This window comes from Drosophila rhopaloa, unplaced genomic scaffold, assembly GCF_018152115.1.
Source record: "Drosophila rhopaloa isolate 14029-0021.01 unplaced genomic scaffold, ASM1815211v1 contig_216, whole genome shotgun sequence".
In the NCBI taxonomy this organism is placed as follows: domain Eukaryota; kingdom Metazoa; phylum Arthropoda; class Insecta; order Diptera; family Drosophilidae; genus Drosophila; species Drosophila rhopaloa.
In genome coordinates, this window is record NW_025335102.1 from 939 (window position 1) to 143,934 (window position 142,996).

Below are 142,996 nucleotides of genomic sequence, written 5' to 3' on the forward strand. Positions count from 1 at the left end.
AAAGTCAGGTGCGGGCGGACTTAAGCCACACATGCACGCAGTCAAATGAGATTAATAATAATTTAATTAAAACTCGTGGGCTTAATGCATTTCGCTTGTAACGGACTTCAATGCGAACTTCGGTGCGATGCTCTTCTTTTCTAGGGTTTTTTTGTGCCTGAAATGAAATTTAATTAAATTTTGCACTTATCGTTTTTACACAACCCACACGGACAAAGGCCACAAACGAAAGTTTCAATGGCAGCCTCACTCGAATGCAGGCCACGCCCACCACTGACCAATGTTCATATATTTTTTTGTTGAAAAGCAAAACCTACATTTTCTGCCATTTAAAAAAAAATTCCTCAGTCTCCTCTTATTTTGAATCAATTAATTGACTGTACCATTGTGGTTGTTATTCAAGCTGTTCATGTACTGGAGTCAGCACACAGTCACAAAACAAACTTACACAGAAAAAAAGCTGCACTGATTTATTTGAAATTTCCAATAAATGAAAACGGTCTATGAAATGTTTCTTAAATCAAGAATCAGCGTTTAAAAAACAAAATCAGAAGGTGGGGCGAGGCAGACAAATATTTCGATTATGACTTCCTGTTTTATTTAATCGAAGCTTTAGATAACCAATCTCATTGAAGTTCCAATTGACCAAGTTTAAATCTGATACAACAAAATATTGTTATTTCTAAACAAAAACAACGTTGCTAATCAGTCATCCAAAAATTTATTAACGCAATTACATAGTTTCTGATATCTCCAAGAATGCGAGTAGATAATAAAGTTGGAAATTCAGAAATTGAGCAAACGCAGAAATTATTATAAACGTGACTTAAATTAAACGCTGCTTAAATTCATGTTTAGAATGCTTATTTACTTCGAAAACATATTAGTTTAAATATGGATTCCATTTTAAAAAGGGCTAAAAAACTGTTTCATCACAAAACCAAATGTTCATTAATTTTTTCCATTTGTCAAACAAATTGACTGTGCGGCACTTTGGTCTCGAACATTTGGCAGCCTTTTTTGATGTTATTCATATCATTGTCCTGGTGGACAATGATAGGCATTTTGTATTTCGCATAAAGTGGCATAACTTCTTCAAAGAAATGATACTCCAAATTATTGCGTCTTAGTACAAAAACCATTCCCATACCATGATACAATATCCACCACGTTTATCTATTTGCTTGAAAATTGGTGTTAAATTCACAGTTTGAAGTAAGATCGAAGGCCTTTTTCTTATAGTAAAATAATTTCGGCTTAGTCAGAACAATATTTTCCGCCTTTCCTTGCCGCCAACTCCCCCCCATTCTCGATTTCAAATTTTGACGATTTTAAATGGGCTGGAAAATGTACATATATTATTTTTTAGGCTTGCAACTTTGCATCCATTTAATTGAAGACTTAAATAATAAGAAAAAAATTTAACATAATTTTTTTTTTTTTTATGTCATTGAACAAAATCTCTTCTGTTTGACGGCGTAGTAGATTTAAGCTCACTGGAACATATGAAAGCAAAAATTCCAACGGGATTAGGAAGCCACAAATCAAGGTAAAAACTAAAGAAGATCTTCACCTGTTTGATTTATCCTAGTTCATGCTATAGCTATATATGCATAGAAAAACGTTTTAAAATTGGAACCGATTGGATTAATATCGTAAAAATACTGTTTCGAGAAAAACGCGTTTAATGTTTTGAGAAGCTCTCGCCGTCGCCAGAGGCTTCCACCATAAATCGGCTATATCTTCAAAAGTTTTTGAAATGTTTTCTTGAAATTTTAAAGGAACATTCTTGAATAGTTATAATTTCGAATTAAATTTAAAAAAATCGATTTTTTGAAACTGAGAATGGGGGGCGCCTTAATTCATATTCACATAAACGATATCCAACTTTTCTAATGCTCTTTAACATGTTACACTTTTTCCGACATTGTGGGAGAATTCACTTTTCTTTTAGTATGTAGATAATCCTTTACACAAAAAACCTAATTAATTTTCTTAGTAATGGCTGTCCACGTAGTGACAAATCCCACCAAGACTGTCTGGTAAGAGTCTTATATTACTGTGGACGGCAAAACACATAGTGACGATGCGCTCTTGGGGAGTGCGATGAGGCGACCACTATACACTCAAATAGAAAATCTGTTGTGATAGTTCGATCAGAACGAGTAATATACCGAGGTACATACATAGGTACCTTAACATAAAGGATTGCATACAAAACTGTAAAGAAAACAAACTTTGAAAATTTGAGCTGTTGCGGTCTGTATGGCAAAATATAAATAGTATAATATATTGTATCGGAAAAGTCATAACTTTGGTGTTTTTAAGGTTAAGAAGTTGGGAATTTTTATGGGTTTTATATTTGGCCAATCAATCCGACCCATAAAAAATCCCAACTTACTAAATTTAAAAACACCAATGTTATTGCAATTCCGATCGTTCAGTTATATGGCAGCTATATGATATAGTCGCCCGATCCGGCTCGTTCCGACTTATATACTACCTGCAATAGAAAGACAACTTTTGGGAAAGTTTCAAGCAGATAGCTTTAAAACTGAGGGACTAGTTTGCGTAGAAACGGACAGACGGACGGACAGACGGACATGGCTAGACCGACTCTCCTGGTGATGCTGATCAGGAATATATATACGTTATAGGGTCGGAAATGACTCCTTCACTGCGTTGCAAACTTTTGACTGAAATTATAATACCCTCTGCAAGGGTATAAACATAACTGGGGAAGGATGAAGATAAAGTTCTAATGAAATTTTAATGTATTCTACAAAAACAAATAATTAATTTGTTACCAAATAAATATATTCTAAAAATATTCTTATTGAAATTAAAAATTAAAAATTTTTTTAAACTTAAAACTCATAAATTATTGATGTTTAAAACTAAATCTTTTGATATCAAAAACATCACTTAAAGAGGAATAAATACACTTTTGAAAAGTTTCTTATAAGTCCAACAAGGTTTATGCCAAAACCTGAAATAAATGTACTTTTGTTATTCTTGTAAGTTTTGTGATTTCAAAAAATAATTAACTTTCTTTACCAGACACCTGACAGCACGATTGTATCGCATAAACAGGGCTATTTTGATTTAACGTATTCAAAAAATTCGTGAAATTTTTAGCATAAACATTCCTTTGAGAAAAATAAGCTTAAATAAAAAGAATAAAAACAATTTAGAGTTCATTAAAACAAAATTTGTTAAATCATAGGGTTTGAACAATTTGTCAAATTTAAAATTGCAATTTGATTTACTTATTCTAAGGATTTAAATAAATTTAATAATGAAAATCATATTGAAACAAAAATATATGTTTTAAACAAATAATATAAATTTCATCAAATTTGTTGACGAAAGACATTATATTTTTGTGTAAAAAACTCCAGAAAATTTTCAATCCAAAAAATGGGACCTTATTGACCTAACTGAGTAGCGTGTTAATGAACTAATTTTCTTTAATTCCCAATAAATATGTAATTTATCTCCTTTTTTTAACACATTTAACACAATAAATATATATTTTAACCACTCTGGATTTAGACCAACTTTTAACTAGTTTTGTCACCGTTGAAGGTCATTTGAACCTGGGAAATTGGGAAGTCCCAATTAGAAAAACTAAAATCCCATCACGTCAAGTCTAATTATAATTGTGTTGTTATTGTGGTTCACTTATTTATAATGAACTGAAAATATTTGTGTAATCCTTTGTCGCTGTTTTGGCGTAAAATTAATTACATAATTTAATTTAAAAGCAATTCATTACTTTTGCAATTGTTTGTTGTTGTTGGTTTCATTTGCGCGTTATATTTTAATCCCTTTCATTAATTGCAAGCAGAATAGAACGAGGATGGGAAAAGGGGTTTCAAATTTAACCCACATTTCCGACACTCTTTCCATTGAAATTATCGAATGGTAAACTGCAGTGATCGGGAAATCAAATCAGAATTTCTGTTAAGTTTAACAGCACCAAGCCACTCAAAAGCACCACACTCCACTCAGCTCTATCGATCATGCGCAGGCAAGGCTTTACTGAGTGCAAGCGGGACGACCGTATGTGTATGTGTTGCAAACTCACTGGATTCTCGCCTCTCTCGCTCGCTCTCTTGTTGAGCGCCAGTACACCCCCGTCGCCTTTTCCGTTGTTCATCGCAGTATCTGCTTCACCTTTGGTTCGGCGACTCATTTCGGCTGAAACGACAGGAGAGTCACAGAGCGCGAGAGAGAGAACTGAGTGGTTCTTTGAGTGGCACCCACACTTTGGTAAGACCGCGCCTGCGCACAAGAAAAATACCGCGAAAAGGCAAAAAGTACCAAAATATCCCTAGTATTTGGCGTTCGCAACAGAAATCGGCTCAAACGGCGAAAAATATTGGTGGTGTTCGGTTCTACGTCGCGCAAAGTCCCGCAGAGCTAAGAATATATCTCAGAAAATCGGAAATTTACAGATTCACTTAAGTTCACGGTGTGTAGCCAAGCCATTGAAAAAGTAACGACCGAAATAAATTCAACAATTCGCATTGCAACTGCAAATCTAAAGTGTGCTCAGGCCAACGAAGTGAGAAAGGAAACAGAGAGGCACTGAATTGTTAATAAACGTGTAATAACAATCCGGCAAATAAACCCGATTCCGATCTACAGCAGAAAAACGTGAGCTCCTTTTCCACTAAAATTTGATTACTTTTCTGGGCCTTTTTAACGGCCTGGCCGCGTGAGTTTTTTTCAAAGCGGTGTTTTGTGTTTGATTAACAACAAATTAAGCATAATTAAAACGTTCTCTCTGCGTATTTTCTATGTATTTTACCCCAACCGGCAAAAAAAAGCCGTCGCGTGTTGCTGTCTGTGTTTTCCGTGTTTGTGTGAGTGTGTGTGTACTGCATACAGCTTTTTAAACTTTGTGCAAAAAAAGAGGAACGAACAAAATAAGTCCAGCATCCACTCAAATTGATTTTTGTTCTCCTCCGTCGTTATTTTTCCTATTTGCCTTCTCGCGTTCTCCGCTCTTTGTTGTCATTGCCGATTCCCTTTACGCCTGCATTCGCCGAGATACCCTGTAAATCTGAGAGTCGGTGTGGAATCTGATAAGCTAGCGTTGTTTTGGTGCCTGATTCGCCACCCTTATCGGCTGGAAGGGGGCATTTCTGCATTTTTGCTGCCCAAATCCAAAACCAGTCCCATTATGCTCTCTATACCCTGGCCAACAAAAAAACGCTTCGTCGTTTTACGCGCGTCTTTGCCTCAGTCGCTCTTGTCGGCTCTCGCGCCCTGAGCGCAAGTCGCTCTTTTCGCTCAATTGTTCAATTGCCAGACAAACTGGCTCTGTTTGCACTGGTGTGCGTCCGTGTGCGTGGCGTCAGGCAGTGTTGCAAAGCGCCGCCCAGTTTGACTTAAAAATTCTAATTGGCGTGGGCAGCAGCTCAGACAAAGCGCGCGATTTCCTTTACCTCGTTTCTTGGTTCATTCCGGCTTCTTAGCCACTCATGGACTTCTTTCCTCTTTTTTTTTTTTTTTTCATATTTTGAACATATTTTGACCTCTAATGTGTTGTAATTGTTTTCTTATTATCCATACAATCAAAATTATACACACTATGTTTTTAAATTAATTTTTACAATTGGCCTTTCGATTTATAAGCGATCAAATAATTATTATTCATTTAACTAAAATATAATATAAGTAGATGTTAAAAAACGTATAGTAAGGTCACAAGTATCTTTTTGCTGAAGGTAAAGGTTTGGAACGATTTCAAACATTCTTATAAGAAAACATCCAATCGTTTCGAGTGCGTTTATGCCTAATAACTAAAACTTTCTGCGGCTGGCTAGTTAGAATCAATTTTGGCAACCAGCCCTTTTTCCTTTTTTTGTGTACCGTTTAATCACTTCCGCGCCGTCAAACGTTTGACTCTGACTCGCAAAAAAGGCGTTGCCAGGGCTCCTTTTAATACATATATAAGAAACATAAGTCTTATCAGACCCTGCCAAGGCAACAGATTCATCCCGAGAAAACTTTTCGCAGCTTTGCCGTTTTCATTGTTGCTTTTGTTGCTGCCTGCAGCTGGGGAAACTCAATTGTGATTACTTTTAAAGGCGAAACCGTCGCCATCGTCGTCGTTCTCGACGCCTCGCTGCGCTTGAAAACGGATTTGAATCTCCCTTACACTGAGAATATAGCGTTGCAAAAATCGTAAACTTCTTTAATAAATAAGACTAAGAACTGGTTTTGAATGTGGTCGGTAATTTGAAAAGATTTAAAATCGATAAGATTAGATTCAAAATATCTTCTAAATTTATTACTGGTTTCTCTCAAATTTTTTGAAGTAAATGCCTGTCCTAATATATAAACTAGACTTTGACTTTAAGATACCCTCATCAAAAGTATGCATTCATGAATTAACAAAAAATCCATATTCTTGATTCGATTTTTTAAAAATATATTGTTTATTATGTAAGAAAAAATATATTCTGAAATCTATATTGTTATTATTATAATGTCACACCAGACACCAAAATGAATTTTTTCCAACCAAAGGGCTGTGCCAGCAAATTAAAATTCTTAGGTTTTTTAGGTAAAAAGTGTTATAGTTCTTATGGACTAAGAAACATAAGAATAATATAAAAAAATTCATATATTAATTAGTTGGGATCCAAACTCTGATTAGGATGAATATTTATTCATACAATTGATTTTAAAATTGTTTTCTTTTTTCCATTTTCAGTGTAGCGCACTTCCTAAACATCACCTACCCCTCTTTTTATTGTTATAATTTACTATATATCATTTACTATATTTACACATCCGGGGAGAAACTTTCTGGAGCTCAGCTCAGTGCAATTATTCCAATCGGTTATTCATAGCCAGCAATTATTGGTAAAACTACATAGGGATTACACGAAATCAGCAAAAGTTTATTTTGACTATATATAAAAAGGTAAAATGTTATGATAAAATGAATAGAATTTTATTAAAGAAATGCTAAACTTGAAAGTAAAAGTTAATTCATTAAAATTTGATTAACAAATTGATGTATACAATTTTAATTATCACGTGTTAGATTAGATTAGGAACCATTGCTTGGGTATAACTCACTGATAACTCACTTAAATTTTCAAAGATCCCTTGAAAAAGTTGATTTTAATTCTATTATGAGATTGAGGCACACTTTGAACTACAACAAAACATTTTTTTTTATTAGAGGATGAGTCTTTAAATATTTGGCGGTTTCAGAAATTTTTTTCTATATTTTTGGAACAAATTAGGTTCAGGAAGTTAATAACAAAAAAGCAACTGTCGATGAGTTTAGTTGTTTGATTTTGGAAGTATTACAAATTAACGACATAATTGTTATTTAATCGGAAATAATTTTTATAGGGATGAGAGGTATGAGATACACATGTAAGATAAGATAAAATATGTATGTTGATTAGTTTCCATTTTAACCATGAAGATTTTGAATAATTTTATTTGAAGCGACAAGTGTAAACAAACTGCATTTTTACTGCAATCGTAGAAATATATCCCAACTTCTTTCCTGACTCAATCTCACCAGTTTTCTTGTACTTTCAGCCCCTTTCTCCTCGCTTTTGGGACCGCTTTTGTTTGACTCTTCGGCTTTTGGCTGCTTCCCTTTACGCTTTTGTTGCATTTTCTTTTTAGGCATGTGTTTCCACCTCCTCTGCAAATTTTTCGCACTCGGCCTGTTTTGTGCAATCGCTTTGTCGCCGTCGTCTTCGTCGTCAACGTCATCAGCATTTTGCCTTTTTTGTTGTGTGCATTTTCCTTGCTGTTTTCCATTTACTTTTCCCCAGTCGCTTCGCTCGTTCGTTCGTTCTGCTGCGTTGGATTTCAACCTGTCAAGGGGGCGCAAGGGGGCGCTGGGTGGTGGGGTGGGCCGACTGCCCCTGTGTGAGTGAGTATCTATGTGTGCGTTGGCTGGGCTGCAGATTGAGGTCTGTACTTTGTTGCACTTTCTTGCCCGCCTGCATTTTCTAACTGGTTGGGCTAGGACCCATCGTCGCTAAGTCGACGCTGCCGGTGCGACTGCAGTCTGTAGGCCGTTGACTGCATTGAGTGGCGTCTCCTTCCTGCCCGCCACCCCCCTTCGCCGCCCCCAAGCACCGCCTCTTATCGTTGACCCTGCGCGCCACTTATTTCGTTCCTCTTCGCCTGCATCTTCTGGTACCGGTACCAGTACCAGTGCCAGTGCAGTGCATTTCTTTTGCTTCGAAGCCCCACCAGAGCCAAGCACTCAACCCGTTTGGCGGTGGCTACAGTTGGGGTACAGTGGGCACTCCGTTCGGGACCCTTGCGATTACTGCTGCGGAGTTCGTGCGACTACCCCATTTGGCGATTTAAACGTAACTTTTGCGTAATCTTGTTGAGCACTGCTAGTTGGTTGGAATCGTCGGAAATATATAAAAAAAACATAATCGTGTTTACTAATCAACTTGACCTAATTAACTCTTTTTAAAGGATATAATTGTAAGGAGTTCGTCGTTGTGTTTTGGCTGAAAAATTAATTTAGTCCTTCTCAATTGACTGTAACTAAAGCGCTCCCTGTTGCATTCTGGTGTCCAAAAATTATTTTGAATTTTTATTTGTTCTAAAAGGGTTTTTATTTTCGTTGAAAAGTATGTAACAGGTAAAAGGAAGAATTAATTATTTTGACCAGAATTATTAGCCGATTTGATCAAGACAATCTGATGTCCGAAATCTATAATAGTCAGAAAGTTGGAATTAAGAATTTATTCTTTATATGCCTACGCAGGCTATTTCCAAAATTGGCCACGCCCACCCTAAAGCTCTTAAATAACAAAACTCCGTAGAGATTGGTGAATAACACGGCGCCGTCTGCCGGTTGGCTATTTACTTTGAAATTGTTTAGCAGACAATCTGGTATATGATATATAACGTTTCTTTGTTCTTTATCAAAACTTCCCTTTTATAGCAGTCAGTAAGAACTCACTACTTCTACCAATTTAAAAATAACTTGACTTGATTGCTAGACAATAATTTCAAAACGCAATTATGACCTTTCTCAGGAGAGGTTTTCTGCAATAAATCATTGCTTTGAATCAAAGGAGTTGGCTTAATGGTTTCAGACCATCAATTTTATGTTCTTTTCTGTGATGTTGGATGAATTTACCATTACATTCGATCCTCTTGGCAAAGTCTTGCCATATCGAGTCCCTCCTGTTGTGCAGAAGTGGGCATAGGCTCTTTCTGTAAGGGCTTTCGGCTGGTGGTGCTGCTACCTCGCCACTTAACCGCCTTTCCGTCTTTTGGCTTTTGTCTTTTCACACTCTACACTGAAGGGATATGGTAGGATGAGGGGCGGTGTTGGAGCAACCACCTGACCTGCCAAGCAATTGGCGTTTGCCACCAAATGTCATTTAACCCACCCAGCCACCCACTCGAGTCGGCCACTCTTCTCTGCTCTCTTGGCTGGTGAAATATGCAAGGCAAATGTAATCATTATTGATTTTGTGGTCTCTCTGGAACTGCGAACTGAACCAGTCCGGAAAGGAGGGGGACTGACTGGGCATTCGCACACATTAGTATGTTAGATTATCCAAGCCGTAGCTGCTGAAGCTGCTTAAATATGCAAAACGTTGACGATCCTTGCGGGCGGCAGAGGGTTGACGGATGGGTGGGGGCGAATAAGGAGACCAAGGACCCGTCACACACATTAGAAATTTAACAGGTTAATGTCCAAAGTCGTAAACGAGACCATTTATTTATGGCCACATTCCGACTTTTCTTCTTTCCTCGTCCTCACCCAGTCAGGTTTTCCTAATTTTCATAAAATATATGAGACCACCCCCACTCGAGTGTGTGCGTGTCGTGAACATAAAAATCTGTAAAACAGACGCTTGCCTTGAGAGACCTTGAAGGGCTTTGATAATGACTGCTGCCTCTCTAACCACCTCACCCCCTTTCACTTCATCCCCTGCCCCTTTGTCACCCCCTTTGTTGCCAGCATAAGCTTTATGTTGTTGAGCTCCTTTTGGGGGTTGGAGAAGCGCTCGTTTCTTTTTTCGGGCCAGCTGTCAGATTTGTCAAAGGAGTGAAGGACTCGGGCGACTTGGGGCAGCTTGTGTGGCAGGAAGTTGCTTTGACGGCAAAGGAGCGGGGGCTGCAAATGCATGAGGTTGTGGGGGGGGAAAAGGGATCTGGATTCGGAGGGAATGTATCTATTAATCTTCATAATTGCACGCGAAGGGTAGAGCTAGAGATGCAAGTGTCTTTCGGTTGTTCGCTTTATCTGCAGATGTCAAGTACATAGCACAGCCATTATTCACTAGACGGATTTGGAGAATAACTTTCTATCGGTCTTTTAAATAGAATAATAAACGAGCAAAAATTGTATTTTCGGAAAGCGTTCTGAAATATAACCTCGTGTGCTGAATTTTTATGTAGTTTAGATTTTCCACTTTTGAGGCCAAAAATCACCCAAATTCGACTCAATGTTTAAGGTGCCACTCGTCACCTGCGTGGTCTGCCATCCATTATAGGCAATTATCTTTCAAAACATCCCGGATACATTTCTCCTCATCCGAAGTTTATGTTTTTCTTGGTAGTCAAGGAAGTATTTATCAATTCAAAATGATATCTGGTCAATCTGAAAAATATTCGCAATCCGTTCAACCAGTTTGATTTGCATCTCGAAATGTGTATCTGCAGTGTGGAAAACCAGTTGGGTGGGCACATAAAGACCGAAAATAGCTGATATTTCATCAATGCTGCTGACAGTTGCAAAATGTATCGGCAAGTTGCCTAAATGGCATCTAGTTAGACCCCGTCTGGAGAAGTGCAATAGCAACCGATAGCCATGCAATCGTTTTCGCCAATCAAAAACGCATTCGTTGATGCAGACCATCCCTGTATCTATCTGTTGCTATGCCGCATCTCGAGGGGCATGTGACCAGACATTCATCCAACCAGCCACTCAATCAGTGGCATGACCATTTCTAGGAACTTTTTGAGCCCGACGCAGCAGCTGTCTCTTAATGTTGTTGTTGCTAATTACCACGCAGCCAAATAGCGAACCGCAAAAAGGCAAGCAACAGAAACTGCAATAAACATTGATTTTTCCAAAGACGTCGAAGCGGCTTTAGCCGCTTGACCATATTGGTGTCGTCGCTGGGCCTTATTTGGCCAAAGCAAAAAGATTTTTCTTTCACAAGAAACGGCAAAAAGATTGCCCAATTTGTCGCCGTCACATTGCTTAGATAGTTTTTACTTTGCCAGCTGAAATCATTAACAACTGTAAACTGCATTTTTACCCTGATGCCAAATGTCAACCTATCAATTCCGCTCGCACTTTCTTCGTGCGGAATAATATATGTATCCCAGAGATACAGCGATGTAGCAACAAATCTTACGGCATGTCGGTAATTTGAACAATTCTAAACGGGTCGACATCGACAAAGACTTCGACCTGTTTATGCAAATCAGGCGAGAGGCTGAGAATATCTTGTTCGCCAATTTCTATACAAAAAAAGTTGATCAAAAAATATACAAAAGCGCGAAAAAAATAAAATCATTTTTATTGAGTTAAACTGAATGCAGTGTGTGGGATGGCCTATAAATGCTTTCAACGAGGAGAACAGTAGAATAATACGGAAGGGGTCCGAGGAATGTCGGGGAGAGTATTTCAATTGCGGGGCGTATGAGATTATTAAGGCAATTTGATGATTAATACTCGTAGTTTGTAATAATGGAAGCGTATCACAGATTGCGGATCTTATAAAAATCCATATTCTTACAACTACAACTACAACTTTTGTAAATTTTAATGTTTACCTTATGAAGACCCAGATTTCTTAGTGTTTGAAATCCAAGCAAATTGGAAAATTAGCCTGAGATGCAAAAAGGCCTTGCGAAATGCCAAATTCGTAAACGGAACGACATGCGCTCATTTGGAGAATGTTGGCTACTGTGTGCCCTATTAGAATACTAGAATTTAATGAAAGTTAAAAGAGATCATATAAAAAAAGAGAAAAAAAAAAAAAAAGAGGGGGGGGGAGAAAAAAAAAAAAAAAAAAAAAAAAAAAAAAAAAAAAAAAAATAAAAAAAAAAAAAAAAAAAAAAAAAAAAAAAAAAAAAAAAAAAAAAAAAAAAAAAAAAAAAAAAAAAAAAAAAAAAAAAAAAAAAAAAAAAAAAAAAAAAAAAAAAAAAAAAAAAAAAATAAAAAAAAAAAAAAAAAAAAAAAAAAAAAAAAAAAAAAAAAAAAAAAAAAAAAAAAAAAAAAAAAAAAAAAAAAAATAAAAAAAAAAAATATTTTTTTTTTTAAAAAAATTTTTTTTTTTTTTTTAATAAAAATAATTAATATTATGCAATGCATAAACCGAAATTTTTTTTAATGTAATGAAGATGCATAAAAACTATTTTGTTTGCAGCAATACATTTTTTGTGATACCAACATTAAATTAAATTGATCCATATTATACAAATTTAATATCTACACAAACCAAATAAAAATTTAAAACAGCTTGGTAACAATTGTTTCAATTAATGACAGAAGTGTTATTTTACATGGCCCCAAGAAAATGTTAAATAATTTCATTAAATTTCAATATTTTTAAACGTTTTTCCATGCTTTATGCTACGCTTTTTGTTGTTAATTTTACCGTACCTTTTTTATTTTGGCATTTGATGTTTTCGCTGATTTCATGTAAACATTTTGTCCGGCAATTAATTATTTTAAAAGTGACGCATAGCGAGAGAAGCTTTAAATTACGCTCGCGCTCTGTGTGAAAATGCTCTCCAGCTTTGAGTTTGATAAACAATTATTATGGCTCTCTAAAAACGCCTTCTGTTTCTGTTTATTTGGTTTTAAATGTTTTTTTTTGTTGCTTTTTCGCTTTTGATTAAGTAAACTAAATATGTGTGTGTGTGCCACAGTTGTTGGTTTTGCTTTTGTTTATGTGTCGGCATTTTCATTCATAGTCAGTCGGACAGTTTTAGATGATAAATCTTTTTATGCGAGGGGCAGCACGCGCTATTTTTTCATATACTCATCGCGGCTGTATCTGTAGATGAAAATGTGTGCTCTGTGTGTTATGGCATTATCATTAGCTCTTGGGTCTTTTCGTTCTCTTCCACAGGCAAGTTCATTAACTTTTAGATTGTGCGCGGGGGCAACAATTTGTCAAAAATTCTGTCAGACATGCGATTTTTTAATTATTATTTTATATACCCGTACTATGTGCACATCATTTCTGTATATATTTTGTTTATTTCGTTCTCGCAATCTCCATCCATGCTGACCCATATGCGTTGTGAATATTTCTTCTCCATAATTCTCTATTTATGCTTGACAAGCGAGCTACCAAATAAAAGTTTGCCCAAGCAATTAAGAAGGCCCAGACAAAGTTGTGTCCGGTTTTAATTTTTGGAGTTGTCTTTGATTAGTTGTTGCTGCCCCACTTGACCAAATGATGGACACACTGACTGACTGACTGACTGACTAGCTACCTGCTGAGCTGGTTTACTTTAGCTTTTAACATCTGTGTGTTTAGGGGTTAGCAGTAACAGTTCCGTTTCGTAGCTCAAGTGACGTCACAATGACTTAAAACCAGAAGATGTTTAGGCATAGTTGGGCACCTGACTATGAGACAACAACGGATTATGCCATTTGATCATAATTCGCATATTATTCATGCAAATAGTTGTTTGGGAATAGCATATACCCTGTCTTTGAACCCAAGTCAAGGATACATTTAGTACCGGTACAATAAAATCTATCTATCAGCTTCCTTGTGTTAAGAAGCCAATGCGTGAGACAAAAGATTAAATCTTTTTATTTGCATACAAAACTGGATTATATTATAAGTAAATCTAATCGGATTTTATAAATCTAAAGCAATCCTATAGAACGCACTGTGTGTAGTGACCAGGGAGTAATTTTCCGTTTCCTGGATAATCTAAACATTCTAAATGTGTTTTCCAACAGCTGGTTGCCAAAGTAACATAGCCGCAAGAGAAAAATCCAATAAATTCATCTTTTAGCGAGCAAGATTGTTTATCTTTCAGATACTTTCTTAGCTCATTTAGTTTTCCGTCTTAAAATTATTTACTTTGCTTGAGTTGCTAGTAAATTAGAAGTTTGTGCCTCAGTAAATTCCATATGCAAATGTTTCCGGTGGAGATTCTGATTTATTTTCTTGAATTATTTAAAACTATTTTGTTTTCCACTTGCTCAAAAGCGTATATTCATTATTTTCTCTGTTTCCTCTCGTTTCAGGTACGTGTCCATGCATTGAATTTTGTGCCAACGAATTTTGAAAGCATCTCCCATTTCGTGTAAGATTTTTTCCCCGCCCATTAAATGTCTGGCTGTGAATAGATTTCTGGGAATGAACTTTTTCCAGTAGCAGATGTTTTAGTAATTACGGCATTCAGTCTTTTTGGCTAGCAAGTGATTTAGCCATCAACAAATTAGGATTAATCAGTGGAACAGAAGTGAGAGATTATGGGGGAGAAAATGTTTTTGGGCTTATTTTATTAGGTCAAGAATCTATGATATCAATAGGTCATTTATTATTGCAAATAACTAAGTATTTCTAGACCAATATACTGTTTTTCGGTTCGATAGTCTTCGCAGTATTTGTTTAAATTAATAACTCTTTCTGGCAAATTAAATGTAGGACATTGATTTTAGACACAATCAATATTCGGTTTCGGCTAATAAGGAAGTCGCTTATACTTCACTTCGGATTTTTTATCCTTATTTTCAATCACATTCATTTTCGGTCAGTTCAAGAGCGGCATCTAAGAGCTGATGGCTGACAAATATGTATTAGAGAAACTGTAGAAAAAAATGTTTCCCTGGTTAGGCGAAAAACTAGTTATTTCTGCCTGTTTTTTCGGGCTAAAGAAAAGTTTTCCCAGCTCCGGCAGCTGGTGGTTATCCAGTAGCAAAAACTCGTATCATGACCGAGAGATGTTCGTCTCTTTCCGATGCCTGTGCCTAAGCCAGAAAGTTTTCCATCATAATCTACTTAACTTTTGCTGCAATCAATTGCAGACTTTTGTAGCAGCGTTGTACCGCATCATTGCATTTTACACAGCCTCTCCAGTGGTTCTGCTCCCGTATCTGTGCAAAATTTCTTTGTGTAGATACAAAACGAACTGAGAGACCGTTAATAGAAAAGTTGTCAATGTTTTTTAGAGGGCAGAGGGGCGAGTGTCAGTCGCTCTTATCTTATCAGTGCAAAACGGGGGGAGGTAAAGTTGCAACATTCTGCTGCCTGTCGTTTGCATAGTCTGGACTGAGGATGCATCTGCGTTTCGTCCGGCTTCAGATATAGATACAACAGCAGATACAACTGCATCTACAGCACAGTGTAAGAGTTTCTCCTACAAGCAAAAGCTATCTAAATACGTACACAAAGAGAGAGAATACACACACAAAAGCTCAGCAGTATACCTCGATACAGCCCACAGGCGGCACATGCATTCTGTAGATACAATATCTTAAAGATGCATTGAAGCGTAATTGTTGGTACCTATTTCAAGCTTCTCTCTCTCTTGTCGTTCCCGTGCGTGGCAGGTCTTTGTGAGCTTGTTAATAATATTGAGCAAAAACAAAAATGCTATTGGTTTCCCCCAGCACCGAAGGTTACAGAGTATACGAGTATATCAAACAAAGGGCAATGTTCTTTACATCGCAAACTAAGGAAATGATTTTTCTTTTAACGCAACAAAGGAAATTTCCAAATTCAGTTTTATATATGACCATTACATAAAAATCTTAGAACATGGGAATACCTATTTATTTTATTAAAGTACTTTCACTACATTTTGTCTATCCTAAGATTTGCCTGTCCTAAGATTAAAAAAAAATTGTTTAGAAATTTAAATTTCTATAATAAAGAAAATATAAATTTTTTACTTTTAAAAATATTTTTTTTTTGTTTTTGAGTCAGAAAGGTATCTTTTATTAGGCCCTGACTGGGGATATGGGGCTATAGATCACTTGAAATTATTTCCCGCTCAGAAGTATCAAACTTATCAACTTTTCACGCAGCGGCCTTTTTGACTGACCTGCTTAGTCATCTTAGAGCTGAATTCCCAGCTCTCAATTGGGGGCTTCAGAGGCTTGGGTCAAGCCAAATTGAACCCTCAAGCCCCCTAAATCCCTCGACTTCCCTTTGTATCTAAGTATCTCGTTTTTCAAAATTGACACATGAGTCTGGGTACTATCAGTCTCCATCTCCTTCTTACTCGCATCGCTCGCTCTTTTCGATTTAGTTTGAGTTTAAGGCTTTGTGATGTGCTGACTGCTGGCTAATTGTTTGCTGCTGTTTTGTTATTGCGTTGGCAGTATCTATCTGAGCGAGTAAGTGGTTGTATCTGTGAGTATCGAGTATCTATTTGCCATCGCATTGTTGTCTCGTTTGCGCACATAATTGTAATTGATAGTTTGACTTTTACAAAGCGAGGGATAGAGTGAGAGAGTGAGAGAGTCGGGTGCACTATGCGAGTGCAATGTGCATTAGTTCAGGGCTCTGTTTACGGGTCGGGTCCTCTGTAGTTGTTTCTGTGATGGTAATCAGATAGCTTCGAAAATAGTCCAACCCAAAGACCTTCAGCTTGACTTGGGATGCCGTCGAATCGCTTGAACTGTGATATTTTCCGCATTAAACCTTTGCAAACCAGTTTTCCCACCACAATGAGAAACATTACTCATACGCCAAGTGGAACATTAGCACTTCTCTCGGGAGACTCTAGCTCAATTCTTCGTTAAATTATGTGCATTTCAAATGTGTGAGCAAGGAAAAAAGTTCATTCTCCTCTTCCTTATCCGTTTTTGTTGTTATTCTATCGGAAACTCAATCAAATGTTTAAGTTCTCTTCTTATCCCGCTTGCTCACTGCACTGAAAATTATGTGCATATAATTTAAAATAAATTCGTCGTTAAATTGCTGTTATATTAACAAACAAGTTTAATAATAATTAGTTTTAGTTAAAAAAATATAATTATAATCATAATAATAATTATATAATTATAATCTTTCAGTATACATATTGAAAATTTGAGGTGACTAAACGTAACCATAAAATATTTCCGCCATAATAATTGTAATTTGGTTCAACACGGGGTTCACTCACCATACATATGTATGTTTAGGTCAACAGTATATATTTTTTTCCAGTGCATGTGCAGCAAAATCGTTTTTGCGTGTGTGTGTTTCTCGTTCCGTTGGTTACTTGCTCTCTTCCTCTTCTTGCTTTTTCCTCGGCTGTTGGCTGTTTGTGCTTTTTTTGCGTATATCAAGCGTTCATTGCCCGCGATTTGCTGGGTCTGCTTTTTTTCTTGTGTTTTGTATTGCTTTTAGCTTTGCTGCATTTTGATTTTATTTCATTTTATTTTTAACGTACACACAGTTTGTTAATCTCCCTCTTTGAGTTGTTCTGTTTTTTTTTTAATTCACATAATTTTGTATTTTGTTACGATTTAGTCAAATAAAAAGGATAAGAGGGGGTGTTAAGAGGAGCTGTGGGTTAGTAATTGCTGCCCTCAAGGTCAGAGAGTTGACCTTCTTTTGCATAACTCTTCTGTCATGGTTGAAATAATGGGGGGACAGATTTCAAGAAAGCTGAACCGATAATGATACTTGATAGCTGCAGGAATTAATAATGTAGTATTTTGAATAGCATAATGCGATTATGACAGATTTGTCATTTTATTAATTACGTGCAACGTTCGCTAGTTTCTGTTATCGTTATTTTATGATCGATTATAAAATTCTATATCAGAGGTGATATTACACTATAAAAAAAAAGAATTCAGTTGATCACAAAATTAAACTTAAAAGTAGGAACGTTTTTAAATTCTTTAAAATTCGTCATCTTTTATTTTATAAATAATACTACAATAACTGCTCAAAAATAAAACCATTTATTTTATGTAAAAAATGGATCTACAAAATATTCCATATTTTCGAACCGTTACTTGTTATAAAGGAAAAAGTGCTCTTTATAAAGTCCATCTTTAATTGGTTGGCCAGTGTAATAATCTCATCGATTTAGGGAACCTATTACTACACATTTATCGCGGTTGTATTCCACCCCACCCCACTTTCTGATGGATGATTAATCTTTGTAGCCGATTGCTTATCAATTTATGGTCGTAGTCGCCGTTGTTGCTGCCATTGAGCTTGCCGGTTCTTTCAGTCATTTAATCAGTCGGTAAAGTTTGTATGAATGTGCAATTTTATATTTATAGAGCCTCGCATGTAAGGGCTTCATTTACTCGTGCTTTGTCTTGCTGTTGCTTTAAATTGGCCGCTTTAATTTAACTTGAACATAATCGAAAAACGGCAAGAAAAAGAAGCAAGCGAAATAAGCTGTTTCGCATTTTATTTTAAATTCTATTTTTATTCACTTGCCAATGCGTTTTGCTTTCCTCGCTTTGCTTTGTTTTTGCTGCTGCCTTTTTGCATTCCTTCTTTGGCCTGCCAACTATTTTTGTTTACTATTTACTTTGTGTTGTTGTCGCTCACTGTCCCCGCCGGCATTTGCAAAGGGGGCGGAGCAAGGGGCTTAGTGCGTTGATTTCCCGACCTAGCCGGCGACAATATTTGTTGTGCACTCGACGCTAAAGCCGCCAGGAGAGGCAGGAGTGTGCCGCGGAATGGGGAGCACCAGGACCCACAAAAGCGGGCAGCGCAGGCTCGGGGAGCAGACAAAGGCCAATGGGAAGGCAGTCCGACCGGCATTCCTAGCAGTAGACTGAAAAAGCCTAGGCATTTTTGCGGTTACAGTGGGCCAGGCAACAGGCAAATATGAATAAAATAAATATAGACGTCGATAAGTTCATACATTTTGTAGGAACGATGGAGAAAATTTTACATAAAAAAGATTTTAAGCACACTTATTGAACTTTTCAGCAGTTTTGGGAAATTTGCCAATCTGAACGACTGTCATAACAATTTTTTTTCTTTTTTCGTAATGGATAAAAATACATAGTTATGTATACTATTCATTCCTCCATTAATATAATCATAAATCTCTTGTTGATGTCTACGTCTTTTTAGTTTTTGTTTTCTCCACATTTTGAAATGACATTGGAATAACAAATGCAAATCAACTTTGGTTCTATACTTTCTTTCCCGAGATATGACGTGACACAATTTTGTTGGAAGAGATAATTTAGCTTCAATTCGGAATTACACCGCAATCCGCGTTTCGACCACAAAAGCTTCCCACACCTGATTGTTTATGGTTATGGCCCCCACTGTGCCAGCTCTGGGTCTCCTCTTTGTGCTCCCCTTCAGCACTCTGCCAATGCCTGGCCGCCAAATGAGTTTTGTAGTTGCTGTTGCTGTTGGTGTTGCTGCTGGGTTGCATGCCACTCGCAACGGCGCAAAAGTTCCTAGACCACTCCAAAAAAACACAAAATTTATATGCGCCGTCGCGCATGCAGTCGCTGCCTCAGTCGACGTCGAATGTTGACACGTACAACGAAGTCGCGCCTTGTATGGCTTTCAATGGCAAGCAGATTATTAATATTGCAAATGTGTACGGAGAGCAGTGTGGCGATAGCGAGCAGCGGCTGAGCATCCGAGCCTGTAAGTGTGACTTGGCATTAGGACTAGGGGTTTATCTTCTTTTAAGATGGCCTATCAGGGTGGATTAAGCAAGTATTTCGCAGTTACGGTGGGATAAATGATACGAAACCGGTTATGAAGATAATTACCTCGAAGTCGAGCCCCTTTTTCGAGATTTAAATTAAACCAAATGTGCAAAACCTAGCACTAAACGTAAATAAAGTCTTGCGGACTAGACGTAATTAATCGGGTTTAATTATTTAACCCATTCGCTTGTTAAGATTAGGTCGAACAATTTTGTTAATGTAGAGCCACGCACCTATCATCAATGCGTAGAAACTAGCCAGGTTCAAAGTATTTATAGTTGTATATCAGTGCTAATACAGAAATAAAACTTTAAAACTTAAGGAATTTTTCATTCAACAAAATATTTGGATAAATATTTTAAAACTTAAACGATCTATCCTGGTAAGAGTAAACCTAATAGGAGTAATGCCTATTATTTTGTTCCCTAGAAATCTAAAATTTAGAATTAAAATAAAATTTTTATTTACACTTTACCTACAGTTACAATTTCACCTTATAACTGAATTTTTTCGAGCTCGAACCAAAAATTCAAATCATGAAAAACATAAGGAAAAAAAAATGCAGTTTTAAGATTTTTTTGCAAGCGAGATTGCAGATGATCCGTTGATTACTAGAAATAATTGCAAATCTTACGGGAAGACAGAGCTCTATCCTTCTCTCGCTTCCTCCTATTCTCAGAGCCGTAGGGCAACGTCATTATCAATATAAAAACTTCATCATCAACTTCGCAGCGAACGCATATCGCACATTGCACATTGCTCGTGGGCAAGTCGACATGCGCCTCTTTTGTCTGTTGACTTCCACTGGGTGCATCTGTGTGCATATATACCAGGCATACTCCACTCCACTCCGGGTACGATATGTACATATCGGTGTATATATTGCGACTGTCTGCGCTTCAGAGTTGTATAGCAATTGAATATTTGCAAGAGATTTCCGTTCATTAAACCCGACAGCCAGCAGCCACAGAAGCGGTGTAGAAAGAGATGGGTGTGTAGAGCGAGACGGCGAGATGAGAACCACCGTAGGCGGACTTTTGGGCCTCGAGGGGATCCGTTCGGGGGAGGGGACGGTAGCGGCCTGGTACTCGCTGCTGCTGAATTTAATTTTTATTTCACCCTCCCTCGAAGCGAAGAAGTAGATAAGCGAGCGAGACAGCGAGTGAGAAAGAGTCGGAGGCAGGGAGCTTTGGCTATAATTAAATTCCTCTTTAAAGTTTCGCGCGTCGATTTTCGGGGAATTTAGCTGCACTCAAAGAACTTACATTGCAGAAATCTATTAATTCGCAGTGGTTTTCCAAGCTCCAAATAAGGAACAAATAGAAAAACTTGGCTGATACTTATGTATTTTGAAGCTAATTTCTCTAATTGATCCGACCGTTTCGAGGTATACACAAATTGTCTGCAGCAAAATACATACATTTAACAGTTTTTGAATGCTAAGACTCTGCCCTTATTATTTCCAGATGAAAAGACCAAAAAGATGTTAGAATAAGAAAAAAACGACGCAAAACTTCAGCCGAGCAAATTCACCCCGATGGTTTTGCTTTGCTTGCATATTGATTGAAAGTTCATTATATCGTATTCGCCAAAATGTATCCACCCATCAAAGTTGCATCCACCCAACACTGCTCCAAAGTTTGACACAAGATGGGAAGCAACCACAACTTAAAGTTGAACTCAAAGTTTTTGGGATTTCTGCGGAGACCTCTTGAGCTTCCTTCCCCTGCCTCCAGCTCTTTTAGCTGTTACTAATTGCTGCACGTTGCATGTTCCCGGGTTCATCTGGGGCATGTAAGCTACTTCCACCAAAACGAACCGAACCCATCATAATACCCTTGAAGGATTTTCTGTGGCCAAAAACCAAAGAGACTTGTTCCAAGTTTGGTGGGAATGAATGAATGACCGACTGATGTGTGCGGCGGCTCCAAATCCGGATATCTTTGCTGTTTTGGCCGGGCAAAGATTGCTATTCAACTTGAACCAGGAAAACATGTTTGCAACTTCCAGCTCCGTGGCAATGAAAACTGTTGGAAAAGGAGGAGGAAAAGAAAAACCTGCAGGTTCCACAACTTTGACTCCAGTTTGGATGGCAAAGAGGCACGCCAAGTTTTTCCTGGCCGAACCTGCCTCCGTTCCTCGTTTATTTGAAGAACATGTTTGGCCATTTTCTGCTGGCTGTTTCCCCGTTTTCCGCGCCCCCTGTTTCTATTATCCCATGCATTTTATGTAGCTTTGGCTTCTTTTCTTTCTCGTTGGTTTTTGCCCACTGCTGCATGCATTGATGCATTTTTCTTGCTAACAACAGCATGTTGTGGCCAAGAGAATGGCGGGGCGCTGGCTTTTTTCTGCAGGTATGTTAGCCCGGTCTGGTCTGGTTTGGTTTGCTTTCTTTCTCTCTTTTTCGGCCTGGCTTTTCACATTGTCGTTGCTTGTACTAAATATGCACTAAATGCTATTTATTTCCCGTGTGCCTGTGAGTTTGCGAGTGCACCAGAGTGTGAGTGTGAGTTTGTGTGGCAGTGAAGCAGCATAAGTTTTTTGGATCTCTTTTTAAAAAGCGGATAAACGAATTAAAAATTCTCTCGAGTGGACCCGAAAATTTGTACAATTTCGTTCGGTATTGTACAATTTGGGACCTCACCTTGCTATTAAAGTAAAGAATTCTAAACGATTTCGAAAACATATAATGATTGGTTTTAATAATTCAAAACTGGACCGATTTTTTACTTGTTTTAAAATATTATTAAATGGTTATTTTATTTAATTCCTCTTACTTGCAACAGTTATGTTTCGAACTGACTGTTTGTGAGACAATAAAATTAAATTGTTTATAAGAAGATTTTTTTTGATTCCATTTGAAAAATATTGATGGGAATGATCAAGTGATTAGTGTAAGATAAATCAATACTTTCTTGAAAAATATTAATTAGAATGATCGAATGAAAGCTGTAAGATAAATATTGCCCTATAATATTTAAAATAATTTATTAAAACGGATTAGGAAGGGAATATGCTGTAGTAAATAGGGTAGTTGCTAACGAAAATTTTTCTCTTGTTAGCTCCAAACCATAAACTTGCACATATGTACACACGTGCATATCTCCATTTCTAGTGCTCTTCGTTCCCGACCGTTTGGCATATTTTCACAGCTTCCAGCCACCAACACATTACCCCAGCGCTTTGGCTCTGCCAATTATTTCAAAAAGTGATTTTCGTTATACAAAAATATTGCATAACTGCTCTGCTGTAAGCTGCGAGTGTGGGTTGGGCTTTGGTTTGGTTTCGGTTGGGTTTCCGTTTTTTGGGTATCCCCCTGTTGGTTGCCCTAAAAGCAAACTTTGAGCGGTATTTGTTATGATTTGTTTCCCCCCTTTTTGGCTCGGAAAAATGTATGAATTTCATGGAAAAGCTCCAACCAAGAGCTGAAATTCTAAAGGAGTTGCTTTTGAGAAGAGTTTAAATTAAGCCTTAGCCAACCTTTAAGATCTGGCATTTCCGTCATTCTGTTGCCTCAAATTGAGTTGGGGTTCGTAGATTGTCTTTGAAAGAGGCCGCCGAACGGCACTTGAAATGAATGCTTTCTCGCCTGCCAACTTCATCAGCGACTTGTCAAACTTTGTTTGTTTACCAATTTGCAACGAAACTGAACTCAATAGAGCTTGAGTCTCAACCATCAATCACAGTAGTATCATTTGGCTAGCTCACAACCAGAACGTATCTTTCGGTTGGCCTTTGGCGCTTTATAGAGCTCTTAAAACAGGGAGAAAATACAAAATAAAAGTAAACTTTGAACAAAAGCATTTTTCAAGCATTTCCTTAAGCGTTACGCTCAAGTTTCATTAGGCAAAGCAAACTTTTAGCACAGGAAAATATATAGAGTAGAATGAGAAAAATGGGGCAGAGCAACAAAAGGTTGCCGAAAGGTTGTGGGCAGCCTTTCCATTATGCGAAGAGCTCGGGCCGAGCTCCTAAAAGTGCTCTTTATTAAAACCCAATTTGTTATTTATGCTTTTCGTTTTAATTAAATTTTTAAACATTTATTTGCCACAGCACAAATCCCAATTTATATATCGCTTCGCCAGTTCTGATTAATTTTGCGTGATAACCGTATACTCGTTTATTTTGTTGCTACTTTAATTGAAATTCCTTTTTCCATTGCGTTATTTTCCCCACAGACTTTTTATTTCGCTAAGCCATAATTATATTTCTGGCCAGCTCAAATCCAATAAGCATTATGACTTGCCGCTTTCCTCGTGCCCTCAAGTCATCGTTTGTCCTGGCCTCCGCCCTCACATACTCCGCCCCAGAATTCAGCCCCCGAAAAATTTAATGTACTGCCCATATTTTGTCTCTAAAAATAACTGGGAGGAAAACTTTTTGGGCTGCCTTAAATTTTATGGCCTCAACGACTGTCGCGCTAAATATCCTTGCTCTTGGCGGAACGCTCTTGCCCTTCTGGGAGCTCCTTCGGCAATGGAACACATTTTTGTCGCTTTATTGAATTAAAAATTCAAAATTTGCTTTGGCAAGGCAATTTCTTTCCCACTCGACATTATCGACAGCCTCGCCTTGCCCCTGTCCCAACATTAAATTAATAAATTAAAATGGAAAGCACTTTGTTTCAGACTCCATTTTAGAGCTACGCAGAAAGACGTCTGTATTTCCCTCTTCGGGCACAAAAGCGATGAAATTATTAATTTATGTCATCTACTTACTTGGAGCTGCAACAATTTTAAATTAGCAAAGGCGTTCGATCAAAATGAACGGAAGAGATTTTCAAACGCTTTATGATTGGAATTGAGTGTCCCCCTGCGAAGCTCATTAAGGTTTAAAATTAGTTAAAGTCTGATTTTACCATGCACCAAACCAAGTGACCCACTAATCGGAATTATATTTGGTTGAAAATTTATAATTTATTTTAATTAACATGAATCTTATTTCTCTTATTACAAAAAAATTTAATTAAACATTAATTTATTTCTTTAAAAAAAAGACACATTTAGATTTTTTTGTTCGGGTAGTTGTAACTTATTTATATTTAACCTTTTTTAACAACAGTGGTATTTTATTGAATTGAGATAATTAACTTGAATACTAACTTAAATGATTTTCGTTTTGCCCCACTGTTTTTGACATCAGAAAACTTCCTTCGGGGCGAATGTCTACGTCTTCCTGCTCCTTAATAGATTTTGTATTTTGATTGATTGCCTCGCTTATTCAATTGTGTTTGTTGTACCCCACCTCTTCTCCCCCAACCCCCTTAAACCAGTCAGGCTGGCTAAACCACCAACCAGCGCCCAACGCCCACCACCCCCAAAACCCGAGGCATAAAGTCGCGTCTGCCTTGGCTTATGAAGCGTGTGATTGCTTTACTTACAGCTCTGCGTCTAAGTTGGTCTGGTCTGACAGGATTTAACTGCATTATTAGTTAAATCTGTAGCATAAATTTCAATATCGATGCGGCAACCTCATCCTTTCTGCCTCTTTACCCGTTCCCCAGGCCTTTTTGTGTGGGTGGTGGGGCGAGGGCAACCTAAATGAATTTTAATGCCTTTTAAAGCGACTTTCATATGCTGACTGGGTTCATGTTCTAGTTCTTGCTGTTGTTGTGATGTTGTTGTTGTGAAACCATACTAGGGACCCAGTGTGTGTGGCTTAGACTTGCACAGTCAGATACTTTTCGAAGTGCACTGTTGCATAAAAGCCGAGAACGAAAAGCTCTCGTTCCCTCTGTACCCCTCAATCTGCTGCCCACCTCCCAACTTTTACGTCAGTTAGCATGTAAGCTAATACCAGTCGAAAAAGTTGAAATCAGCCCCGACAAATGTTTGAAACCAAAGGTGTAGATGGGTCACAGAGAATGAGAGGGAATAAAGGATTAAGTTGCCATGAGATGGACTTTTCGAGTTCCCCAAATATTTTTATACCCTTGCAGAGGGTATTATAATTTCAGTCAAAAGTTTGCAACGCAGTGAAGGAGACATTTCCGACCCTATAAAGTATATATATTCTTGATCAGCATCACCAGGAGAGTCGATCTAGCCATGTCCGTCTGTCCGTCCGTCTGTCCGTCTGTCCGTCCGTTTCTACGCAAACTAGTCCCTCAGTTTTAAAGTTATCTGCTTGAAACTTTCCCAAAAGTTGTCTTTCTATTGGAGGTAGTATATAAGTCGGAACGAGCCGGATCGGGCCACTATATCATATAGCTGCCATATAACTGAACGATCGGAAATGCCATAACTTTGGTGTTTTTAAAGTTAGGAAGTTGGGATTTTCTATGGGTTTTATTTTTGGCTAATCAATCCGACCAACCAAATTTCATAAGGATCGGACGACTATATCCTATAGCCGCCATATAACTGATTGATCGGAAATGCCATAGCCTTGGTGTTTGTAAAGTTAGGAAGTTGGGATTTTCTATGGGTTTTATTTTTGGCCAATCAATCCGACCTACCAAATTTCATAAGGATCGGCCGACTATATCTTATAGCTGCCATATAACTGAACGATTGGAAATGCATAACTTTGGTGTTTTTAAAGTTAGGAAGTTGGGACTTTTATGAGTATTAAGAATGCATCATATGAATAATTTTGGAGAATATAATTTATAGAATATTCTAGGGTTATCAACTTCGGTCCGCCCGAAGTTGTTTCTTGTTCAATTTCCCGTCGGTGGTGCAGCAATTCTGCTTCTGGCCAAGCACAGAGATTTCAGCTGCAACATCCTGTGCCAAAGTTTTGTTTCTAATTAGCGCGGGATAACGGGATCGCCGAGTTCTATTCAATTAGCTAATTAATGACCAAGCCTGAAGGGGTTTCCTCTTAACATAAATTGGCTATGGTCAATTTTGGAGAGTCAATTTCGGTTGCATTTCACATTGAGACTAAACATGTCTGCAATTCGATTAAACTTGAATTTAAGGTTGAACAAAAGTATGTTTACAAGTTTGTTTTGGTTATCATAACTTCTTATAAAATTTCTCAAATTGTATGCTTTATCAACAATTTATATGTCCTTATCAAGGAGATTTTAAATTGTTTTATTTTTGCTTGACATCTTAAATTCCACTTTACTTTAACTATATACGGATAGATCAAAAATGTTGTTAAATTCAATGGGAAACAAATCTTGTTTAAGAAATTAACGCCGCCTTTGATGGCTGATGTCTGGCGATGATGAAGAAGATGAAAGATAATGATGATGATGGCACGCCAAATCACATTTCATGCTTCGGCATAATCATCTTTGGGTGCTAAAAAGGCGAATGCCCCCTGAAGAGAGGTGCAAACGGGGTTGGAGGCAGAAGGGGTGCCACGTAATTTATGCGACTTGCAACGGTGCCTTCCGCTACTGCAACAACAAACCAAACAAAGATAGAAACAAACATGGCCTGGGCCATATTTTCAGTCGGTTGTTATTTTTACTCCCTATTTTTCTAGTTTTTCTTCTCTTGTTTTTAATAAGATTTCTTTTAGCAGACGATGACGACGTCTCAAGACAGGTGTACATGCCACACAGGTGCAGGTCCATATGTTTGTCTGTGCGCGTGTGTTTTTTGCGTGGCAACATTTGTAATGTTTCGCCCCGCTGACGTCGTCGGCGTTAATAAAGATGCGCCTCCATCTTGGACCTAAGCCCGCTGAGCTGCAGCAGAAGCTAGGTGGCGTCTGTATTCACTTGTCTATGGGTGGCCTACTTAATTTATGAGACGCGAGAATTCGTTGCACTGTGGAAAATGAAGACACTGGGCAGAGGGAGCGGAAGCTACACGCTGTAATTTGTAATTAGTGCAGGGTGCAGAGCGTAAATCTGCAGCCAAAGAAAATGTATCTGGCAGATACTTAGTGCCTCGCAGGCGACAACCAACGACAACAGAACGGAACAGAGCAGATAATTTGCAGAAAGCCATGGCAAACATCGTGTGATTGACCGCGTTAGGCCGAATAAATGAGGAGCATGAGGATAGTTTTGCAAGGGGCTTAAGGTGAGGAAACGTAGAAGGTAAATGAGAATCGGTAGGAAAACTTAATGAAAAATCTAATGGAATACAGGGTGGAAAGCTAATGTCATTTATAGCTTGCACTACACGTGAAATGTCCTTTCAAACTTTTCATCGTTTGAACTTTTAGGCTTACAACATAATTATTAACATAATAAATTATAGGTAATATAATAAATTTTATATTTCTATTGTGTAGAAAACATTCCAGCCACAATAACCGTTTCTGTTTTATTAATTTGTATTTTTGTTTTTTGAAAATATCGTTGAAGATTTATAATTCAGATTCATTTGTAGGTTTAAAAACTAATTATTGACACAAATAACTTTTAAGGTATAACATTAAACTTATAAAATCGAATTTTGAATAAGTATATGAATTAGAATAAATATCATTTAAAAAATCAATATTTGACTTATATTGCATATTGACAATCAGTTTTCAGTCACTCAGTAATAAGTTTGATTAAACTATTTTTAAATTCAATTTTAAAATAGTTACGCCAATTTACTCCTTCAGTTTTGCACATATGCTTTTTAATAGGAAATAGTTGTCAGTTACTAGCCCAAAAATGTTGAACCGCACCAAATCCGACCGAAAAGTCAAATTATAAACATGAATTGCAAACGCTTCGGCTGCAATGAGTGGCCTCATTAAAGTTATTATCAGGCTGTCGAGCAGACTGTTGGTGAACTTTTCGCTGACACGTATAGTCGGGGCAGCTACGAAAAAGAGCTACCCGGGAATTTTAATGTCGAAAAGAGGGACTAGAGCTCGAAATGATTTGGACCGACTGCGGAATGGAAATGTAAATGCACAATAAAGTAGAAGGATTAAGGATTATGTCACAACCACACACATGAAGGGAAAAAGGGGGAGGATGACAACAGAAAGACAATGCAACAAACAATGACAGGAGTGACAAAAATGTTGGCACAGGTTTTACATGTTTTACTTTTTTATTCTGGCCAGCATCCTTTATCATCCATCCTCTTGTGGATGATGATGACGACGATGTGGACATGTGCTTTGTCAAAAGAGAAAGGCAAAACGATAATATATATGACATAGCCAGAAGCAAAGCCACTCGCATATGTGGAATATTTTGATACTTAAATGTCAGGCAATGTGAAGTGACATTTAATTAGACTGTCCCAAACTGATGACCGGGTCAAAAACAAAAACAGAAGACTAAGAAGCAGTTCCTAAAAAGCAGCCACAAATATGTGTCTAGCTACACGCAAATAGGCATACATTTGTATTTATAACGACAGATCCTGTTGTTGTAGTCCAGCTTATAAAATCAAAATTCAAGCGCCCTGAAAACCTTTTGAGGAGTTTCCTACTTTGGGTGCATTTTGGTCACTTTTAATATACAAATGTATAATTTACTCGCACAGCTTTATTTATAAATCCAGCATTTAGTTTTAGTCATTAAAATTGAATGACGTGGGGAGCTGTTACTCCAAAATATGCAAATCCTTTACCCAACAAAGGGAAAAGCTTAGGCTCCAGATTGCAAAAGGGCCGGTCATAAGCCAAAGTAATTGGAAATTAAATTGGGGGATTTCCGTGAGTGGAAGTGACAGCCACGTGACAATCAAAGCCAAAACCCACTCACGACTCACGTCCTCATTGCTAGCTTTGGATCCAATGTATGCTCCCCGTTGATGGCCAATAATTGCTTTATCATAGCGGACTGACTAGCAGAGAATATCATTTTACCATTAATAGAGAAACGGAGGAGAAACCTGCTCATGGTAAAATAGAAAACTATGTAATACATACAGAAATGCCGTAATATGTATAGAAAAATATTGCTTTTCCTTGAGTGTGGGGTCTGTGGTTATGGCATAGAGTAATTTTAATAGGTCATCATATTAAGGGATTCCCGGACAATTCGTTTGCTTTCTGGTTATGGTTATAGTTGTTATTGCTGAGCGGGGGCCTTTGTTTGTGTATCGATTGAGTGGCAACGGATGCTGTGTGCCGCCGCCCACTTTCCACCAGTGTTCTGCCCATTTCTCTGCACGGTTATTGGCCATTTGGCCGTGCGATGACATGTGCGTTTAATTACGTTTTACTTATTTGACACAAATTATTATGATAGACGCCATTTGCTCCACCCTTTCTGAATGCCCGTGCCGAATCCACATAAGTATGCTATAATTTTCCGCTAAACTCTGTTTTCGGGTAATTAAATATTTCTGCAACACTTGCGGCAGCACGAAATAGGTAGGCCATAAGGGCGAGGAAAAGCAGGGAACTTTCCGGAGGAAACCCTTGAAGTGAGAAATCTTTTTAAAGTTCACTGGTGCTGTTTATGAGTTGCATACTCCGCATCGTAAATCAAATTATGACGACCTGACGAGGAGCGGGAATCATGACCGAAATGTTATTAAGTGCACACAAGGGACTAAAGCGAGAGTCCCAGAACTCAAGCCCAAGAACGTAGAGCGATCCAAAACCCTTGACCAGTTTCAACTGGAAAGTTTGTTTGAGTATTTTACATTATTAATATTAATATTATTACAAGAGACGACACAAGTTTTCGTATGTGATCCAGGCCGTGTGTGTACACATAATTATGCAATTTAATGAGTTTTCTCTTTGCTGTCGCAGCCCCTGGGCTACTCTACCTTCAGAGAGATACGCTCGGCCCCATCCAAAACTCCAGCCCTTTGCTAGGACAGCTGCACATGTGCATAATTAATTTTAAAATTTAATTTTATATAAAGGAGTTGGCGGATTTACGGGCTTTTTAAAGGCTTTGAGACACGTCTAAAGGAATAAAAGCTTTAACATTCTAACCTCAAACTTTTTTTTAGATTTCTGCTAGACTATTTTTGTTGTTGTAAAAATAGTACTTAACAAGTGAGCTCAAAACTAGGGAATATTCTAGTTTTCTAGTATTCACTTCCAAATGAATAGAATGTTCCGCCATACTTTTTCGAAAAGATGCGAAAAACAACGACCAGCAGCCAAGGTGAGCAGTGTAACGAAAATGTTGCTGAAGACAGATGACGCCGGTGATGATGATGATGCGGTTGACTTTGCCACAACAACGCCGACGTCGGCAACGACAACTTGACATGGGAGCCGAGGCTGGTGACTAGAAAAGACAGGCGGGGTGAAAGCCTCCGATCCAGCCTCCACCGCCTGGTGGTGATGTTTGTTCAGAGCCCCTGCCACAGCACCTTCTCTCATTTTCCCTTGGCTCCCATAAACGGAACAAAACTCCTCACGACGGCGATGAAATTGACGTATAAAGTCAACGCCGTCAACAAAGTCTCTCTGCCATTGGCGTCTCCCTTTCTCCAGTTCTCCAACTCATCGGTGAGCACATGACAGCACTTTTGAGGCATGTGTGTGGCACGTTCAGCATTTAGCATTTATTGTGCCTATGTATTTGTTTTCTTTTTTTTTTGTTGGGGCACCCCAAAATTGAATTGAAAAACTTGCGGAATGGTGCCTAGAACAGATCTTCCAGTTATGTTCCCGCTTTTTATTAAACCCGCTCTGCCAAAGTTTCCGTTTGAAATGGTTTAGTATGTAAATGAGTTTTAAAACGTAGGTTATGTCTGGGTTACTCCTATTTGCCAACTTTGATGAAGTTGGCAAAGAAGAACAGCAAAGGATGGGTGGGTAAGCACATTCTTTTCTGATTTGTGCCTTTGTTTTTGTCGTGCAGGAAATTAGAAATCTTTTCACACAGCCACATACCATCTCTGCCGTCCTCGTTGTGTGCGTGTGGAAAACCAAAGAAAATTAGAAAGCAAACTGGTTTGGCTGCCATTACAGACATTGGCATTTATATGTCGAGTTAATTAAAAGAAAACTAGTTATGCTAGTACTGCTCCTGCACCAAGAAAAAGTCATTAAAAAGTAGGAAAGAAGTCGGATTCGAAGCCAGAGTTGTCTGTCAGGCAGTGCGTATGATTGATAATGAGTTGAGAGTCAAGAAAACGAGGAGGAGAAGCTGAAAGAAAGGAGCTCTGTTGAGACATCTTCATTTTTCTCGGCTCATCCTGTCTGGGCAATGCAAAGAATGCACATTTCCTGCAACGGAACTTATTATTTTATTGCACTTGGCTCGGACACTTTTACAGACCATCCCTTGAAAGTACCCTATTGTGTGCGCCCAGAACTGTCATTGTTGTCCTGCCAGCTCCTGCTGGGTAACTCCTCCGCCGCCCCGACCGTCAACTGCGGTGTTCCCTGGTGGGCAACCTTAAGACATCGCTGCGGGCGTTCCCCAGTGCCGAGCAATAGATATTAACATGGGTTTGTTCGGCGGTTGAAATGGAAGGGGAAACGACTCCGATACTGGCAGTGACGAGCTTCTAATGGTGGCTCCATTGTCATACCTGCACGTCCAATTTACATATTGCCAGCCCAGTAAGGCAGTGGGATATTCACGTGAGTAAAACTGGATGGAGCTAAAATGGTAAATTCAAATTTACTTTCATCTTTGATGCGGGCAGATGGCTGGTTAAGTGGTTTTCAGATTTTAAGTCCTATAATTAAAAGTTCAAGTCAGTTTGATTTAAAGGACATGCTTCCTAACGAAAGCTCTTGGCAATTTTCCATTTTTGATTTTAACCTCAAATATATAGGGAACAAGTTATATACACCAAAGTTAATTTACGCATAGTTTAAATATAAAATTCTTTTTATGATAAGGAAAATACATATTTAAATGTTATGAAACTAATTTTCTTTGGAAAAACGACTTGTCGACTATTCATTTTCGTCATCGTAGTTGACCTGACATTAATCACCACATACACTGGTTATTCTTCTGAGCTGCTAAATGGGAGGACAAAAACCTCCGACTGCCCCACCAGTTATCCTTTCAAATGTTAAGTGCAGCATTCTCGCACAAATTATGCGCATTTTTGGCGGAGAGTCTAAGCTTCAGAATTGTACTTCTCTCAGTATCTGGGTTTTTCTGTTTAGGTGAGCTGGGCCACCGTTACATGGGGAATTAGTCCGCATAATTTCATAAACAACTCTGACATCAAGGGGCGAGGAAGAGGGTGTGGAGCCGAGGGAAATGACAGGAAGCTTTTGGTAGTCATCGCGTTGGTCGCTGCGCAAATATTTCTTCTACCCCCAGGGAATGATTTCTGCCTGATGCTGCCGGCAGCATTAGTACATATCCGAACATATGCATATGTACAGGGGGTACATCGAGCTATGCCGGGAATTTGTGGGAAGGAGCCAGGGACGGAGCCAGCGAAAAATGTGGACGAGTATCTGTACTAAATTGCATATGAAGTGATTTCAAGCGTAAGAAATGCCCCAACAACAACAGCAGAAGTACATCAATATTATATATACAGATATATGTACGGGTACATACACATATGAGTAACAGCGTTTGGAATATGCGGAAAACTTGGCGCAGGTTCAACAAAAAATTCACAAAAAATAAGAGAGAAGAATTTTATATCAAAATTACAAACAGGCCCAGGACAGGGGCCAACTCTGCCAACAAATGTGGATGATGAACGAGTCCGGTTGGGGACCCTCTCGTCCTCATTGTTGTTGTTCAGCCAAAAGTGCCGGAAGTCGTGAACTCTGCATGGGAATGTGATTAAATGCACTGCTGGCACTTTGTGCATAAAACTAATTTGGCTAATTTCATGATTTATTGGTCCGAGTGAAAAATTATAAATGTTGAAATGTCAAATTTAAATTTTATAAATGAATTTTAAAATGATTTATGTGTGACAAACTAACCATTTTATTTTCATCTTTCTCTTTACAGCTTAGGCACCCAATAAACATACATCTCCTAATGCATCAGCTAAGCAACAGTATTTTTGCTCAACAATAAATTTACGAAAACTCACAAGGCAAAAAATACAAGAATATTTTAATAGCCGTGATTATTTGTAGCATTTCAATAAAAGCACTGAAGATACGAGCAGCAAAGAGAACGCAGCGAGCTTAAGCCAACAACGTAGTACGACTAGCAAAAGACACCACCAATTTAATTTTTATCTAGAAAACCATACAATACCGCAAGCAAAGTAGCCAAAATCTCTTATGTATAGTATATGTATCGATCATTTATGATTGACACATATCAAAGTTATATTTACAAAACCCATAACTTAGTCGGAAAGTGAGCCCATAAAAAGACAAAACAACTGCTGCGATACAGACCGCTGAATACGGTCAGATCCAGATACATTTTCATCTAAACCGAGTGAAGACAAAGGCAGCAAAATAGATACCATGGAAGACAATAACACGAGCAGCAGTGCGGGCGGTGCGTCCATCAAACACGAGGATCCATCGGTGACACTCACAATAAGGCTGATTATGCAAGGAAAGGTAAGTTGGAAAAAATGGTAAATTTAATTTAACTTAAGGTAAATTAAATGTAATAAAACTTTCAATTGGGTTTAAGCTGGTCGTATCCTGCTGTTGGGTCTCAATAATTTAAAACGCCACCAAAATATTAATGGTGTCAAAATTAAGAATTGAAATGTATAAGTAATTTATGACATTGAGTATTTAAAATTAGTATATAACTCAAATGTATCTTGTTCTGGACTGCTAACAATAGGTATCCGTCTGTAGGAAAGTTTTATATGTGTCAGAGACATGGAGTTGACAACTTCTTAAAAAATATTATAGACCATTTTAATAGAAAACAATCCCTTTGGAGCCACTTTAATGCAGAAGTGGGCCCCCGATTGGGCTCTCCAACTCCACCCGCTTTAAACTGGGTACAAATGTCTATTAAAATATGAACGCTTTTATGCACACCATTGAGTTCTGACATCTTAAATATTTATAGACCTTTTTTCAATAGCACAAAAATCAATAAAGAGGATGGAAAAAGTTGCGCAGAATGTGAGGCAAATAAAAAGCTGCCTGGCCAGAGCAAACATTAATGAAAAAATTACAAATTAACGCGTGCATTTTGTATGCAAATTAAAATTAAATACGCGCCACGTCACGCATTATGCCATCGCGTTTAAGGTAAATGATATGGTGCAGTGAGGGGAAATGACGGGGTAGACAGATATATAGGTATGTATATGAATACGGAGAGATATAAATACGGGGCCATAAAAATGAGACGAAGTAAGGCAACAGCTATTAAACAATCATTACGGCTCCCAGATATGAGTAATAAAAAAGCAAAACAAATAAAATACATCAATTTATAAATTGTTTTCGTTGCGTACAATAACATAAGTCGTACATACCTACAAAGTACATATATGTAAATGGTGCATGGAGCAACTGACAGGTAGGACTAACGGACTACATCGCATAGCATCTGCCTGTGGGACAACGGGTTAAACCAGTCGCAAAAAGATTGCATATAAACAATTTAGTATTAAAATATTTGCATGGACAAAATTAACGACGAAGCGGGTTCGGGAGCTCATTGTTTGTGCTTAAATCCAGGTAAATGTTTTGATTGCAATTTCCCAGCAGAAACACCCTAAGGCGAGCAATTTTCAAAATAAAGTAAAATAAAACTATACTAGTTGTTGCATTCTTTATTTTTTATATCGTCGTTTATCAACATGCAGCAACTTGTTTTTTTTTGTATAGCCATATTGCCCACATGTAAAATTATAATTATGTTTAGATTTGGAGTAGCTATGATTTTCATATCATTAAATCGTTAAAATCATTATATTGATTTTAATAGCCTCCCTTAAAAGGTGCAGCAAATACTTCAGCTTCCATAGCCATGGTATTCCAACAAAGATATTGTTTACCTTTAAAATGCAGCCGCTTTATTTCAGGCAGTGATTCACAGCAGCCGAAGTAGTCAAGATAAAAGCGGCATTAAACAAAGAGATAGAAAACCCGACACTAAATAGCTGCTTATTTATTTAATAACAGTCAACAACCATTAAAAACTATTATTCAACCACATTACCCGCCAACAACAATCCAGAAAAGGCTGTCACGCAAATCCGCAGCGTCGTTGTTGTTTCTTGGTTTTGAGTTAAGATGCGATGCGATGAGGCTTGCCACTTCAGAAATGTTAGGCAGAAGACGGAGGGCTGGTAAAACTCCGACTCTCGAGAACGTGTTGAGCTGGCAAAGCTGTCATTTATCTTTTTAGCCTTATTCTCCCATTAGGCGACAGAAAACGCAGACTTGCCGCTTCAGATTTGCCCAGGCATCGATATAATTATAAATTCGGTCGTTGTTGAATATTATTTTTATACCCAAAGCAATTGAAAGGCCGAGACAGGTGCAGATAAGACGACAAGCCAGTGCAACGAGGTGTGCGGAAGGGGATTCTTACATGATGTGTAGTTGAAAATTGGCAAAAAGGCCAGAAATATGTTCAGACGCGACAATTTATGGCAGATATAGCAGGCAAATAGACAAAGAAAGCAAAATTAAGCCAAAATGGAGTGGGGTAATGCTGTGGAAGTGTCTTCCTAGCAGAGATATTCCTACCTGGTGCGGGATCCCTCCGCCGATCACGAGTCTCTTGAATAATTGCGCACTTTTTGGCTTTTACACAATATAGTGGCGAGAAAGTCGTCTGTATAGGAACAAATATTGTGTAAATGCAAATTCTGCACATTTTCTGAGATTTTCTTTTTTTTTTGTAAACGCAAGGATTCGGGCAATAAATTCCCAAGACACTTTTGTACGGCGCCGACAGGCTAAGGCTGTCGTTTGTTGTTGGTCTTTTGATCGATAGTTATAGATTAGCATGATTTATGCGATTTTTTCAACAGCCGCGCAGATGTGAATAAATTTGAAGCGCAATGCAAATCAAAGTGGCAAGCGGGAAAAAAACGACAGCGGCAAATAAACAGGCAACTACTGTCAACTGAGTTGGCAGAAAATTGAATAAAGCACAAATCTCGGCATCCGTATCGATATCGATATTGTTTAATTGTCTTTAAAGAGTGACGACCATTGTTACCTAAAGGAAAAACAAAACTAGCTATTAAAACAAAAATACCAAATTTGTTATGATATTCATAATTCACTTAATATTTAAAATATTATTTTATCCCGACTTTGCAAACGAAAATTGGCAACGAATGGCTAACATTTTAATAATTACTGTAGCAATACATTTTCCACGTTAATTGAAAAAAACGTGAAAAGCAAAATGAATTTAATAAAAGGTAAAAGTAACTTAATTATGATTAATTTGAATCATCATTCCATAAATCTACAACCAGACCATAATTGCAATAAGTTATTAATGGAAAAATATTATTTTAGGTAGATAAAGATATATAGTATCCAATCCATCCAGTCAACGACACAACTGGTGGGGAGTGGTACAAGGTCATCGCCAGAACCAAAGTTGCCATTGTTAAGCAAGTATTTTTTGGTATTTTCCTGCGTCTCTAATTAACTTTGGCTTATTAGTTTCATGCAGAAAGTCGCTTTCCGACCCGGGGTCTGAGTCAGAGGCACAGTTGCAGTCGCGTCCAAAGTCGTGATGCAGTTAATTAATTTATGAAAAATGAAAACAGAAACGCGAGGAAAAAATAAACAACTTTGCCATGCAATCGAGCGACAGAGTGCGCAAAAAACACCTTTTTCTTTTGTTTTGCGCCCGGCGGTTGGGTTTTAGGTTTTTCTCTTCACCTTTTTATTTCTTGGCAGCCAACCGCAAATTGCATAGAAAAGAAAACGTAATGTGGGTTGCTCTCTCGCCTAGAATTGTCAGGGCAGTAGACAGAAATATTTGTTGCAGTTGTTCTTATTTTTGAATCATGCATTTTTAATTAGTGAAATTGCACGACGCCGACGACGGCACCTTTATGCGAATTTTCATCACAGTCTGCCAAATTTCAGAAGCACTTGTCTTATTTTAATTAACTATTTTTCGGAGCGTCAGACTTTAGGGCAGCTTGTGTAATGAATTCAAGGTAGGAATGGATATTTCGATGACGGTTCTATGGCTTATTAGTTGGTTGTTTTATGTTTTTCAATTCAATTACTTAAATTACGGTTTAGATTTCCATGCCAGGTTTGCCCTGCAGAGCGCATTTCAGTTTCACTTCGCCTGCAGGGGACATTTCTCATTCGTCCGTGCGTTGTTTTCGTTATTTAATCAAATTAAAAATATGCCACTTGCTGCGTGGCATGGCCCTGTCCTGCATCTGGTCCTGGCAAATTGTAAATAATTTAATTGTAAAATTTTTTTCGTTTCGCTTGCACAACAACAACACAACGGCCAAAAATCCGATATAAAAAGTTTCGCAGGGCGACAAATGCACTGCATGATTTATTGGATGAGGTAGCGGAGGGGCGGCACATGTGTGCCACAGCAGGCCATATGTGCGCACCCCCGCCCCCTTGTCACATTGCATTTTCCAACGTTTGTGGCCAGTTTTTCTTGCATTTTTCTTTGGCGATCAGCGGCAGCAGCAGCTCCCATAAATGGTTCTCACGGTTTTGCAATTGCTGTCGGAGATTTTTGCTGCTGATGGTGTTGTTAGTGTGGCTGCTGTTTTCTTGTTGCTGCAATTCACTTATTTTTATACAATTTCCAACGCCACCACACATTAAAAACAAAATCCGCAAAGATCAAAAAAAGGGGAAAAACATGAAACATGTCATGCTACTCGAACTTTTTTTTTGAGTTGTTGTCTGAGCTAAAGCCAAAGTCGCGATTGTTTTCTTTACTCTTTTCTCCGCATTTACTGTCTGCTCCACTAACATCAAAAAACCTTATTTTCCCCTACTACCTACCTTTTAGCTGCTTTTATTGTGGCCCACAATTAGCGCTGTCTATTCTTTGGACTTCAACTTTAATGTGTTTTCAGTTATTGTTTGTTTTTTTCTCCGATGGCCATTGTTATTGCCATAATCTTCATGGCAGGCCGTGTTTCGTCTTATAGTGATAAATGGAACTAGCCGTATTTTGCGCTTGGCTTGATATGGTGTGGGAAAATATAAACATTTATGCACAGTCAATTAAGGAAGAGTTTGCTAATCTATATTTTATAGTTATACAACAAGGGGTCAACCAGGCAAATAACTAGCCTGGAACAACTCAACTTTAGATGGAATAATTTAAGAACGTTCTTAAGTAACTTTTAACTTTTATACGAGCATGTACAATTTTTGATCTAAATAATAATAGCTTCATAGATTTGTGTAGGTTCCTTTTCTTTCTATCTAAAGGATTTTTACATTGTTATTTCAAGGCTCATTTTTACTAAAGGTCAGTAGATTCGTAGTAAGCTCTTGTGAAAAACAAAACAAAATCAATAACAACCGAACAATCAAAACTTATTTCCTGACCGCAGAATGGAATGTTGGCATTCTGAAACGGCTCCCTGCATGTCAACTTTTCCTATGCATATTTTATGCAAGCAATCCAATGCGAAACGGGCTGAGTCCAACACACTGAGGACCGAACCCAAAACATTCAACAAAAGGCAGTCGAAAATTTTCCAGCTGGACCGCAAAGTGTTTTTTGCATACGAAAATCGCACGCATGTGGAAATCGGAAAATGCGAAAATGGCAAATGCGATTGTTCATTGTTGCAGGAGTTGTGTGGAGGAATGCTGTGAATTTAATTGCCGGCGAGCAGAACAGCAGGGGATTGGTGGGGTTAAGTTGGCAAAGGCCAAATCAATGCAATCAAGTGAAAGTCCCGAATTCCGCTCTATTCACTGTAATAAAACGGTGGGTGACGAAGGAGGCAGGAGGCCGGAGGCTGGAGGGATCAAGCTATGTCGGGCAGATCCGATTTATGCAAATTGCGCAAACTTCTGAACGGAACTGGCTCGCAATAGCAACGAGATAATTGAATGGAAGCAGCGGGCGGGTCGAGGGAACCGGACGGATATCAGAGCGGCTTTTGGCCACATTATTAATGATGATGAGGCCGAGGCGCTGATGAGCAGCCATCAACCTGAATGGTTATGGGGGACACCGAAAGTGCCCAGTCTCTAGGCCGCGCCACACTTAGATACCATTTACGCAGCTACAATTTATATCTGCACAAGTCTGTGACAGCAAACTTGTCCTATAAATTATACTGGCCGCCGAGAAATTCGTCTATAAGTGCAGACAGGCGTAAAAACGCATCTGAGATGGGTTCGCTGCCGTTCAACGATAATTACGCCAATAATTATGCCAATTCGCTCTGACATTTGTGTACAATAAATATCCACACAACCGAGTAAACGGGTGTGCATCCATTTCGCCCTCGTGGGCACAAATATTCTGTCGAAGAGTGGCCAGAATGCAAGCAGCGCATAAAAATTCGGGTAATGTCAGGGGCCGATGGGAGGACGGGCGATTCCCTCGCACATTGTTTTGCCCAGTTTGCATTTTGTCTGGCAAGCTGCCCGCACCAAGATATATTAGTTGGGTTTGGGTGCGCTCTTTTAGTCTGGCACAATGGATTGCTGCACTTTGGATTTGTGAAGGTTGTTCTATGGTTTATGGCCAGAAAATTGAATGGCTGCGAGTGGCAACATTTTAACATGACCACAGAAATTGTTAGAAATCTAAATGGGTTGGTAGCAAACATTTTAAGTAGAAATTAGTTTGTAAATTGGTTGGTTATCTTTAAAGAATGTTTGATAAACAAATATGCCCTAAAGTCAGAGTTGAGTCTTAAAGTTCTGCAAAAGATATACTTTAGTCCGCCTTTAAGGTGGTTGAATAAATTAACAGTGTTCCGTTATTAAAATTGATTGATATATTATATTAAATACCCATAGGGTGGGCATAAGGAAAAACAATTGCTGGGCAAATGGAGGAGACATCTTTGCCATTCCCTCTTCGTACTTTATAGTTCCTCCGTTTGCGCTCTGTTTTAATTTTTCGCAATGGTTTTTTGTTAAAAACCCAGTTACTGGCTGTGGCAGCGCCGATATTTACAATCAATTAAAACGCGTAAAACGCTCTGGCCGCAAATTTCATTACGTGCGACAGTTCCCTGCGACGACAGGCGAGTGACTGTGAAAGGGAAATGTGTTCGCTTCGGGCTTGGTTTGGGTTTCTGGTTGCCACTGTGGGCATTGGGGGTGTGGCGCGTGTGAATTGCTTTCTGTGGCAATTAAATATGCAAAAGTAGTTACACACACGATGCCTCTCTTTGGTGTATGCTCCGGCATAATATCACTTAATATTTAATCAAATTTGAGCATCGTCGTTGACAGTGGCAGACAAAAAAACGAAACTCGCTTAAAGTGTTTTCGATGTCTGCAGACGGCGGAGGGTGGAAGTTGATGGCCTTGGGCAAGATACATCTTAAGAGCATTTAAAAGTTACTTTCCAACATGTTTTCCAACTATGCTCAACACATTTTCTGAATTTTGTCTCTTTGCAGGAAGTTGGTAGTATTATTGGTAAAAAGGGTGAAATTGTCAACAGATTTCGTGAAGAGGTAAGCCTACTAAGCCCTATACTCCATAAAGGGATTTTGTTAATTTTATGATTTATCCTCAGTCTGGTGCCAAAATCAACATTTCGGATGGCTCATGCCCGGAACGGATTGTGACTGTGTCTGGTACAACTAATGCAATCTTTTCGGCATTTACGCTTATTACAAAGAAGTTCGAAGAGGTATGTGTGCGGTACAACTAGCAAGTCCCTCTAATTAACGTCCCCAAATCCCAATTATTTCCGTTTCACATTACTAACTTCTGACCCGTTTTAGTGGTGCTCGCAGTTCAATGATGTAGGCAAAGTTGGCAAAACTCAAATACCTATTCGATTGATTGTACCCGCCAGTCAATGTGGATCGTTAATTGGTAAGTGGGTTGTAGTTGACCACAGTCATAAATACTAATGCTATTTATTCACACTCGGTGCAGGCAAGAGTGGTTCCAAGATCAAAGAAATTCGCCAGACCACGGGCTGCTCTATCCAAGTGGCCAGTGAAATGCTGCCCAATTCGACGGAGCGGGCGGTTACCTTGAGCGGCAGTGCCGAGCAGATTACCCAGTGCATCTATCAGATATGTCTTGTCATGTTGGAGGTGAGTCTGCTGTATATTAACAGGATAATCAGCTTCAACCTAAAAACACTAAACTATTTTATAAACAAACGAAATTCCTTAAAAAAGGTACAAGAACAAATTCAATGTTAAGCTTTAATAATTATTAGAAATATGACTTTAATTTTCGAAAGGTTTTTTATTGGTAAATTTATGTTACTTGCCTTGCATGTGTTGAACATCTATGTTAGCCAGTTAGAGTTTATGTACTAACTAACTATTATTTTGGTTAACAGTCCCCGCCACGCGGTGCTACCATCCCGTACCGACCAAAACCGCAGGTTACTGGCCCCGTAATCCTGGCCAATGGACAGGCCTTCACCATTCAAGGAAACTACGCAGTGCCCACACAAGAGGTATGTAGGTGATCGCAATGGACGATTTTTTAAGAAAACCAGGCTAAACGTGTTGTTAAGATCAGTGAACAGTGTTGTGTACTCTATTGCCAGCCACTGCAGCTATATCTCGCTCTGTCTCTATCTTAACCGACCTCACATAAGTCCAGCTAAACAATTTTGTATCTATTTGATTTTGCCCAGACCTACTCCAAATATCTTTTTGGTTATTGCGCGTCTTTACTTTTTGTTTTCCTCTTAATATCTCTTTAGTTCATGTCACTCTATTTCTCTGTCTATATTTCTCTATCTTGTGTTTCCGCCGATAACCCAGATCCACCTGCTCGTCTCTATAGAACCCGATTATAATTTGCGTCACCGTCCACGAGTCCTTCCCCTCTTTCTCCATAAACTTCTTACTTGGAGACCCCTGAAAGATGCCCAGACAAGAACCTTCAAAGATTTGTGACCCGTTTTTGACCCTTTTGAACCCCTCAATCTACTGTACTGATTACCACAACCGATTCCGATACCGATACCGATAACCGCTCCCTATCGTCGTACCCATATTGATATTCATCTATTTTCAAGTCCAAGTGGTGACCCTGATCAGTGAACTAATGTGTTAACAAACTTTACAGCCATCGAATCGACGATATTAATTAACGAAACACTTTTAAATTAAACTTTAAATATGTATTTTTGTTTTGTTTTTAGTTTCTTTTGCACTCTCTTCTCTCAGGTTAAGAGCGTGTGGCTGCGAGGAGAGTGCGTGCGCGATCGGTCTCTCTCTCAGTCTCCCCGGCATCTGTCTCTGTCTCACTGCGAGAGTCTCCGGGAATCTCCGAGAATCGAATCCGCAGCATCCTGAGGGGAGAATCGTTGGGTTCCACCTCAGAGAAAAATGTTCAAGGCGTGGCGAGGCGAGGCGAGTGAGTTAGTGTGAAAGAAAGAAAGGCTCGCGGGGAGCGGGGGCTAGAACTTTCTCTCTTCACTCTCTGCTCAGTCTCTCTATGTCTCTAAGTTCTGTTCTGAAGAGGGCTCTCTGGCACCGTGTGTGAAGAAGTATGTTCAAACTACACTAGTCCACCTCTCTCTCCAAACCCATCTACAAACATATCTCCGCCATATCTATCCAGCCCAAAAGTAAAAATCTTTTTATCGAAATCCTCAACACACAACAAGAACCACAAAATATAAAACTCCTCTTTGAGCGCCAGTTAACTAATCGTTTCGTATCAAAAATTGAAGTATTCGAAACCCATCTATATATTCTTATATATATTTATATATATATGTATATATATTATATACACATATTTGCCAAAGTCCCGCGTTCTTTTGTTATCTCTCTTGATTTTTGTGTAGTACAGCCAATCATTGAAATTAAGTTTTCTATACCAACAGATAAATCCAAATAACCAACATTAACAAAACTGCGAAGCTCGCTGCAAACATATTTTCGAGAGTTACATAAGTTTCCACAACAATGCAATTAGCAACTGCAACAACCACATACTATTCCAATATCATCCCTCCTGAGCCCTTAATACTTTTTCGCCACTCTTTCCGCATCAATCAATATTGTTTATAACTCTGTTAAAAAATCCCATACCAAAATTGAATTTTGTGCTCTACAGAACAACAGTAAACTGAAAACAAAAGAAAAACAAACAACAAACAAATTTTATTCGATCCAGTTGAACGCAGCCCACAGTACAGTCAGTCCAGAACAAGTACAGTACATCACAGGACAGTAAAGTTCAGTTCAGTTCTCCGACCTTCAGAGCCCCCCTCGCCAGCCATTGCCCCAACGAAAAATAAAAGTTTCTCAAAACTAAAACAGACAAAGTTTTGTTGTCGCATCAAATTCAATTAATGTCCAGAAAAGAATTTAATAAATCAAAACTAGTTGTACCATCCATTTGCGATCTCTCTCTCTCTGTCTCTCTCCCACAAATCGCTCTCTCTCTCACTCTCTCCTCCTGGTCCTGGTTATTGTCGGTGTTAGTTTACAATTCGTTAGCCTATTGCAACATGTAGTGTGTAAAACCCCCACAGTTGTCAATTTGGTTCACAATGGGTACAGTTTGAGCTTCGGTTAAATATATAATATATAGAGTGATTCCGCCATAAGAGTACCCAATGTGACTTTGATTTGCCATATCAGTCCAGGAAGTATGTCGACAACTGTGTCTCCTCCTGCGCTTATCTGTCGGCACTAGTCCCACATTCTTAGAGTCCTTCATGATGTCGTATGACCCTGACACCCGTGGTTCCCTTGCGCTCTGAAACCGCCCCAAACAAAGTAAAAGCCCATTCTCTGTCCCTCCTCTTAGATGCCATCATTTGTTTTTAGTATACCATCCTCCCAATATCATTTATACTTTGTTCTACGATGCAAAGAGTCCCGTTGATAATCCCCGCCTTGACACCAGAAACTTGCACACACGACTCGAAAGCTTTATCCAAGAGTTTCTCTAGCGATACGTCTATATTTAAACATGTATCTGATAAGCTTACATCTCTCCATAGCAACTACAAAGTTAAGATCTTAATTAACTTGCTTTGAAAGACATTTATTTGTGGTATACAATTTTCGTTCTTCTACTTTTCTTTCTTCCTTGGTCACATATTTTGAATCAAAAAAAAAAATACACGAAAACAAAATTGTAACTGCACACACGCACACCAAACACATACACAACCATAATGATCAATCAATCAATTAATCGAACATAGACCTGTCCAGTATTTCCACTTGCTCTGGCTACCGGCGGTCTACATGCTGGTATCTCAGGCTTGGCGGATCCTTTGTTAAAGGGGGCACATTTACAAGGAGCGATACCAGCACACCACCATCACCTACAGCAAATGCCCGATGTGAGTTTTTAGCTATCGATGCGATTCGGTTCAAAAACACGAATAATCTCTACCAGACTCTTGAAAGAAATTGTATTCGTTTAACCATTATAATCAAACGCAACATGACCCGAGAATCCAACTCCACCAGGCAGAGCATGATAATGTACCGCCCCCTGAAACCTGCCTGCAGTCCCAAGCACCAGACGATAACACACTCAGAATAAACTTTAAAATTCGGATCAAACAAAAACTTCTTAATTCTTAATTTTCATGGTGTGGGTAATTTACCATAGCTTATAATCAATAACTCTGAGAAACAGCAACATTGTTTATACTCGCTCTAATCACAGATAATTTAATTTAATTTATGTTCAAAAAGTAAATTTGTGATAAAAAAAAACAAAATGAAAAGCGATTGCAAGCGTTATTAAATTTAAAAACATTACATTTATGAAGTTTTCAAAAAAGGTTCAACTCAAAAAGGTTTTTTCCGAACAAAAAAAAATTAATTACTAAAAAATTCGACTCCCTTAAACGAATTATAAAAATAAACTATTTTAGATTTTGTTAAATAACTTTATAAAACGTGCACTGTTTTTTGTGTTGCTTGCCTTAAATAAACTTAAAGTTGTTAGTTAATACTTAAAGATTCCACAGCTATTCTCTTGAAAGTAAAATTTGAACATAATAAAATAAAATACAAAAATTTGTAGCAAAAGAGTAAACAAAATATAAGTAATAATAATGTAAGATATATAAAAAAATGATAAAATCGTTCTGAGCATAAGCTTGGTATTTTGCTCACCCAGAGCTTGGTCCAGTGAAATTAACCGTTTGATCGCCAAAAAATAAACAAATTTTTTCTGAGTGTAGATAGCTGTGCTCGTGTGTTGCTTTTGTATTTCTACCCTCCATAGTAACTTCCTCAGTAGCCCCAAGTTCCGGTTTTTGTAGCTTGTGTACCCAGTTTACTACCTCTGGCATTTCTTTTACGATCCCCTGTCGGCGCAACCGTTGGCCGCATTTCAATGACATTAGCATTGGGCCAACTGCAACTCGTGGTGCAAGTCCAGGTCCCTGAAGTCGTTGCCGCCACAAAGTCGTCGGTCGAAGTCACACTAAAAATCAGACCAAAGGGACTTGGAATACGAGGACCAAAGCGAACCCTTTATCCCAGCCAAAAGTCATCAAATAATGCACTTTATGGTCCCCTTGCTCTTTCCTTTCTAAAATTAAAGTTTTTCGTAGTTTTGGAAAATTGTTTCAACTTGTTTTCTTTCTATATGTATCTGTGTGTTTGCCGTTGTGTTGTGTGCTTGGCAAGAAGTGTTTGTTAATATGCCAACACACAAGTTTTTGTGACAGTTTTTCCTAGATAATCCATTATAGTTTCTCCCGCCCCGCCCGCTCTCTCCCTCTCTGTCACAGAACTTTTTATTGAGTTGCAATTCATTTTTGGGTCATAAAATATTTCCATAGCGCATGTTTTATTTGTTTCATTTGAAATTCGTATTGCATTTTGATAAATATTTCAGTTCTTGTTTCCTAAGCTCACACACAGACACTCATATGCATTCCCCATCCACACACACATACAGAAGCATCTCTCCCACTCACACAGGCACACAGAAATAAAAGCTCACAAAGCATTTTAATATTGTATGATTTATTTGAGATTTTCTCTATTTCTTTTTTGTGCGCTCCTTTCTAGTGAATAATCTATCCGCTGCCTCCATTTCCCCTTCTCCCTAAGCTGCATTCAGATGCAATTATTCGAAACGTATTTGCAAGTGTTGCATTTGATTTGATTAATTTATGAAGCGCGTGCATAGCCCCCATTTTCCTCCCCAAAGTCACCCCCATTCCGAGTCCTAGTTTATATGCACATGTGTGCGTGCCTGTCAGTGTGTGTATGTTATTTGCTGTAGGTGTTATTGGTGAAAAAAGAAAATAAAAAAACTTCAGAACGCATTGAATTTTGCCCCAAGTAAGGGCAAACCAAACCAGACTTAGGAAACATATAAATGAAATCATTTACAAAAGCATTAGCATACTTTTTGGAGTAAACTCAAGTATAAAAATGAAAGATATTTTAAGGCAGTTCTAATTCCGTTTGGACTAAGTCGGTTATTTGAGAAGCACTCAAGCGTAGACTTCCCTTAGGTGTATCCTTTGTAAATCTATTCAATGTGTCAACTTTCTCTCTTTCTCTCCCTCTGTCCATCCATCTATTTGTCTCTGTACTTGTATATTTTGTAAAGCCAACTTGTAAATTGTGTAGAAACATAATCCAAAACAAAACACGACAAAAATGTAAGACAGCGGAGAATTCAGATCCATACACATCAGCGTACACTGTACAAAAATACTTACACACACAACCATTGCCGAGCCCCTGGCTTCATGTACAAAGAATTATACAATCCGCATTACTATCCACTCGGTGGTGTATGTAAAAAGAGCTGAAGATGGAGTAAATCTTGTATCCCGTTTGCTTTTGCCTTTTGCATTCTGTTCTTGTAACTATTTGTTTGATGCTTTTGCGTTTCTGTTCCTGTTTCCTTTTCCGTTCCAACCTCTTTCCTTCTGTTATGTTCCATCTGCGTTACCTATTACTGAAAGTTGACGCGCGTTGTGTTGTGATCTTGTGATCTCTCCCTGCCCTCTGCCCCCAAAAACAGACCCCGCCCCTAAGATAAATATATGATAATTAACCCAACTGTATACATACACACACACCTTAACCCACGAAGCCCCTGAACCTCAAAGAAAATGGTAAAATCCTAACCTAATGCGTTTTGTCCTCTTTCCCGCTCTGCGAACAGGTGGCGAAGAACCCTCTGGCCAGTCTGGCTGCCTTGGGTCTGGCTGGGATGAATCCGGCCAGCACTGGGGGCATCAACCACACAGGTGAGTTGAGCGCTTCTGCGGCCAGATGCCAGACAGATTTCCAATCTAATCTAGGCTCTGCCCCAGCAGCCTTGGCTGCACTGGCTGGGTCGCAACTGCGTACAGCGAATCCCGCGAACCGAGCCCAGCAGCAGCAGCATGAGATGACCGTCTCAAACGACCTGATTGGCTGCATCATTGGCAAGGGCGGCACCAAGATTGCCGAAATCCGCCAAATCTCCGGCGCCATGATTCGGATCTCCAATTGTGAGGAGCGCGAGGGCGGCAACACCGACCGCACCATCACCATCAGCGGCAATCCGGACTCGGTGGCCCTGGCCCAATACTTAATCAATATGAGGTGAGTGCATCGATCTTGTCCTCCCTTTTATCAGCTATCTCTCTGTATGCGTGAGCGTTTGTTGCGTGTGTTGTTGTCTAATATCAATTTTGTCGAATTGACTTGCTAATTGACAAAGAGAAGGTATAAGGAGGTCGTCGGTCGTAGGTTATAGGTGAACTCTCATTCGCGGAGTGGCGGTGCGTTCAAATGTCCAGACCTGAACGTGGCCCGGGGAGGTGGGTAGGTTGAAGGGTGAAAGACAAAGGGCGAAGGTGAAGCGGGAGGGTCAGGGGTTTAACACGAATCCGTAGCCTAAGCCATACACATGTCCTAGCCTGTAAGTCGTAAGCCCGGCAAAGCCAAAACTAGCACCACAAATCGTATAATTTTCCACCCTCACACCCCTAGATCTTAGTCCACAACGAACGCTAGCCTAACCACTGTTCTAGCTAATAGAAAACTATAAATATCTAATTGTATAAACCTAGCATCTAGTCTTACCAACCATGTATAATATAAAAGTTTAGCAGGCCCCGGCCGAATCCTAGGATGAGCAGGAGGCGGATGATTATGAGGATGAAGGGGCCAGCATCGAGTTAATCTACGCATCGCACACTTTTCACACAACTGAAAATGACTATCAAAAAGAAAAGAAAAACTGGACCTGATCCAATTGGTACTTCAAACTGCAGTTCAACTCCAAAACGATCCAAACCCTCTCCCCGCCCAAAATACAAACCGACCCAGCCGAATCCCACCACCTGTTCATCCTCCAAATCAAACAAACTCTTTCGGTCCATGCCTCCCCATTAAAAGAGAACAGCTCACCTAAAGTTTTCTACTCCTACCATCCAAAATTTGAACGCCGCTCTCCCACCAAAACCCCCCCAAATCGCTGAAAAAGCTCTTCTTCTTAATATCTCTCTCCGTCAACTCCGAACCGTTCCTCCACACAAAACCTCCTTAACCTTTTGCATAACAAAACACGAAAAGAATCGATAAAAGATCAAATAAAAACCAACTCAATTCCACAAAATCGAAAAAGATCCAAATGTTTTGAAAATACCTACCACCTGCCAGAAAGCAAAAAAGAAACCGAAACAAATACCAACAATATCCCAATTTGTTCCTTTCTTTCTCTCTCTCTTTCTATCTACCTTAACCGAACCTCATCCACAGTGTTGAGCTGCAGAAGGCCAATCTCCTGGAACAGGCCCAGGCCCAGCAGAACGGAGCCGCTGCCGCCGCTCCCGGAGCTGCTGCTGCTGCTGCAGTGGCTGCAGTCGCCGGAGCAGCAGCTCCGCCTTCTGGAACGAACGGAGCCACCCCGACGGTGGCCCCCACCAGTGTCGCCAATGGCACTACCCCAACGGCCAATGGCAGTGGCAGCAATGGCAGCATCTCCGCCACCGGCTATGCTAGTGCCAATGGCAGCCAGGCCTCGAATGGAACGGTCGGCGTGAATCCGGCAGCGGCCGCTGCTCTGTCCAGTCCCCTGGCCTCGGCCTTGCAGCTGCTGACCAAGCCGGGAGCGCTGAGCGCCTTGTCCAGTCTGAGCGCCCTGGATCTGCTCAATCTAACCACGCTGGGCAGCAACAATGGAGGAAGCGGCACTCCGGGCGGACCGCCGGTGCAGACAACGGGCGTGAACCGGGCCAAGGGCCACTATGCCACCTCTAGGTTCCGGCAGCACCAGACGGAGACCGGCGGCGAGGCGGAGAAGCCGCGCAACAAGTTCAATCCCTACTAGGATTAGGGCTGCAGCTGCATCAGCCGGAGAGCAGTGGAGTTATAGTCGCTTAGTTTTATAGGATTTCCATGATAGCGTTGCGAAAGCTTTAGACTTTAGATTCTTGAACAAGAAACAAAATTGTATAAAATTCGCTTTAAACTTATGTGGTATGCGTACAAGCTACGATCGTATTCATATTGTATTCAGATTCGTATTCGAAGTTTCAAGACAATTTTTACATTTAGTTGAATCACAGTATCCAAGTAATTGATAGACAAACTCTATGCAATATTTATCAATGTTTTTGAAAAACAAACTAACCAACAACAATAAGCAGTCACACTTAGATTGGCCGTATAGGGCAGCTAGATATTTAATTAATCGATCAGAATCATACATCAAGCACCTAAACATTATTGTGTATCGAATATATAAGGACAGGGTCATCTGAGCATGACCCGATCGAGATAATTTGACCAAGTGACCAAGGACCCTAGTGGGCGCTATAGATTTTGGACCCCAAACTTTTGATAAATGCCTACTAACATATATACATGGGTACATACATAAAAATGTATCGTACATTACAGAATTTGCCAAATTTTAGCGCATCCTCTAGTAGCGTTCTTTGAAGCTTTAGATTAGATTAGATCGCGTTTATCGTAGTCGAATACCGAATATCGATATAGAGCAGGTACCGAGCATAAATATATCCTAAAAAGCCAACAATCTTTCCCAATCCATTCATTGTAACATAGAACACGCTCCAATATATTGTAATCCATTGTACTCTTTTAGATTGTAAGCACTAAATGTATTTTTTCCCTATATATACGATTATATATATATATTAAGCATAAAGACCCAAAAGCCATTTGTCGAGAACAGAAGAAGCAGCATCAGAGAAAAGTGAAACAGACAGAATATGAAATAAAAGAACCTTCTATAAGAAGTTTACAAAGAAGAAATTCCAATGCGTTGAGCCCCCGAGCCAAAAGGGGAGCGATGAGATTCATGCTCTGAGCAAAGGGGATCAACGACCTCTACGGACCAATTCGCTCTAATTGACGCAATCCACGCAATGAGCGTACAAAAACCAACTATTTGAATAGAAAAACGAACACACAGAGAAAAATCATGGAAACGCCAGGAAAAGGCAATTAGAGAAACATATTCTAGGCATATGTTTAATAGGAGGAGAAAAATTTGAATGAATATGAAGTAGTAAACGTTATCATGTATTAGACTTTAAGTCTTTGATTGTTTAAATAATTTTATTTTTACCAGTTTTCCCAATCCCTTTTGTATTTATTATGCGATTGTAAATTTTTGTTATTATTTTTAACCAAAAACTTTTGATTGGTCGAAAATAATGTTTAAAAAGTATTTGGAAATTTAATTTTCTCTACCCTAAAGTACTTGAAATTATTGTAGCTACTTTAAAGTAACTTTATGATTTTCTAATTATTATATTTACCAGTAGTTTTAAGATAAATGACACACTATGTAACACATTAAGCTAAGCGGGCTTACGATTTTATAACCAAATTATATCCCCAACTTATACATATACATACATACCCACATACCCATAAATACATATATGCGAACATACTTATTATGGCTCATTAACACAAAGTAGATGAAAAAGTAAAATTCTTACAATGGATAATAATACTTCTCGACATTAACAAAAATAGACGAACATCTAGAAAAGGATTTACTTGTAGAGCAAAAACAACAGAAGGAACAGCAATAACGGCAAGAAACAAAGCAAAACTATTTATATGCAATAATAACATGATCGAAAATACATGAGTTTGTAATAAAGGAAAAACTGAATACTAAAAAGACCGCAAAAGAGGTTCTGCATAATCATTCCTAGTCGGGAAAAGCGAGTTACCGTTAAGTGGGAGAAGTTTTAAAAACTGTAATGGCAAACTTTTAATGCACCTTTCCATTTCGCCTTTCAGAATATCAATGGAGACTGCTGGTCTGCCCATACCCGGTTACCACTACATTGCGCCCAGTGCAATTGTTAAAACTCCCATTCACTAAATGCAACAATTAACCACAAGCTATACAACAGCCACAGCAACCAACTGGAAGCGGAGGAGGACACCGGCAGAGAAGCAGCAGAAACATGAAACGTCAAATGTTAAATCATAAGCAATATAACAAAACGGAAATTTAAGGAGAACAGAACCCATATGACACTATCAGCAATCACACATTGAATACATTACACTCATACCCCCAGACACACTCATAGACAGACTCGAAGAGAACCATACATACACGTTATATTTATTCATTGATTCTTATTAATTATGATATTTTTCATTAAGTTTTAAATGCAAGGGCAAACAAATACAAGAACTTTTATGTTAAACCGTTTTCGAGGGGCCCAACGGATCACGTGTGGCCACCTAAAGTAAGAACAGAACAGCAATTAATTGTAAGATTAGTCAAAATGAAGACAAAATAAAAAATATAAAAATCAATTAACCACGTAAACATACAAAAATACGAGAACGGCAGAAATTTCAAAATGCAGTTAATTCTAAGCCAACTATTTGTGCATGAGCATGACCAAAAAAGAAACAGCAAACACAAGTAAAACAAAACAAAAAGAAAAAAAGAGAAAGGATATGAATGAGACATTGAACAGACAAGCAAACAAACCAAGCAAGCAAAGACAGACAGATGATTACAGACACAACATAAATTGCAAATATTTACAGTAAATTGCATCTAGCATCGATGTTTGCGTTTGTTAGTTGTTTGTTTATATGTATAAATATATATTATATATAGACACGGCGATATATTGATATGATAATTTTTATTTTATTATTTCTATTATGGTAATTGTTATCGAAATTGTATTTGTGATTTTTGAATATGTTTAGACTGATGTGCAAAATTGATTCTGTTTATTAATTACAAGTAAACTACACATAAACAATTATGGACTAATTACTAGATATCTCTTTCTTTCGTTCTATCTTCTAATGAAATTACTCATTTATTCAAAATTAGATTTAATTTGTTGACAGCAACAAACCTTGATAAACGATAATTTAACTAGCAAAGGGATTTCCAATTGAATATCTTTTCAAAAATGTTGAAGTTTCTTTTGTTTGGTTTCTAGTTAAAATGCCTACTGCTGAATGGTAAACCACATTTAATCTACTTACAAATTAGCGAAAACAATTCGAGTTACAATAATAATTTATAAGCACTTTTGCGGCGATTTAAAAGACTTTCTGAAGCGTTGAAAAAAACGAGAAATGGATTTAAATATTATATTACAATTATGCTTAAATTAAAGTATAATTTAAATTTATTAGCTGTTAAATTTATACGCAAAAAAAACTAAAAAACAAAACAAAAAACAACCACAAAAAAAGAGAACATCAAAAATAAACTGATTTTCAATGTTAAAATTAAATTAATTTTATTCTAATTTAGTTGATAGGCTGGGCAGTTAAAACCAAAAAAATCAACAAAAACACAAGTGTGGTAATTACTTTAAGTCACACTAAAACGTTTAGTTACTTACACACACTAATTTACAATAAAGCCTCTGGATATGAGCTAAACGATGTCGAAAACCGAAGGTGAAAGCGAGAGCATCAGTTTGCAAAATGGCAAAATGTGTCAAATTTTATTATACATATTAATTATTTAGTAAGAGAATTATCAAAGCATAAAAGAAAACAAAAAACATATCCACAGCAACCGAAAACCAATCTAACCACAACTTATTATATTAACCAACACAAGATTCAGAATGAATAAATTATAAATCCAAACAATGCATACATATAACGGCAAACATATCCCAGAGAACGCAATGCATAAATCTATATAAATATCTATGATTTATAACTATCCCACATCTTATCGCGGTAAACGTTTTGACTTGAAAAATTGATTAATGGTGGATTCAAAAGTGAATTCGCTAAACACATTCACTTTTCAACACTCGAAATTGATTTTAAGTTTCATCAGCCATTAATAATTTAACATCTTCCGCTCACACAAAAAAGACAAACTTATGAAACAACAAAACTTGATTACAGGAAATTGTTAATAGCATAAAGATTAATACTATAAATAAATGAACTTGTAAACCACAATAAGACAAGCCTAGCCAAAAACGTTAGCTCCTCTTGTTAAAATACCGATGAACTTCTCGAGGATAGAGCATCAGGCAGGCGGTGGATAAATGATATCATATGGCGAAACTATTTCGTGATTTTAGTGACAAATATATTTCGCTGACGACAAACAATTTGAAGCAATCATTTTGAAATCAAGAACTTCGGTTCCCAACTTAGGGCGGATCGGAAGGAAAAAGAAAATATTGAGAAACAGAAATGGAAAATCAGTCAAGAAACCGTATATCTATATATAAATAAATTATATATCTATATATAAATATACATAAATTAAATATATACTTATTATTATGTACACTTGTATTTAAATGTATTTGAAATATTTAGTAAATTTTTTGCGCAAGTTACACAAAAAAATAACAAACAAAAACACTAAAAAAAGATGAAGGCGGCTATGGAGATAGACGGGTCAACAGTGGCTAACTGGGATTATTTGTAAAATAAAAAAATAATGAAAGGGATAATTAATTTATGTGTATGTGTGTATAAGAGAAATAGCTCAAAAAGATTTCACAAACAATTTTTACTAAATATGCGTGTAATTAATGTAATTATTAACGACATTTTGTTGATAACTTGTAAATTTGCAAAGGAAAAATACGTGTAAGAAAAGCAATTTTAATGGTGCCTTAAAAACCAAACCAAGCAAATTTCTTCTAGCCTGCCTTGCCTGCCCCCCCTCAGCAAACTCAGTACTCAACTGGATGGCATGTGAGTTTTCCACTCCTTTCTCCTACTCTTCTTGACACTTCCCACGAGCTCCTGTGCTTGATCGATCGGATCAGATCGGATCGGACCAAGTGGCAGAGCCCGCTGATATCGTGCGATATGCTTAACTAAAGCAGAGCTATCGTTTCGGCATAAGAATTTATCCCTTTTAGCGACACGAGGTGGCCCACAATTGCTCAAAGCTATCCGAGTCTGTGCGCAGTTGCCCGTTACACTTCGATTCGAATTCGAATCCGAGATTGATTTGGATTCGGTTGACAACCGAACTTAGCTGCAAGTACACGTAGTTGATTACGACACTGAGACCCAAGAGAATATCAACAATTAGCCCGAACAAGTGGATACCCAGAACACAAGCAAAACAACAAACACATTATTAAAATTATATACATATACAGCAAACCAAACACACATATTAATGTTTCTCTCAGTGTAATTACAAATCACTTGAATGTATTTGCTCACATTTTTACAATACATGTCGAAGAACTCTACACAATAAGCAACAAACGTAAAAGCATTTAAGGCACTTGATCGGTCGAATGAATGATGGATCGTTGGATGGATGCAAGGTCATTGTTAAAGAAAACGCAACTGTAGGAAAAGAGTATAAAAAACAGTATAAAGGAAAACCAATCCAAAAAAAAACATATTTATATACAAATATAAAGAAAAATGAAACTTAACATTAAGGTATTTTAGATATTCTTATTTAATATCCAGAAAAAGACAAGAAATTATACGAGCAGAGTTTGAAATTGGTCGCGGAGGTAGGGAGATTGAAATGGGAGATCGGGTCTAAGTAATGAACAAATATATGTGTATTTAACTAACTAAATATTGGTGTTAGAATTGTTAAGGAAACTCTAGAAATTTGGAAAAGACATGATAGAATCAGAGAGAGGACGCCTTGCGATTTACGGGAGAGTGCTCCACCGATTCATCCTGCTGGAGAATGCTAACAATCCTGTTATTCGATTCTGTAACTTACTTATTGGTTGCCACATTATCGCAATATAGCGTATGAGCCGCATACACAGAGAGAACGGAAAATATAACTACGTGTATTCCAATTCATCAAAGCAATTGAAGAATTAATAGAACACCTAGACAGGGACGAAGCTACGTTCACTTGTCACTAGAAATATACGAAACATCTAAGGTTTCTCAGCATAACAAAGCGAATCAAAGCAAAACCAATTATCGAGCATAATATCTTATAAACCTACGTAGAGCAACAACTTAACCACTAACATACACACATGCATGTATACATATAGACAGCAGCAACAGGGTCTAATAGCTTCTTCAGACAATATAGGTAGGTAACCCTGGGTATTGGAATCGGGTCGGACGAACCGAATAGATACACTTAAATTCAAAGGTGTTTTCAATGAAATTAGCATATGTATATGTTTATGTATATGTGTGTGTTTGTATATGTGTAACAATCTCAATCCAAAACTGGGAAACGAAAACCAAGAAGATCACTGCATTTCCTTGTTAATCAGCATGTGGATAATGAAAGGAGGCAAACTATTTGCCTAGCATTTCGGACTCTCTCTTACTCTCATCTTTGGAGAAGACGAAAGGAATGAATATGCAGCATAAAATTGATAAAACTGAACAATTGGGATCAACTTATATTTTAAATATAAGATTAAATTGTAAAGACAAAACCAAAGCAAACCTTTTAATTAAGCCCCGGAGTTTGTAGAAGTTACGTAAATCTAGCAACGTCTAAAAATGTAGAGGAGGAGAACACAATTTGTGCCAAAACAATGAGGTAGCAGGCGAAGCAGACGAACAATAGATACCAACTTTAACTGGCCAAAAGCACAACAGCAGCCACAAACGAGAACACAAAGTTAATTCTTTGCTTTTTTTCGGGGAACAACACATAGGAATTATACGAATTTCAATGGATTCACAGTCGTCAGACAGCTACTCACAAAAGTATTTAAATGTTCACATTTGCTCAAGGCAAAGCACTTAAAGGAGCTTATTTAACGAAAACCAAAACCAAATCAAATCAATACTGAACCATATAGATGTGTGTAATAATTTCCACATAAATAATATTCAATTTGGCTGTATTCGCAGTTTTATTGCTAGAAGGTGCCAAAGATCCCAGATGAACCAAAGCTAAATTGGACGGCAGTTCATTCCCCATTGGTTTCGTTGCATACTTTTAGGCGAAACATTGAGGCGTTCAAGACTTGCGTTGCACTTCGTTAGCCCCTGAGATTATGTTGCCAGTCTGCGTACACAAGCGAAAGGAAGGCAACCCAGTCGCACCTAAATAAATTACCGATTAATTGGGAAAATTAAAAGTAAACAAAAGCAAAAACTAACTAAACATATTTACAAGTTGAAGAAAACTGCAAGGCAATCATATAACTAGAGCTTCAATAATAAAAAAGGACAAATGTCATAAAAGAAGGGAATTATGGCTATGAACCCAGTTGAAATGCCTAGAAAGTGTTTTGGATAAATATATATTTAAGCAATACTCACAAATGGATTAAAACTATTTGCGTTATTATTGTGGTTAAAGTAAAACAAAGGAGGGGTAAAAAGAACAAAACCAAAAGTTAGTGCCAATTTTTAGTGCAAATTTTTGCGTAATTGTTTTCATTTAACGTTATTAAAGATACATCAAGTTAAAAATTAAAGCAAACGAACAGTTGGTTTCAGAACCACCAATTTTTGGGAAATTTCAAACCAGAGACAAGGAGGACCTAAAAAGGCAAGGACCGACGGACGAACTTAAGGCAAACCAGCTCGTAGCACTCAGCACCACATAGTTTTCGATCTGAACCAAAGTGTGTAGTTTAGTGTAGAGGCTAACTAACCCACGTACATGTAGCTTAGCTCAAGATACATTGTCACCATTCTTTTGCACTCCAGAGCCGGACTAGGGGGCTTTAGCATCGCCTTAGGTCCCAGGATACACTTTGAGAACAGCAGAACACGAAATTTTAAGTTACAGTAAACTAGAAGCAAAACTATGAAAACACAAACACAACCGCAAAGAGAAACGATGCAATGTTAAATCGGCTATCGCAAGCATAAAATTAAAGTTAAACCATAAGTGAAATTAATATTGTTTATCTGTGTACAACAATAATATTAAAATAATTCCTAAATGTGTATTATGACTCCATAAAGAACAAAAGAAACCGAACAACACTCAACCGAACTCATTGACACACGGCTATATCGGAGTGACATGGGGCAGATTGGATCAGACCGCTCGGAAGGGACCGAAACCCCACGATCTGTGGGGCGTAGGGGCTTCGATCTCAGACCCGGACAGCCCTATAGACGATGCTCTTCATATGTTAGACTTTAGACACAGACATACCCGATTACACAAAACTTAATCACAATAAGCAACCAAAACGGTATTAAAGATTTCTTAAATAATGGCAAAATGTACAAGAAAACGGTAAATGCGAGTTGAAATAAACAAAACAAAGTAATGAAACAAAACTCAAAAAGCAAACATTATTTACAACATATTTACAATTCTATAAATTATATTTAAAAGTATTTACATATATATGAAGAACAAACTCAATGTGTAAGTATGTGCGACCCCACATAGAGTGCAAACGATCCCTGAAAACAGGACACGGTCTCACACACACACACTCACATCTACTCCACTCACTCATACATACGTAGGCATCGCCATCAGGGTGTTACGGTACAGGACGAGGAAATCAGGAGAGCGAAACTCTGGGACTGCCTTCTCCGACCACACCGACATTTACACTAGACAAACCTTCACAGATACATTTGTGCAATACGGTAGACTCCAACACACAGTCACACGCAAAGTTAAGTGCATTATAATTGAATTTATAGAGTTAAACGAAGCTATTAAGTGAAATTATTTAAACTGATTAACTGATTACGATTATTATTAACGGTGCATACGCATTTACTCACAACTCATATACACACCTATATATAAATATATATATATACATGGCATATATCGCTGAAGAATATTTTCGTTGATCAAACAATCCATATAAGCAAATAAATTATAAGTTATCATATACAACATCATATCAAACACAAAAAAATAACTGCAAGTTTACCCAACCAACAAGAAATTGTAAGAAATCAAGATCGATTTTTGAAGGCTACATAAATGTGTTGCGTTCTTTGAATAAATGTTTTTGAGTCACATTTTTATTCAAAAACAAATAAAAAATCTTTAAAAATAATAAAATTAATGAAAGCAAGACACACACAGACCTAAACATAAGAACTTTGAGCTAGATACATTCTTACAGAGTATTTGTGTGAAAATTGTGGGAATATTGCAGAAAATTTATCATGAAAATGTACCACTTGTGTAAGGAAAAGTGCAAGATAAGAAGAACAAAAACCAAAACAAGAATTTAACACAATTTTTGAATTCATTAAATAAAGGTATGTGTTTAGATATATTCAAAAACAAACAAAACTCGTTTTTTCGCTTAATAAGGTGGTGGGTGACAAAGCTGATTGATTTTTTTTATTTAAGGTTGTTGATTTAACCTTATTAATGATAATAAATCGTTAATAATTTGCATTGTAAGGTTATTTTAGAACCATATAATAACTATAATAATGAAGCAGACGCCGCTTAAAATAATAATAAGTATACGACGTGGTGTTCAATTGTTTTGATTTGATTGCCCGGCACGAGGCCAACTACGGATAACAACGTATGTCGAAAAGGCCGCCAAACTTCATTCATAAAATCATACAAAAATAAACAAAACACATATACAGCTGCTGGCCTCTGCAAAATAAAATTGGAGAGGTGAGCAACAGGAAACTTAGGAGAGTGACAGAGAGAAATTTTAAAAGAAATACAGTTTTAGATCCCACGTCATGCAGTAATTTGCTCCCATTTAATTGCGCTCGATAACCGGTAAATAAACGGTACTAAAACGAAGTTAAATTGTATTTTGACAGCTTAACGTTAGGGTTCCCCAGAACAAAAAATACCCATAGGTATATCCAGTAAACCCATTCTTAGTATTTGCTTAACATATATACAGTTTAACCCCTTTTTGAAAGTTGTTAGTGACTTTATTTACATTTTTAAATAAAATGTTATTAGAAGAATTGTTTGAATTATAATGCATAAATTACTATTATTTGTCAACGCTACGTGATAATCACCTACCTTAGTCAAATGGGTTACCAATTCAACTTTAACTTACTGAATTTTTTTTCCGATAATAAATTGATAGATATTCAATTCGAAACGTTTTTCATCAAATTGGTTGCACCGAATATTCCACAATTAGGGAATTACCCTTTTGTTTTTTGTTATTAAATGTAACCGTTAAACTTTTTTCTGCAAAGAAATTCCCCCGCCCAAAAGAACAGTCCTCCCATTTGTGTTTTGACTGTATATCGTTTTCAAATCGAAATCTTACCGGTTTCTACACTTTACAAATGTAGGAGCTGTTATTATTTTAGTCGGATGTTTGTAAGGCAGGGAATCCCCGACTGTAATTACTTGATATAGACAGGTCCGTCCGCCTTTCAGCATTAAACTTTGTAAATTCCGCGGATCGGGTTACTATACCGTAGAGAGCACAGAACCTAAGTGAATAATTTGGTTGTTTTGAATGTGGTTGCATTTCAGTTGGATTGTGTATTGCGGGCCAAATTAGTATTTTAATTATAGAAGTCATATTAACAACGAGGATATTAAATCATCGGCTTTAAAAAGTTAAGGGTAGAAAAACACATGCACATTCATTGCATTAATATAAAACTGTTTAGCCCTGGTCATGAACATGATTAACATGCCTGAAGAATGTATATGGCTGCAGATGTTTATATTATATAGAATGTATGTGAATACATTCAGCCACTGGGTAAGTGCGTACGCCTAATGGTTTGGCCGATGGCCAAATCGGAAATAGAAAAGACATATTCATTATGGAAATATCACGTTTGCGGCACGTGACCCTTAAATTAGATACAATTCATCGGAAAATGAAAATGTGGATGCTATTATTCAATATTTCTTAGAGTCTCGATTTTCAAACTAGCAAACTGCTTATTAAGAAAATATGTATTTAATTTATAGATTGGCAATACATTTGGTTATCCATTTTCTAGTTTTATATAAAATATATTTATATTTGCCCCACAAAATTTTCTTTAAAAATCGATCATTGCTACACCAATTATTAGTTTCTTACTGGTGATAAAAACAATAGAATTTGTGGAAATTGGTCTTCCTCCAACCTCTCTGTAAGTAGTTACCGAAAGGGTGTTTACTTGGTACTAGATCTTAAGAATTTAACAACAACAGAAAATAAAAACTAATTATGTTATAGTAAGTTACCAATCGGCATTTTGGTCGAATCCACGTATTCTGCCCTGTTTCATTAATATCAGAATGATATGCTATTAAATACCATGTTGATGTACTTTTGAGTTCAATGCCACTAGTGAGGCAACCTGTCTGTTGGACTTTGACTACGTATCAGCCTACTCCCGCGATCCACTTTCACCGCAGCCAATCCCACACCAACACACTATACCGGGGCATAATCTCAAAGCCAAAACTCGGAACCCCATGAAACCGGCAGTCTTATCAAGGCGCCTTTGCCACTCAACAGTTGGTCGGTGGGGCGATCTTCCTCACTCGTCACTCGGACTGCGATCGCTGATTGCTCGCGCCGCAAACCGGAGATCGCAGCAGGCCATTCGCAGTACGAGACGCGATTCGGTGCCCTACACATCGCCTAAGTGCTCGGCGTCGTGGGTAAAAATAAATATATAGATTCCGTAAATGAAAATAACGCAGCGCGAGTGCATAAATAAACCGAAAACGTGTCTGTTAATTGTGGCCGAATCACCGAAGGCAGAGATTGGGAAATGGCAGCCAGCGAAGCGCCACCCTCAGGGGCGACGGTGGAGATGCCACCGGCGAGGGATTCGGAGGACGTGACCCTGGACGCCATCCTGAAGCATCTGGGCCAGTTCGGGCGCTTCCAGCTGATCATATTCATGCTGATCTGCCTGCCGATGATGTTCCACGCCATGTTCTCAGTCACATACGTGTTTACCGCCGCCACAGTGACGCACAGGTGAAGTTAATGGCCTGTCAACGGACCTTAAGTGTCTTTGTTGTGCGAATCCGAATACCGAAAATATCAACCCCGACAGGTGTAACGTCACAGAGTGTGATTTCCCAGGGACCCCCTACTACGATCCTCACACGGAGTGGAGCATCCCCAAGAACGGCAGGGATCTGGACGCCTGCAATCGGTACACCAACTCCGAGCTGCCCCAGTGGAACCAGTCGGAGAATATTTGCCTGCCCAGACATTTTACGAATATTTCGGAAGCCTGCCCTGACAATAAATTCGTATACCGCGATAATGAAGTTACCATTTCGAATGACGTGAGTATCAAAGTGCTACCGCCATTGGGGGTGCTGTTATCAGTACTACGACACCACGCGAACCGCCTGCCAGACCCTCAAATCCAAATCTCACGCCAGCAAACGCTGGACTTTGGCAACATGTCGATTGAGGCACCGTCTGCCTGGACCAATGCACACTGAAAGTAATCGCCAAAAATTGGTCTTATACCCAGAATTTCACCATAACAAAAATATCCTTATCTTTGTGCTATCAGAATGAAAGCAAAAGTATCACAGTTTGATTAGCTTGTACAATAGGTATTTATTAACTTGCTCTAATAAATTGTGTGCAGGAATAATCGAGATTTATACAGGTTTATATGAGGTAATCGCATCCATTACTTTGACGCTCACAAGTCCTAGCTATTCTCACGGGTTCAATGACTAAATTGTTTTTCAGTGATAGCAGACATGGAGTAGTTTACAATCTTAATCAAATAGTGGGTTGCCAGACGGGGCCCGAAACGGGTTTAAAAAAATTATGATAGGATTGCAGTAAATTCTCGTAAAACTCTTTGCCTATTGATTATACGTTATTCAGCTTGCAATAAAACGTATACGCCAAGTACGCCAACTGAATCAACAGAAAGACCATTGTGAAGGTCCAAAGGTAAACAGAAGTCATAATATTTAGTTAGCAATTTAGGAATAATGGAGGAATTTTACCACTCATAAGGTAAACAAATTTACTTTTGGAGGCACATCTGATGTGCCAACCTTTGAGCAGATGATTATGAGCCGTATGATAATGCCGGAAGCTGCTGCCTAAGTGGCCTGATGAGCTTTCATGCTAAAATATTCTTTATCAGACAATTGGACACGTAGATGGGGGAGCAGTGGCTGGCAGATAAGTACCTCAGACAGGCATAGCAATTGCAACATGAAAATATAAATTGAGTTTGAGATAGGTAAAATTAGGCTACAACTTACATTAATGTTTAAGGAGAATTTCAGTTACAACTGGGGACAAGAATGTTCACTTATTTTTCGCAAAGCTGAATGTTTAAAATGATTAGGAAGGGCACAATAAATATTCAAATAATAATATATATAATTATTAAATTAGTCTCCCAATCTTATTTCTATTGCGGGTAGTCGGGATCGGTGGGTTGGTTGACTATTTTTTCAATCGGAAAAAAACGAAACGGAAAAAAGTATATTTTCGATGTTTTTAAACATATCCGCAAACTCTCTAAAATATATTATTTTTAGAAATTCGTTTTTTTAAATCGGCACAACTGTCTTTATTTTAACATACACGTAAATAACAAAGTATTTACGCTGACGAGCAAAACTGTAACACGAGTTCAATACTCTAACTTCAGAGGTCTGTATCTTTTGTTCTAATTTATGCACGCTCAAAATCTTAGTCTTGCTTTGTTGGTATGTTCATCCACAACATTTGTGACTGAAATCGATTTATTTTGAAAACCCAACAATTTTGGAATAGTTAGCATTTTTTGATGGATCCCACAAACCAGTCAACAAGTAATGTGCAGAAAACGGTGACGGTTCAATGATGGTCTGGGGGTGCATCCGTAAAAATTGATTTGGTCCCTTGGTATTAATCGATGGAATTGCGAAAGGATCAATATTGTAGCATTATAAAAGAAAATCTTCCAGAAGTCATCCGGAATACTAGTCTTTCTGGTGAAAAACTGATGAAAATCACAAAGCATAAGTCCCTTTTGGTCAAAAATTGGGTTTTAAAACAAAAATTCAACCCATTTAGTGCTACCACAATCTCCTATATTACTAAAAACAAGAAAGGAGAGCTAACTTCGGGCGGAGCCGAAGTTGATATACCCTTGCAGAATACTCTGTAAATTATATTCTCCAAAATTATTCATATGATGCATTCTTAATACTCATAAAAAATCCAAACTTCCTAACTTTAAAAACACCAAAGTTATGGCATTTCCAATCGTTCAGTTATATGGCAGCTATAAGATATAGTCGGCCGATCCTTATGAAATTTGGTAGGTCGGATTGATTGTCCAAATATAAAACCCATATAAAATCCCAACTTCCTAACTTTACAAACACGAAAGTTATGGCATTTCCGATCAATCAGTTATATGGCAGCTATAGGATATAGTCGGCCGATCCCGGCCGTTCCGACTTATATACTGCGTGCAAAGGAAAGAAGGGTGTGTGCAAAGTTTCAATTCGATAGCTTTAAAACTGAGAGACTAGTTTACGTAGAATCTGACAGACGGACATGGCTATATCAACTCAGGAGGTGATCCTGATCAAGAATATATATACTTTATAGGGTCGGAGATGTCTCCTTCACTGCGTTGCACACTTTTGACCAAAATTAAAATACCCTCTGCAAGGGCATAACAATGAAGCTGTGTCGAATTTACACTGCATTTTGCCATCATTTCTATGGCAGCTAAATGATATTGTTGTCCGATTTTAACAAAACTAAAAGCGTTATTCTGTTATAGTAAATAATTAGTTTATCGCAAAGGAATCTTTTGTTTATAGAAAAAAAGCAATGGACCTATATGTCCGATTTTAATTAAATTAAAATTCCATAATACTGCAAGGTAATATAAACTTCGGCTTGCCAAAGCTTGCTTTATTTCTTGTTATACCCTTGCAGAGGGTATTCAGTCAAAAGTTTGCAACGCAGTGAAGGAGACATATCCGACACTATAAAGTATATATATTCTTGATCAGCTTCACCAGGAGAGTCGATCTAGCCATGTCCGTCTGTCCGTCCGTCCGTTTCTACGCAAACTAGTCCCTCAGTTTCAAAGCTATCTGCTTGAAACTTTCCCAAAAGTTGTCTTTGTATTGCAGGTAGTACATTCAATTTTTTTGAACTTGGTTGTTTTCATTTTTTTTTGTTGTTCTTTTGGATTTGGTAATATTTAAATATTATGGAATTACGGTTCAAGGTAAATTAAAATCGGGCAACAATATCATATAGCTGCCTTAGAAAGGATGGCCAAGTGCAGCGCAAAAAAGATTCATTGTTTTTAGTAATATAGAAATATAACTCGAAATGAAGTCGTTTTTTAATAACTGCAAGGGTATATAAAGTTCGGCCTGCTGAAGTTGACTTCCTTTCTTCTTTTTCTTTGTACTTTATCCGGAGTGCGTGCATCAGTCAAATATTTGGGTGAATAGGTTTTGAAGGTTAGTTGTGCGGTCTTTTATGTTCTATTATAGAATGCAACTCGTCAGTGTATGCTGTAAGTTATTTCTTTGTGTAAGGAGATTATATGCGGCAGGTGGTTGTAAGCTTTCAGAATGAGTCTGACTGAAATGGTAGATCCTTGGGGGTGCTATTGTTATAGCTAAAATTGTTTGCAAGATGCATGCCGGATCTTACAATTATGTTTATATTAGATGAATTATTTATGACTTACTTCAATATAGGTTGGCCTATTACGGTGTTTATGCCAATTTAAAGACAAATTGTTGAAATCTAGAGATATAAGTGTATGTTTATCGAGGAACATTAAATTGTTGTAATAGCTAAGCTTCGGATAGGTCGGTAGTCTATGATAGCTATTAGAAGAAGTTTGTTAATGTGAAAAGTTAATTCGAATTTTTCTCGAATAGGCAGCCCTCATAATCCATTATTGTCTATTCTTATAACTGTAGAACTGTTAAAAAAATGAAAACGATAAATTCTAAAATGTTCTTAAAGATAAAATTACTCGCATCCCTAAACGAAAAACTGCACACAACATGAATGGTCATCATTAATGAAAGTCTTCAATTTACGTACCTTATTAAGCGAAGAATTGGGATAACAAAAGATTTGCATCATAATAATAGTTCCATTGTAGTTTGGCATTTTCTGCGATGATGAGTGGAAGCTATCAATGGTCGGAACCATAAATAACCTGGGACAATTTTTTGGCATTCCCATCGGCGGCTTTGTAGCAGATCGGTATGTATGCACCACATCTTGTAGAATATTCGCCTGCCTAATCACAATCCTATCGATCAGATATGGACGCAGCTTCTCGATCGCCCTGGGCGGGATTTTGGGCGCTGTGCTGGGTGTTATTCGCTCTTTCTCGCCGAGCTATGCGTGGTTCCTGGTGTTCGAATTTCTGGACAATATGACCAGCAGCACGCTGTACTCCACCTGCTTCGTGATCGGCATCGAGTTGGTGGGACCCAAGCGACGGGTGCTGGCCTGCAGCGTGATTACGGTCTTCTACGCGGTGGGGGAAGTGGGGCTTGCCATGGCCGCCAAGGCCTTCCCCAATTGGCGCATCCTACTGCGCATCACCTACATGCCCTCGCTGATCCTGCTGGCCTACTTCTGGATTCTGCCGGAGAGCGTCCGCTGGCTGCTCAGCCAAGGCAAGGAGGAACGGGCCAAGAACATACTACGTCGCGCCGCCAGTGTCAACAAGCGCGAGCTGCCCGAAAGTATGCTGGATAAGCTCGTCCTGGCGAATAGGGACAAGTTACAACAGTCGTCGGAGAGCCGCTTTCCCATTCGCGAGGCCTTCAAGAACTTCAAGTGGCGCATCGCCAACTGTTCCTTCTGTTGGATTATCCACGTTCTGGTCTACTACGGACTGAGCCTCAATGTGGTGCTGCTCGACGGAAACAAGTACAACAACTTCGCCTACGTCGCCCTGGTGGAGATCCCTGGCTTCTTCATGCCCCTGGTTATCATGGACCGCTTCGGTAGGCGGTACTCCCTCTGCGGCTTGATGCTGACCAGTGGTCTTTGCTGCATCGGAACGATCTTCGCCGGCGCTGATCAGCCGGTGCTTCAGCTGGTGCTGTTTCTTGTTGGCAAACTTACAATCACTGCCAGCTTTCAGGTGCTCTATTTCTTCGCCTCGGAGATCTACCCCACGAACCTGAGAAACAGCCTGCTCAGCTTCTGCTCGATGATGGGCAGGTTCGGCTCCATGCTGGCCCCGCAAACGCCTCTTCTGGTGGGTACTTGATGCAGCTGCTCCTCGTTCAAGTCTAAGTGATTTGTTCTCTCTCCTTTCCAGGCCAAGTATTATGCCAGTGCTCCGGCCATGCTATTCGCGGGCGCCGCCATAGTAAGCGGATTGCTTACGCTTTTCTTCCCAGAGACCACCAACGTCGTTCTGCCCACTACAGTGCAAGAAGCGGATGCCATCGGAGTCAAGAAGAAACCGTCGCAGGGCAAGGAACTCGATCTAGTCGGTGCGGCAAGTGAAACGCAGTAATCAGTAAAATAATCATAGTGTAAGGCAACCTGCAAATACAAAGACATTTCTGTTTAAATGTGTTATAACTTTAAGGATAAAGAATAAACCATAAACATCATTTTTGTAGCATTAACAGAGCTCTGGGTTTTATTTCTTAATGTATAGTAGTGGTAATGATCAACATTGGTACTTAAGCCTAACGTTAAAGAAAATTAAGAAGGTACAAATAGTATTTTTTGAGTTTCATTACCCGTCTTACTCGTTACAGCTTATAAACGTTAATAAATTTACAAAAACAAAAAACTCACTTATCATTTAACTGCGTAAAACACAATATTTATATTTAACAAAAAAAGCTTCACAAATCAACTTGCTGATTTGCGAATTTGTAATACATATTTGCACAAATAAACAATTTTTCTTCGGCTTAATGAAATTAAAAAAAAAGTATAAATTTTATAAATCTTGCAAGCTCAATACATCTTTGAAACCAAAAGTCGTGTTCTCAATTTAGCTTTCACTAAATCTTAAAGAAATCAAAAGTTCGTATGTTAGCCTCTAGCTGGTCCATCCTTAGGTACTAGTCTAGATTGGAATACTTATACTGGACAGAGGACCAGCAATCAATTCCTTTGGCTGAAAAACTGGGCAATTGTCTTGGTTCCACTTGAGGAAGCGGCAATTGTGGTGTTCAGATGCTTATGTTTTTGCTTCTTCGACTGAGCAGGGGAAGTCTTTTCCTTGCTTAGAGCCGCGGTCCGTGTGCGCAGATCCTGCTGGTTCAGTTCTCGCTGCAAGTTTCTGGCCACGTGGTAGTCCAGGTGCTCCGGCATGTCCACGCTCTTAACGAAAGCCTTGCACTCGGTGCACTGCTGCATTTCAGCATCGCTGGATGGTGGCTCCTGGGTTCGCTTGGCGTTGAAGAACTTGGCTATGCTGCTAGTGGGTCGAGCTGTGGTATTGCTTGTGCTACTAGAACCAGCCGTCTTCTTAATCTTCTTCGGTGGCGTCGGTTTGGGAGATACCTTCTGGCGGCTTTGCATCCTTTCTTCCCGCTCTTTGCTTCTCAGCTGATGACTCAGTTCCTGGGCGAAGTGGTGGTCTCTATGCGTTTGCAGGGATTTGACGTCGTCGGGTATATTAGCTCCGCACTGATCGCATTTGATCATCGGTAGAAGGTCGGTTCGAAGCTCAGGTAGAGCGAACTCTGCGTAGCTTTGCTTGTAGTTTCTGTCAAGCTCGTCGAATTTCCTTTTTGAAGTCGAAGGCTGCAGTTCTTCTTCAGTGAGTGGAAGGGCCTTAGGATCGGGAGGCTCCATATTCGCCTTATTAGATGTGGATAGTTCATTCTCTATTGTAGCTTTGGAAGATATTGGCTGCGCCCCTTGAAAAGCTTTGGAAGTTTGATCCGCCGCAGCCGCATTTTTAGACGTGGAAGGAGATTTCTTTGGCACTGATTTAGAGATACTTTCAATTAAATCGGTCTCCTCTTCAGTGTCTTCATCAAAATCGTTTGTGTTGCTAGCCTCAATGGCGTCCAACTCTTCGGCCAAGTCTTGCATATCTGATGAGTCGTCACCCGCTGCCTTAGACTCCTGCTGACGACACTCTTTTTGTTGTTTCAGGTACTGGGAAAAGAAACTTTCTTTAAACTCCGGCGGCGTTGAGGTGAGAACCGTTTTTTTTGCATCTGATTTGGTCTTCGTGGCCGCATGGAGTTTCTGCTTGTACTCCTCGACGAAACTCTTCTTTGGAGCAGCTTCAACAGACGCATCAGATAGCTGTTCCCCAGAGTTATCAAATGGCTTGGTGTCCTCTTTCTTAGCCCCTTGGAGGTAGTTGGCAAAGAAGTTCTTCATTTTGGACTCCTCAGTCTGCTTCGGCTTTATTGGCATTTGGACCTTTGGTGGTTGCACTGCCTCCTCCCCACTGACCCTTCGTTTTTTGGCAGCCTGGTTGGCAAACATCTCCTGCAGCTTGTTCTTGGCATTGGAGACGGTTTCAAACTTGCCCACACTAATGCCAAGGAATTTAATAGCGTTGTTCAAAACGGATTCGCTGCCGGCACGCAGAAAGGTCTTAGTATTGGCTTTAATGAGGTCCAGGGCATACTTTACGATGGACTCCTGGTCGTAATCCTTAAGAGCCGTTGAGCGGGAGCTGGCCACCTCCTCGCCGTCAATGTCCTGCACGTATTGCACCACCATATGCTTGGCCCTGCGATTGTTCTCGATGAAGTCCTTCTCCAGCCGATCGTTGATCTCGGAAGAGAGCTCGCCCAGCCAGTGCTGGAGGGTTTTCAATCCCATAATGTTGTTCCGCCCCGGAAACTTTTTGCAGCAGCCAATACTCTTGGAATAGAAACGCGGAGTCACCGCCTCCAAATCGATGCCGCGAGAGATGTTGAAGAGCCAGGTGCTGGAATAAGAAAAAAAGTTATTCCGAACGGGGTTCAGTCCAGTTACACGACCCACCCATTCTTTTCATCAAACTTTCGCTGCAGATCGGCCTCTGTGAACTTTACCACTTGGCCCAGGAACTTTATGCCCAGGGTCTCGCATACCACCTCGCCGAACTTGCCCCCCAACCCCTTAATCTTGCCCACGGGCAAGGAGTCGAAGAGAGCAGCGGTCTCCGCAAGCGGTAGAATGGTCTGCTTGTTGGGCTTGTTCATGCCGGCTGCCAGCTTTGCCAAAATCTTGTTGTGTGCTATTCCCGCGGAGCACTCATAGCCCGTCTCCTTCTTGACCGCCAACCGCACCTCACCAGCCACAGAGGCGCCGATCAGCAGTCGAATGTCGCTCTGCCGGACTGCGGGAAGGTCGTTTTGATCGTAGGACATCTGGAAACGTTCGTCGTCTACGTAGGGATTGGCGAAGCGGTTCGTGATCTTGTTCACATAGTCGCCGATGTTAGGGTAGCCTACGGCAAAGGTGTTAACCAGTTCCTCGGGCTTCAGAGCGAAGGCACCCTACAAAGAGCAAAAGGGATATATTAAACGCTTTCGGTTTGGGGTTAAGCGCTTACGCTCTGCATCTGCTGCATTCGTAGATTCACGGTCTCCGTGATGTCCAGATAAGCCTCGTCCACGGATGCGCGCTCAAGAAGCTGCGTAAAGCGCTGCAGCACATTGGCAACTTCCTTGCCGGCGTCGCGGTACTTGCTGGTGTCCGCCTTCTCCCGGATATTTGGCACCTGGCAGAGGACGATGTCCGGGCACAGGTCCTTCGCCTCGTCGCCGCGCATATGGCGCGTCACTCCCTTGGCGCGAGCGGCGTAATTCACCGCAATAATGCCGCCTCCGCGCCATGGATTGTACTGAACCACGGCCAGCGGCCGATTGCGGTACTCCGGCTGCTGCTTCTCCTCCACCTGGCAGAAGAAGCAGTCCATGTCCACCAGCAGGACCACACGGTCGTATTTGCTCTGCATGCTGACATGGCTGCGTGAGCTGGTCATGGCTTTCGTATTTCGTATTATTGCGCGAAATTGCACTGCGCGCGAGCAGTGTGACCGTAGCTGCGACTTCTTAAACCATCGTTGAGCCGCAAAAATGTACTAAAATAAAATGCAAACTCTAGCCTTGGTCCATATAAAGTGGTTTGTTATACCCAGATCCCACAAAGCACTTCCAAGCGAAACAGCTGGCCGTTGGCCAAAGGTGAATATCATGCTCTTACTGAACCACCATCCGTCATCTAGCATTTTAAATGGTTTTTAACCCTATCAAACTGTTTAAAAATACATTTTAATTTTATTTAATTCCCTGAATCAATGGTTGGGTACTATTTCTAATTTCAAAGAGCCAGTTCCCACGAAGAACAACCCACCATTCGTTTTCGGGATGTCCATAAGGAATTGCCGTGACATTGGTAGATTAACATTCCAGCATTAAGTGAAAAGTATTTAAAAGTATTGATAACCTTCCAAAAAGCCCTGAATTTTAATCCTTTTAAAATTTCAGAATTGATGTATTAATGCCCTGATTACAAATAAAAGGGTTAAAGTTTGCGACAAGCTGGATTTCCTTATTTGTTTGTAGATGACCTTTAGGGAACTGAAAAGAAGCCGGAAATAAAACGTTTGTTGCAGAGCCTAAATTATATTAGTTTAATAACATCAAATCAAAATGTAAAGGATTTTTAACTATAAGTTCCACATAATCTTGGAATTTACCTGATCGGAAATAATTCAAGATTTCTTAAAGCTATGGTTTATGAAGCAACTCTTATAGAGAGACTCCGCAAGATCGAAATAATGACTCTTCGATCCTAAAATGCAAAGATTGTAGTAATATATAAAATATTTTAATATTATAAACTCCCTTCGATCCTGTTCTATAAATAAGAAGTTCTGACAAATTTGTATCCATTATTTGGGGCATTAATCAACAAAATCAAAAAATAGTATTTTGAAAACTGTTTAAGAGAGATAAAATCCTACTTTAAAAAATGTTATTATGGCGCTGCCAGATTGTATAGTGAATGGGGCTCAGTATAATTTGTCGATTCAGATCTGTCAAACATTCCAATCGTTCCTATAGGATGCGTTCTGTGGGATTTGGGTATTATTAAATTTTTATGTTTATCTAAAACATCGTAGGTGATTCTTAGTAATGTTTGCAGCTATTATCACTAACAAGGTTTTGGTCACACTATGAGTAACATTTTTTATTGTTGTTTCACTCGGTAAAAATATAAACAAACCAGTGCATATAAAAATGTGCGGTCCGGTGCTAAGTTTTTAATATGCGGCCTAAATATCGCTATTTTGAAATCAATAATAATTGCCGGGACATAGACGCCTAAGCAGTAACAAAATGAGTGTTCACAAATGTGGAAACTGTAACTGTTGTAATTTTATGAATAAAATGGTTAAACGTTAATGTAAAATCGACAAAAGGTATATATAATCACCTAATTGCGGTAGTGGCAAGCGGCTTTCTTGGAAAGTGCTTAGGTATTGATTTTTCTCTGGATGCCGTTGCCAAAATGCAATTTACTTACACACACATCCCTTGCTTACGCCCTACCCATCCCTTCGGATAACGAAGTCCTGGCTTTTCCGTTTCCCAAGTTCATTTGGGTTAATGCACGGACTATGATCGCCGGATTTATTGATTTGAACAAACGACCAGAAATAAATGTCTCCGGTCGTATCGCGTTCTATTTTCGGTACCCCGCTTCCGGTTTCAGATTGTTTTGATTGATGTGCCGAGTGTATGGCCAGTGTATATCCAATGGCTTAATTAGGCAAACGCACGTATAGCCCACCGATGGCCGAGCGCCCAACCCATTTCAAGTGGCTCCTAAATCTCATGCATGGGGTGCGGGGGAGGGGTTGACAGAGAACAGGAAGGGCGTGTTTTTGTATACTGTTGTGACCTAATTTCATGTCTGTTTACTTTATGACTGAAGCGCAGGACTCCGCAGGAATTCCAGCAGAAGTAAAAGGTGCAGCACTGACCTTTGCAGTACGCTATGCGACTCTGCTTTAACTTACATATGTATGTATGTAGAGTCTCGGGGGTGAAACAAATCTTTGTGTATTTATCTTATACCAGAATGTTATGTTGTACAAGTAGTTTCGATGTTTCCCCTATTACTTTATTGTTGAAAATAATATATATTATAGTTCCAGTTCTAGTGAATTTTAATTTTGGTATTGGTTTTTTAAATCATTTCTAACGAGAAAGGAAACAAACTTCGGCAAGCCGAAGTTTATATACCCTTGCAGTTATTACAAATCGACTACATTTCGATTTCTATGCCTATATTACTAAAAACAATAAAGCTATGTCGATTTTGCGCTGCATTTTGCCATCGTTTCTATGGCAGCTATACGATATTGTTATCCGATTTTATTTAAATTAAAACCGTAATTCCATAATATTAAAATATAAACAAATCACAAAGAACAAAAAATAAATTAAAAACAAAATTATAATTTTTTTGAATTTTTTTTTCCGATTGTCCCTATGGGAGCTATATGAAATAGTCGCCCATACCGAATTATAATTGCCTGCAATAAAAAGACAACTTTTGGGAAAGTTTCAAGCAGATAGCTTTAAAACTGAGGAACAAGTTTGCGTAGAAACGGACAGAGGGACAGACGGACGGACAGACGGTCAGACGGACATGGCTAGATCGACTCTCCTGGTGATGCTGATCAAGAATATATATACTTTATAGGGTCAGAAATGTTTCCTTCGCTGCGTTGCAAAGTTTTGACCGAAATTATAATACCCTCTGCAAGGGTATAAAAATAATTACCATGGAGACTATTCTGACCGCAGTTATGTCAATTTTAAAAGATCTCACTAATTAATTGCGATCAGTGTCTTGAATACCAATCATATTAGCTTCAGTTTTGTAATTTAAATCATAATTAACTGCTTCACTCTCACGTTAGCTTAAGCCCTTATCCACTCCCCCCAGCATAAGCGCTCAATTATGCTAATGGTTCACATGCCCAAACAAGAACCACTTGACAGAGCCCCCGCTAAGCGGTCAGCCCACTCTCGCTCGGACTTCCCCTTTCTCTTCCTCATACCCCGCTAAAAATTGTCTGCTCAAGCGGCGTATTCACCGTGAGGCCATCAGTCTGTGTACGTCCGGCGATGAAGTCACTCTCCTCAACCGAGGGCGTAGTTTACAATTTGTGTCTGTCTTTCGAAGTAAAAGAATCCCTTATTTATTTCTCAGGGAGCCAACATGGTAAAGATCCTGCAGGCTTACAACTTCGCTAGGCAGCAGACCTACGCCCTGAACGGCGACATCCTAGCAGCCAGTTTGATCGGCAACAATAGGATAGCCATCAGCAGTGCGGAGCAGTTTATTGAGATCTACGACATTGCGGGCAAGCAGACCGAGTCGGAGGACACAAGGAGAGCGCCACTGGATGAGGGACAGTCTAACGAAGCTTCCGGTGACGTCCCCACCACCGGAGGCGATGAGCGAACGCCGAGCAGGAGCACTCTGGCCACAGTGGGCGAGGTGGTGCAACTGATATACTGTGAGGCTGGTGAGTAATAGACACTTAAAGCTTCTGAATTAGCAAGTAAAGCTGAATCTCCCACAGGAAAATACCTGCTCACCCTGGAAAAAGAGCAGGCGGGTAGTCCAGTGCATTCCTCCTCCACCATTAGCTGTACGTCGAGCAGCAACAGCAATACTGTCTGCTCCGAGGACGACACGAAGATGTTCGTTCGTATCTACGCCAACTTTTGGAAATTTCCGGACAGCCGCCTCAACGAGCTGCCCATCACCATTCGGATAGCTTCAATGACCACGCCCAAGACGCCATTGGTGGAAAGCATCGATGTGATCGAGCTGCCTCTGCGGAGTCCGCCGGAGCTAGTGCAGTGCTGTCAGACCTCCGGCAACATCATCGTGAGCAGCCGCGACAGGATCTACCTATATGAATACACGCAGTGCGTCCACGAGAACACCCAGCCCAGATTCGCCTTCATCGACTTCCTGCCCTTCAAGTTCTTTGTGCAGCTGAACTTCGTCCCAGTGCGTCTCTGTCTGGCGGAGAACGTGATCGCCTGCCTCAGTCATCGATACTGCGTGGCCTTCAAGGTGGTGGATGCGCTAGCGAGTAGAGCAAGTGGAGGGCAGGATGTGAGCTGTCTGGACAACGACTACGGTGGCGGAGATGAGCCGCTCTCGGAATCCCTGAGTCTTGGCAGCAAGGCTAGTGCCAGTGGGGGAGGTGGAGGTGTGGTCAGTTCCAGCCACAGCCAGCAGAGCTGCGAGAGCGACTCCCTGCAGTCGACGAGCAGTGGAAAACCACCGGTGGCCATAAATGGAGCACTGCCTGGAAGGTCTCCACTGGATTTCAGCTTGGCCAAACTGGTTAACAATGCGTACGGCAGGGAATTCGAGCCAGACCTGCGCTCCCAATGGGATGACAGTGAGTTCGGAGGAGGAAAGGGTCAAGAGGACAACCAGGATATCACTATTAGTCCCCAGCGAGCTGCGGACATAAAAATCAAGCTCGTCAACGAGGCCAAGGCCATGAATGTGAGGGGCATCGCCGGGGGAAGCCATATGGAAGATGCCTCAGTGCAATATGATGTGCGGAAGCTGCTTCAAATCTGCATGAAGACCTCAGAGAACCAACCTCGTGTTTTGGATATACTGCGCTGCATGGATCTCAAGGCCATTTACCAAAGAAGCAGCCAAGGAGTGGATCAAGAGGACGACGAGTACGACATGGGCAACCAACAGGTGCCCAGTGCGGTGACCACCTTCAAGCACGTCAACCGCCGGACGCTCAAGTCGTCGCAGCATCAGAGGTGCATGGGTCACGCCCTCCTGGTGGCCAGCAGTGTGGATGGCTTCCTGTACCAGTTTTCCGCCCAAGGGAAGTGGTACAGTGAGAACGAAAAGCCGGTGGCCAGCTACAGCTTTACAGCACCAGTCATCCAAGTTCACATTAACGACTACGTGGTGTATGCAGTGACTTCAGAGTCCGTGGAAACGCATACCTCGCGCATCGGGCACAAGCTCTTTCACAACCGCTTTGAATACCCCTCGATAGGTGGTCTTTTCCCCGAGGAATCCGCCCCAGATGTGAGTTCGCCCATCGCCGTCGTGGGTCTGGCCGCGTTCATGCACGTTCAGTTTGTATGCGTGAACCGGGAGCAGTTGGTGCTCATCACGAATGCAGCTTTGGAGCAGCACAAGCGGCGCAGCATGGGTGAGGTGACCGGCGGTCAAGTGGTGGCGGTTAAGAGGAACATAGCCGCTCGTCTCCTGGCCGAGGCAAAGGCCAAACACAACAGCCTGCTGAGGAGCAGCAGTGCAGCACAATCCTCGGCGGCGGCCAACGAATGGACGCTGTACAACCTTGAAGTTCCTCGGGTGGAGTGCATAATAGAGGATCTTGAAGGCATTGCGGAGTCATACCGCAGTGCGAGCAGCTGCAACTTCTACGATCTCATGGAGGAGGCGCATGTCATGCTGCGACTGAGTCTCACGCTGCAGGGCGAACGCTTGGGGACGGAACGGGAGCTGCATCTTCGGAAAATGTTCGTGACGAACTGTAGAAAGCTGGCTGATTTCTCAATACGGTACGTAAGAAAAAAAATTAGGGAAATAATTAACATTACGAATCAACAGGCTGGATCTAAAAGATGTTCTTTGATGCCCTATATTTAGACAAATATCTTAACATTTATTTGTCTAAATATAGAGACAATTTATCCTATGAATGCCAAAAGGTATAGCTTGTGTAATTTAATTTATATCTGTCCATCTGTTTTTTGGGCGCCTTCTTCAGTACTTTGCTATTAAAAGAACACATTTCCGAAAGCTTTGTTTAACTATATAAAGGTTTAAATTGTAGGTAATTCAAATTGAACGACTTTTTCTAATGGCCGCCATATAAAATAATTTGTATTTATACCCGTTATTCGTAGAGTAAAAGGGTATATTGTATTCGTGCAAAAGTATGTAACAGGTAGAAGGAAGCGTTTCCGACCCTATAAAGTATATATATTCTTGTTCAGGATCACTAGCCGAGTCGATATAGCCATGTCCGTCTGTCCGTCTGTCTGTCCGTCTGTCTGTCTGTCCGTCTGTCTGTCCGTCTGTCTGTCCGTCTGTCTGTCCGCCTGTCTGTCTGTCTGTCCGTATGAACGCTGAGATCTCGGAAACTATAAAAGCTAGAAGATTGGCATTTTGCATGCAGATTCTAGGAGTTCCTACGCAGCGCAAGTTTGTTTCAAAAGGTGCCACGCCCCTTTAACGCCCACAATCGCTTATATACGATTTTAAAAATTTAAATATTTCGGAAAAGTAAAAATGCAGTTTTGTTGTGTTTATCAATACCTATCGAAATGTAGAAGAAATTTTTCAAATCGGACAATTCGTTAAAAAGTTATGCGTGATCAAAGTTTCTATCTCCATCTCCCTCGCACTCCCTTTACCTGAGTAACGGGTATCTGATAGTCGGGGCACCCGACTATAGCGTTCTCTCTTGTTTTTTTTTTTACATTTGCAGAAGGTCTTTAAAGTTCAATGTTAGCATTTATATTTATTTATTTTATTTATATAAAGCTAGCTTACGTTTTAAAAGTATGAACTAACTATAATAAGAGCATTAGCAGCTGAGGCCTTCCGCTCGTCGGGGATAACTTATGTAATTAGCATACCTAGTGAATCTAAATAGTTATGTATCTATTATTCTTTCAGTTCTAACAAACAGGAGGTTTATCTCCAGGCTACTGGTTTCTACAGAATGTGCCAGCTTCATCTGGTAGACATTTTTAATAACTACATAGAGAACTTTATGGACATCGATGAGACCGTGGAGACCACTGAGCTTGCGGGACTGATATACACGGTTAAACTGTTCCTACTCAGTTTGGGGACAGACCGCTTGAAGTCGGCCTTTCTCAACCAGACGGTACGTCCGTACTTTACGCCCGCCCGGGTGATCCAGCAGGGCTACAAGCAGGTTCCACTTTCGTTGGAGTTTCTTAACATGTTCATTAAACATGCACCAGTGGAGATTCCAAAGATAATGCTGATTTCACCCGTGGTGGCGGACTCCATGAGTGGAGAGCTGATCAACTATCTCAAGTACTTGAACAAACTGTAAGTGAATATCCCAAATCTGTTAAGATACCTTAGCCAATTTTGTTAGTTTACCATCTAGTTCCCCCGAAGAAAACTTGCTGCTAGCTGTGATGGCCTGCCGTATGTCCAACTATCTACTGGCTCAGGAGATAATTGCAAAGTCCACAAGACGCAACCTAGCCACCGCCTTGATTCGGCACAAGAATGTTCTGTTTGATGACAGCACTGTTATCTATCAGCGACGCCATCAGCAGCAAGCAGACTCCCAATCCAATTCGCGAGGTAAAAAAATCAGAAGGATAGGGGGAAAGAGCAAGCTTGTTGCGGTCAGTACACCAACTCCGAGTACGATCGTTTCCTTTTCGGATTTCTGCGAGACGATTCTGCTGGCCAATGAGCAGCCTGCGCTAATCGAAGCAGTCAGTGATGTCTTCATCCATGCACTGTGCATTGAACATAGCTTGACGCTAGACGTGATTCTGCAGTTGTTCCTTAACTACATCGCCTCCCACATTGGCCAAAAAGGATACCAAACCTCGCAGAAGGTGTTCGTTAACATTCTACAGGTGTATTTTTACGATATCTACGACGTAAGCTCGTCCTTGCAGCCCCACGAGATTAGATCGCACACACCACCGCAGTTGGACGATGACTACGATGAGGAGTGCAGCAGTTCGCGGGCTCCCTCGCTGCACAGCGAAGCAGATGCCCAGTCGCTGTCCAGCTCTTGCGCCAGTTCGGCGCATGAAGAGCGATCGGCAAGTCTTTCGATCAGTGGCAGGCAACAGCGAATCGTCTACGATCAGCTGCAGGAGCAACAGTCATCGCCCTTTCAGAAGCGCAATTCAAATGCCTCGCTCTCACAACCCCAGGCGGATGATGATCTGGCTGCCACTAATCTCAAGGGCCTCAAGATCCTGTTTCGTATGTATATGGGGCGCCTAAAAGTCCTCAGTGATCTTATTACTGACCTGCAGTCAGCGGACGTGGAACAACAGGCTGGTCGCGAGGAGTTCATGAACCTGCGCATGGAATGCATCTCCTACATGGTGGGAATGGCTCCCAACTATAGCCCCAAGCCGATTGTAAAAAATATCAACGATCCCCTGGCCGGCAAGTTGATATACGTGCCCTTCATTCCTGACTATAAGCTGCCAGAAGGGGAGGAGTATGATCGCCACATTAAGCACTATATTCGCCCAATTCCCTGTCTGCTGGAACGACCGCAGTATTTAAACCGCCTTCCGCCCTTCGAACGAAGCGACTTTAGCTACCCGAACAAGGACGATGGCGAGTTTGAGGTGCGCTTCCTCAGCTGGAACAACGAGCTGCTGACCCTCACCCTGAAGATTCAAAGTTTGCTTGCCTCCAGTAAAGTGGATCGCGAGATCATCTCAGAGTTTTTGGCCTTTATACAAAAGACGCCACATTTAATGGGCATCGACAGTTTCTTGGTCATCGTGTTGCCCAAGAATTTGGCCATAAACTACTTGCTTAGTTTTAGTCCCGCATTTTTGTGGCAATATGGAAAGGTAATTGATCATTTTAAACTAACCTTTTTAAATCATCTAGTTTCCAATGAACGGCATAGTAAATCAAAATTGACAGTTCTAAGCTATAGAAAATTCAAGGATATTAAGCGGCAACTGGACTTCATTCAGGCACCCTTAAAGACGCTTAATTATCCTTTCCGTTCTTAAAAAAATATTCATGGTATTTAAACGCGTTCTTGACTATTTGAAACTTACAAAGTTTTTAAAGCCAGTGCTTGCAAAACTTATTCCATGATCAGCAATGATCCGCTTTGGTTCGCTACTCCTTATATTGGCGATCAATATTGGCTAAATAACACAAAACACTGCTGAGCTGAAACTTAGAAGACAGCCGGTAGTCTTCACAGTACTATCATATCTCTGTGCCTCTTGAACTGCTCCCTAATCGTGTCAGGATAACAGATTTGGGAGACCTGTGATATGAGGGGCAGTACCTTCAAGGGACTCATTCTATGCTAACATTAAGCTGCTACCTTGCAAGGACTTTTCCAATAAAACAATATTCACTGAGCGCACCACTTTCTTTCCGGTCCATGCTCGGCAAAAAGGTGTAATTAGTCTCAATCATGCTTTCAGCTACAGCTATTAATTATTATAAAAATTTGTAAGTCTACAACCCTTATATTAAATATTTTTGAAATTAATTATCATGCAGTCCTGCGGTTTCACGCCTAAGCACTGGGAGAGCCTGTTGCGGAAAATTCTCAGCAAGCAGGAGGCGCTGCCCAACTGGAAGGGTCACATTTCGGGTTTGTAAAAGAGCTCATCGAAAAGAACAAATAATATAATTTTAAACTTGCAGAGATACTCAACAATTTGGTGGCTGAGCTGAGCTTCGAAGAACTTCTGCAGTGCTTTCCTAGCGAGGTTATTCAAAATCGGAACACGGCACAGTACTTTGCCAAGGAATTTGCAGAGACATGTGTCCTTTATGATCACGAGGAGCTCGTGTTCAAGACTCCTGATCGGAAAGAGGGTGACCGGGAACACATGCCGATGGACAATATAGACGAGGACAATGTGTTTGAGCTAACGCTGCGAAAGGCGGTGGCCAAGCAGCGGAGCATTGCCCTGAGGTCCATGATCGAGTCTACAGGAACTCAGCTCTTTGACGCTACCAGTAATCCCATGTACAACCTGTAGTCGGCGTAAAATAGTTTAAAACGAAATTATCATATTGAAAATCGATAAGATTGATTGATATTAATGTAGCAAAGTAGAGAGCACGGAAGCTTTGCTTGTCTCCATAAATAGATGGATATGTAATTTGTAGTTTTAGGGCACACCCATAACGAGGCATAATTTATTGACATTTATATTTGACACAAAACGCAACATTCGGATACGAATGCTAAAGATGATTTATGGAGCTGACGGGGAAGAACTCCTGGGCTGTTAGGTTGTAATAATAACTAGCTCGTCGCGAGTTTGTTCGGTATTTGCCATATTAAACCAGATGTGTGATCGGGAGTAATAAGGAAACCCTCTCTCTACCTGTATTTGTATTCGTACGCAATGTTAATCCAAGTTTCCTTTGAACTAAGCTTTAGAACCCTTAAAGTATTCGTACTCTATTTATACATTAGTTTCGTAGTCATTTTATTCACCCATACACCAAATCACACTCTCTTACAACAAAAACAACAATCTCAAGTGATATTTTTAATTCTTGCATTGAATCTGAACAATAAAAGCATAATTACATTACAATGGCCACACTGAGTTCGTAATAAGCTGACAGTTTGTTCACCTGCCAGCTAAAAGAAGGCTGCTCTTGAGGCGTTCATCTCCGATAGTTAATCTGGCAATTAAATCCGGCTTCTGTGGGCGAGCTAAGGTAATTGAACGTGTGAAAAAACATCAGGGAAACTGCTCGGGGACAAATCTCTCCGCCGTGAATAACTTAGCCAATTAAGCGTCGTCAACAAGCGTCGGGCTTGCGGTTTTCCAAGCCGGAGTCAGTCACTTGGCGACGCTTGGCGATATCGGCAGCAGCATGCCCAAACTACAGCCCACACTGGAGGTCGTTCCAGAGAAGCCTGAAACTGGGCTGGATTCCGCAGAAACTAAAAAGTCGGCGGGGGAGGAGAGCCAGCTGGACGCGATCATCATTGAGATCGGCCAGTTCGGACGCTTCCAAATCTTCAACTACCTGTTGCTCTGCCTCCCTATCATCTGCAACGCCTTCTACTCCATTTCCTTCGTCTTTACTGCCGGTGATGTGCTTCACAGGTGGGCAGGTTTGATAGTGCTATTGCCATGTTAAAGTTGGGAATCTTTCTCAGATGCAACATCCCTCAGTGCGATGGCTTGGGTACCAGCTATGATGAACCCTTCCTTAACTTCACCATTCCGCACCGCCACGGAAACTGGGATCAGTGCCAGCACTACGCCGTGAGATCAGATCTGGTGGGTGCCACTACGTGCAATGCCAGCAATTTCGATCCGGGTCAACGAGTTAGCTGCGAGGCGGGCTTCAAGTTAAAAAGCGACGATAATACGATTGCCAGTGAGGTAGGTTCGATGGTATTTCCGAAAGCTATTGATTTGATTTTTACAGCTCCTCTCTGTCCCAACAGTTCGGCATATTCTGCGCTGACCAATGGAAGCTATCGCTGGTGGGCACAGTCAACAATATAGGACAGTTTGTGGGCATACCCCTAGGAGGTTATCTAGCCGATCGGTATGTTAAATGAGCAGGCAAATACTTTCATATTGCTTAGCCAGATATATTTTCATTGGTGGGAAAGGTGCAATGACATTTTGAATCAATAACATTTTGGTTTAACTTTCGCATTTTTAAGTATTGTCGAAAAAAATTGTTGTTATTCACAGCGCGTTTAAAATCCAACCAAACTGGTGTTGAATACGAAGGGCGAAATGAAAACGATTATTACAGATACGCGCAAAATGTTGTCATTATTTTATTGTAGATTTTGATACTCTTTGCTTGTTGAGAAAAATGTTTTGGGTAGCCATGCCTTCCTATCCGTTTGTTCGTATGAACGTCCTGATTCGTGAAGAATAATTTGGATTAAACAACGGGGAACTTAATTTTTTTCAAAAATTTTCGCACGCCCTGAAATTTGTAAAAAAAAACCCATAATCGGAAAAATGGAAAGGGAAATGCCTCTATATATTATTACCCTATTTTAGAACGTCTTGCCACTTTTTGGCTTAGGCTTTGCTTGTGCATCATTAACAAGTTCTTTTTTGGCTATAGATATGGGCGGAAATTTATACTGGTCGCCGCCGGAATCCTAAGCTCCTTTGCGGGACTGGCTCGCTCCCACGCGCCGGAGTACTACAGTTTCCTGAGCCTTGAGTTCCTAGACATGGCCGTGGGCAGTACCCTCTTCCCCACCGCCTTTCTGTTGGCCGTTGAGCTGGTGGGCCCCCAGCACCGCGTGGTGGCCGCCACCATGATAAGCCTGACATACGGTCTGGCGGAGGCCTTCATGGGTTACCTAGCCAACTACCTGCGCGACTGGCGCGTCCTGCTGCGTGTGCTCTACACTCCCGCTCTGCTGCACCTGATTTTCATCTGCCTGCTGCCGGAGAGCGTGCGCTGGTTGCTCAGTCAGTCGAAGGAGCTTGACGCCAAGGCTACTCTGCGGAGGGTTGCGAGGGTGAACCGGAAGGAACTGCCGGAGCATAAGCTAAACGAGTTGATCCGGTCGAACCGCCGGCTGGTGGCCCAGTCCTCCGCCCCCGGTGGCCACTACAGCGTCCGACAGATCTTCCAGGCCCTAGGCTGTCGCACCGCCCTGTGCTGCTTCGTGTGGTTCACCCACACCCTTATCGCCCTGGGCCTGAGCCTGAACTCCACCCAGCTAAGTGGCAGCAAGTTCGAGAACTTTAGCATGACGGGGTTCATGCAGCTGCCTGGTATCCTGATGGCCACCACTCTTATGAACTGGATAGGACGACGTTGGGCGCTCAGCTCCTGCCAATTCACTTGTGCGGCCCTGCTCTTGGCAGTGGCTGCCACGGATGAAGGTGAGCTTGTGTTTGGACTGGTGCTCGAAAGAATTTATCAACATTTACATTTCGGTAAAATCAACCAAAAACTTTCGGTATGAGTCATTTAATTGGTTATTTTTATCAAGGGATTTATATCTGTATTCGAATGGAATTCAACGCCAAATTCAAACTCTAATCCTTTCGACTCTTCCAACAGCGTTCCCACTGACCTCCTCAATACTTTACTTTCTGGCAAAAATGACGTCCACCGGAAGCTTTATGATCCTGTACTTCTTCACCTCGGAGATATTTCCCACGAACTGCAGGAACAGCATGCTTTCCTTCTGCTCCAGTGTGGGTCGCTTTGGCTCCATGCTGGCCCCCCAAACCACTCTACTAGTGAGTAACATTTAAATAAGTGCCCGGTTTGTGCCAATAAATACCACGTTGCTTATAGATCGTACACTACCAGTATGCTCCCCATTTGCTATTTGCCCTATTTGGATTTACCTGCTCGGGTTTGGCTTTGTTCTTCCCGGAAACAACTAACAAGGTGCTGCCCACCACACTGGCTGAAGCTCGTGCCCTGGACAAAAGTATACCCAAGACAAAAGTAGCGAAAAGTTCTGCCTAATCGAAATTGAGGCAGTATCGCGTCGCCGGTATCAGTGATCAATGTAATCGGAGCGTGCGGTTTTTGATGACCAACAAATTTGTAAGTCTTTATTGAGCAATAAACAATTTAGAAATCTAAGAAGCCTGCAGACACATTAGCTGTGGTTTTAGTTATTTTGGAATATGAATTTACACTGGGTAAATTTCGTATATTAGGAATTAGGAATTTTACTGATTTGGAAAAGATAATTTGTTTAACAAACTTATTTCTCAAAAAAAAATATTTCTACAAACAAAGATGTAGGTGCCGGATAGTTTTGCAATTTGCCAAGATGGGCATCACAAAATTTTGTAAGCCATTTATAATTTTAAAACAAATTAAAGATTTTCATTTTTTAAAAAGTCCAACCAAGTTTTATATCGATCAACTCGCTTTTACTTTTTTTTCTTAGATCATTTTAAATACCAGAAAAAAGTTTAAAGGCCCCACTTTTTAAATTTAAATTAAACTGACATTTTAAACTAATTAAGCAATTAATTTATTTAATTTATACTCGTTATATTTTAGTGTTAAAAATAAAATAAATAAAAATTCGTTGTCCCTGATATATATACTTATATATTTAAACGGTTAAGGCAGAACAGGGCAGGTAGTATATAAATTTCCTTCGTTGTTAATGGTATTCGGCGATCGAGAGAACAGTTGAATCAGAAATCGGAGAAGGAATTAGCACGGAGATCTATTCGCAGAAGGAAGAGGTGGAAGTTGCCTAAAGTTGTCTTCAGTTGCTTGAGTTATTATAGGAAGTTAAAAACGATGCTGTAAGCATTGATCATTTATGTAATATCCCAGCGTACTTTTTACTTTAAATAAACCACTTCTAATACCAACTTTACATATATGTACCTATACATATATATACTTAAAAAATATTTTGAAAAATATACTATTTTTTTAAAATTTTTTTAACGCAATTGTATTTTTCTCTATTTAGAAAAATATTTAAAACCGCTCCGATTTCTTGATATATTCGAATTACTCAATTATAAAAATAACGTCATATAGAGAAAAACGAATTGTACAAAATGTTTTTGATATTTATATAAAGTAAATTATAATAATTTGTAACGTAAAAATTGGCAATTGCAATCATTCGGAGAAATTCGAGATTAATGAAGTTCGAATTATGCAGTTGTATGTAGAAGGGCTTGATCGAGCTCCTCTGTGGCGAGAACCAGAAAACGTAAAAATTAGCTGATTAGACAGAGCTATATCTCCGTTTTGGGGTTTCAGCTCAATCCTTTTAATTTTCACCGACATTGTTATCAGCTGTCTGGAACAAATTTAACTCCAACCAACAGGCGTACATAGTTGCTTTTTTTGGCTATTCTTAAAATCAAGACCAAGACTGTAAGTGTATTTTAATTTTAATAGACGCATTCTGCATACGAAAAAAAGTGTTCAACGGTGGATGGGTCTTTTTCTGGTTCTCTGGAAAAGTTCCAGATGCCGCCAAGTCAGAATGCAGGGTTATAAATTTTCCTAATAATGTCGAACAAATTGAGTAGTTATTATTTTTCTTTTACGAATTTTTATAAATCGATGAGCTTGGCACCTGGGTAGCAGAGAAATGCTTCCAGTAACAGCACTTCCAAGCAGCATTTAAAAGCAACCAAAGAGGGTTAAAAAGGCCAAGAGCAAGTGTGGTGCAGAAAAGGTGAAAAATGCACGCGTCTTAGCTCAAAAATATTTGTGGAAATCAGCTGAACGAAATGTAGGAAGATATTCACGCATTAACTCTTATGCAGTCGACATGACGTCATAGCCCACAACACCTAACCTGCCGACCAAAATATTTAAAATACAACTTGTGTTCGGATTGTTCTCCTCGGCGTTTAAATTATAGAAGAAAAGAACAATTTACATCGTTTCATCCATGGGTTTCCCATTAGTTACGTAAAAATTATAATTCGATTTTTGTTTGGTTATAAAGACATTAAAAAGTCAAATATTAATAGAGAAATGTTGAATTATTTTTTGTCAACCGACCCTAAGCCGACCAGAAATATGAAACGCCGAGGATTTTACGTGCTCCGAAAACACGTTTATTTTCCACCACCTCTTATTGTTATATGATACAGGTAATTTAAAAGATTCGTCCAAAGACTAATGACTGAGATTTGAATTAAAAATTTTACAAATCATGAACTCTTAAAATTTGTTGTTTAATCGTATTCGATTCAATTGAGGAGCACCGTAAAAATTGTTTTATTAAACTCCGAAATGGAATAAGCGTGTAATATGTTATTTTTTATTAATGAAGCAAAATCTTTCATAAATAAAAAATCGATCTTAGATAGTTCAAACAACAGCCGGAGAGTGCAGACGTGTTTTGCGCGAGTTCCGGAAAAAAACCGCTCAAAAGTGAAAAACAATAACTAAAAATACTGAAGTGGTGTATTAAAGGCAATCTTATTGCTAAAAACAGTTAATAATAATTAGTGCTATGTATAAAACTATTGAAAAGTTATTATAAAAACTAAGAAGTGCCACGAGTGATAGATAGCTCAATGAGCGGCGATTCAAAAAATGAGCGTAGACGCTCCGTAGACCAGAGAAACAGTTATATCTCTTATTTCTCAACCCGTGATACAGAAGTAGAAAGAACTTCTTCAAAGAGCAACTTAGCCCTACTGACCATTGACAGTGCGAGAGCACGGTCTTGTTCTCCCGCCCTACTCACACCAACTCCCACTTCATGGAGCTTGCAGTGTAGTCGGGAATGACAACTTTTATGTTACTCCGTTTGTTAAAGGAAATATTCATGAAACAAAGCTTCAAGCTAAAACTGAAGATCAATTCAGAGCTGTAACTAATTACCTAGACGAGGCTTGGAAACCCTACTACACATACCAGCTCAAGGGTAGCAAGGGCTTGCAAGTAGTGCTAAAGGGCATAGAGCCCGACGTATCCACCAATGAGATAAAAGAGGCACTGAAAGAAAAAGGATTCTTCTCCAAAAATATTATTAATATTATCAACAAAAATAAAAAGCCGCAACCACTCTTTAAGGTCGAACTGGAGCCAGAAAGCCGAGCCTTGAAGAAAAATTAAGTGCACCCGTTTTACAAACTGCAATTCCTGTTGCATAGAAGGATTACTGTTGAATGGCCCAGCCAGACCTTCATTTCATACGCCAGTGCCCTAAAATCAGGGCTTGCTAATCAGACGGGGTTCCCACAAGCTCAATGCTCTGAGCAAAATATAATAACACCTCAGCAAGCAATAGGACAAATATCAAAGAGCATGGAAACCATGATGCTGACTTTACAGCAGGGTATGATGGAATTTATGTCCTTCATGAAAACAACTATGACAAACCTTATGCAAAATCAGAACATTTTAATAAATTTGCTCACATCCCAACAATCTAAATAATCGATGTCTTGTCTTCGAATATCCATGTGGAATGCCAATGGCATTTCACGGCACAAACTTGTAATAACTCAATTCCTCAATGAAAACCAAATAGATGTAATGCTGCTGGCAGAAACGCATCTCACAAGTAAATACAATAAGAGGTTATACTTCATACCGCTCAGATCATCCGGACGGTAAGGCTCACGGAGGAACTGGAATCCTAATCAGGGAACGCATTAAGCACCACTTTCACCAGAGGTTTGCAACAAATTATTTGCAGGCTACATCTATAAAACTACAAGCAGGCAACGGAAGTATCACTATAGCCGCTGTCTATTGCCCACCGCGTTTTACAATAACTGAAAAGCAATTCTTGGACTTCTACAATTCACTCGGAGATCGCTTTATAGCAGGAGGAGACTACAACGCCAAGCACACGCACTGGGGATCAAGACTTGTGACTCCCAAAGGAAGACAACTGTATAAAGCAATCATAAATTTGAGCAACAAACTCGACTATGTCTCCCCTGGCAGCCTCACATATTGTCCAGCTGACCCCAGAAAACTCCCGGGCTTAATTGACTTCGCTGTTACCAAGAACATCCCAAGAAATTTAGTAAGGGCCAAATCGCTATCGGACTTATCATCGGACCACTCGCCTGTTCTAATAACTCTCCTTCAAAGCCCGAAAGTAATCGAGCACCCCTTCAGGCTGACCTCGACTAGAACTAACTGGCTAAAGTACAAAATGTACGTAAGTTCCCACATTGAATTAACACCACAGTTAAACATAGAGAACGACATCGACTTCTGTGCTGATGCCCTGGAGTCAGTACTCGTGGCGGCAGCCAAAATCTCAACACCAGAAGAGACAATCGTGCGTAGCAACCAATACAAAACTAATCTGCAAATCGAACAACTGGTTCGGGAAAAGCGACGTCAACGAAGCGCTTGGCAATCCTGCTGATCGCCCCATTCGAAGCAACTCTATAATGATGCCACCCGCAGACTCACCAAAACCCTCAAGCAAGAAGAGGAGCTTGCGCAGCGCTGGTACATTGAGAAACTGTCACCGACCAGTACAAAGCATCCTTTGTGGAGAGCTCACCCAAATCTAAGCTCTCCGATAGAATCAGTCACTCCGATTAGAAACTCCTCGGGTACTTGGGCCCGCTGTGACGAAGACAGAGCCGAAACATTTGCTTTACACCTACGAGATGTATTTCAGCCGAACGCCGCCACAAACTCTCTTCAACTACCGCCGCTTAGCTCTGAAATTGCAATTAACCCGATTTTGTTCCAAGCACCTGAAATTGCTAACGTCATTAGGAAGCAAATAAAACCGAAAAAGGCTCCAGGGGGGCGACCTAATAACCCCAAAAAATTATAATTGAACTTCCAAACTGCGCAGTGGATGTAGTATCCAAGCTATTTAACGGGATCACAAAACTTGGCTATTACCCTAAAAAATGGAAAAAGTCCGTGGTTATAATGATACCGAAGCCTGGGAAAGACCACACAATTCCCTCATCGTAAGCTTACTATCGTGCCTGTCCAAATTACTGGAAAAATGCCTGCTCACGCGCATTACACCATATTTAAGAGAAAATAACTTAATCCCGGCACATCAAATCGGGTTTCGTGAAAGCCACGGAACCATCGAGCAAGTCAACCGGATAACTTCAGAAATTCGTACAGCCTTCGAACATCGGGAATATTGTAGTGCGATATTCCTCGACGTCTCTCAGGCAATCGACCGAGTGTGGCTTGAAGGCCTTATGCATAAAATCATAACATTACTGCCAGAAAACACTCATAAGTTACTTAAGTCGTACCTCTACCACAGAGTCTTTGAGGTTAGATGCAATACAACGACATCCAACGAGTATAACATTGAAGACGGAGACCCACAAGGTAGCGTCCTGGGGCCTACCCTGTTTGTCCTTTACACAGCAGACATCCCTACGAACGAGAGGCTGACTACGTCCACATTTGCTGACGACACCGCAATCCTGAGCCGCTCGAGAGAAAAAAAAAAAGATAGTTCGGTATGGTGAATTGATTTAGGTTCAAGTGGCTTAACAAAATAAATAATTGTTCAGCTCAAAAATGTATCTAATACCGATTGCAGTCGGTGCTTATCAGCTGTATGGCCAGCAATTCCGCCAGGTATTACCGATTTATAGCTCTCTTTCAGTGGGGCCAGTGCCACACATATATCTATCAACCGATTTCAATTACAGCGCGCCAATAATTCACCGAGCTCCAATTTATTGTGGCTTCATCGTAACTTATCATTGATTTATCAATCTGTTCGGCAACCCAGTCGATCGAATAGTCAACCAGGCACTGAACTTGTGTACACAGTTTCCTCACTTAATCATCTTATGGTCGGGTAAAGTAAATCAAGTGTAAAGGCAAACAGAGGAACCAGACACATGGCCAAAGTCAATGACATCGGGCAAATAGCGTAAGATAAGGAGCAGAGTGCCAGGTCGGACAACTTGTTGACCTAGTAGCAATCAGCTAACAGGCTGGAACAGCTGTTAGCCACCCACCAGACACCATGTCTCGCCGTCTGACAGATAATCAGTGAGAGCGAAACCAGTTCCTATATCGATTGGTATTAACGGCATGCTGCTAAACCATTCAGAACTTAACGCGCTCGGATTAATGCTAATATTGAGCGTTGGGAAGTGCAAATAGTTTTGGATTGGCGCCTGATAAAGGCCCGATAAGAAGCGTAGAACTCGCGGCATGGAGAAGAGCAGACAGATTAAAAATAGAAACGCACGAGAGACGCGTAATCGGAAAGAGCCATGCGAGCCATGCGAGCGTCGAGTCAAAACACAGCGAACTCAACCATTTGGTGTGGTTAAATCAGTCAATGAGTGGCACTGCTCCCAGCGAGACGCTCCAGAGCGTCTATAAATAAGGCCGAAAGCTAACGGGGCGAAAAGATCGCGGGCCGCGAGTTATAAAACACCGATTAAAAGTGCATTCTACCACGTGTCTAACGGGCACTTCAACTGAATACCATCATGACCAGCCAAAATGGAAACGGCAGCTCCCCGAGCAGTGGCAAAGCCAATGGACATGCCGACACGGACGCGACGATGGCAGGTGGGGATGACGACAACTCTCTGGATGCCATTCTGGTGAGGATCGGCCAGTTCGGGCGCTATCAGATCATTAACTATGTTCTGCTGTGCATTCCCATGCTCTTCAACGCCTTCTTCTCCATCTCCTATGTTTTCTCGGCGAGCACAGTGGTTCACAGGTAGGCCAAATGTCCGTGAAATCTAATTTCGAGTTATATTCCTGATGTGAAACGTCACTAGGTGTAACGTCCCGCAGTGCGATAGCTCCGGCAGTGTGTACGAGGAGAGCTGGCTAAATTTCACTATCCCTTACAAGAACTCCTGGGATGCCTGCCATCGCTACGCTGTCAACGAGACTGAGCTATTCACTGATCCATCCGGGCCCTACTGCGACGAGCAGTACTTTACTAATAAATCGGAGACCTGCGGACACGACTTCAAGTTCAGGGATGAGGAGAAGACTATATCAACGGAGGTGGGTAGGCGAAGATAAGGAAGTAAATTCAAAGCTAAACTCTCTTGATTAAAACCTCGCGGGAAATTCTTGATTTAATACATTTTTTATGAGGTTTTATTTATTCTCAGAAGCTAGCGACGCACTAACAATAAAAAAAAGTGCTGAGTTGTGGTTGTGCTTTACTGTGCTAGGCACTTAACTTAACTGGAAAACTTTTTAGTTCAAAAAAATGTTAATGTTTATCAAAATAATAATAATAATGAACTATTTATTTACTTATAATCATTAATTTCTGAAAAAGACTATAGAATACGATAGCTGATTCAATTCTTAGATACTTAATACCTAACGATATTCCGTTTTTGCCCCCAAAGTTCGGAATATATTGTGAAGACGAATGGAAGCTCTCTTTGGTGGGCACCATAAACAATGTGGGCCAGTTTGTGGGCATACCGCTCGGAGGATTCTTTGCGGATCGGTAAGTTATCCTAAAATCTGCGAGGATTTTCCAGTATTATATCTTTGTATCTCAGGTTTGGACGACGCACTATGCTAGCCGTAGCCGGATCCCTGAGCGCCTTGATGGGCGTGATCCGCTCTTTATCGAGCAACTACCCCATGTTCCTGGTGTTCGAGTTCCTAGACATGGCTGTGGGCAGCACCCTTTTCCCCACCGCCTTCCTGCTGGCCATCGAGCTGGTGGGCCCGAAGCGTCGAGTGGCAGCGGCCACGATTATCACGATCTTCTATGCACTGGGAGAGGCCTTCCTCGGATTCCTGGCCTCCCAGGTGCAACACTGGCGCTGGCTGCTCCGGGTGCTCTACGCCCCGGCAGTGCTACAGATCCTTTTCCTTTGGATCCTGCCGGAGAGTGTTCGCTGGCTCCTGAGCCAGGGAGCCGAAGAGCGGGCCGCCGCCGTTCTGCGACGCGCTGCTCGGATCAACAAGCGATCCCTGCCCGAGGACCAGGTGGAGGAGCTGCTGGCCACCAACCGACAGAAGCTCAGCCAGGCCAATGAGAGCCAGTACCCGATCATGCGAGCCGTGCGATTCTTTTCGTTGCGGATTGCCAACTGTTGCCTTTGCTGGTTCACGCACACGTTGATCGCACTGGGACTGAGTCTGAACTCGGTTAACCTGGGCGGCAACAAGTACACCAACTTCATGCTGAACGGCTTCATCCAGATCCCGGGCCTTCTGCTGCCCCTGGTCATAATGGATCGCGTTGGCAGGCGCTACTCGCTCTGCGCCTCGATGCTGCTCTGTGCCATTTGCATGGGCGCCTCCGCGGGAGTGCCAGCAGGTAATAGTCTTTAACTGATTTAAGAGTATTTATCCTGTCTTCCTACACATAAATAAATTGAATCTATTTGCTTTCAGATAACTACGCGGGTTCCCTAACCCTGTTCCTAATTGGAAAGCTAGCCATTACCTGCAGCTTCCAGATCCTGTATTTCTTCACGTCGGAGATCTTTCCCACCAACGTGCGGAACAGCCTGTTGTCCCTCTGCTCCATGGTGGGACGCATCGGATCCATGTTGGCACCCCAAACTCCTCTACTGGTTAGAATGTGCTAAGCTCCTCTATGACTAGCCAAATAATCCAAGTCACTTTTCCCTTTCAGGCTAAGTACTATATCTACGCCCCGCAGATACTATTCGCTACCTTTGCTCTGATCAGCGGCATCCTCACCTTGGCTTTTCCCGAGACGGCGGACAAGGTGCTTCCAACAACCATGGAAGAGGCACGAGACTTGAATCTAGCCAAGCGCCGAGGTCAGGGGGTCGCGGGGGAAGAGCTGCGCGAGGGACCTAAGGAGGACCCAATAATGATCTAGGAATGGGAACGGTAAAGAAGCTAAAAGAGGCCAAATATGTGTTAGATTAAGTTATAGGCACTGCATTTGTTGATTTTTATAAAGTTTTTTATTTAGTTAAGATACATAGCCGATTTTGTTGTGAGACGAAAAGTTCTCCACGTCAAATTTTATCCGTGATATAATGTATGCACGTTGCCTTTTTAGCTTCTTTTAAAATTGTATAAGTTAGAAAAATCTGTAAATGTCATTATCTTGTTTAAGTATAAAGGTGATAAAATCGGTCCACTAATGGCAGGGAAAGAAATAATACTTTGTCATAAAAAATGTATTTTGTTTTCTTTTATGGCGGATTGGATTTACGCCTTTACGACTCTGACATCTCGGTCATAAATTAATATTTAGTTATTTTTTACCAATTTGGATAAAAACATCGTCTTTTTTTTTATTTTTGGGCGGAGTCTCACGGCCTACTTACCCGACCAACTGACCAAGGGACTCAATGATTCAATATTAGGGGAATATAATTTTTAGTTAATCTACTTGGCACAGAAAAGTTTAGCCGACTTACCAAGTCGGGGCTGTCAATCTCACCATTTATAAAGTTATAAATGAAGACAGTTCCAAGCATCGTTCTACGGTTGGCTAGGGAGGTTAATTTAATCCACAGTAGTCTACTAGAATAAGACGGTAAGTTTTTAATAAATAAAGTTTTAGTGACATAAGGATCATCGAATTCTTTTGATCACCTTTTAATAAAACCAAGCACTCCTCTGGCTTTATTAACCATGGACGAAATGTGATTACAAAATTTTTGTTTAGTTCAGTAAAAAAAAGATTTAGGGTGCCAGTCGATTTGGATTTTAAATTTAATTGTATAATGTAGTATTGGTGATACAACTTTTTTTGATCACGCATTTTTATACCTTTTTAACGAATGGTACAATTTGAAAAATTTCTTCTACATTTCGCATAAGTATTGATAAACAGCAAGAACAATGCGTTTTTACCTTTAACGAAATATTTAAATTTTTAAAATCGTATACTAAGCGATTGTCGTCGGTCCGTTAATGGCCGTCTGTCTGTCGTCTGTTTGTCAATCTGTCCGTCTGAACGCTGGGAACTCCTAGAAACTCTAAATGCTAGAAGATTGCCATTTCTTCTAGCTTTTAGTAGTTCCTACGGACAGACAGTTTGTTTCAAAATGGTGCCACGCCCTTTAACGCCCACAATCGGCTTATATACGATTTCAAAAATTTAAATACTTTCGGATAGGGTCAAAAATGCAGTTTTATTGCTGTTTATCAATACCTATCGAAATGCACGAAGACAATTTTTCAAATCGGACCTTCTTAAAAAGTAACGGGTATAAAAAGTTTCTATCTCCAGTCGATTTGCATTCTACCTTTAATTGTATAATGTAGTATCTGATAGTCGGGTCCCTGTTTTTAGGTCTCTCTTTTTTTTAATTGTATACACAAAAAACTTTTAAAATCAGGTGTAGACAACATGTAAATATACTCCGTTTTCTACATTATATTTTTCGCCCGCACAGTGGCGCTACCAAACGATAGGCAGCGTTAACTTTTTTAATTTTTAACATACTTTGAGGAGCGACAAATAATTTTTGTTTCCGGTTATGTTTTAAAACCTTTCCGATATATATATTTACATTACAAACTTGTTGAGACCAACAATTTCAAAAGAATTTCTTGATTTTTTTTTGGTGAAAATACTTGGATAAATTTGCGTGGGCATTCTATCGCACACTTAATCCACATTTTTAGTTATTTTAGGCAAAATACAAAATGTATCCAGCAATAAAGACCCTTAGAAAAAGCGTTTCCACCATCATTTTTAAATTTACAATATAAAAAATAAAAAATTTACTTAAGAAGCGAATTTTGTTAATTTTCGTTGCAGTTGGACGCACTGCTTACGAAAATCTAGCTTTAAATATTATTTATGATTCCAATTATACAAAAACTATTACAACAACAAAGGAAGGAATATACCCTTTCAGTTATAACAAATCGACATTTCGATTTCTAAGCCTATATTACTAAAAACAATGAAGTTATGACGATTTTGCGCTGCATTTTGCCATCGTTTTTATGTCAGCTATATGATACTGTTTTCCGATTTAATTATACCCTTGCATAGGGTATTATAATTTTGGTGTGCAACGCAGTGAAGAAGACATCACCGACACTATAAAGTATATATATTCTTGATCAGGATCACCTCCTGAGTTGATATAGCCATGTCCGTCTGTCCGTCTGTCCGTCTGTCTGTTTCTACGCAAACTAGTCTCTCAGTTTTGAAGATATCAAATTGAAACTTTGCACACACCCTTTGTTCCTTTGCACGCAGAATATAAGTCGGAACGGGATCGGCCGTCTATATCCTATAGCTGCCATATAACTGAACGATCGGAAATGCTATAACTTTGGAGTTTGTAAAGTTAGGAAGTTGGGATTTTTTATGAATGCATCATATGAATAATTTTGGAGAATATAATTTACAGAATATTCTACAAGGGTATATCAACTTCGGCTCCGCCCAAAGTTAGCTTTCCTTTCTTGTTTTAAAATAATTTTCAAATGGTTTTTCGGAACATGTTTAGTAGGCGAAACCAATACACATTATTTTTGAATTTTTTTGTTATATTAAGTAGATAAGTTTTTGGTTATAAAAGCAATGATTATCTTAACTTTAATATAATCATTACCTCTTAGTCGTAGTAGTATAATTTATAATGTTTTCGGCTCCTGAAATATATACTTTAAAGGGTCGGGAACGCTTTCTATTACATTTTACATGCTCTTTCATGGCTACTTTCGTGTTACCTCACCTCACCCAATAAATAAAAATAATGCATATTTAAAATGTTCAATTTATTTCATTGAGCAGTAAAGTAGACCAATCAAAAGATCAAAACAACTTTTGCATTGACTCGCATTACCTGGAGTGGCTTCCCCTTGGGGGTGTAACCCTCTGCTATCGGCGATACTCGAAACTTGTGTAAAGAAGTCGAGCTACAACTTTGGAGTGCATGCAGGTCCCATGTCGGACAACAAGCTGAACAACTATACCCGTACGTATGGGGGCAAAAATAATAAAAAGGGAAACTATTGGAAGCCTATAGGGCTTCTACTGCCTTACGACGCGCAATAAGTAATTTTATGAATGGAAATCGCTGCTGTGACTAGATTTGATTTGATGGCATTTGTAATTGCCATTATAGTCAAGGGGTCTTTCGTTTCGGATAGTTTCTTATCGGGGCTGGACGAGTTGTTGACTCTCTGTCAACTTATGAGCATTGCATCGATGATATCGCCTCGAAGAACCTTATCTCTCGATCTCCCGATGTGTCGATCGGTTGGCCATGTCCGGGGTGCCAATTGCCAATTGCCGAGTGCCAGTCAGTTTTCGATTGCCGACGGGCCCTGATAGACATGAGCGGAGGAGACTACGAGAGCGGGGACTACTATATGCGCAGTCGGTGGGTCCGGTGCAAACCAAGGTGTGATGTCACCGGTAATCAGTACTTCCGACTGCTTCCAGGAAGCTTCGCGACAAGCCGCCGCTGTGGGACTCCTTCCAGGACCCGCCGTCGAAGAAGACGAGCGGCTCCGACGTCGACTGGAAGAAGCTTCAGTTCTTCCTCAAACTCTTTAAGCTCTTCGTCTACCTCCTCGTCTTTGCGGTTGTTCTTGCCTCGAGCGTGTTTGCCAAGCTGCTTTATCTCTACATGGCCGGAAACACAGGTGGCAGCGGTCCACGGGTGCAAGTGTGCAGCAAGTATCGTAAGTGAGTGTCAACACCTTGTTGGATTAGCCATATTCATGTTGGTCTTCCCCCATCCGAAGTGCTCCGACACGGTCAGGTGGAGGCGGTGCCCAATGAGCTAGATCAAATCGCCTGGGTCTGGGCCCTGATCTTCGCCTTCGCCGCCCCCGAACTGCTCACATTTCTGCGCGCCCTCCGCATTAGTATGTTCAAGCGCGAGCAGCGACCCAGCGGACTGGAAGTTGGCCTGGTGGGTATTACCCTATGCACGATTTGTGGGTGCCACGATTAGCTCAATAATATCAGACTTATTCAATTAATATATTTATTTACTCTTAATTAATTAATTATAAATATTTACTCTTTAAACATACTTAAGTGATTTTGGTGATTTATTTTCCATAGGTTTAGACAGTATAAACTATTAATTTGTGACTTAACGGGAAAAAACCAATATCTTTTATAATTCAACTTTTTATATTTTAATTAAATTTAATGTTTAAATCTGAGTAATATTAAAAGGCAAAGCGGGCTTGTTTTCATGTAATTCTGATTTAAATTTTAATAACTTATATTAATTAGCAAATGTTTTTTCAAAGTAAACTTTCTTTGGATCGACTTTAGAATTTAAAGAATGTTTTTTCGGAAGCTTTAGCCTAAGACTTAAATCAGAAGCTACGGTAACCCCATATATTGAGTTCGTGTCCCACAAATCGAGCCACCCTAGCCAAGGCGGAGATTGATTGATAAGTCCTCGCTAATCAGGTCACGCTCTTTGAACTGCTGCACGTCGTTGGGCTGGCCCTACTCACCTTCACCGTGCTCCCGGCCCTGGATGCGACTCGCGGTGCCATTCTGGGCTGCTGCGTCTGCTTTGTGCCCGCCCTGCTGAGTGAGTAACCCGACAACTCGACTCCCGCTTTAAGACCCCCGCCTGTTATCGGTGACTAGGCACCGACTGACAACAATTAAATTGATTGCCTGCCCCTGCTCAACGTTTCAGATTTGCTGACGGGCACGCGGGTGCACTGGAGGTCGGCGGACGGCCTGGTCCTAGGGCTCTCAATCCTGGCCCTGATTGCGCAGGGCAGCGTCTTCGTGATCTGGCCCTCGCTGAGCGACAGCCTGGAGGTCCAGCTTCTGGCCATCCCGCTGCTTCTCGTCTCGTTTCGCTGGTGGGAGAACTTTGCCAACACCCACGAGGCCATCGGTGAGTGGGTTCCTTATAGACTACTGACCGAACTTGGCTAGGTCGGCGAAAGTTAGGGTGTCAACAGGTTTCGTAAGGGATACTTTAATAAAAAGTTTTAAATTTTTAAATAATCAAAATGAATTGTTTATGAGAACATATTTGTTGTTTGATGTGTGGCATAGGGTTTTCTAAGCTTTTTGAAAATTATAAATTAAAATACTCTTTTTGTTAACTTTTCCAATTATTTGATATATTTCTAGCCATCTAGTTATCCATACAAGCCCAGAAAGAGAACCCATCAAATGTATTATATGTTTTTAATTTCATATGTGGTTTTATATGTGTTAACAAATCCCTCTTACTCACTTTTTTGCATCTGTGTAATTATCAAAGTTGGCCAAAAGCTCGGGAAACCATTAAGTCGACTCCATTTCGTAAGGTTGGTACGCCCTACTATCACTACTTTTCAGTCATACGTACTTTTGCCTTTGATTAAATAATTTATTTTTACTAAAATTAGATGACGTAAAAGTAAGTTATAAAGAAACTATTATTTTAGGCTTTAGAATTACATTGATTGTGAATACATTTAAATCCCTTAAAGACTGAGTTCCGTTTCGTCTCTTCCACCGGCAGCATACATAATTCGCACCATCCGCTGCACTCGATCCCGCTACCACACCTACCTTTACCTGGCGCCCGTTAAAGTGGTGGTATTTGCGGGGGTGGGCTTCCTCCTGCATGGGCAGGATTTTGTGCAGTACTTCAGCAGGTTCCTAGACGCCTGGCGGCCGCACCTCATCACGCTGGTGGTGAGTGGAGTCCACGCATTAAAGTTGGTGTATACGACTCATCTTGATGCACACAAAAAATAGAAATTAGACTGAAAATTTTTTAGAATTTTGAAAAACTTTTTCGATTTTTAATGCAAATATTTGGAAGTTATCCTTCTGTGAATCAGTGTTGCTACTAAATATATGTCCCGAGAAAACACCCTCCCTAATCAGGTAAAAATCGTGATCTTCAAAATTCGCAATATCTATACATTCGACTAAACTCATACAATATTTTCCAAAAGATTAATTTTTTTTGCCCGGTTAGGCTGCAGAAAAATAATAAAACTTGTAATCCAAGACAAATAATCACGTTGAAATAGTTTAAAATTACAGTTTGATTAATTTTATTTTTCTTTACTTGGAATTTTTGTATACTTTGTGTTTTCTTACTTGTAAACATTACATTTTGTATGATTTGATATTTAATACCAATTAGTTTGGGCGTTAGGAAGTTTCTTACAAAGTAGCCTAACCTTTCTCTGTGCACTTGCAGCAAAGTAACGGGGACCCCGATGCGCTTCTTTCGGCACAATCGAACTCATCAATCAAGGCCCCTCCGCCCAGGACCCAGTTCACCATGCAGTCCAGTCCGAATGCGGTCGTCTACGCACTGGCGGCCCAGGTGGGTGCTGCGTACCTGTGCCACATATTCGGTAAGTTCGCCTGCAAAATCAAGATCCAGGTGTTCAGCTTCGCGCTGCCCCTCAGCCTGGCAGGACCCACAACCGTCTGCCTGGCCACCTTCCTGGCCCAGCTGCGGGCCTCGGATCCGTGCTCGCTGCACGGCCTCCTCCCGGACTACCTATCGCTCGCGGCTCTGGCCGGGAATTGGGAGGAGCTGGGCCAGCGCTGCCTGGACCTGGCCCTGTGGCTGTGGCCGTTGTGGTGGCTGGCCCAGCTGTGGACCTGCCTGCACATCTGGCAGCCGCACAACGACAAGAACGCCCCCACCGAGAAGCTATTCGTGTGCCCCTGGTTCTGCGGCCTGCTGGTGGACCAGTGCTCGATGATGAATCGGCGGATCGTGGACTGGAGCGAGGAGTACCTGGCCATCAAGGTGAGAGGGGTCGCTGGCTCCGGAACCCGGAATTGAGTGTGGCAAATCAGATTTGAGTCGAGTTGATGTTAATGAATTATTGTTATCAGGCGCCTGCCTGGCATCAATCATCGCGCCAAGTTCGCAGCTCCCAGCAGGCCGTGCCAACCCACCCTCCCACATCCATCTATTGCGAGGACTTTCTGACTATTCCGGCGGAGAGTGCAGGGCCTGCTGGCACTACTGATGTGCGCTTCAAATGTCAGGCAATGTAATTAAGTTAAATGACGGGGAAACTGCAAAGTTCAGGAAATGTTTGCGTTTCCCTTCGTGGGGAAGGGCCATGGCTGGGATGCGAGGCTTTTCGGTGGGTGTAAACTTAATTAAAAGAGCTTCAGCTCCACTCGCATGTTTTCGGGGCCTACCCGGCATAAAGACATTAAAGTAATTAAAATCAGGGCATAAGAGCTGATTTGAAGGGCATAAATTAGAGGCCCAGCGAATTATGTGCATTCGTTAGGTAGGCCAAACCTGTTAATGGCTCATTGCTTAACCAACAGCCTTAAAGTTGGTCAGAATCAGTTTTACGACAAGGGTCTTACAATTAAACAAGCTTTCAAGCTTCAGAATTGAATAGAATTGAAGTAAACTTGTCTCTTGAATACTATTACGTACCCTTTCCAAATTAATGCTGCCATCTCTGCTGAGAATTCCCCACTTCTTGTTCCGCAGAGTCCGCATTGGATTTCTTTAAGAACACTTGATATGCACTGCAATCATTCGGTGCTTAAACTAAATCCCCCTGTATCTACTTCTGCCGGCAGAGCGACCTAACCACGCCGAGGGATCCTGTGGTGGCCCTGGCATCCGACATCAATGCCAGCCGCGACATCCTGGAAGAGGACAAGGTGCCGCAGCTGATTGTGTGCGCCACCATGTGGCACGAGACCGAGGACGAGATGATGGAGTTTCTCAAGTCAATTGTCCGCTTGGATGAGGATCAATGCGCCCGCCGCATGGCGAAGACACACCTGAACGGCGGCAAGTTGGACGACGAGTACTATGAATTGGAAAGTATGTAAATGGGCCAAAATATGCGGATGCTGATGCTGATGCAGCTGCTGTCGTCTGCAGTCCTCCGCGGCTGCATTTGCATTGTGCATTTAAAAAGTGTCAAAGTGGAAATTTATGCAAGTCCGGGATGCTGTTTGCAGCTCTATTTATAGCGTTTGGCGACTTCATTTCCGCGCTTGCCAAAATGGCACTAAGCCAAGCATCGGCAACTGTCTGCGACAATTTTACGATCTCCCTAATTCCACCCCACACGGAAAATAAATATTATGTCGAAAGCTTAACATCAATTCGGCTTAGTCAGAGTTTTAAATGTTCTTTAGAAGGACCTCATATATGAACATGGTGTCGCGTTTGTTAATTCAAAAGCCTTTTTGGCCTTCAGCGAAATTCCTTTAAATTTAAATAACATTTTATTTTAAAATAAGGACTGCCGACCATGGCATTTGACCAAAACTGTTTTTATTAAAAAACCATTGCACCAGTTGCGTTCTGACTGTGAGACACCTTATTATTTAGATATTAAATACTTAAAAATGAAATAGACATGACGATATTGAAGTTTGAGTTTGAGATGACGATGTAGGACTGATACCTTCACTTATATTGTCACTTATACATTTCCATAGCCAACATCTTTTTCGACGATGCCTTCGTGCTGGACCCGCGCCAGTGCCAAAACAAGCGTAATCCTCCGGTCAACGAGTATGTGAAGACCCTTACTCGAACCATAGACAAAGCCGCCTTCGAAGTCTACGGCGTGAACATTCGGATCAAGCCCCCTCTGAAAATCGAGACTCCCTACGGAGGCCGTTTGGTGTGGACTCTGCCCGGACGCACCAAGATGGTGGCTCACCTCAAGAACAAGGACAAGATCCGGCACAAGAAACGCTGGTCGCAGGTCATGTACATGTACTATCTGCTGGGGTATCGGATTATGGAGACGGAGCAGCTGTCGCCGCGTCGGAAGGCGGTCATCGCCGAGAACACCTTTATTTTGGCCCTGGATGGGGACATCGACTTCCAGCCGAGGGCCGTGCAGCTCCTGATCGATCGCATGAAGGCCGTGGACGAGCTGGGAGCCGCCTGCGGGCGGATCCACCCGGTGGGCAGGGGCCCGATGGTGTGGTACCAGCGCTTCGAGTACGCCATCGGCCACTGGCTGCAGAAGGCCACAGAGCACGTGATCGGCTGCGTGCTGTGCAGCCCAGGCTGCTTTAGCCTCTTCCGGGCCAGCGCCCTGATGGACAACAGCGTGATGAAACGGTACACGATGGTCAGCTCGGAAGCCATGAAGATGGTGCAGTACGATCAAGGTGAGGACCGCTGGCTCTGCACCCTGTTGCTGAAGGCCGGCTCCCGGGTGGAGTACTGCGCCGCCTCGGATGCGTACACCCACGCGCCCGAGAGCTTCAACGAGTTCTACAACCAGCGACGTCGGTGGGTGCCCTCCACTATTGCCAATATCTTCGACATCCTGGCTGACGCGGAAACGGTGGTGAAAAAGAACAACTCGATATCCACGATGTACGTGTGGTATCAGGGCATGTTGATGATTGGAACCGTGCTGGGACCGGGCACCATATTTCTCATGATGGTGGGTGCTTTGGTGGCTGTTTTTTCGATCGACATCTGGACCGCCTTCCTTTGGAACTTCTTTCCCATTATCTTCTTTATACTGGCCTGTGTTTACCTGAAGCAGAAGTTTCAACTGCTGATAGCCTTCGTGATTAGTGCGATTTACTGCCTGGTCATGATGGCTGTCCTCATCGGCATTATTGTGCAGATGCTGGAGGACGGACCCTTGGCTCCCGCGTCGCTTTTCTTTCTGCTCGTCGCTGTGCAGATCACAATTGCAGGTAAGGGTCGGTTGGGAAGGGAGGGCTATAATTTGGGAAATCTAATTATAACTTTTTCTCCTGCTCTTCAGGCTTCATGCATCCGCAGGAGTTCTGGGCCTTGCTGTGCGGCGTAATTTACTACATTACCATTCCCTCGATGTACATGTTGCTCATGATCTTTTCGGTGTTCAACATGAACGATGTCTCGTGGGGCACTCGAGAGGCACCTGTGCTCAAGGACGACGACAAGGACGCTCCCAACGATGCGGACAACTATTTGCCGGGCTGGCTGAACGATCCACTGCTAATCAACTCGGAGCTGGGTGAGGTGGCGCTGGCGGAGCAACGGTTCTGGAAGGATGTGATCAAGCAGTACCTAAAACCACTGGAACTAAGTCGCGAGCAGAAGCAGGCGATGGCCGACGGGCTCAAGGAGCTCAGGAACATGATCGCCTTCGCCTTCGTGATGGTGAATGCGATCTTTGTGCTGATCGTGTTTCTGCTGCAGTTGAAGAAGGAGTTCCTCCACCTCAAGTGGCCCATCGATCCCACGGACTTCGTGTCCTTCGACAGGGACAACTTGATGGTCGGCATCTACAGACAGTATAAGGAACTGGATCCCATCGGCCTGTGCTTCGTGCTCTTCTTTGGGTTGATCCTCATCATCCAGTTCCTGGCGATGTTCTTCCACCGCTTCGCCACCCTGTGTCAACTGCTGGCCACCACCAGAGTGGACTGGTTCCGATCCGGAGGTCAGTTTACGGACGAGGATGCGGCCACCGAGCTGAAGGGCTGTGCGGTGAGTATAGCCCGGAAGTTGCAACGCCCCAAAAGGCTCTTTGAGGATGACGAGGAGGGGGATCACCACTACGATGAGCTGATGATGGACGGCGCGGAGGGGGAGCACAGGGAGAGCATGGTGCGTCGGCAGACAATCTTCCGACTGCACGAGACCCGGAACAAGCAGCCCAGTGACTACAGCAACTTGGTGCTCAACTTCAAGCGTCGCTTCTTCGGCGATGACGAGCTGAACCTGAAGAATCTGGCCCTCAACCGCAAGTCCGTTAAGCTGCTCCAGGAGCGGCGCTCAGAGGCCAAGGTCAACGCAGCCACCACGCCCGGAGGCACGCCCACTCCGAAGGCTGGCAAGCGTCCGCCCCTGGTCCCCAAGAAGGTTAGCTTCTCGGCTTCAAATGGGAACAGCATGGCCACCTACGACAACGGCAGCTACGAGCACACCGAGTTCTAGAATGGATCGATCGGATCCCTCAAGTATTATCCAGAGAATCTTCTTATTGTACTGTACTCAATGTCTAACGGGGTGTTTTAGATATCTCTTAAAGCGTGTTATAAGTGTGGAGTTTAACAGTCTCTTATGGTTTTTCTTTAAATCTCTTTCAAAATATCTTTTAAGAATTTAAATGTTTGTGTCCATTTCCTCTTCTATCTTTCTTGAGATGTTGAAATAATACCTAAATCGTGCTTGTCATAATTCACACCTGAATTAACATATTTTAACCTCTAGAGTTTTTAAGATACCCCTGTATATCTCTATATATTTATGCAATTATATAATCGAATCCCCAAGGGCCTTGGTGGCAGAAAAAATATAATTAATTGCATTTAACTCAAGTGGCAGAGGCAGCCAAGTCTACTTCCCTTCTAACTGAAGACATCTCATTAGCATAATTACCAGATGCAGGCGAGGGCAGTGGGCGGTACGGAGGGGCGGGTGGGCTCCTTCATTCATCAATGTCGGGGCAACGCTTAGAGTTAAGTGCTGCTCGTGGTGGCGATGCGCTTTTTGCTCGGAAAGTTCTCGCTCCTCTTCGTTACAAAATGCAAATCAAAGTGTGATTAGCTTGGATTTGATGAAGTTTCTGCAGCAATGCACAAGTTTCCTTCGCCGCGCCCACTCGCTGCTGGTGTGTGTGCGCGGGGGCGTGGCAAGGTGTCGGCGTAAGTGTTTTGTAAGTGAATTTTTCACTGCCTGGACAAAAAGAGAGCGAAGTGACAGGCGGGCAAGGAAGGGGGAGGAATCCTCGCGCCAAGGACTGGCAGGACCTACTTTGGCAGTGCGCATACATTAGGGGCAGGAGGCGAGGCAGGCGAGCAGGAAGGGCAGCAGCAGCCAGGACGAACTTATGGCCGCAGGATGTGGGTTGTCTTTGGTTTGCAAAGTGCTGAAGCGCAAGATTAAAAGGAACGAATGCACGGCATGTAAGAACACGACTAAGTAATGAATTCGGTTGGTCGAATGGAAGGGAAATATCGATTCGATGGTACCCGATAGTCCAGAAGTTGTGCAAAACTTTGTTGGCACTTCGCAGCTACCGATTGCTGTGGTGCTGACCCAAACTGGGCACAAAGAATCGGAATTCAGAACCGGTATCAATTAATTGGGAACTCTTTGATGCCCAGACTGAAGTGCATTCAACCAGTTGGAAAAATAACAAAACCAGATATTTACATATTCATTTCAAACAATTTCAGAGTTGAACAGGCTTTTGCGTTTGTGCATTTGCCAGTGGCAAGGAAAAGCTCCAGAAAATCGACTATAGTAGTAGAGAGTTATGATGCTTTCCTACAGCTTCATCAGAAGAAACCCCACTATATAATATTCCGCTCGACTTGACATTTGTTTTCTGCCAGTGGCCTACTTGGCGTATGCGTAATGTTCTTGGCTTCTTACTCGCTTCGAGGCATATAAATTTTACCAGCTCTTGCGACCTGGGGTCAGAAGTGGAATAAAACCAAGCAAAATCCAGTCATAAACAATGGCTGTATTCGATTGAAAAACTTGTGCCAGTTTTTTGTGGGGCCAAAGGAAAGCAGGGACATAATTTTGCACTTATCTGACCCCAGGCAGCCCCACCCAGACCAAACCGAAGCAGCCAGGCCACTAACCCCGCCTCTTCAGAGGCCTGTTGCCATTTGGTATTGTATTTTATGGCATTTCTATGCATTGCAAAGGCAATCGAGGACAATACACAGTGCACGACAGGGTGGGGGACATTGGGCAGGGGGCAGGAGGATCGTTGGTTGAGGCAACTGTGCTGAAGCTGCAACAAAGCTGAAACAAAACTTTTTAATGTCATTTAATTATGAAAATAATTCTGTGTCCGGGTGTCAGTCCTGCTCTTTGTTATGGCTTTTTCTGCTGTTTCCCGGAATTTATTCCGGATATGCTGAACTCATGGGAGCGTTTTTAAGGTAAGTTAGCTTACATTTCATAGGTCATCTGAAAGTCGTTTCCCTGATTGCAGCTGCTGCTGCTCTTTGAAAATAATTAAATGAAAGGCTGCAGGATAGTTGAGCACAATATGCAGTGATTATGCGCTCGTCGGAATTCTCTGTTAATTTGCGGGAACGAGCGGGCCGGGGCTTCCCATTGAAATAAACAAGTCGACATTTTCAGCAGTTAATTAATATTTGAAAAAGCCTGTTATTTATGGGTATTTTTCCAGTGCTTCAACTTTGGCTGAGTGGCAATAATATTTGATGGGTAATTCACTGTAGAAAAAAAAAGTTGTGTTTCCATTAAAGTGGAGTGATTGCATCGAGGGGTTTTCGCGCTACCTGGCACACCATCACTACCCAAACGCAATGCTTCAATGGCCCAGCAAACACCAAGCGCTAGATAGCGCTTTCCCGTCGCTTGCTCCACTTGATAAGCCGCTCGGATTCTCTCCGGTCCAATGTTTGTCACAATCAGACCGGCCCAGAGTGAAAGAGCTGTTTTGATTGATAACATTTTCAGAGAGAGGCCGCGTCAGGGAGACCGCCATACACGAAATTTTAATCGCAATCGCAGTGAACACTTACAATTACACATGTTTGCCCCACATTATCTCGACCAGCGACCAAAGCGGTCAGTCCGTTGGTTCGCCTCAGTAGAACTTGTCGGGCCTTGCGGTGCAGTTCCGTGTGCCTTCTGTGATTCGCAGCAGATCCGTTGAACCCCTTACAGTATATACCCGTATTCCCCGCGAACTCGATCCTGAGGCCAACTGCCAAAAATGCTGCGCAACAGCTTTCACCTGGCCCAGAGCCTGCGCAACAGCTTCTCCAGGAACGCCTGGCGAGCGGTCAGCTCCCATGGACCCCGACAGCCAGTGAGTGGGGTTATATAACCTGAGTGCGGTGACAGTGATTTTACGACTCGTCTAATGCCGATGGAAAAGTTCTTGAATGCAAAGTCCGTCTCGGTGTTGTGCCAGTGCAAATGGACCTTTGGTTGCTGATCAAACGTTATCAGTTCTTTGTGTTCAGGTCAGGAGAATCAATTAAGCAGTGACAAAACCGGTTGGAAACTGGTTCTGGGTAGGAAACCTTTGTAGATATTTCTGTGTGGGCTTCTTGTTTCCCTTACTGTGTTTTCGATGGCCCTAATCACAACAAAGGACATTTTTGGGCCACTGAATCATAAATGCACTATCTTATCTATATTGGTCATGCCTTTTTTTTTATAATTTTAAAGTCCACCCTATTCAACATACGTACGTATTTATAAAGAAATATACTTAACAAGCTATTAAGAAATTGACAGCCTATTGACCGATAAGCTTTTTTTTATGTTGATTTCATGGGAAGGAAAAATTATAATCATGACAATTGAGCGTGAAGCCATTGCTTTGGGTTTCTGGGTCCCCTGTGCTGTGAATGTAATGGAAACTATGGGAACCATTTGTTCTTACAAGAATCCTTAATTGAACAGCCTTAAGTATCAATTTCAACCGGTTTTGGAGTCGATTCTGTTTTTGCTTGTGTGCTTTCATAAAGTGGCAGGGAACAAGCTTAAAGGAATGTCTCGTACAGCTTTATCAAAAGAAAAACAATTATATTTGCCCAACACATTCCGCTCGACTTAGCCAATGGCCTATATGGCGTATGCGTAATGTTCTTGGCTTTTTATTTGGTTGGAGGCATCTAGAACCCATTAGTTCTTGCGAACTGGGGTCAGTACTGGAATAAAACAAAGAAATTCAAACCATAAACAGTGGCCCAATACGATTAAAAAACTTGTGCCAGTTTTTGTGGGGCTGAAGAAAAGTGGGACCTGCAAGTTGGCAACGAATGGGAAATGACGGTACCCCAGGCCATGACGACTGAGCGTGAAACCATTGTCTTTGGGTTTCTGGGTCCCCTGATAGACTGATAAGGCTGAGGGCACGATGAGCAACAATTTGCTGGGTCTCACCAAGTACCTTTAACAGTATAGTGCTGATTGGGGGAGTACCTCAACTAAATAGCTGCTTAAAGTTTTCCACGCCACTCATGTCTTATCGGAGTCCAATTGCAGCAATAACACTCGAAAGACTCCACTCTATGTTCTTTATGGCTGACCAACAACAGCTTGAAAGGGTTTCGACGTATCCCTAAACCAGGCCATAAACTGGGACAAAAAGGCCATCAAAAACGGGGACCGGCTAATTGAATGAGCATCGATCGAAGGACTCTCGGCTCTCGGAGCTGTAAATCATTTACAGTTTCGGTTTGATTTCCACGAACATGGAAACCAGTCGAGTAGTGGGGAGCTGGAAAAGTGCCCGACAAGCTGATAAAATGTTGTCACAGCATGACAGCTGCTGGACCGTGCCAGAGTACTGGGTCGGGCGAATGCAAAAACGTGTTCAAATAAATTCTAAAAGTGTAAATATTGTATTTCATCGGGACGAGCGGGGTGTGAAGCGACGGAAGAGGTCGGCTTTACAATAAACTTAAAACCCCTTTAAATATGCAACATTTGCGTTGCTTGCCCTTCGGCAAGGACTGTGTCCTGCCCTCAGGCTCCCTCCACGCCGCATTTGCATATGTCCGACATCGGGCCCAGCCTTTGACACCCGGAACGATTTGCCTAGGTCAGGGTCGTTTTCCCTTTTCCCCTTTCCCACTCGGCGCCACCTCCCCATGACTCACATCATTTTGACACGTGCTGGCAGTTATGGCGCCTTCGGTCTCGGTCTGGACTCCCTTTTCGAGCTGTGCGTGTGCCAGGCACATCATAAAAAAATGGAGCAAGCCATGTGGGAACCCTTCGTTCACCCGACTGTGGGATACCCAGCATTCGATTCGTGAGAAATCAAAAGAGCGCTTTTGTTGAGTGCAAAGGGGTCTCCACTATTAAATATTTACCAAAGTAATATTATTTGGAGGATTGAATAAAAATTGAATTTTATTTTGGATAAATTCTTTAAAAATAATATGTGCCCTATGTAATTCCGAGCTCAGAGGAATGTATATACCCTTGTACCAAACAATTTATAAGTGAAAAAATCACTTAGAACCACTTTCTTAATATCCAGTTAAGCCTAACGTTTACAAGAAGCTTAATAAATTAAATTAAGGCATTTGTCCATATATTGTAATTTAAATAGGACCTTTACCACGTTATTTTTTATTGCTTTAAATACAGGCATTTTCTTGAGATTGTATTACCGCCTATCGAATATGAACAAGAGAGAACGCTATAGTCGGGTGCCCCGACTATCAGATACCCGTTACTCAGGTAAAGGGAGTGCGAGGGAGATGGAGATAGAAACTTTGGTCACGCATAACTTTTTAACGAATGGTCCGATTTGAAAAATTTCGATAGGTATTGATAAACACAATAAAACTACATTTTTACTTTTCCGAAATATTTAAATTTTTTAAATCGTATATAAGCGATTGTGGGCGTTTGAGGGGGCTTGGCACCTTTTTGAAACAAACTTGCGCTGCGTAGGAGCTCCTAGAATCTGCATGCAAAATGCCAATCTTCTAGCTTTTATAGTTTCCGAGATCTCAGCGTTCATACGGACAGACAGACGGACAGACAGACGGACAGACGGAGAGACGGAGAGACGGACAGACGGACATGGCTAGATCGACTCGGCTAGTGATCCTGAACAAGAATATATATACTTTATAGGGTCGGAAACGCTTCCTTCTACCTGTTACATACTTTTGCACGAATACAATATACCCTTTTACTCTACGAGTAACGGGTATAAAAATACATATTTTCAAATATCTATAGATTTGATAAGCCCACAACAAATATTTTCCTAATACTTCAATTTAATGTATGTCCGACTCCAACTCTAATACACCCTTGTACTTTTTGAGTACCAGGTATAATTCCAAAAAAAATTGCCAAAATATATAGAAACCGAAACATGAAGCATAGGGAAACAAGCGTAAACAAATCACGAAAGGCAGCCAGCGACAAGGGGCGGCATTGTATCAGGGGGCCCACGAACATCATCGCCGACATCTGTCGAGGGCTGCGGGAGATCTACAAGCTTGGGCCGGACTGTAGATAAGAGTGAAACCTGGAAAGAGCCACAACTCATGTATGTTGGAAGAGACAGCATTAATTGCTCAGCAATTACGCGGAGTGTCATCGCATTTGACAGGCCTCAGACACTGTTCCGACGGGAGGTGGGGCAGCCGATTCTTGCCACTATCAGTGATTCGATTGGAAAACAATTGAACTGCGAGCTGAGGCCTGAGGCCCGAGGCCCGAGGCTACTCCGGACCTTCGACTAATTGCTGGCAAAACCAAAAATAGGTTTTACAGCGGCGTGTGGGCCAGACACAGTCATAAACATATTTTTTTGTTTTGCTTTTGGATTTCTTTGCGATAGTGATAACAAGCGGTGACCGGGAGAACAATTAAATGAAGTAAATAAACAAAGCATTTGTGATTGCCAACGTACGTTTTTATTTAGCTGCACTTGACACTTGCCATCACAATTGTCAGACGAATGTAACGAAATCAAAATATTTACGCCTCGAATTGAGTTGATTTTTCTGAAATAATTGACACGACAAATGCGATGAGTTATATGAACAAAAAAACCTCTGATTTGATGTTATTGCGCCTGAAAGGCAATCAAAGCTACCACCCAAACAAGGTTGAGAAGCATGGGGAGAAAAAAGAAAAGGAAAAGCTAATAAAAATACTTTTGATTGATGGATGAGAGAGGTGGGCTGATGAGCTGCAGCTGTTGGGGTAGGAAAATAAAATTTGTTGTTTGCTCGGCTGTTATCTCAACAGTTATCTCGACGCCGGCCAAGTTTTATACTATTTTTGTACCCTTGCAAATGTGGGTATAATATCTATTGGTCAAAAGTTACAAAGTTTAAAAGTTATCCTCCCTCATAGTTGATACTTCCGTCTTAAGCTTTTTATTAAATCACGTTTGAAAACCCTACTAAAAAAGTCGAGTATTTGAAAAAGCCAATAAATTGTATAAAAATGATTGATTTTAATAACAGAGTAGATCAGGCCATTTCCAAGAAAGTTGTTATAAAATATAGTTTTTGATAAGTTAGAAAGTAATGAGTACTTCAAAGTCGTGGCTCTCAACTACAGCGTCTTTTCTTGTTTTGTAATGTTCTTAATGCCCTTAGAAACGGTTTATTTGATGTCCACGGAAAAGAATCCACCATCAAATATTTTTAGACTTTCCCGCATATCCAAGAGTTTGCAGAAACCTTTTTTATCAAATCAATCAGAAGTATGCTTTTTACCTTTGGTTCCCGGAAGAGTAAATTCGAGGAAAGCAAATTCAAAACACTTCAATTTACAGATTAAAGCCATTTTAATTAGAGCAAGTCGTGCACAAGAAGATATGAATATTTTTTAATGGTCCGATGTTGGAATTGTAAAATTCAATTAGCCGTAATTTAAAATTGATTATGCACTGCGTGTCGGACTAACTGACTTTTTGACCACGCGCCGCTGGCTAAAAAACCAATTAACACACATAATGATTATTAGAAATTTGAATAAGGCCACCAGGGAAGGGACTCTGGTGTTGCAGTTTTGCTGATTACAAACAGATTAGGTGCATTCGACGGGAACTGTTTAATTAATTGGATTGCCATTTATGCTCGATTCGTTGTTTTTATGGCTTACGTTGGTGCTGTCGCAATTTATGACCTCCCCCTAGTTTTGTTTTCGATTGGCGTTTGTATGGGCGATAAGACAGTGTAAGTGGCCTAGAAGCAGGTGCCTAATAGCCTACGATCTTTTCCAGCTGGTGTCCCCGGAGCGACGACTGGAGAAGGCGCACCCCACCTTCACGGAGCGCAGTCAATTGAAGTACGCCCGGAGGCTGGTGGTCAAGCTGGGCAGCGCGGTCATCACCCGCGAGGACAACCATGGACTAGCCCTGGGGCGACTGGCCTCCATCGTGGAGCAGGTAAGATTTGAGGCGAATCTATTCTACTGAGTTCCACTCCCCAGGGATATGCATTAATTGTGTTATGATGATAAACATCTGTTATAATATTATTATTGATGAAACTGTTGCGTTGGGTTCACAAAATCAATACATATATTATATATTCGTGGTAATATTAATATATTATTGAAATTTCTATACATCAGGTTGCCGAGTGCCATTTGGAGGGTCGTGAGGTGATGATGGTCACCAGTGGAGCGGTGGCCTTCGGAAAACAGAAGCTCGCCCAAGAGCTGCTCATGTCGCTGTCGATGCGCGAGACCCTCAATCCGAAGGACAGCAAAGAGGTAGCCGCTGCTAGAATAAGCCAAGTTTGTAGCTCTCAACCGACTATTTTGCTCTCCGAAATTAGTTCGATGGCGCCACGCTGGAACCGCGGGCGGCGGCTGCGGTGGGTCAGTCTGGCCTGATGTCCCTCTACGACGCGATGTTCGCCCAGTACGGCGTGAAGATAGCTCAGGTGAGTCCGGGCCACGGCCACCCACTAATTAGAGCACACAGATTTGAGTGAGCCGTGATGGCTGTTTGGGCTTAGGTGCTGGTGACCAAGCCGGACTTCTACAACGAGGAGACACGCAACAATCTCTTCTGCACGCTCTCCGAATTAATTAGCCTTAATATTGTGCCAATCATAAATACCAACGACGCCGTCTCCCCGCCGATGTTCATACGTGACGACGAGCCAGCCGGCGGCGCCAGGAGGGTGAGTTGGATTCCCAGCCTCTGGCACGTGACCAGGTTGACTGCCCCCATTCCCTCCATTTGTCCAGGGCATTCCCATTAAGGACAACGACAGCTTGTCTGCCATGCTGGCCGCCGAGGTGCAGGCGGATCTGCTAATCCTCATGTCGGATGTCGATGGCATCTACAACAAGCCGCCGTGGGAGGATGGGGCCAAGCTGATGCACACCTACACCAGCGACGACACCAACACCATCGAGTTCGGCAAAAAGTCAAAGGTAATCCACTGGCCGCCCAGCCCCGATTCCCCCTGGTGATCCTAACCCACTTACACTTATCCGACCCTTTCAGGTGGGCACCGGCGGCATGGACTCCAAGGTGAAGGCGGCCACCTGGGCCCTGGACCGAGGTGTCAGCGTGGTCATCTGCAACGGCATGCAGGAGAAGGCCATCAAGACCATAATTGGCGGCCGGAAGGTGGGCACCTTCTTCACGGAGGCCACCGAGAGCGCCAACACGGTGCCCGTCGAGGTGATGGCCGAGAACGGTGAGTGGACCGCAGAGAAAATGGCTTACAGCCAAAGCGAAAGGATAATGACGGAGAATGATGTGGCTAGACAATGAAAAGAGGCTTGGGCGAGCACTCAGCTCTCAAGTGGGGCGCATAATTAGCGGTTTTGAACGGAACAGCCTTCCCCCACTTCGATGGCCAATCATCCGGTGCGACGCTTTAAGCCAGCTCTGGCTCACTCAGATATTAATGTGTCGAGGCGGGAAGATGGCTGAGGGTAACAGCGAATGACAAGGCTAATGGCCATCACGGCTTACACCAGCTAAACAATTTCAAGAGGGGCGTGCAGAAAGGGGAGGGAAAGGAGAGTGGGTCAGCAAGTCTGTGTGCTGGGTCTGGAGCACTCTATGTGGGGAGCGGGAGTGCTGTAGCTATTTTAAGTCGGGCGAATTTAATTTAATTGTTAGGGCTAACTGCAGCAGCTGGCCGAAAGTGCCTGTTAATTAGGCAGATGCAACTTGTTTCTCAAACTGCCCTTCTCTCTTCCAGCGCGTACCGGGAGTCGCCAGATGCAGGCCCTAACCCCCGCCCAGAGGGCCAGTGCCGTCAACACCCTGGCCGATTTGCTGGTGAGCCGCGAGAAGTTCGTCCTGGAGGCCAACGCCAAGGACCTGGCGGAGGCCCAGAAGAACGGACTGGCCAAGCCGCTGCTGTCGCGTCTCTCGCTCAACTCGGCCAAGCTGAAGAACTTGTCCGTTGGCCTCAAGCAAATCGCCGAGGACAGTCACCAGGTAAGCGAACTTAATTACTGGCCACTTTCCGGAGCGGTGGCCCAGGGATCTGGCTGCTGACCCCTGAAAGGTTCGGGCAAATTGCATTTGTTGCAGTGTCGAAAAGTCAGCCCCAAATTGAGTTAGTCCGGGCCCGGCGCTGGGATTTGTCTGCCTGGCAAAATGGCCATTTCATGAGCTCCAACAAAAGCGGACTTGGAGAGCCATATGCAGTTTCCAGAGCTTTAACAGCATTATGAAATCTCCAAGCAATTTTACACTTCAACAAAAATTGACACCCCAGTCGGAGGAGCCCAAGCTGCAAGGCACTCGATGCTCGACCGGCTGGTGACCTAACCGGTCTGCCCAGGGAGTAGCCATCGAAGCGGTCTAATACGCCCGGAAGTTCGCCGGACGGGATGGCAGCTAAGCAAGTGGAAGATAAAAGACAGTTTCTTGTATGCGCTTTCGTTTGGTGTCTTGCCAGTGACATTAGCCCGCATCCTGGCCCTGGTCCTGGCCCGGCCCTGCCCTTATCCCCTTTTAGCGCCAGACAGAGTTGATCGAATATCGCCGGGGAGGATGGGGCTGGGGCTGGGGCCACCCTCCCAAGCCAACCATTTTATTGGATGTGATTGTGCGGAAACGCAGAAAGTTTTCCCCATGTTTTTTTCTGAAAAAAAGTTTTTCCATTGAGGACGGGGCGGGATCTGAAGCTGGGACATGAGTTTATTGTAAAAATGGCAAGCGAAATTGTGACACAAAATGGCGGCAGCGTGAAAAATCATAAAAAGGAGAGCCCGCACACACATAAAGAAGCTGTCTGGGAATACAGAAAAACCATAACGCACTCAATAAATGTCGCTCCGATGGCGAAAGTGTTTCTCTTTTTTGTCCCACTTTTTTTTTGCTTTATTTTCCTGCGACAAACAAATGCCACGCACATTGTTTGGCCCCGGGGCCACAGAAGCGTTCAAAAGTTTAATAGGTGAGCGGGATGAATGGCTGCTGCGCTGGCAGTGCTTCAGATTTCTATTACCCGGGCTACTTACAGTTCGTATAAAAGTTATATTGCGAAATAAGTACTGAATAATTGAATAGCCTGACAGTATTAGGGGCATTATTTTGGAAAGATGAAGTACAGTGGCAGGGATGTATTTCTTCATACGGATTTTTCAATTTCCGGCGAGAACTCCTCATAAAACTTCGTACTCTTTATATATTTCATGACTCCTAATAACCTTGTCCAACTTTCGCTTGCATCCTTCCACTGGGGCAAGGCGCCACTACATCAGCTCCGACTTATCCAATTGTCCCTCGCAAATATAATTTAAAGTTTGACGTCCTACAATGCCAGAGTCAATAATAATGACCATATAACCAAATTTACCCAGCGCCCAAGTCGAGTTTAATGGCTAAGCGGAGTGGGAAAGGAGCAAAAGTGGAAAGGAGTCCTCCTTCTGGGTCGAAGCTCCATTCTATGCAAACAAGGCCAGCCAACTGCTGTCAGCAGCCGTCCAGCCCAGACCAACCCGCAATCTCTTTATGTTATCTGCAGCCAATTTTCTAGAGATTTCTCACAACAGCATAAGGACGAAGGATCCGCTGGAAGGGCGGGGCAGTCCAAGTGCGGGGGCGTTGGACAGCAGGCCATTAAAAATAAATAAAGATTACGACGCGCTGAGCGAGTTGATTTATGTAACGCCTCAAAATGGACTCCTGGGAATCGAATGGCGGTGTGGGGGAGGCATGTGGTCATCCTTGCGACTAAAACTGTCGCATAAATATCGAGTTATTTTTATGGCCCGGTCCCACATGGCGTATGCGTTATGCGATTTACGCTGACTTGTGAATTGACTTTACCTCCCCCGCTTCACACTCCCCACCCCTGATTCCGCATCTCATCTCGACTCGCTTTCCTTGCAGAATGTGGGACGTGTCCTGCGACGAACCCGCCTGGCCGATCAGCTGGAGCTGAAGCAGGTCACCGTACCCATCGGCGTCCTTCTGGTCATCTTCGAATCCCGTCCAGACTCGCTGCCGCAGGTGGCCGCTCTGGCAATGGCCTCGGCCAATGGACTGCTTCTGAAGGGCGGCAAGGAGGCGGCCCACAGCAACAAGGCGCTGATGGAGCTGGTCAAGGAGGCGCTGGCAACCGTGGGAGCGGAGCACGCCGTGTCCCTGGTGAGTGTGATTTGGGTTAAGCCAAAAAAAACAGTGGTCGGCGAAATGGTAACAAATGAATATAAATTATTTAAAAGTCATATCTAAAGGCAAACATATTGAATGTTTCAGAAGCTATAATCACGACCTTTTTAAAGCTGTCTCTTGAGGGACAGAGTGGAAAATAAATCTTTAATTTTTGTTGGCAAAAAATCTAGTATGAGTCTAAATTCCAGTTTATTGCAGTGTTAAATATCTTGTATGCCTTTAAAACTCATTTTCGCTTTGTTTTCGAAAAATGTGTAGCCTAAGGAAAAATCAAATGTATGACTTTGTAAATTGCTTAAGCTTAAAGAAAACCAAATTGTCTTTTGAACTTATTAAGATTATTCAATCAACAAAAAGCAAAGCCATACAAAATTGTACAGTTTGCTTTTGTAAGATTATCTGGTCAAAGCAAAAACATCATTTTGGCATTTCAATTATATTAAACTAATATTTTTGTAGTTAAACTAAAGATACTCTGGAATCCTTTACCATAAACTTGATATTGTGTTAGGCATTTTTGACCTCACAAAATAGACGTCAGTTAATTTTACTGTTGGCAATTAGGATTGATTGCGATGATAGACTTTCTTAATTAAAAAAATTGAAAAACTGCATTGATTAAAAGCAATGTTAGGATTCCCGCTAATCTTTTATTGAAAAAGATTATATTTCATTTTAACAAATTGTGAGCTATCTGTGTTATTTAAAATGATAACAATATTCAAACTAAGCCTGTACTCCTGTTAAAAAAATCCAGACCTCAGGGACTACACAATTTAAAGTAAGAATTTATAATTTTTTTAAAATTAGAGATTTAATTAGCTTAAATGAAGGTCCTTAGTTAAGAATATATTTATCAGCAGAATTAATGAATTATTTGCAAGTCGAAGCATAAATAGAAAAGTTACCACACAAGCTTAAAAACTATGTTTAATTATATTCCAAGTGTAGTTTTTTTAATTTAAATTATATAGAAAATGTTTAACTTTGAGTTCTCTATTAAAGGTTTCTACGCGCGAGGAGATAAGCGACCTGCTCTCCATGGAGAACCACATTGACCTGATCATTCCGCGCGGCTCCTCCGAGCTGGTGCGCAGCATCCAGCAGCAGTCGCTGCACATCCCCGTTCTGGGCCACGCCGAGGGAGTCTGCCATGTCTATATCGACCGGGATGCGGATCTGCAGAAGGCCCTGCGCATTGCACGCGACGCCAAGTGCGACTATCCGGCGGGTAGGCCACAGCCCCACACAATTAACCCATAAGCCGAGCTCCATGATTGTCCTTCGATTTCAGCCTGCAATGCCATGGAGACCCTGCTCATTCACGAGGACCTGATGAGTGGCGAAATCTTCGGTGATGTCTGCAACATGCTGAAGCGCGAGGGCGTCAAAATCTATGCCGGGCCCCGGCTGAACCAGCAACTGACCTTTGGCCCCCCGGCGGCCAAGAGCCTGAAGCACGAGTACGGCGCCCTCGAGTGCTGCATCGAGATTGTGCCCAGCCTGGACGAGGCCATTAATCACATCCATACGTACGGCAGCAGCCACACCGATGTCATTGTTACGGAAAATGGTAACGAAATGTTGGAAAATTGAAAATTAATTTCGATTGCCGGCAATCGAAGTTGAAAAATGGTCTCCCCCACTTTGTCCCCTGTGCATAGTTCCATTCCAATTTGATTTGGTTTTTGTGAGGTAATGAGCATTGCAAACTGCTGGCGCAGGAGTCCTCATAATGGTTATTGTTGCAGATGGTTTGGTTTTGGGGGCTGCGGAGAGGTAGATACAAGCTCGGCATTTAAATGTGAGGCAGATTTCATAAAGGCTGTGTCTTTAACAACTACCATTTAATGGAAAAACAGAGATTAGTAATTCCCCCTGAAAATAATACATAACAAGTTGGCTTGGTCGTGTTCTAGAGTCTACAATTAGAGCACCTCACCCAGGAAATTAAACAGGGAATAGCGTGATAGTTTCCCGTTCAACAGTTAACTGACTTCCTTTGTAAGAGATAAAGGTACTTACAAATAATGTATAATGTATAACCATTTTCCGTTTAAAGGAACGGTGGAATTATACATAAGTACTAAGAAAAAGTAAAAAACGTATCCAATTGTTTTTGCTATTGCTCAGGAATTAACTATTAAAGAGTTCATTTTGTTAGTATTAATTGAAGCGAAGCTTACGGTATGCCATGCTCTTTTTCGCAATTATTCTATAATTTAGTTTTGAAGAATTCCACAGCTATTATTTTAAATGCATGTGCGTTTAAGTACTCAAGTGTACATTTCGTGCTGCAGATGGCATGACCGACCGACCCATACCTCTACAAGTAATTCAATTTGGCCCTCAATGCCATTTCACCATGCACTCCTTCAGCAATTCAGCCATTCTAACTTGAAACCGAAACCAAACCCGAATCCTAATTCAAGTTGGGCAAGTTTAGCGTGCAAGCTTTTGCATGCATGCGCCACCACTGCCCGATCCCCCGCAGCTTGCCACAACAAATTTAAATCATTTGGGAAATTAATTTTATTCAACACTTTCTCCGGTCCGTGTCGGCACTGCACATACCCACATACCCACAGTGCCGCACTGCCGCAGTGCCGCAATTTGTGCAGTTTGTGAAATTTCCACAATTTCCATTTGCAGATGCGGCGGCCAAGCAGTTCCTGGGCAGCGTGGACAGCGCCTGTGTGTTCCACAACGCCAGCTCGCGGTTCGCGGACGGCTTCCGGTTCGGCCTTGGCGCCGAGGTGGGCATCTCCACCGCCCGCATCCACGCCCGCGGCCCCGTGGGCGTGGAGGGGCTGCTGACCACCAAGTGGATCCTCAACGGACAGGACCACGCCGCCGCCGACTTCGCCGAGGGAGGCGGACGCACGTGGCTGCACGAGAGCCTGCCGCTGGACTAAATAATCCAAATCTAAATTGTACTTAGCTGTAGGTCCCCGAATTGCGTTCTGAAGTAGATTGTTGTTCCATCATCTTGGCGAAGTGCATTCTGAGCGAAGGGTAATTACATGGGGGCGGTGCCGGGGAAGGCGCCCCGATGACAGCTGCCGTCGTGGCCACATGGGAGAAATTAATTTGAGTGAAAAATATTTGCCGAGACAACTTGTGTAATTAATAAAGTAAGGGGGAGTGCGGCGTAGTTAAAACTGTCAGCCCTTGTCTTGGGCTGCAAAGTTTCCAGCCAAAGTTCCGGCCCTGCAGATGGAGGAGCGCGGAAAATAAAATTAACTGGAATGCGCTGGAAGAATTTCGCTTAAAGTTTCAATCTTTGCGAGTATTATGTATATACGCATATTCCTATTACAAATCATAAATTAGCCATGGAACGTGAAGCGGAGCTGAGAATAGCCCAGCTCCGCGGCTCCCCTGCGGCATCTCCGATTTGGTATGCAACCGCGTGGCAAGTATTTTAATTTTTATGTGCACTGGCAACTTTCTTAGACCAGCTCGGCTCCCTTTCGCTCTCTTTCACTTTGGCGAAAGTTTCCGCATTGCGTGTTGGCTGCAGAAGCCGTGAAAGCAGCCGCAGATGGAGCTGGGGGCGGAGGGGGCGTGGCACTTGGTTCTGGCACCAAAGGTGGATCGTCCTGTCAACGCGCTAACTTTTTTCGGAGAATTTTTCTTTACAAACTTCTAGCTAAATAGAAGTTGGGGTCAGCCATTGCCAGGGAAGATTCGGAAGTTTCAAAAACCAATACTGGGATGAATCGGCTGTAGCCCACTAGAACACCAAACCGCTAAAGGTAAGATATTTATTTTATTTCACTTTGAATTTATTTCTTTAAAACAAATTCAAAAAGAAAACCCATAGATTTACTTATCAAGAACTAAATTTTAAGTTTACTTTTATCAGTTCGAATTCAGCAAGTTATTCAAACTCTGAAACACCAAAAATTGTTAGACAGATTCAGTATCAGAGTTTAGTTAACATGAGAATTAACCATTTTGAATTTAAGCTGTCTGATTTGATGTTATAATCCTAAGTTATACAGATTTAAATTGCATTGTTTTGAATTTTTTGATTGATTTTAATATTACCCTTGCAAAAAGCATAAAACTCACTTAAACATGGAAAATTAATGGTCCTCGTTATTATTTGACCATATTTAAAGTACTCCCATTTCGCACTTTTCAAGCTACCCTTCATTGTAGTTATCTGCTCTGCCAATGGAACTACAACTTTTTCGGTGGCGAGCATAATTTTTACCTCTTTCAACTGCCGACGCTCGTGCGGACAATGATACGTGGATGTTGTCCGTACCTGATCCGCACGGCAGTCACGTAGTGCTCCGTAGTTGCCGAGCACTTGCCAAAGTTAACGGGGCAGAAGTTCGAGTTCAGAAGTTTGCCCATTTACGGAATGCCCGCGGAATGCACTCTCTGCAGTCAGCCCTCGGATGGGGCACACTTAATTAGAATAGCGGGCATTAATCTTGTGGCTAATGCCACGTTGAGATCGAGCGATATCGGTGGACAGGCGCAAAATTGCCGAATGCACTCGTTCCTCCCGCCGTCCCTTCGCTTCCCTCTGGGCTGCCAGAAACATTCAAAATGATTTAATTCTATTTTTTCAATTTGATTTCAATGAAATCCACACGACGTCGTCAACATTTATAACATGTGTAAATGCTTTGGCTGCATTTTTGTGTGTGACAACATTCGGGCCACACCATCTATGGACTGAGTGGGGGACCGAAAGAGCATTGGCACAAATTTATCTTACCCGAACAGGGGAAAAGATGCCTGCAGAAACAAGAAAAATAAACAGGCTGTCCACTATATTGTATTGTTCGCGGGTTTTTCATGTTGTTGCTGCTGCCGCAGTTTTGCGGGGGTTTATTTATATAAAAACTTAAAAATATATCAACAGATGCCTATACAAGTCCTGGCGCATATTTTTCTACGTTCTCTTCTGTGTTCTTGTCGAAGTCATAGCAAAGTTGGCAGCCAGACATAATTTAGCGAAAACGAAATGAAACTAAATGATAAATGAATTGTAAGAATGAATCAAATTGAATACCCTGAAGAGTAAAAACAACGCCTAATGTCTAAATGGCGAATAAGTCTAAAAGGCTAATGAAAATAAATTATTCTGTCACGAAACCAACAGCTTAGATAAACACATTAATCGAAGCTCGTTAGATAAATCAATTAATACTGATCTTTGAATTTCTAAAACAGTTTATCTTATATTATTGTGAGCACTTTCTGCCATTTAAGTTTATCTTGAAAATAACTAGATTAAAAGATTGCATTTAGGGAAAATAATGTAAAAATATTGAAATAAAATCCGAATGCCTTTAAGGTGCTAGAAAATCAAACTTTTTTCCATACAAGTTTTATATGTAGTTTAATCAGCTATCTATATTTCGGCAATTAATGTAGCTTTTTATAAAGTTGTCTCCAATAATAGGATTAATATAGTTTCGAGTTTTGAAAGGGTGTGGCAAAAACTAATAGTCTATCTCGGTTAAAAAACGAATCTACAGAAAAATGTTCTAAAATCCCCCTAAAAACAAATTTTGTATTCTCCACAAAACTCCCTAGCAGTTCGAAACCATTTTGAACCGTTGTTAATCAGTAGAAAAGGTCTAGATGATTTTTAAGAAAAGTTCCGTGAAGCATAAGATAATTTTTTAACAACTAAACTAGCTCAAAAACACAATAAGAAAACACGGTTAAGAAGAATAGATAACGATGTAAGGGGCGCCTTCTTCTTTCGGTATTAGTGACAAATTTGTTGGCAGGGAAAATGTATATCTCTATCCACTGATCTGTTTCCCCCCACCTTCCCCACATAAAAGTGATTTCTTTCAATTTTTATTGAGTATTCTTTTCTCATTGATTCTATTTTAGTCGTTTTAAAGAATTTTAGACCAGATCTGGGACTGAAATCTGCTACTATATACACCAAATGAGTTACTATGTAAAACTCAAACTTAATGACGTCGATCAAACCTCAGTGACGTTGAACATCTCAATCTATCCCCCAAATCTTTACCCCGGAGATCGCAATCTAATGAGTTGTCCTAGCCGAAATACCCGAAATCAGAACACTTTAGTACAATCGAAATGATGTGCATCCGACCCTCCGGTTTGTCACCCTCCCCCCGCACGCCTGGTCCCCAGTTGGCGTAGCATATCGCGAAATTCATCAACATGTTACTAGATGAACAATTGTTCAGCACGACAGGGACATGGGCGTGGGGCTGGCGGACAGGGACAGAGCTTATTTAAATGCAGCTGTCGGAGCGCAGAACGAATCACTCTGATTGCTGTCGCTGTTGGATTTACACGTCGTGAGTGTCGCCCTGTCCGCACATCCGTAACTTGCAGAAAGGATAACCGATCTGTCTGTAAATAGTATCCTTGTAGTGCCGCCCGAACCAAACTAGCCAAAAATGTGTGACGAAGAAGCATCAGCCCTGGTGGTGGACAACGGCTCCGGCATGTGCAAGGCCGGGTTCGCCGGAGACGACGCGCCCCGCGCCGTGTTCCCCTCGATCGTGGGCCGTCCCCGGCACCAAGGTGTGATGGTGGGCATGGGACAGAAGGACTGCTACGTGGGCGACGAGGCGCAGAGCAAGCGCGGTATCCTCTCTCTGAAGTACCCCATCGAGCACGGCATCATCACGAACTGGGACGACATGGAGAAGGTCTGGCATCACACCTTCTACAACGAGCTGCGTGTGGCCCCCGAGGAGCACCCCGTCCTGCTGACCGAGGCGCCCCTCAACCCCAAGGCCAACCGCGAGAAGATGACCCAGATCATGTTCGAGACCTTCAACTCCCCGGCCATGTACGTGGCCATCCAGGCCGTGCTCTCCCTGTACGCCTCCGGCCGTACCACCGGCATCGTCCTGGACTCGGGAGACGGTGTCTCGCACACCGTGCCCATCTATGAGGGCTACGCCCTGCCCCACGCCATCCTCCGTCTGGATCTGGCTGGTCGCGATCTGACCGACTACCTGATGAAGATCCTCACCGAGCGCGGCTACAGCTTCACCACCACCGCCGAGCGTGAGATCGTGCGCGACATCAAGGAGAAGCTGTGCTATGTGGCCCTGGACTTCGAGCAGGAGATGGCCACCGCCGCCGCCTCCACTTCCCTGGAGAAGTCGTACGAGCTGCCCGATGGCCAGGTGATCACCATCGGCAACGAGCGCTTCCGCACCCCGGAGGCCCTCTTCCAGCCCTCGTTCCTGGGCATGGAGTCGTGCGGCATCCACGAGACCGTCTACCAGTCGATCATGAAGTGCGACGTGGACATCCGCAAGGATCTGTATGCCAACAACGTGCTGTCCGGCGGCACCACCATGTATCCAGGTGCGTACTTCCACTTTATGAGAACGCGAACCTGAAAATATGGAAATGGGGTCACGTTTCTATTAAAAAAGAAAGATAATTTCTATTTTTAAATACTGCGATGATTTTCTGAAATAGTTTTATGGGTTTATAAAACTTATTCAATTTATCGAGACCCCAATACATTTTTTTAATTTTCTTTTAGATATTTTTTTAAAAAATAATTTTTTTTTTGATGAATAGGTAGTAATTGAGTTTTAGGGAATAGCTCTTTTTTATTTTACCTTTTACACATGTATTCAAAAGACAAGAAAAAAAATTTTACATTCTTAATTATTTCTTATACAGAATCAGCATAGTATTATTTAAAAAAGGTTATTATTTGCAGATGTTTTTATAAATTAATTATTTGTTTTTTATAAAATAATTAATTTAATTAATTGATTGTTTTTTTTTTAAATTAATAAATTTAAATAATTTAGTATTATAGCCTAGAGCTGCAAGTATAAACGTATCATACCATGGTATTACCAGTGCGGTGGTCACAATGAAGTAGACCCAAAAAAAATATTTTAGTTTTTTCTATTTTTAGTTTTTGTGTTGGTTTTTAAAATTAATTAGTATAAGGTCTCATTGTAAATATGAAGTTGATGTCGAATTTTTTTGACTTAGTAGCATCCCGTAATGCATTCTATTTTTGCCTCTTCAGGTATCGCTGATCGTATGCAGAAGGAGATCACCGCCCTGGCTCCGTCCACCATCAAGATCAAGATCATCGCCCCGCCCGAGCGCAAGTACTCCGTCTGGATCGGTGGCTCCATCTTGGCCTCGCTGTCCACCTTCCAGCAGATGTGGATCTCCAAGCAGGAGTACGACGAATCCGGCCCCGGAATTGTCCACCGCAAGTGCTTCTAAGCACCCAAGCATCTAGCCCAAATCAACATCTCCTCGAGCGCTGCTCTGGTGTTTGTCTCTAGCATAAGACAGTCGACCAGGCACCAGGGACAAGGATGAGGACGCAGTTCAGTGAAAAGTATCTTTAAAATTACATTTAGTTGATGAAGAAGTTTTTAACATAGATAGAGAGGACAAGAGAAAAGAGAAGTGAATAATACCGGAAACGAGCGGCAAAGCCTTCTTTTTATTATTATTGCTATTTTTATTTGATTTGACTCGGAATTTGTATTGCTTTATTCGCTTGCCAGCGAAGAAAATCGCCAAAACAATCGGTTGTAACGTACAATAAAAACCAATAACCCATGTGAATCGAATCGAAGTCGAACGTCACAGGAAAGAGGCGGCAAGGAATGCGTGCTGGGAAACTTTTCTAATTAGGCCTTGGCGAATGTCAATCAGGCACTCGGCCAGCAAAAACTTTTGTTCTCGGACAGCTGGCAATCCAATCTCAGTTCGAGTATCTGTATCTTTGCTCGTCTGTCACATTTTGTTTGTCGTGCCCGGACAAATCCCCACACGCAGCGAGGTTCTGAGGAATGACTTCTGGAGGACAGACATCGTGTTTCCGAATACAAGGAGAGGTGACAGTCTTAACTGGCTCCCAACCGCTCACAGAACTTTCCGCCAACATAAATGTTTGTGCTCAACTTTTGGCTGCAAACTTTTCAGGTTTCGGCAAACTATGCATAAACCAGGTGCCAAAAACTGTTGCTTAATTAGTTAGGGCCAAACTTGCTGCAGTCGCAAAGAAGAGTCTAACTGAGTTTATTGGTTTAATGCCTGCTAAGTCGCCATCAACACGGAAACTCTTCTAATGACTTGGCAGCGACACCAGCAGTTCTTATGTTCCTGGGCACCCGAAACAAGTCCCAAATAATTGTCAACAGTTTCCAATTATGATGTCAGAGCATTGCTGCGGGGGTTTGGGTTAATGGAGCTTAGTTTTAGACCTTCATTGGTCGCCTCACTCGCAACTCCTGCACTCACGTCATCGGTCCATTGGTCATCGGATCCAAGTGCGGTTCATTATCCGCAGTCCAGTGAGGGAGCAGGCAAACAGGGAAATTAGTGCCGGCCGTTGCCATACAACTAAATGTATGGCGGGACTGGCTATTCTGAAATGATTGGGAAAGCCTGGCTGGAAATCGCCACTCAATCAATCAGTGGACACAGCGGGCCAACCAAATTTGCCATGAAGGGCTACAACTGAAGGTTTGAAAGGGGTTACAAAGCCTATAGGGTTATTTAGGCAACATTCAGTGGTAATTGCAATGCCAGAAAGCTTAGAAAAACCGACATTTCTAGTTAAATGGGTTGGTTTATATATTACATTTCATAATATGTTAGTAAAGAGTCTAACGGACAAGAAGTAACTTAGTATCGAAAAAAAACACGTTAATCGTAGAATTTTTGTTTTTTGAAAACTAAGTTAATTAAGATAATCAAAACCTGAATTGCCTTTAAGTATTTATCATTTAGGTACCTCCAAATAAACTCTTTAGCAATTAATCATATAATCTAAGTTACCTTTCCATACAGGATATCATATGGTCTGGCATCGCACTAGCATTTTCCCCTTGTTTTGTTTGGTTATGTTTGCCGTTCTTGTCTGCACATCAAATTGAATTTAATTACGGTCCGGCCAGGGTTTTCATACCACCCCACCTCAAAACAATACTACGTCGACTGTTTGTCTGTTTGTCGCTTCCAGCTTGCGGAAATTTTGCATTTGCTGCAACTGCAACTGCAAATGCAACTGCTCCACAAAGCTGCAAGTGTTGTGTGCGGCTTGTTTATTTTATGCTAATTTAATGCACTTCCCCCATCCACCGCCCTTATTGATACCATTATAATTTGGTGTTAATTCCGAAGGCAAATACTTCAATGTATTTGCTATTTTCATTATGCAGATTTGCCCGGGCGCAAAACAAACATGCTGGAATTAAAGCTAAAGTTAACGAGTTATCTTTCCACCCCTGTAAGCTGTGAGCGAATAAATGTAAGGGCGACGGGTGGGAAGCTCCACAAAAACTTGGACTTGATGGTCGATGGTTTTGACAAGCTAACAAATTGTTTTCCCTGGCTGGAGGTGCACCACATGCGGACAGGAAATTAATAAAGAAAAGGGCTCCACTATGATACCAGACCCCTCAATCTTCATCAGCCTAGGCGTCTTTCCCCATGTCCTATTGGCCTCCTAATGTCCACGCCCTCTCCTTCCTGTGAACTTAACTGACCACAGCAGTCCTCGTAATTGGGGCGACTCCATCAACTTCTTGGCCCATCACCATCCATTTCCGCTGGCTGTTGAAAATTTAAATTTATATGCCAAATGCCTGAAACTGACATTCCCCAAAAAGGGGAAAACTTTAGCTCACGCACAACAGGCTCTCACACCTGCGCACTTTTTGTTCTTAGTAATTTAAACTTAAATTCAATTAATGCACAGCAGGTGCAGGTGTTTTTTCTTTTCCTGGAAGATGGGAAGCCAGAGGAATTAATGGGAAATGGTCGGCGAAATGTCAAAGTTGAGCGATTGCAGCAACCAAACAATCGACATTGATGCATTACTGACTTTCAAAGGATGTGATTAAAGCTTACGCACATAAATCAGAAAGAGCAGTATATTTTTAATGTGATGCTGACAAACAAAGTTTGTTCTAATAAATAACATACATAGCATTACATGAAAGAACGCAGTGAAACAATTTGGGATATGCAAAAAAAGACTTATTGCTTTTTTTACTGAAAGAAAAACTTTTTTAAAGTTTAATAATAGCATGGTATATTCTATTTAGTATGGAGTCATTCCGTGTCAAACGTGCTAACATTTTTTTTAAATAACAAGAAAGGAAAGCTAACCTCGGGCGGAGCCGAAGTTGATATACCCTTGCAGAATATTCTGTAAATTATATTCTCCAAAATCGGATCGGTTATTCATATGATGCATTCTTAATACTCATAAAAAATCCGAACTTCCTAACTTTAAAAATACCAAAGTCGTTCAGTTATTTGGCAGCTATAAGATATAGTCGGCCGATCCTTATGAAATTTGGTAGGTCAGACTGATTGGCCAAAAATACAACCTGTAGAAAATCCCAACTTCCTAACTTTATCCATAATAAGGGTACTTTTTTGGAATTTTTAAATTAAAACAAGAAAGGAAAGCTAACTTCGGGCGGAGCCGAAGTTGAAAAACCCTTCAGAATATTCTGCAAATTATATTCTCCAAAATCATTCATAATGCATTCTTAATACTAATAAAAAATCGCAACTTCCTAACATTAAAAATACCAAAGTTATGCCATTTCCAATCGTTCAGTTATATGGCAGCCTGTAGATTTTAGTCGGCCGATCCTTATGAAATTGGATATGTCGATTTCATATAGGCAAAAATAAAACCCATAGAAAATCCCAACTTGTAGATTTCCAAACCCAAAATGACTTTTTGGTTAGTTATCTTCCGGCTGGATAAAATTTGAAGCTTAGCCTCCATAAATTTACTAGCACCGATATATGTTTGCCTAATACAAAACCCTAGAAAATCCCAACTGCAAAACTTTACAAACAATCAGATCAACATTCTATGAGAAATTATATGACACGCCTTGCTCACTGAAATTTGGTACGTCGGATTGATTGGCCAAATATAAAACCCATAGAAAGTCCCAACTTCCTAACTTAACAAACAGCAGACTTATACCATTTCCGATCAATGCACCCTTATATGGCCCTTCTAGGATATAGTCGACCGATCCCGGCCGTTCCGACTTATATACTGCGTCCAAGGAAAGAAGGGTTTGTGCAAAGTTTCAATTCGATATCTTTAAAACAGAGAGACTAGTTCGCGTAGAAACAGACAGACGCGACAGACAGACGGACAGACGGACAGACGGACAAACGCACAGACGGACAGACGGACAGACGGCCAGACGGACAGACGGACATGCCTATATCAACTCAGGAGGTGATCGACAGTGATGGGAAGTATATACATAATTGATAGGGCGGAAAGGTCTCTTCACTGCGTTGCACACTTTTGACCAAAATTATACTACCTTGTGCAAGGGTATAAAAATCATCTACAATATAGGTAAAAAGAAAACATTCTTAAACAGTTTTCTTAAATAACACTTTACGCCAATATGTTAGAAGAAGAAAATATACAAATATGCTATATTTGTGTTTTTTAGCTGCCTGTATTTTTTGTGGTACATGGAACGATTTTATATATGAAAATGACACCGAAATTGTAGAGTTTAAAAATGACTTTTTGGTTGTTTCTTCCGGCGGGAAAAATTTGAAGCTTAGCCTCCATATTTACTACACCGAAATATTTTTGTAATACAACAAATCAAGTGCAAAACCCCGCAACAACAGATCCATTCTTGAGAAATTATTGACACGCCTTGCTCACTCACACATGCGAGGGAGCGAAAACACACATCACTCACTCACATCCTCCTGACTTGTCCCTACAGGATTCTGCACCCTTTATCCCTTCTGCGTGGGCAGGTTTCGGGCTTAAGCCCCATGAATGAAGCGATTATCGCATCTTTGTCAGCAGCATCGACAGGAGCAGTTGAGGCAGGCATCCGCTGCCGACATGAGCCAGCACAAACAAACCCCAGAGGAGGAACCCCTCCCCGGGTTGCCTTATCAAGGTATCGACAGTGATGAGAGGTATCTACAAAATTGAAGAAAGGTAGTACAGGTACAATGTTACTATTGTGATTGAACTATCTTTACTAAGATAAACTTAAATTTATTTTGCGTTTAAGCTTAACAAGAAAGGAAAGCAAACTTTGGGCGGAGCCAAAGTTGATATACCCTTGCAGAATATTCTGTAAATTATATTCTCCAAAATTATTCATTGATGCATTCTTAATACTCATAAAAAATCCCAACTTCCTAACATTAAAAACACCAAAGTAATGGCATTTCCAATCGTTCAGTTATATGGCAGCTATAGTATATAGTAGGCCGATCCTTATGAAACTTAGAATTTCAGATTGATTGGCCAAAAATAAAACCCATAGAAAACCCCAACTTCCTAACTTTACAAACACCAAAGTTATGGCCTTTCCGATCGTTCAGTTATATGGCAGCTATAGGATATAGTCGTCCGATCCGGCTCGTTCCGACTTGTATACCTGCAATAGAAGGACAACTTTTGGGAAAGTTTCAAGCAGATATCTTTAAAACTGCGTAGAAACGGACGGACGGACGGACAGACGGACGGACAGACGTACAGACGGACATGGCTAGATCGACTCTCCTGGTGATTCTGATTAAGAATATATATACTTTATAGGGTCGGAAATGTCTCCTTCAGTGCGTTGCAAACTTTTGACTGAAATTATAATACCCTCTGCAAGGGTATAAAAATGAGGAAAACTTATTAAGAAACTTTGGAATAAGTAAGATTTCAGTTTTAATTTCATAAAATTACAGGGATTATGCATTTTATTCAAAATTTTGTCATTAAAATCTCTCTTATTATACCCATCACAAAATTGTATTTTTTATACCCTTGCAGAGGGTATTATAATTTTGGTCAAAAGTGTGCAACGCAGTGAAGGAGACACCTCCGACCCTATAAAGTATACATATTCTTGATTAGGATCACCTCCTGAGTTGATATAGCCATGTCCGTCTGTCCGTCTGTCTGTTTCTACGCAAACTAGTCTCTCAGTTTTAAAGATATCGAGACTGAAACTTTGCACACACCCTTTTTTCCTTTGCACACACGACTATATCCTAAAGCTGCCATATAACTGATTTATCGGATAACTTTTGCTAAGTAAGTTTTTTCTTGCGTTTTATTTTTTTGGCCAATCAATCCGACCTATTAAGCCGGATTCAAGGGACCGGCCAACTATATCCTATAGCTGCCATATAACTGAACGATCGGAAATGCCATAACTTGGGGGTTTTTTTACTCGAAGAGTAAGAAGTTGGGATCTTGTATTCATGCAAAAGTATGTAACAGGTAGAAGGAAGCGTTTCCGACCCTATAAAGTATATTTATTCTTGTTCAGGATCACTAGCTGAGTCGATCTAGCCATATCCGTCTGTCTGTCTGTCCGTATGAACGCTGAGATCTCGGAAACTATAAAAGCTAGAAGATTGGCATTTTGCATGTAGATTTTAGGAGTTCCAAGTTTGTTTCAAAATGACGCCCACAAGCCACAAGCTGTGGCCACAGTTTTGATGCTATTATGAAAATTTTAATTGATATGTATTTGTTTCGTCAATTCCTATCGATTGGCCTAATTAAAATTTGCCACGCCCACTCTAACGCCCAAAAACCCAATAAACGCTTAAGCCTGGCTAGCGCCTACATTAGCGCCACCTTTCATGGCCCGTAGCGCCATCTAACGGATGACTTTGGAACAGCTGGCCAAGGTGCTATCTTCGAGCGGCGAAAAACATACAAGAAGGCATATTTATATTAAGTTGTTTAGCTGGGTAACGATTGGTATTAATAGTCGAGCCACTAACTTTGCGTTCTTCTTGTTAAAGTTAGGAAGTTGGGATTTTTTATGAGTATTAAGAATGCATCATATGAATAATTTTGGAGAATATAATTTACAGAATATTCTCCTTTCTTGTTTTAAATGTAACAAAGAAAATATCCAGTTCAAAAAACATTAAGACCAGTTTTTGACAGGTACCTTCAGAACTTCTCATCACCGGGAACAGGTTAGCATCTGCCCAGCTCTGACAAAAACAAGGGTTTCATAAACATTCGTAGCGATATTGGAGTCCACTTTCTGCTGCCAGGCAACGTGCAAATCCTCTTTTTTCCCAACAACATTCCGCAACTCGAAGTCTGTGTGGGTGTGCACTCTTCTAATTCAATTAATAGTTGCTTGCAATTAAGTGCAGTGATTATTGAAAAAGAGGAAAAGAAGGCATTACAATAAACGGCTTTGGTTGCAGGGACACACTTCCCACACCGCCGTCATGATGCACAGAATACCGACTGACTTTAAATCGAGCCAAAGATAAAAGCGGAGAATGAGCGCAGCGTAGAGCAAAAAGAAAGCCACTTTGGAGTATGTGAAAGCGAACTGTTTTTTAATGCCCATCAGTCCGCATCAGCTTAATGCCGATTGCGAGGCTCTCGGCGACTGCGAAGCTCCGTCGGGATGATGCCCCAGCTCAAGCGATGATGTGATGAGTGCAATCCAAGAGCTTGAGCATACATAATTACCAGACTGGAGGACAGACTACCAACTAAATGGGGCAAGCTGAATTAAATAAGGAATGCGAATGGGGGCGACAGGAGCAGTTGTTCCATCATACAAAATGCTGACTTTAATTACCATAAATTTAGCATTTTTAGCTATGCTAGCGAGAGGAAATTCGCCAAAATCGTAAAAAGGAAGTGCTTCTTTATACGCTAGTGTGGCTCCGGGCTTACGGCTGTCAACAGCTGCCCGACTTAAGCTGAAACAATTTGCATAAGGGAGTAGCGGCCTCCGGCTTACCTGGGCTTTGAGGTGAACCTCAGCGCGTTTTACCAATAAAGCTGCTCCCATATGCAGGTGAGCCAGATGGACTGCTCAATCGAAGGAGTATCATTCTTAGCAGCTGCTATTTATGGGATTGTAATTCAGTGGGGAAGCACACAGATAAAAAATGTCTCGATAAAAAGTCAATACTCATGAAAGTTTAAGGGAGAGTTCTTAAATATGTTTGGTTTAAAGCACTTTAGCCCAGCTACATAAAGTCGTCTATTTCTAGGCAACACTTTAACGCTTTTAGAATATTTAATTTGTTCCTTATGGTTTTTAAATTTTGTGTTGTTATATGAAGTGGAAAAATAGGCAAAAGTTTGGGAACAACAAGAGCAGAAACAGACTTTGGGTTGACCTTAATTTTCTTTAAGAACATGCTAAATATTTGACCCTGAATGCTGCTCGGTTCTTTGGTTTCATGCGCAGGCAGCAAACTATTTTCATTTGCCAATCGAACAAAGCCACAAACTGGCTGGCAGAGGACTAGGGCGAAGGATAGGGCGCCAATAAAAACTTTCGGGCTTAAAACCGCAGAAAAGTTGAAAAGTTCGCTCTTGATTTTATGAATATTGACCGAATCAAATTCAATTGAATTGAAAAAGGCGCCGGCACAGAGAGATCGAAACAATTGCTGGGAGAAACTATTTAAAAGCGAATTTCGGTTTTGACCGAAGTTGAAACAATTGCAGTTTTCGTTTCCGTTTTGGCGCCATTTAATTGCAGCGAAAACTCTTTCTGAGTGTTCGCACCACGAGATCCCTCCAGACGCAGTGCTTCATGGCCTAATTGCGGTCGCCGAGGGGAAAAGTTCGGAATCGAGGATGGAGATTTCAATCAGGCAAGGGAAATGAAGGCGTAAGCACGAAAGTCTTTTGTTAATGTTTTCCTTTTGTGCCAGTTTTTTATTATTCGGCTGTAATTTAATAAATTTGCATTAGGCCGTCCTTAAATATAACTACCCTTTTCTTCTCGGGCTTGACTTGCTTTTAATAATAATAATATGGCTAAATTTAAAATTCAATATTTTCATATTACACCAGCTTCGGATATTGAAATTCCAGACGCGGTCTCGGTTTGTTTGCAGTAGCATTGTTGTTGCCACTGCCCTGGGCTTTCTTTTAATATTGCACACAATATGCAAAAGGTGGTGAGCCGAGGGGGTGGAAGGCTGTGGGCGGGGCTGCTGCAAAATAAAGAAAAGTGAGCAAGGAAAGTGAAAAGGTCGAGCAGAGCATGGCAACTGTTCCAGTGGCTTTTGCAGTTATTGTGCGAGTTTAGCTAAACGAGTTGGTAATGCCGGCGAGTTGTGGCCGTAATTTATGTGCCCCAATGGGCTGTGAGAATAGTAGGAGTGGTTTGCCAGAAGGAAGGTGGACGGACAGGAGATGGAATCCTAGTTAAGCTGGAGCGGACTTCTGCCAGGATATTGAAATGGTCAAGTTGAGCTGATGGAAATGAGTATAAAGTAGTAGTCTTTCCATTTTTATATAGGGTAGAAACTGTGAAGTTCCGTAAAGGAATGGCAATAAAGAGTATTCATTACCTGATTTATTTATAATTAAAAATCCTTCTGTTTAACCCACTCAAAGTCCACTCGACTGACACTCTAAAAATATTTTGAAAAATAATCGAATTTAGTTATTTCCCAAACACAAGTCACTAATTAAAAAACATTCCGGCAAATCAATAAAACTGCCTTTCCACTCGAATGTAAATAGCTTTGCTTGATGGCTATTGAATACACCATTGATAAATAAATATAGCCGTGCGGTTCTTTCGGTGACATCGAATATTGAAAATTGTATTATCCAAACCACAAAAAGAGCAAGCATCAAAACAACAGATATTTGGGGCAGCAGCAAAATACAGTTTCAATATTAAAAACGTGCAAAACATAGCAATAACGACAATCGCTTGGTACTTTGTTATTGACGCAGAATATCATGGCAATAAAATAACCAAACCGCAATCAAATTTTGGAAAAAAATTGTACAGTCATGACATTTGAATTCACTTTGGATCGGTGGGCTTTTTTCGACACGAATTTCTGGTTGCGATGGCGATTGGTTTGAATGTGGGCATGGATTACGGCTCGCTTAAAAATTGTTATTAACGCCCAGCTTCAAATAAAATTGTAAATTAAGTTTTAAGCCGAAAAATTAATTGCATTTCATGTGTATTATTGAATAACTCCATTCCCTCGGCAGCAAAAACAAAAGCACACTCGATGTTTGATTTACCTCTCGGTGGGCGTGCGAGCGAAGGTTGGAAAATGTTTAATTGATTGTAATGTGTGGCCAAATGAGCGTGGCTAATTAAGATTTAATGGAATCTGCAAGGGAACAAAACAGAAAAATTATGACTTCTGCCGTTAATTCCAGATGGCGTTGAACAAGTTGATGCGATGCTGAACTCTCCAGGCTTTTTCAACCGAAAAAGCTCCACCACATTAGCACATCATATCCGAAAATGCATCTGGTGCTGGACAGCCGACATCTCATCACACTCATCGTCATCATCATCATCGTCGTGTTTATTTCAACTTTTCCCCAACTGAGCTATTCGGATCTGTGCAACATATCTTTCTCATTCGCATTCTCTGCACCCCACACACAAACATCATTTGCAACGAACACCCAGGCAAAACAGTTGTTGTTTTGTTACCATCATGCAAAATGCAAATGACACGCCATTACCTCAGAAAAACAACACCAACAGTAGCAGCAGCTGCAGTCAGGGAATATGTAGTGGGTTGTGGAGAAAGGGGAGGGGGTTGAAGATGCTGTTGCCAGGAATACTTTTTGTTAAGCCCTAATGGCTTTTAATTGTTATATGAAATCGGGAAAAATGTTGCGAGCTAAGAACGACAGAAGACCGGCATGCGTGGCGTATGCGTAATATAAGGAATACGGCTCGTTGGACGACGCCAAAGAGCAATAAACTCTAAAGGAACGGAGCTGCCAGAATTGTAAACAATTCCAATTAGATTATTTAGTTTCCAAATATTATTGACTAATTATTATTGACATGGCAAACAAAAGACTATGATTTAAAAAAATTATCTACAAAGGAGTTACATATTTACTTATTGGATATAAAACAAGGTTTAGCGTTCAACAACTTAAAAAATGAAATTTTGGCTTTACACCGAATTGCTCAAATTTGGATGCTAGTGCACTGCTTTATCGACTTATGCTTTCTCTTAGATGGCGCTTAGATTGCTTTTCGTTTTCTCTTTCTTGTTTTCTCTCAATTTATCTCGCTTTGTAAAGAAAACAAAAGTTTTCCTGCTTGCTTAATGCCGCTAGGCACAAATCACAAACAAAATCGGGTCGTTGAGTAGGTCAGGACACTAACTCAATTTGTTGTCTAAGCAAAAGTTATCGCCTTGCTGCATTGGAGATGAAATCCGACAGACGTGATCAAAGCGACAAGTAACTTATAGATTATTTATTTACAAGCAAATAAAATTGGTTCATATTATAGGGAGTGAGATTACCCGACATTTTAAAATTGATTTAAGACAAATAAAGAAAGAAATAATTTACATAAAAACAAGAAAGGAAAGCTAACTTCGGGCGGAGCCGAAGTTGAAATACCCTTGCAGAATATTCTGCAAATTATATTCTCCAAAATTATTCATATGATGCATTCTTAATACTCATAAAAAATCCCAACTTCCTAACTTTAAAAACACCAAAGTTATGGCATTTCCAATCGTTCAGTTATGTATATGGCAGCTATAGAATATAGTCGGCCGATCTTTATGAAATTTGATATGTCGGATTAATTGGGCAAAAATAAAACCCATAGAAAATCCCAACTTCCTAGCTTAACAAACACTAAAGTTATGGCATTTCCGATCAATCAGTTATATGGCAGCTATAAGATATAGTCGGCCGATCCTTATGAAATTTGGTAGGTCGGATTAATTGGCCAAACATAAAACCCATAGAAAATCCCAACTTCCTAACTTAACAAACAGCAGAGTTATGGCATTTCCGATCAATCAGTTATATGGCAGCTATAGGATATAGTCGGCCGATCCCGGCCGTTCCGACTTATATACTGCGTGCAAAGGAAAGAAGGGTGTGTGCAAAGTTTGAATTCGATATCTTTAAAACTGAGAGACTAGTTCGCGTAGAAACAGACAGACGGACAGACAGACGGACAGACAGACGGACAGACAGACAGACGGACAGACGGACAGACGGACATGGCTATATCAACTCAGGAGGTGATCCTGATCAAGAATATATATACTTTATAGGGTCGGAGATGTCTCCTTCACTGCGTTGCACACTTTTGACCAAAATTATAATACCCTCTGCAAGGGTATAAAAAGATGCATGCTAAAAAGCATTCTTGTTTTCCATTTGACAAATTGTCAATTTAAATGTATTCCTTCGGAGTTTAATACTCGGTAGTCGTAGAGTGAATCGATACGTTATTTATGAAAGGAAGAAGAATAATTTTATTTTTGGTTTTATTGCCAGCCAGGCACGTGACTTACAAATTTATTTTGTCCTTGAATATCCAATGATATAAGAAACATTTTAGAGTCGAAACAAAACTAAAATATACTTTACGCTCTCTTTATTTATGCTTGGCTCCTGAATAATGTCAAATAAATTGATTTACGTGTTGTCTTGGTCAAACAAAAAAGAAGACAAAAAATAAATACTTAATGTATTTGGGTTTTAAGTGAAGCCATTAAAACCATTCCGTTTGAATTTAGGATTTGTTCAATTTATACATACATACATCACCAACATTAGCTTGTTGTGCGTTAAATCCGCAAAGGTTTTACGGTTTTCAAATCAATCTTAATTGCCGTTTTTAGCTCTCACTCATTATGCCGCCATTTGATTTTTTCCTGCCCTGGTTTCCCATACTAATTGCACACGTTTTTGCCAGAGTATGAATTCGCTTTAAAGAAACAGAACAGACTCTGATAGCTGTCTGTCCGCCTTGAACGCTTCACTGACTGACACCCAGTCGCTCCTCCATTTCAGCAGTCGTCGAAGACAGAGCAGCGGCAGCCCAGAGGAAGGAAGACTGACAGAAAGCAAAGCATTGTGTGCGGAGGAAAAAAGTATCTGTTATTATGATTGTTTAGTGCTGTCGCCGGAAATTTCATTCAAGTGGATGGAGAAAAACAACAACAGAAACCGTAGCAACGACTGCAAGCGACAAAACTGCAGTTCGTGGGACGGTCAGACGGACATTGCAATTCCAGGGAAGGAACTGCGAAAAGAGTCAAAAGGAACAGAGGCACACTAAATAATAACTTGGGCTGCAGACAAAGCTACAAAAAGGTCCCTTAAAAAAGTACAAATTTAAGAGCCGAAGGAGGGAAGTGTACATATCCCATTTGATACAATTATCTTGAATTCTGTTCTTAAAGGAAGACGCCTTCAAAGCAAACGCCAAATAAACTTGTCCGAATTGATGATACAGTGTAAGTACCTCCGACTACATCTGCAACTGTAACTGGAAGCACAACTGCAGCTGTATCTGTATTTATTACTACGCCGTCCAGATGCTGATGCACGCTATGAGAAGTGGTTTTGCATATTTCATGACATTCTCCGAAGTAAAGCAGCAAGGGGAACAATTGCCAGAAATTTCAACATTAACTCACACGACCTCAGGGGACTTGGGGACTCCCTACGTTCTGCCTGAGATCCTTTTCGCCTCCACTCGGTTGGGCACAGCTCAGCTCATTTCGTCATTGTCTTGCCTCGTACTTTGTTTGCAGTAACAGTTTAATCATTCGAATTACATGCGTGGGCACTTCGAGCGGGCGGGGGATAAAAAGGAGCACCCACTCGAGCCGAGCGTGAGTATGGAACATACACAGATGTGTACTCGTTATGCCAAAGTGAGTAGTTTCAAAAGTTTTCGATTGATTAAATACCAAGGCAAATTCGAACTGGTGCCTTTAATATTATATTTTATTAATAATATATCTAATGTTATAACATAACAAGTATATTGTGTTTCTGCGTTATAAATAACTTAAACATAGAGTTACCAACATAAAACAAAATTATATCTATTATTTTAAAATTAATTCCGAATCGTTCAAACTGTCGATAACTAATTAAATTTATGAACGATTATATTTAAATAATCAAATTTATTAAATTATTATCATTTAAAATTAAAATATTATTATTAATATATAATATATAAAGATATTATAAGCAAGTTATGAATCGATTAAAATTCAAAAGACATTTTCAGCATTCAAGGGAACGAAGCCAAAACTGGCCCTGTTGATAAACAGCTTACTTAAAATAATGTTTTATTTACTTTTCGTTGTTAGCTATTGAATATATTGAAGATTATTATACACTGCGCTAGTAGAGGTTGTTGAATTGAAAATGAATTTGCTGACCGAAATTTAACGATCTGTGGATTCAGAAATTCCGCTGTGCAGCCCATAAGTTGTCTATCAACCCATGTAAATTGAAACAATAAATTAATAGTAGCATTAAGTATGTATACCGCGAAAATGCGTAAAAATTTATGTTGGGAGGTTTTTCATGCGAGTTCGGAAGCTTGGAAGGATGCAATGGTTCGGGCAGATTAAACTGCAATAATGGAGAACGAGGAGGTGGAAGAGACCGAGGAAATGGCATTGGGAAAAGGTAAAGACAAATGCTTAATGTTGCATGACTGAGAGAACTCATCGGGTGATGAGCTGCGCTAGAGCGAAGCCTGGGGCTGTTGGTAAAGGAAATCCGATGATATATGAAACATTAAGTCCAAAAGGAATAATTCCAGGGATTTTACAGGTAAAAATTATGAATTTTATGCCTCTTCTGGTTGTTTCTTAATTCAGGTGTGCTGAATTTTCTTCTGCGCAATCTAGATACGCTATCGAGAACTCACTCAATTTTGTCAATGGCTTAAATCTGGGAATGCAAAAAGTTTAGCATTTTTTATCATAAACGAGTCCACTTTTTTTTTACTTGGCTGTCACTGAAATATAAATAGTGTACTTCTTCATGTATTTCTTGTACGTAGTGGCTACTATTAAGGAAACGTTGCGAACAGCAACAGGGATTAAAGCTACAGTGACTTTAAGACCATTGGCCAGCCAAAAAGGACACCCATTTTATTTAGTTATGCAGAAGATGCATAACAAGAAAGAAACTCGGTCGAGCGATGCTCAATTATATTCTGACAAAAAATAAAGTTTGTCTGTTGTTATTTTTATAAGGGACTACATTCGAAAAAAAAACAATTTCAAAAAGTTAAATGTCAAAACATTTGAGAGAAAAGAAAATATTTCTGTTCTCAATTAGACTTTTACTAATAATACATAGAATATATTTCTGTTTAATTTATGCATTTTAGATACATTAAATTTATTGAGCTTGATAGAAAATAACGAAAAATATAAGGCTGTAGCTCCTTGGCAGAAATCATCTCAATATGTTCAAAATGCGACACTATTTCCATGAAGATATGCCTATTACGAATTCATCATAACTAGATGTCAAGAAACTTTGACTAAACTTAAAGGACATCGCCGTCGGTTTTGTGACTGATGGTCAACAGAAGCCATTTCTCAATTTTCTCTTCACTTTGTCTCCTCACCCCTCGAGAAGCCGGCACTTAAATTCTTGTTGTTTGTCCATTAGGGAAGCCCGCAGAAGCCGAGACATCGTGTTGAAATGTTAGCAAAACATTTTCCCACAGTTCCGACTGCTTCTATATCCTTCTTATGGGGGAGGAAAGCCTGGCAGCTCCTAACATTATCATCTTCCTCGGCATCGGTACGGCATTGTCATTATCATTTTCGTTTTCATTTTCATTTCGGAAATGCCTTCGACGCACAAAGGAAACATTTGTCTTGCTTTGAACAATTTTTCTCTGTTGTCGAAATAAAACAAATTGTATGAATTTAAGTGGACTTCCCCCACCCGTTCATCGCAAATGCCTGTAGTTATCATCTCCCATCTATTATGTCCCCCAATCGAATTGTCATTTGGCCAGGACTTTTTTGGTGCGACACTTTAAATGAAAAATGAGTTTTCCATTGCGCCCACGCCCACCCGTATGTTGCGGTCTGTTTAACGAGGTTCGGCCCCAACCACGCCCCTCATGACTTAATTGCCTACGCTGGCAGATCCTGTGGCATGGGTTAAAATACATTTCTGACCCAATTGGGAGTGGGGTAATTGTTTGACTGAATATTGAAGTCCATCACTATTTTTCCTTTTGGCACGAAACTTATTAGCCAAATTCGTAACCGAAATCGTGGTTCACGACGGAAAATTGGTTTCAGTCTATCTAAGAAATTTTGACTCGACACAGCCAATATTTGGAAAATTGATTTGGGCCAAACTTCAATGGCAACTCACTGAACCCTCGTATCTGGACTACCCGTGCGTGTTTGTGGCTTAGTGGCAGCCATTCATCGGTCGACGCCAGTAACCCTGCGGCCTGCCTCAACATGTCAAAGCGATGAACAACAGTATTTGGGGGCGGATCCCCCTATGTCAGTTATTTACACGAAGCATTTCATTTGCCAATTTCCCTCAAGCTTAAATCAACGTTGCATGAAAACGACAACAGCGCAAGGGTGTTCAAGGGAGGAAAGCGCGAAATCGGAGCTGTAAAATGGCAGTGGGAAGATAAAATCCAATTAAAATAGCGTGGAATTTATAAAAAGGAAGGCGAGGACCCACACTAAATGATGACTAGATGGTTCCGGCAGACTAACAAACACCCTTCAAACAGGAACTTCGAAGTGGCATACTGCGCCGAAAGCTTTCTCCCAATTGAATATTTCTCGGCGAGTTTTGCTGAATGCATTGAGCCATGGCTCGAAGACCCTCCACCTTAAATCTCTTTATAGACTCCGATGTGCCACAAGGCTGGTCATGAAAAGAATAGGGTGTCGAGCTGGAATATAAAACAAAGCGTGAAATCTATTTGCAACTGGCGAAACGGGCAGCAAAAGTTTATGCCATGTAAATAACGACATCATAAATTTGGTTACGTGGGTTCGGCCCCTGCCGTGCATATCTCGCCTATCCGTGCCCCACCGACCCATTACCCCACATATGCAGTGGCCACCATTGGAGGCTAGTTCCGTTTTAGCAAACAAGTTTTTTTGTTCGGCCATTTCCAGTTGGCTCAGTTGCACAGAGAGAGCGATTGTTTCGATTTGTTGGATATTTTATGTTGCAAAAGAAAACTGTATCTGTTTATCACCACAAAATTGAGAGATACATTTTTGACATTTTTGGTTTTATAAATTAGTTCTTTATTATTAGTTCTTAAGTCCTATTTTCATCGCATTTTCTTTCTGTGTGCAGGGACCCACGCCATTTGACTGTTTCAGTTTTCACGGGGGCCGCTGCATGCGCCTCTTTGTCATAAAAAACCGACAACAATGAGTTGCTTGTGGGTGGCGAATGGAGGGGTTGGGAAGTGGGAGGTGGGTGGTGGGTGGCAGGTGAGGGTGCTTGAGTTTTCGCTCTCTTTTTACGTGCAGCCATCAGGGGAAATAAAAGTTACGTTGACACGGACACCACGCCGCCAAGTACCAAAGAACCAAACACTTTTGGCCTGCCCTCGAGTCACAGTCCATCGCCCATCGCCCATCTCCTCTCGCAGGACCCTTGATTCCCCACCATTGCATCATTCCAGGTATATATCCTTTCCATCCGGCACTCTTTTGTGTGCGAGTGAGTGAGCGGGGTAAGATGAGTTGCGCGTAAAATGTGCAAGAAATTAAAACGATTTACGCCGGGCGGCATTCGAAGGGCGGAAAGTGGAGAGGATTGAGGTTTCGCTTGGCTTTCGAGCAGGGGAAAAGTAAACTCTGCCAAGAATAAAGGCCACAAGGAAGAGTCGGAGACAGAAATCTCGAAATGAAATACGCAATTCGAGCTCCTCAAAGAATGTTTAACAGGAGACTGAGATGGAGTTTTTCCCATTACCGGACAATGGGAGCTCTAACTGGAAGGGGGAGGGCGGATTGGCATGCAAATAACTATTCAAGTTGCTTAGGCTAAGACGGATCTAGGGTTAAGACTGAAGGTATAAAATAGAAACGGCGTTAAATGAAAGCTGGGGTTAGAAGTTTAAGGAGTTGCGCTCAGAGATTGAACATTAAGTGGTAGTTAAAAAAACAAAAGGGTCGTTTTGGTCCCGTTTTCTGTACTAACACCGTTAGAGAAAATTATAAGTTGATATTGGCAGTATTTACTGTACAAGTAGAACGTAAATCGGGCCCTGTTTTCCCTTCCCTAAATTCATCACCTGCTTAAATTCAGCACGATTTGATTTAAGTTATCTGGCTCTGCACCATATTGCGTCCATGACTGTGACCGGTGCAACAACAATAGCTGTCAGGACCGAAGTTTCTCATCGAGGACACATTGTTTGCTTTGGGCTGTGCGTAAAGCGCTTAGAGTTCAATTATATTGAGTGGCCATCGCATGCCGAGAATTCCCGAGCAACCGCAGATGGGGTGGGGATAACTTTAATTGAGATTTACAATGCGAGTTAAAATGCCAGGACAGGCCAAAGCGGAATTTGTTTTAGCTTGAGCTTAACCTTGTTTCTATTTCTACGCCCAGAATGCGGGGCTTGGGGGGGTCATAAATTTGTAGACAGTAAATCTTTTTTATTGTCGAGCGGCTTCTCCTCCCACTGAAAAATCTGTTCGAGCTGGGTGTTTATTTGCTGATGGCCCTAAATTCGCTCATGCTTCTGGGCCGGCCGCCATATTAAAGCTCAATTGCGTTTAAGTAGCTGACTTTTATGGTTTTGCCTGCAGTCTTTTCGGTTCTATCTGTACGCATATTTATACCCTTGCAGAGGGTAGTATAATTTCTATACCGTGTTTCAGGCGTACTGAATATTTTTTACATGCGGATGGAAGAATTTATTTAAGCGTATTATTTTATTTCAATACTAAATAAATGTTTGTTTTTTAATTTTTTTTAAACTAATTAAATGTGTTGAAAATGAAAAATATAAATTTTTATAAAAACCCATAAATAAACAGAGCTAATTTTGAGCCTAAGAATAACAAAAAATAAAAAATACCTTCAAAATGACTGGTATCTAATAATATCACAGAAAATAATATTTTTTATTGCTTTAATTTAACCC

The 142,996-nt window shown here is 41.0% G+C and overlaps 9 protein-coding genes across 23 annotated transcripts; 8 read left to right on the top strand and 1 right to left on the bottom strand.

Annotated features, from left to right (window-relative positions):
* Window positions 1-4,351: 4,351 nt before the first annotated feature.
* Window positions 4,352-58,089, top strand: LOC108042696 (poly(rC)-binding protein 3). 14 transcript variants are annotated; one of them, XM_044460740.1, is made up of 11 exons: window positions 4,352-4,662; window positions 14,261-14,319; window positions 33,435-34,006; window positions 40,981-41,037; window positions 41,100-41,216; window positions 41,311-41,404; window positions 41,468-41,631; window positions 41,886-42,005; window positions 44,727-44,867; window positions 47,675-48,099; window positions 49,261-51,666. In XM_044460740.1, the coding sequence occupies exons 3-11, from the start codon at window positions 33,908-33,910 to the stop codon at window positions 49,829-49,831; spliced, it is 1,788 nt and encodes a 595-aa protein (XP_044316675.1). In that variant the 5' UTR covers window positions 4,352-4,662; window positions 14,261-14,319; window positions 33,435-33,907; the 3' UTR covers window positions 49,832-51,666. The 14 variants fall into 14 exon arrangements, with proteins under 14 accessions (XP_044316675.1, XP_044316677.1, XP_044316674.1 ...); XM_044460742.1 differs by lacking the exon at window positions 14,261-14,319 and having other exon boundaries at window positions 47,675-47,759; window positions 47,865-48,099; XM_044460748.1 differs by lacking the exons at window positions 14,261-14,319; window positions 49,261-51,666 and adding an exon at window positions 51,787-58,089 and having other exon boundaries at window positions 4,353-4,662; window positions 47,675-47,759; window positions 47,814-48,099.
* A 3,313-nt stretch (window positions 58,090-61,402) lies between these two features.
* On the top strand, window positions 61,403-67,494 carry LOC108042698 (organic cation transporter protein). The gene is made up of 5 exons (XM_017121095.2): window positions 61,403-61,850; window positions 61,930-62,167; window positions 65,998-66,101; window positions 66,162-67,113; window positions 67,177-67,494. Exons 1-5 carry the CDS (start codon window positions 61,639-61,641, stop codon window positions 67,375-67,377), a joined length of 1,707 nt encoding a protein of 568 aa, XP_016976584.2. The 5' UTR covers window positions 61,403-61,638; the 3' UTR covers window positions 67,378-67,494.
* On the bottom strand, window positions 67,475-70,888 carry LOC108042697 (DNApol-eta). The gene is made up of 3 exons (XM_017121093.2): window positions 70,387-70,888; window positions 69,834-70,330; window positions 67,475-69,777 (listed from the first exon to the last, which is right to left on the bottom strand). Exons 1-3 carry the CDS (start codon window positions 70,816-70,818, stop codon window positions 67,983-67,985), a joined length of 2,724 nt encoding a protein of 907 aa, XP_016976582.2. The 5' UTR covers window positions 70,819-70,888; the 3' UTR covers window positions 67,475-67,982.
* A 1,120-nt stretch (window positions 70,889-72,008) lies between these two features.
* On the top strand, window positions 72,009-81,215 carry LOC108042699. 2 transcript variants are annotated; one of them, XM_044460737.1, is made up of 7 exons: window positions 72,009-72,261; window positions 74,064-74,382; window positions 74,440-76,438; window positions 77,562-77,966; window positions 78,016-79,480; window positions 80,157-80,250; window positions 80,304-81,215. In XM_044460737.1, exons 2-7 carry the CDS (start codon window positions 74,073-74,075, stop codon window positions 80,642-80,644), a joined length of 4,614 nt encoding a protein of 1,537 aa, XP_044316672.1. In that variant the 5' UTR covers window positions 72,009-72,261; window positions 74,064-74,072; the 3' UTR covers window positions 80,645-81,215. The 2 variants fall into 2 exon arrangements, with proteins under 2 accessions (XP_044316672.1, XP_044316673.1); XM_044460738.1 differs by having other exon boundaries at window positions 78,028-79,480.
* A 115-nt stretch (window positions 81,216-81,330) lies between these two features.
* On the top strand, window positions 81,331-84,234 carry LOC108052682 (organic cation transporter 1-like). Its single transcript, XM_017135126.2, has 6 exons — window positions 81,331-81,733; window positions 81,787-82,015; window positions 82,081-82,184; window positions 82,725-83,500; window positions 83,682-83,863; window positions 83,922-84,234. Exons 1-6 carry the CDS (start codon window positions 81,498-81,500, stop codon window positions 84,096-84,098), a joined length of 1,704 nt encoding a protein of 567 aa, XP_016990615.1. The 5' UTR covers window positions 81,331-81,497; the 3' UTR covers window positions 84,099-84,234.
* Window positions 84,235-89,773: 5,539 nt separating this feature from the next.
* Window positions 89,774-93,251, top strand: LOC108052683 (organic cation transporter protein-like). The gene is made up of 6 exons (XM_017135128.2): window positions 89,774-90,780; window positions 90,842-91,076; window positions 91,433-91,536; window positions 91,592-92,361; window positions 92,439-92,620; window positions 92,683-93,251. The coding sequence occupies exons 1-6, from the start codon at window positions 90,542-90,544 to the stop codon at window positions 92,893-92,895; spliced, it is 1,743 nt and encodes a 580-aa protein (XP_016990617.2). The 5' UTR covers window positions 89,774-90,541; the 3' UTR covers window positions 92,896-93,251.
* Window positions 93,252-96,280: 3,029 nt separating this feature from the next.
* On the top strand, window positions 96,281-104,255 carry LOC108039880 (chitin synthase chs-2). The gene is made up of 10 exons (XM_017117042.2): window positions 96,281-96,379; window positions 96,442-96,683; window positions 96,747-96,916; window positions 97,432-97,558; window positions 97,670-97,876; window positions 98,495-98,670; window positions 99,188-99,751; window positions 100,555-100,804; window positions 101,431-102,660; window positions 102,732-104,255. Exons 1-10 carry the CDS (start codon window positions 96,333-96,335, stop codon window positions 103,889-103,891), a joined length of 4,173 nt encoding a protein of 1,390 aa, XP_016972531.2. The 5' UTR covers window positions 96,281-96,332; the 3' UTR covers window positions 103,892-104,255.
* A 2,258-nt stretch (window positions 104,256-106,513) lies between these two features.
* LOC108039872 (delta-1-pyrroline-5-carboxylate synthase) lies at window positions 106,514-119,209 on the top strand. Its single transcript, XM_044460736.1, has 12 exons — window positions 106,514-106,757; window positions 111,669-111,833; window positions 112,022-112,162; window positions 112,228-112,335; window positions 112,411-112,578; window positions 112,646-112,834; window positions 112,908-113,103; window positions 113,617-113,858; window positions 115,764-116,021; window positions 117,054-117,279; window positions 117,343-117,621; window positions 118,701-119,209. Exons 1-12 carry the CDS (start codon window positions 106,662-106,664, stop codon window positions 118,961-118,963), a joined length of 2,331 nt encoding a protein of 776 aa, XP_044316671.1. The 5' UTR covers window positions 106,514-106,661; the 3' UTR covers window positions 118,964-119,209.
* A 3,017-nt stretch (window positions 119,210-122,226) lies between these two features.
* Window positions 122,227-124,634, top strand: LOC108043020 (actin, larval muscle). The gene is made up of 3 exons (XM_017121547.2): window positions 122,227-122,362; window positions 122,428-123,389; window positions 124,078-124,634. The coding sequence occupies exons 2-3, from the start codon at window positions 122,465-122,467 to the stop codon at window positions 124,281-124,283; spliced, it is 1,131 nt and encodes a 376-aa protein (XP_016977036.1). The 5' UTR covers window positions 122,227-122,362; window positions 122,428-122,464; the 3' UTR covers window positions 124,284-124,634.
* The last annotated feature ends 18,362 nt before the right edge of the window (window positions 124,635-142,996 follow it).

Coding starts and splice junctions, on each gene's coding strand:
- LOC108043020 (XM_017121547.2), top strand. CDS start 122,465: ATGTGTGACGAAGAAGCATCAGCCCTGGTGGTGGACAACGGCTCCGGC. Junction 123,390..124,077: donor CGGCACCACCATGTATCCAG/GTGCGTACTTCC, acceptor TTGCCTCTTCAG/GTATCGCTGATCGTATGCAG.
- LOC108042699 (XM_044460737.1), top strand. CDS start 74,073: ATGGTAAAGATCCTGCAGGCTTACAACTTCGCTAGGCAGCAGACCTAC. Junction 74,383..74,439: donor ACTGATATACTGTGAGGCTG/GTGAGTAATAGA, acceptor AATCTCCCACAG/GAAAATACCTGCTCACCCTG. Junction 79,481..80,156: donor TTTTGTGGCAATATGGAAAG/GTAATTGATCAT, acceptor ATTATCATGCAG/TCCTGCGGTTTCACGCCTAA.
- LOC108052682 (XM_017135126.2), top strand. CDS start 81,498: ATGCCCAAACTACAGCCCACACTGGAGGTCGTTCCAGAGAAGCCTGAA. Junction 82,185..82,724: donor GGAGGTTATCTAGCCGATCG/GTATGTTAAATG, acceptor TTTTGGCTATAG/ATATGGGCGGAAATTTATAC. Junction 83,864..83,921: donor CCCCCCAAACCACTCTACTA/GTGAGTAACATT, acceptor CGTTGCTTATAG/ATCGTACACTACCAGTATGC.
- LOC108052683 (XM_017135128.2), top strand. CDS start 90,542: ATGACCAGCCAAAATGGAAACGGCAGCTCCCCGAGCAGTGGCAAAGCC. Junction 91,537..91,591: donor GGAGGATTCTTTGCGGATCG/GTAAGTTATCCT, acceptor TTTGTATCTCAG/GTTTGGACGACGCACTATGC. Junction 92,362..92,438: donor CTCCGCGGGAGTGCCAGCAG/GTAATAGTCTTT, acceptor ATTTGCTTTCAG/ATAACTACGCGGGTTCCCTA.
- LOC108042697 (XM_017121093.2), bottom strand. CDS start 70,818: ATGACCAGCTCACGCAGCCATGTCAGCATGCAGAGCAAATACGACCGT. Junction 70,331..70,386: donor GAATGCAGCAGATGCAGAGC/GTAAGCGCTTAA, acceptor TGCTCTTTGTAG/GGTGCCTTCGCTCTGAAGCC. Junction 69,778..69,833: donor AAGTTTGATGAAAAGAATGG/GTGGGTCGTGTA, acceptor TTCTTATTCCAG/CACCTGGCTCTTCAACATCT.
- LOC108039872 (XM_044460736.1), top strand. CDS start 106,662: ATGCTGCGCAACAGCTTTCACCTGGCCCAGAGCCTGCGCAACAGCTTC. Junction 111,834..112,021: donor TGGCCTCCATCGTGGAGCAG/GTAAGATTTGAG, acceptor TCTATACATCAG/GTTGCCGAGTGCCATTTGGA. Junction 117,622..118,700: donor TGTCATTGTTACGGAAAATG/GTAACGAAATGT, acceptor TTCCATTTGCAG/ATGCGGCGGCCAAGCAGTTC.
- LOC108039880 (XM_017117042.2), top strand. CDS start 96,333: ATGAGCGGAGGAGACTACGAGAGCGGGGACTACTATATGCGCAGTCG. Junction 96,917..97,431: donor GCGGACTGGAAGTTGGCCTG/GTGGGTATTACC, acceptor CTCGCTAATCAG/GTCACGCTCTTTGAACTGCT. Junction 97,559..97,669: donor CTTTGTGCCCGCCCTGCTGA/GTGAGTAACCCG, acceptor TCAACGTTTCAG/ATTTGCTGACGGGCACGCGG.
- LOC108042698 (XM_017121095.2), top strand. CDS start 61,639: ATGGCAGCCAGCGAAGCGCCACCCTCAGGGGCGACGGTGGAGATGCCA. Junction 62,168..65,997: donor AAGTTACCATTTCGAATGAC/GTGAGTATCAAA, acceptor GTTCCATTGTAG/TTTGGCATTTTCTGCGATGA. Junction 66,102..66,161: donor GGCGGCTTTGTAGCAGATCG/GTATGTATGCAC, acceptor CCTATCGATCAG/ATATGGACGCAGCTTCTCGA.
- LOC108042696 (XM_044460740.1), top strand. CDS start 33,908: ATGGAAGACAATAACACGAGCAGCAGTGCGGGCGGTGCGTCCATCAAA. Junction 42,006..44,726: donor ACGCAGTGCCCACACAAGAG/GTATGTAGGTGA, acceptor AATCGAACATAG/ACCTGTCCAGTATTTCCACT. Junction 48,100..49,260: donor CAATACTTAATCAATATGAG/GTGAGTGCATCG, acceptor CCTCATCCACAG/TGTTGAGCTGCAGAAGGCCA.